The 123,118-nt window shown below is 43.5% G+C and overlaps 2 protein-coding genes across 10 annotated transcripts; both read left to right on the top strand.

Moving 5' to 3' along the window:
* Positions 1-9,903: 9,903 nt before the first annotated feature.
* LOC124007255 (leucine-rich repeat and calponin homology domain-containing protein 2-like) lies at positions 9,904-88,041 on the top strand. Of its 7 annotated transcripts, XM_046317713.1 has the most exons (22): positions 9,906-10,178; positions 52,513-52,657; positions 59,656-59,782; positions 59,902-60,007; positions 60,199-60,335; positions 60,589-60,719; positions 60,957-61,044; positions 61,403-61,499; positions 61,610-61,713; positions 65,805-65,872; positions 66,255-66,374; positions 67,147-67,215; positions 67,476-67,538; positions 72,776-72,824; positions 73,011-73,049; positions 73,407-73,544; positions 79,010-79,060; positions 79,193-79,256; positions 83,493-83,599; positions 84,701-84,838; positions 84,948-85,025; positions 85,681-88,041. In XM_046317713.1, the coding sequence occupies exons 1-22, from the start codon at positions 9,944-9,946 to the stop codon at positions 85,798-85,800; spliced, it is 2,274 nt and encodes a 757-aa protein (XP_046173669.1). In that variant the 5' UTR covers positions 9,906-9,943; the 3' UTR covers positions 85,801-88,041. The 7 variants fall into 7 exon arrangements, with proteins under 7 accessions (XP_046173654.1, XP_046173647.1, XP_046173669.1 ...); XM_046317698.1 differs by having other exon boundaries at positions 9,904-10,178; positions 72,776-73,049; positions 83,493-83,581; XM_046317691.1 differs by having other exon boundaries at positions 9,905-10,178; positions 72,776-73,049.
* A 2,125-nt stretch (positions 88,042-90,166) lies between these two features.
* On the top strand, positions 90,167-116,298 carry LOC124007239 (interleukin-13 receptor subunit alpha-2-like). 3 transcript variants are annotated; one of them, XM_046317669.1, is made up of 11 exons: positions 90,171-90,346; positions 99,525-99,611; positions 103,060-103,158; positions 107,855-108,006; positions 108,477-108,630; positions 108,883-109,003; positions 109,126-109,310; positions 109,588-109,742; positions 113,062-113,209; positions 115,428-115,524; positions 115,614-116,298. In XM_046317669.1, the coding sequence occupies exons 3-11, from the start codon at positions 103,071-103,073 to the stop codon at positions 115,726-115,728; spliced, it is 1,215 nt and encodes a 404-aa protein (XP_046173625.1). In that variant the 5' UTR covers positions 90,171-90,346; positions 99,525-99,611; positions 103,060-103,070; the 3' UTR covers positions 115,729-116,298. The 3 variants fall into 3 exon arrangements, with proteins under 3 accessions (XP_046173635.1, XP_046173625.1, XP_046173615.1); XM_046317659.1 differs by lacking the exon at positions 99,525-99,611 and having other exon boundaries at positions 90,174-90,346; XM_046317679.1 differs by lacking the exons at positions 99,525-99,611; positions 103,060-103,158 and having other exon boundaries at positions 90,167-90,346.
* Positions 116,299-123,118: the final 6,820 nt, after the last annotated feature.

The raw sequence follows: 123,118 nt of genomic DNA, 5'->3' as shown, positions 1-123,118 counted from the left end.
TAACTTTGCGTGCTGCAGGCCCAGGCATGGATCAAAGCGGGCGGGACATTCAATGACATCAAGGGATCAGCAAGGCTGGGTTTCTGTACAGCACTTTGAGATATCAGCTGATGTACGAAGGGCTATATAAAATAAATTTAATTTGATATGTTGTCCAGGTTTGGCCGGAGTAGGCCATCATTGTAAATAAAAATGAGTTCTTAACCGACTTGCCCAAGACCAGTCCCCATGCTCTGTCATTCAATTATATGTAATTCCCTTTTGTCCTACTGATAGTTGAAATAAACATCTGCATTTTGAAAGAGTATTTTATCATTTTATTAACGAAAGCATAAATTCTGTACAGTATATGCTTGATCTGACATTTTGCGGTTGCATGAGATTACTAGTTACAAATGTAAAACTTTAGAGTACTAAATACATTGCAAATTTGGGGGATTTCTTTTCACACCTACCTACTGCAGCCGAGCTATTACACTATTATTCTGCCCTTGAGTTGCGTTCCCATGCAAAACTAGACAGATAGCTAACAACTAAGACTTCAATAAAACTCCCAAGGCGTGACTTTTCTTGAATTAATATATTGAAAACGTTTATGTTGTGAAACTGCAAAATACAGAAAATAATATACTTTAGTATTCAATTCACACCGACATACTGTAGCTGTACATTAAACATTTGAAGTTTCATAAATACTAAAGTACTGAAAGATTATTGGAATCTGTGTGGGTAGCTGGACACGTAGGATGACTGACAGTGAAGGTGAACAGGTGGTCCCGTGTCAGGTGACAGAGGAATGGAGGAGACTGAGGCAGGAATTCCTTTAACCATAAAGTGGTATATTTACTGAGTAGTCTGTGCTGCATCACAAAGGAAACAAATAACATGTATACAATCAAATTCATAATCAAAGATCAAATCATATCAGTCATTATTAATATAAGTTAAGGAATTCAACAGTCCGGTTCATTAAGAAGTCAATAGTAATCATCCGCGAGTCATTTAGGCTCATAACTATTTATCATAAATCATGAAAGAATACAAACAGTGAATGGTTATACAATCTATAATCCCCATGATCAAAGTCAATCAGTTAGCAAACAATGACATTTCTCATTTCACGCTTTCAATTGTCTTCATGTGTACATATAATTAATTTCAATACACATGAACCATATCGATTGCATAATTGGCCTACGAGGATCTGTAGGGCCGTGATCATTGACAATTCACATTACACAATACGTTTGAAGCGTGCGCTCCAAGCCGCGCTCCGCAGTGATAACTATAAACAATAACTGAATGGCCCACTCTCCCCATCACCACAGATCATTCAGATGAAAGGTAAGAGTCGGTGGACTTATGTGGATTCATGGACGCACAGAACTTCTGGATCAGATGGAGTTAAGGAAGAGAAAGCAGCGAGATCAGGCGATGGCAATTTCCTCCTTTTATGGAGTAGGACATTTCCCCCTGACCTAATTAAAGCGCCCCTGGCCCAGCTGAGTAAATGGCAATGAATTAAAGGATTATTCCACCAACTCCATGGGCCTTTTCTACAGCCACCCCGGAAATTTTAAATTCCACATTCCTCAAAAAAGGCTCATTGCTCCCCGTCCTCTGTCATCTCAGGGAGAGGAATCAGTCGGGCAACTGGCCGGATATATGTCCGGTTCTTCACTGATCTAACATGACCATCGACACCAGGCATGGTCTTAGTTATACGGCCCACCGGCCAGGAGGCTCGAGGCAGCTGAGGGTCCACCATCATTACTACTTGGCCAGTTTCCAGGCTGGCCATTTCTTTCCGCCATTTCCCTCTGTGCTGTAGACTTGGTAGGTAATCCCGAATGAATCGGGCCCAAAAATGGTCAGCTAAGACTTGGCTGTGTCACCACCGGCGTCTGCCTACGAGGTTGGTATCAGCATACATGGCTTGAGGAAGTGACGCATCTCAGCGTCCCATCAAGAGCATATTCGGTGTAACCGGATCGGGGTCAGCGATGTCTGCAGAGAGATATCCCAAGGGTTTGGAGTTCAGAATCCCTTCCACCTCTATCAGGACGGTCCTCAAGACAGTTTGTGACAGTTTGGTCCCCCAGGACGACTCGTAAGGCCGTTTTTACAGATTTGATCTCTCGCTCCCATGTTCCTCCAAAATGAGGAGCGCCTGGAGGGTTAAATTTGAATGAGATTTGTTGGTCCATCAGCTGATCCTGGAGGCTGGGTTCCATGGCTTGGAAGGCTTCCTCCAACCTGGCTTCTCCTGCCTTGAAGTTCGTACCTCTGTCAGCCAGGATCTCGTAGGGTTTCCCCCGTCGGGAGATAAACCGCCGTAGGGCCATGAGGAAGGCTTCCGTATCCAAACTCTCAAGTAGGTCCAGGTGGACACATCTGGTTGTCAAACACTTGAATAGAATGCCCCAGCGCTTTTCCACATGACGACCTAACTTGATCATCAAGGGACCAAAGCAATCTACTCCTGTTGACCAGAAGGGTGGTTTAAGGAGGCGCAAGCGAGAAGGGGGTAAATCTGCCATTTTGGGCACCGTAGCTCCGGCCCGCCATCTCTGACATTCTACGCAGGCGTATTGGTGCTTACGAATGGCTCCTCGTCCTCCAATTATCCAGTACTTCCGCCTCATCTCCCCATAGACCCTCTCTGGACCTGGGTGGAGAAGCCGCTCATAACTCTTGATGAGGAGCCTGGTAAGAGGGTGTCTGGAGTCAAGGATAATTAGGTGGATAGCATCTGGGTCCAAAACCTCTGCTTGGCACAGCCTCCCTCCGACTCTGATCACTCCAAGGATTGGATCATATTCTGGGGCAAGAGAGAAGACGGCTGTCCTTAGCCACTTCCCTACCGGCTTTCAGAGCTTTTAACTCCTCAGGGAAGCTAACTGCTTGTGCTTGCTGGAGGAGTAGTGTCTCTGCCGCGAGGGAGGTAGGTATAGAAGCCACCCCATCTGAGGTCTGGTTTGCGGCGGTGATCAGATCCGGCAGTGTTTGGGATTGTGTTAGGTCAGGGAGAGCAGTTGTTGGTTCCGTAGAAATGCTGTAGCATTGGGCGGACTTCCATAACTCATGAGCTTCAGTTGGTTGCGGAGGGGCCGCACGCCTGGGGGCTGTCGGCCACTCTTTCTCTGGTTGGGACAAGAATGGTGGTCCCAAGCTCCAGCGATGGGGTTTAGCCAATTCCTTAAGGGTTTTACCTCTAGTAAAGTCATCAGCAGGATTGTTTATGCTATCAACATACCTCCAATCCTGGACTTCTGTTAGGTCTTGGATTTCCGTAATGAGAGTTTCCGACGAACACCTTATACCTGCAGGACTCCGACTTGAGCCAGGTCAATACAGTGGTCGAATCACTCCAGTAGATGACCCTTTGGATTGGCAAGGTGAGCTCGGCTCGCAAGGTAGAGGCCAACTGGGCTCCGGAAAGGGCAGCACTGAGTTCCAACCTAGGCATTGACAACTGCTTCTTGGGTGCGACCCTGGACCTGGCCATGACAAATGAGACATGGGTGTGGCCTGCCTTATCCTCCACTCTAAGATAGGAAACCACCCCATAGGCTCGCTCCGAAGCGTCACAGAACACATGCAGTTCCAGGCATGATCCTGGTTGGTCAGCACAGGATGGTACATAACATCTTGGCATTTGGACATCAGAGCTCCGTTAACTCCGTTTCCCAACAGATCCATCGTTCTACTAGGTCAGCCGGGTGGATTGGTTCATCCCAGTCCCTCTTGGTCTGCCACAGGTCCTGGACTAAGACTTTGGCCCGTGTTGTGTATGGCAGGATATACCCAAGGGGATCGTATTGACTGGCCAGGGTCCGATAGATGGTGCGCAGAGTGGGGGTTTCGGTACTCGGGGATGAGCGGTGCTTATACCCCAGGGTATCCGGTATGCAGCTCCACCTCAGTCCTGGAGTGGGCTCTTCTGGGTTAGCACCAGACTGCGTTAGCCATAGTTCACTGCTACTGGACCTAGCTTGTGGCGTGAGGTGCTGGATAACCTCTGCTCTGTTACTCTGTTCGCTGCTCTGGCTCCCCAATGGTGGAACAAACTCCCTCACGACGCCAGGACAGCGGAGTCAATCACCACCTTCCGGAGACACCTGAAACCCCACCTCTTTAAGGAATACCTAGGATAGGATAAAGTAATCCTTCTCACCCCCCCCCCCCTTAAAATATTTAGATGCACTATTGTAAAGTGTTTGTTCCACTGGATGTCATAAGGTGAATGCACCAATTTGTAAGTCGCTCTGGATAAGAGCGTCTGCTAAATGACTTAAATGTAAATGTTACTAGCCCACTGTCGGACCTCAAATCCCCCTTTGGACAGGAAATTCCGTACTTTATCAAGGAGTGATTTCGCTTCAGCCGTGGATGGGATGCTCTGTAAGCAGTTATCCACATAGAAGACATTTTCCACTTAATCCAATACTTCTGGGTCACTGTCTGGATGCTCCCGTGCGTGTCTCTGCAGAGCGTATATGGCACAGCAAGGACTGCAGGTGGTGCCAAATGGGAGTACATTTAACATTTACATTTAAGTCATTTAGCAGACGCTCTTATCCAGAGCGACTTACAAATTGGAGTACCTGCCATTCATAGATTGTGGGCTCTGCATCTCGTTTCATATCTCACCATATGAACCGGAGCAGTGTGGTGTCGGAAGGCAGTAAACGAATCTGATGAAACATGGCTTTGATGTCTCCACTGATGGCTGTAGAGTGCTGCCGGAACCGGAGAAGGACACCGAGCAAGGAAGGACCTAAGGTTGGTCCGGGGAGTAGACAGTCATTCAGGCTTTGACCAGCAGCTTGGAATGAACAGTTGAAGGCAAGTCTATACTTCCCACCATGTTGCTGGATAACATGGTGAGGGAGATACCAGGATTCACGGAGTAAGTTTTCCTCTTCATGAGCTGTCACTTCAGTGACGTAGCCTGCCTTCACAAGGTTATGAATCTCTCGGTTATGAACTTCTGCAAGCTCAGGATTCTTCACCAGGCGTCGCTCCGTTCCACGCAGTAGTGGGAGTACAGCCCGTGTCGTGGTTGCCAGAGGAGGATGGTTGGGCACCCGTAACAGTGGGGTTGCATACCTGCGAACGCCATCCATTTCAGTGGATGGTGGTGCTCTTCTCCAGGAGGTCTAATGCATAGGAGTCATTTTTCGAGCGAGTGACCTCCTGTAGCTTCCGGTTGGAGAAGGTGTCCATCTTCCAGAGCATCTCAACATTCCGAAGGAGGTCAGTAGCTGCCTCTGGACTACTTCTGGTGAAGAGGACTTGCTGTGACTGTACAGCTTGGGTGGAGAGAACTTGATGGGATGGACCTTGCACAGCCCAACCCAAGGTTGTATGGACAGCAATGGGTCCTCCTTCTGGTCCAGCTCGTATAGGCTCAGTCGGGGTGACGAGATGTGGGTGGTCTGACCCAATCAGGATAAGTGGTGCTACTCTGGCCAGGTTAGGAAGAGGCAATCCTTGTAGATGAGGATATTGTTTCTGTAGAACACTTACCGGGCAGGAGTGCTCTGCGAGATTCAAGCCATCTGCCGTGAAGGCATTGGTGATGTTATAGGCCACGTCCCTGTTTCCTAAAAGTGAAATGCTAAAGGTTACAGCAGAGCCTTTCATTTGGATAACATCATGTCGCACCGTTCTGAGATTAAGAGTCTCGGGGGTCCCTTCCAGGTTAAGCTGACGGGTGGCCGCTGTGAGAATGATTGTTCTTTCTTACCCATCATCTAGAACGGCGAATGTATCAATGCTTCTCCCTTCACTTTGCAGAGTGACCTTGACCACCTTCAACATGACCCTTGGAGACCGGTTCTGCTGGTCGAGATACAGCTCCTTTGCAGCTCCTACCATGAGCATACTCTGCTCCTTCTTTGCTTGGGGAATTAGATCATGCAACATGGTGAGATGGATTTCTTTACAGCGGTTGCAGGGTTTCCTCAATGTGCAGGTCTCCACCTTATGGCTACGGGCACACTTGTAGCATCGCTCGCCTGAAGTGATCCAGGCCTTCAATTGAGTTTGAGTGAGCTTTTTTACTCTGGGGCATGAGCCAAGGAAGTGCCCCTTACTATTGAAATATGGGCAGTAAGGCTGGAATTTGATGTTCTTGCTCTTGAGAGGGGTCTTCTTCCCGGGTTCCGCTCCGGCCTCACTATTTAAGTACATGGTAGTGGGATTTGGCCTTTTCTGTCCCTGTTGGCGTTCAAACTCCTTCCTTTCCCCGGTGGTTATGGCGGAGATTGTGGCCTGGTGAGCGATGCTCTTCGCCTTTGCCTTCACCTCCAACCATGCGGCCAGGTCTCTGAGAGCATAGGTGCTTCTCGAGCCCTCTTTCAGGATGCCCTTATTCAAACAATGTTCAATGAAACTGTCTCTGAGGTACACTGGAAGTTTGCTAAGAAGCCTGTGCACGTGGGAGCCAGGTGACTGTGAATACCCAGTAGACTCTCCAATGCCATTTCCAAAAGGACAAATTCACTCTCCTTTCCATTTTCAAAGTATGGCAGTTTGGGTCTGGGAATTCCATAGGCTGAGGCTACTAGAAGTTTCATAATGTCGGCTCCCTCTTCTGGTTGCGTGAAGGATAAACCCGGGACTTCTGATGAGCCCACTGTGGCCTCATTGGGCCTGTCCCCTACTGTCCCAGACCCTCCATTTGTGGCAGCCGGAATTGGGCGAGAGCCCTCCGACCTGTTGTTTGATGACTGGCCTGGCCCTGGACGAAAGGAACTATTTGCCTTGGTTGGTAATTGGCGGAAAGGCGAAGGAGTAATGCTTTGTCCAGATGGAGGAATGCTAACTTGTGTCACTGGCATAGAGGGCGTTGGCGGAGCGGCCCGTCTCCCGTGCTGGCTGTTGACCCCGGAGCCTCCGAGGACTGTGTGCCATGCTGTACCAGAGGGGCAGATTGGGAAAGAAAGGCAGACAGTTCAGGTCCATGTGGAGGGGGGTCAGGTCAACTCCCTGTTCGTTCCTCTCCAGGAAGGATGAGACCATCCGTGCCTCCTCCAATTCCCTTCTGGCTTGACGGTGCCGTCGCTGCTGTGCCAGGTCCTTGGCAATGAATTCCCTTTCCCGTAGAGCTCTATGGGCCTGCACATCCAATTGGTGACATCGTTCGTCAGCCTGTCGTTCCTCCTCAATCTGACGCTCAATTTCCTCCAAAGCTAATAGTTTCATCCTCTCTTGTAGGACAGAGGTCTGTGAATCGCTGAGGGCTAGTGATTGGCGGCTGCCATGGACACTTCCAAAGGGGTATCCACTGGTCGAACTCCCACTCCGTCTAGAGTGCTTCGACGATTTCCCATTAGTTAAGGGGTGAGCGGAGCCTGCCTCTGGAAGCTGGTCGACCTGTGCGGTGGGAGTTACCTCCTCCATAGGTTCTTCACGTAGACCACTTTCCTGCTCCAAAGCAGTTTCCGGTCCTTGGCTCAGAGGGGATGGTTGATGGCTGAAACGTATAGTTGATCCATCAACACTTTGAGCTCTGGTGGGCTTGCCCTTTGATGTCGGAAACTCGACCACATAATCCTTAAGATAACCAGGTGCTTGCCTGGTTCTTCTGGTGCTGCTGGTGGTTGAGGATGAAGCCTTTGTTGCTTTAGGCTTAGCTCCTGGATATTTCCTTTGTTCCAAGACCTTTCCCTCAGCTGCTCTCTCCTCCTCTCTTCTTCCTTCCATTGGAGACAATTCTTCCCTCTCCGCCTCCATTTCCTTTTCACCCGTCTTTGGTTCAGTCATCATCCAGCTCGAAGGACCTTTGAAAGATTATTGGAATCTGTGTGGGTAGCTGGACAGGTAGGATGACTGACAGTGAAGGTGAACAGGTGGTCACGTGTCAGGTGACAGAGGAATGGAGGAGACTGAGGCAGGAATTCCTTTAACCATAAAGTGGTATATTTACTGAGTAGTCTGTGCTGCATCACAAAGGAAACAAATAACATGTATACAATCAAATTCATAATCAAAGATCAAATCATATCAGTCATTATTAATATAAGTTAAGGAATTCAACAGTCCGGTTCATTAAGAAGTCAATAGTAATCATCCGCGAGTCATTTAGGCTCATAACTATTTATCATAAATCATGAAAGAATACAAACAGTGAATGGTTATACAATCTATAATCCCCATGATCAAAGTCAATCAGTTAGCAAACAATGACATTTCTCATTTCACGCTTTCAATTGTCTTCATGTGTACATATAATTAATTTCAATACACATGAACCATATCGATTGCATAATTGGCCTACGAGGATCTGTAGGGCCGTGATCATTGACAATTCACATTACACAATACGTTTGAAGCGTGCGCTCCAAGCGCGCTCCGCAGTGATAACTATAAACAATAACTGAATGGCCCACTCTCCCCATCACCACAGATCATTCAGATGAAAGGTAAGAGTCGGTGGACTTATGTGGATTCATGGACGCACAGAACTTCTGGATCAGATGGAGTTAAGGAAGAGAAAGCAGCGAGATCAGGCGATGGCAATTTCCTCCTTTTATGGAGTTGAGATCTGTAGGACATTTCCCCCTGACCTAATTAAAGCGCCCCTGGCCCAGCTGAGTAAATGGCAATGAATTAAAGGATTATTCCACCAACTCCATGGGCCTTTTCTACAGGTACCATGCATCTGGCATGATGCCAAACCATATAGCTAATTGTTACTCATATGGTAAATGGCTCCTTTCATTACACTAATAATGTACAACCATCTATGTAGCATAGCAAAGCATATTACACTAGAAACAGTAATAAAACTACAGTATTGTATATTTTACAATTCGTTTGCATGACGCACGAGCAAAGTAATACAGCTAATGACATACATTAAAGGCATTGCAATTTGTGAGTAAATGCAATCAACCAACATTGATATGTAAGCAACTCTATCAATAACAAGATTATCATCATTAGCTAAATGCTTGAATCCAACTTACAAACAAATATTTTCCAAGGCTGAAGCGTGACAAGAAATAACTACATTGAAAGACCTGCACCGTAGCGTTGTTTGTAGCTGCATCTATGCGTGCAGAACAAATTCTCTACTTCCTGTTTGCGTAGTCTTTCTAAGTACCAGAAAGCTCCACTAGGGGGCAAATAACACAATTGACCACAATGAAAATTCAATTTAACCATTGTAATAAAATAATCTGTTACCTTCTAACAGGATGACAGCACAACTATCCTTTTGTAAAGGTTGAAGAGTCTATTGTTGTGCTAATAGCCCATCCTGGAAACAGTGTTTGCAGAACTCACAGCCTGCTACACTTGTGAAAAACAAAATGCCTCCAGCTGTCCATCACTACTGTAAATAAAAACACAGATTATTTTAGGGGCTTTTAATTAATTAGAATGCAGGGTTAATAATAATAATAATTCTGACACAATAAATGACAAATCAAGTCGTTTTCCGATTTTCGTTTTTCAAATTTAAAAACAAAAAAAATAGCCGTTTTCCGTTTTTTTTCAAGTCATCTTTTGAATCAAATAACCAATTATCCATAAGCACATAGACCATTTTTGTTCAACCTCCCCTTACTCAGAATATATGATTTTCATAGTCATGGCATGCTTTGTGTAAGAGCTATTCAAGATTGAAATATTAGATCCTATTATTTAAAATAAAACCAAAAAAAGTGAGGATTTTTATCCCTCCAACCCTGTTTCAGAATATACCTTATTCAAAGTTATAGCATGCTTGGTTCAATAGCTATTTACGAGAGAAAACCGAATATCCACCAAATATCCAGTAAAAAACGAATTTAGCATCGGCGCTAAACCGAGCCCACGCCCTCTCAGAAGCCCTTCCCCTAACGTCTAGCCTACAGTCCCAGGAGTCTCTACTTTGTGCGCATGGGCAGAGAAACTACCGCTTGTTATTATTGTAAGAATAATTCCTCTTATGAAAATGGCGTCGAGTCAGGGAGGTGTGGGAGCTGTAACTGCTCTTCCAAACCATCACTTATCCAACGGACCTCACTGGAACCTGGGGATCAACCAGCATCAGCTCCACACGGCCCGGAGTTTAGACCGCGCTCTGGAGGATGCTGTGTGCTCAGGGACGTTGAATCTTAGCGGGAGGAAGCTGAGAGACTACCCTGGACTGTGCTATGATCTTACTGATACAACGCAGGCAGGTGGGTTTCCGAAGTGCTCGCTGTTCCTGAGACCCGCTGGCTTCAGCTGGTTGAACAAATAGGCGTGCCATGCAACAAGGTAGCAAAATATGTATACAATTGAACGTGGTGCGCACTATTATATTAGCCTACCATGGGCTATTTTCACAAACAGCTCTGTTTGATGAATAGTGCAATAGACAGTATTGCATTGGCTTTCTTATCGTGGTGTCTTCGCAAGGAATAGAATGGCTGAGCTGAATGTGTAAAAATGTGCCATAGTATTCACGTTCTCTACAATTGATTGCAATGCCGCGGCAACGGCTTGTTTTGGTCGTTTACTCCCCAATCGCTCCCTTGTTGATACCATATGCATGAATGAAATGACAAGCGCAACCAAGTCAGGGCGATAGAGTGGCTTTACATTAACCTACATTTTAGATGGTGAGTAGCCTGGCTAGGCGAAGCAAATTATTAGCGAATGGGAAGATGAATCGTGAAACCTTGCCCAATGAATATTTCTGCATGTTCACTGAAATGCTATTTTGTCTCCGGCAGACGAAGACAAAAGATACGCCGTCTCCATAGCCACAATGATGGGTGTATAGGCGCATTACACCCTTAGGGATGTACGAGATCCATTTGGATTGAACAGACACATTCGTTTAATTTCTGTTTAATCATAATGTTAGGTGAATAGATGTGAAATTAGTAAATGTCCATTTTATTCTCAAGAGGTCAAATATCACATGTCGATTTGAGAGTACAATGTATGCTGTTCATGTGGTTGAACACATAGCAGGCCTATACTATACACTATCATACATATTAGCTTATGTATGTTTTGGCAGAATGAAGCATGAATTTGTCTTATGAAATGATGATGCTGCTGGATTCCCATACTGCAGGGTCTAATAGCCAACTGTACATCATGCATGTGGTGCCTGATTGGGTGGCCTCTGAAGCCAGGTGGTGAAATTATTGATGGAGGTGATGAGAGATAGAATGCAGTTCAACATACTGAGCTTCATGCTTGTTATTACTTGGCTGGACAATTTTTAGGGCCTTCCTCTGACACTGCCTGGTGTAGAGGTCCTGGATGGCAGGTAGCTTTGCCCCAGTGATGTACTGGGCCGTACGCACTAACCTCTGTAGTGCCTTGCGATCGGAGGCCGAGCAGTTGCCATACCAGGCAGTGATGCAAGCAGTCAGGATGGTGCAGAGGTATAACCTTTTGAGGATCCATGCCAAATCTGTTCAGTCTCCTGAGGGGGAATAGGTGTTGTCGTACCCTCTTCATGACTGTCTTTGTGTGCTTGGACCATTTTAGTTTTTTGGTGATGTGGACACCAAGGAACTTGAAGATCTCAACCGGCTCCACTACAGCCCCGTCGATGAGAAGGGGGTGTGATCGGTCCTCTTTTTCCTGTAGTCCACAATCATCTCCTTTATCTTGATCACGTTGAGGGAGAGGTTGTTGTTGTCCTTGCACCACATGGCCTGGTCTCTGACCTCCCCATCGTCGTTGTCGGTGATCAGGCACTGTTGTGTCATCAGCAAACTTAATGATGGTGTTGGAGTCGTGCCTGGCTATGCAGTCATGAGTGAACAGGGAGTACAGAAGGGGTCTGAGCATGCACCCCTGAGAGGCCCCTGTGTTGAGGATCAGCATGGCGGATGTGTTGTTCCCTAACCTTACCACTTGGGGGTAGCCTGTCAGGAAGTCCAGGATCCAGTTGCAGAGGGAGGTGTTTAGTCCCAGGGTGCTTAGCTTATTGATGAGGGCACTATGGTGTTGAACGCTGAGCGGCCAATAGCATTCTCACATACGTTATTCCTTTTGTCCAGGTGGGAATGGGCAGTGTGGAGTGCAATAGAGATTGCATCATCTGTGGATCTGTTAGGGCACTATGCAAATTGGAGTGGGTCTAGGGTTTCTGGGATAATGGTGCTGACGTGAGCCATGACCAGCCTTTTAAAGGACTTCATGGCTACAGATGTGAGTGCTACGGGTCGGTAGTCATTTAGGCAGGTTACCTTTAGTGTTCTTGGGCACAGGGACTATGGTTGTCTGCTTAAAACATGTTGGTGTTACAGGCTCGGACAGGGAGAGGTTGAAAATGTCAGTGAAGACACTTGCCAGTTGGTCAGCACATGCTCGGAGTACACGTTCTGGTAATCCGTCTGGCCCTGCGGCCTTGTGAATGTTGACGTGTTTAAAGGTCTTACTCATATCGGCTGTGGAGAGCGTGATCAGAGTCTTCCGGAACAGCTTGTGCTCTCATGCATGTTTCAGTGTTATTTGCTTCGAAACGACCGTAGAAGTCATTTAGCTCATCCGGTAGGCTCTTGTCACTGGGGCAGCTCTCGGCTGTGCTTCCCTTTAGTAGAGGTCGACCGATATATGATTTTTCAACACCGATACCAATTATTGGAGGACCAAAAAGGCAGATACCGATTTAATCGGCCAATATATATGTATTTTTAAAAATATGTATTTGTAATAATGACAATTACAACAATACTGAATGAACACTTATTTTAACTTAATATAATACATCAATAAAATCAATTTAACCTCAAGTAGATAATGAAACATGTTCAATTTGGTTTAATACAAAAACAAAGTGTTGGAGAAGAACGTAAAAGTGCAATATGTGCTATGTAAGAAAGCTAACGTTTCAGTTCCTTGCTCAGAACATATGAAAGCTGGTGGTTCCTTTTAACACGAGTCTTCAATATTCCCAGGTAAGAAGTTTTAGGTTGTAGTTATTATAGGACTAGTTCCCTGTATACCATTTGTATTTCATTAACCTTTGACTATTGGATGTTCTTATAGGCACTTTAGTATTGCCAGTGTAACAGTATAGCCTCCGTCCCTCTCCTCACTCCTCCCTGGGCTCGAACCAGCAACACAACGACAACAGCCACCACATCGAAGCAGCGTTACCCATGCAGAGCAAGGGAAACAACCACCCCAAGGCTCAGAGCGAGTGAAGTTTGAAACGCTATTAGTGTGCGCTAACTAGCCAGCCATTTCACTTCGGTCACACCAGCCTCATCTCGGGAGTTGATAGGTTTGAAGTCATAAACCGTGCAATGCTTGACACACAAGGAAGAGCTGCTGGCAAAACGCACAAAAGTGCTGTTTGAATGAATGTTTACGTGCCTGCTTCTGCCTACCACCGCTCAGTCAGATACTTAGATACTTGTATGCTTGTATGCTCAGTCAGATTATATGCAACACAGGACACGCTAGATAATATCTAGTAATATCATCAACCATGTGTAGTTAACTAGTGATTATGATTGATTGTTTTTTATAAGATTAGTTTAATGATAGCTAGCAACTTACCTTGGCTTTCTGCATTTGCGTAACAGGCAGTCTCCTTGTGGAGTACAACGAGAGAGAGGCAGGTAATGGTTTGCAAGCCCTGCCACATCCAACGAACACCAGTGCCGGTGTAGTACGATTCGATCTTAGTCCTGCATTGATGCTTTGCCTGTTTGATAGTTCGTCTGAAGGCATAGCGGGATTTCTTATAAGCTTCCGGGTTAGAGTCCCGCTTCTTGAAAGAGTCAGCTCTAGCCTTTAACTCAGTGCAGATGTTGCCTATAATCCATGTCTTCTGGTTGGGGTATGTATGTATGGTCACTGTGGGGATGACATCATCGATGCACTTATTGATGAAGCCCATGACTGATGTTGTGTACTCTAGTTAGGCTAGTTGAGAACAAGTTCTCATTTGCAACTGCGACCTGGCCAAGATAAAGCGTAGCAATTCGACACATACAACAACACAGAGTGACACATGGAATTAACAAAACATACGGTCAATAATACAGTAGAACAAAAGAAAACAAAAAGTCTATATACAGTGAGTGCAAATAAGGTAAGTTAAGGAAATAAATAGGCCATGGTGGCGAAGTAATTTCAATATAGCAATTAAAACACTGGAATGATTGATCGGCAGAAGATGAATGTGCAGGTAGAGATACTGGGGTGCGAAGGAGCAAAATAAATAAATACCAGTATGGGGATGAGGTAGGTAGATAGATAGGCTAAGTACAGGTGCAGTGATCTGTAAACTGCCCTGATAGCTGGTGATTAAAGCTAGTGAGGGAGATGTGAGTCTCCAGCTTCAGAGATTTTTGCAATTCGTTCCAGTCATGGGCAGCAGAGAACTGGAAGGAAAGACGACCAAAGGAGGAATTGGCTTTGGGGGTGACCAGTGAGATATACCTGCTGGAGCGCGTGCTACGAGTGGGTGCTACTATGGTGACCAGTGAGCTGAGATAAGGCGGGGCTTTTCCTAGCAGAAACTTGTAGATAACCTGTAGCCAGTGGGTTTGGTGACGAGTATAAAGCGAGAGCCAACCAACGAGAGCGTACAGGTCGCAATGGTGGGTAGTGTATGGGGCTTTGGGGACAAAACGGATGGCACTGTGATAGACTGCATCCAGTTTGTTGAGTAGAGCGTTGGAGGCTATTTTATAAATGACATCACCGAAGTCGAGGATCGGTAGGATGGTCAGTTTTACGAGGGTATGTTTGGCAGCATGAGTGAAGGATGCTTTGTTGCGATATAGGAAGCCGATTCTAGATTTAATTTTGGATTGGAGATTCTTAATGTGAGTCTGGAAGGAGAGTTTACAGTCTAACCAGACACCTAGGTATTTGTAGTTGTCCACATATTCTAAGTCAGAGCCGTCCAGAGTAGTGATGCTGGACGGGCGAGCAGGTGCGGGCAGCGATCAATTGAAAAGCATGCATTTAGTTTTACTTGCGTTGAAGAGCAGTTGGAGGCCACGGAAGGAGATTTATATGGCATTGAAGCTCGTCTGGAGGTTAGTTAACACCGTGTCCAAGGAGGCGCCAAAAGTATACCGAATGGTGTCGTCTGCGTAGAGGTGGATCAGAAAATCACCAGCAGCAAGAGCAACATCATTGATGTATACAGAAAAGAGAGTCGGCCCGAGAATTGAACCCTGTGGCACACCCATTGAGACTGTCAGAGGTCCAGACAACAGGCCCTCCGATTTGACACACTGAACTCTATCAGAGAAGTAGTTGGTAAACCAGGCGAGGCAATCATTTGAGAAACCAAGGCTGTCGAGTCTGCCAATAAGAATGTTGTGATTGACAGAGTCGAAAGCCTTGGCTAGGTCAATGAATACGGCTGCACAGTAATGTCTCTTATCAACGGCGGTTATGATATCGTTTAGGACCTTGAGCGTGGCTGAGGTGCACCCATGACCAGCTCTGAAACCAGATTGCATAGCGGAGAAGGTATGGTGGGATTCGAAATGGTCAGTAATCTGTTTGTTAACTTGGCTTTTGAAGACCTTAGAAAGACAGGGTAGGATAGATATAGGTCTGTAGCATTTTGGGTCTAGAGTGTCACCCCCTTTGAAGAGGGGGATGACCGCGGCAGCTTTCCAATCTTTGGGAATCTCAGATGATACGACAGAGGTTGAACAGGCTAGTAATAGGGGTGGAAATAATTTTGGCAAATAATTTTAGAAAGAAAGGGTCCAGATTGTCTAGCCCGGCTGATTTGTAGGGGTCCAGATTTTGCAGCTCTTTCAGAACATTGTCTATCTGGATTTGGGTAAAGGAAAAATGGTGGGAGCTTTGGCGGGTTGCTGTGGAGGGTGCCGTGCAGTTGACCGGGGTAGGGGTAGCCATGTGGAAAGCATGGCCAGCTGGAGAGAAATGCTTATTAAAATTCTCAATTATAGTGGAATTATCGGTGGTGACAATGTTTCCTAGCCTCAGAGCAGTGGGCAGCTGGGAGGAGGTGCTCTTATTCTCCATGGACTTTAGTGTCCCATAACTTTTTTTAGTTAGTACTACAGGATGCAACTTTCTGTTTGAAAAAGCTTGCCTTAGCTTTTCTAACTGCCTGTGTATATTTGTTCCTAACTTCCCCGAAAAGTTGCATATCACAGGGGGCTATTCGATGCTAATGCAGAATGCCACAGGATGTTTTTGTGCTGGTCAAGGGCAGACAGGTGTGGTGTGAACCAAAGATTATAACTATTCCTAGTTCTACATTTTTTGAGAGGGGCATGCTTATTTAAGATGGTGAGGAAGGCACTTTTAAAGAATAGCCAGGCATCATCTACTGACGGGATGAGGTCCCGCAGAGTGTGCTAAAGCAGTGAGTAAAACAAACTTAGGGAGTAGGCTTCTAATGTTAACATGCATGAACCCAAGGCTTTTACGTTACAGAAGTCAACAAATGAGAGCACCTGGGGGGTGGGAGTGGAGCTAGGCACTGCAGGACCTGGATTAACCTCCACATCACCAGAGGAACAGAGGAGAAGTAGGATAAGGGCACGGCTAAAGACTATGCAAACTGACCGTCTAGCACGTTCAGAACAGAGAGTAAAAGGAGCAGGTTTCTGGGCATGATAGCATAGATTCAAGTCATAGTGTACAGACGAAGGTAAGGTAGGATGTGAGTACATTGGAGGTAAACCTAGGCATTGAGTAATGAAGATAGAGATATAGTCTCTAGAGATGTTTAAACCAGGTGATGTCATCGCATATGTAGGAGGTGGAACAACATGGTTGGTTAAGGCATATTGAGCAGGGCTAGAGGCTCTACAGTGAAATAAGACAGTAATCACTAACCAGGACAGTAATGGACAAGGCATATTGATATTAGAGAGAGGCATGCGTAGCCAAGTGAACATATGGGTCCAGTGAGTGGTTGGGCTGGCTGGGGACACAGCGATTCAGACAGTTAGCAGGCTAACAAGCTAACAGTTAGTAGGCCGGAGCTAAACAAGCTAGCAGCTAGTAGACCAGGGCAAGCTAGCAGTTAGCAGGCTGGGTTAGCAAGCAAGCAGTTAGCATGGGCTAGCAGTTAGTTGACCAGGGCAAGCTAGCAGTTAGCAGACCGGGTTAGCAAACAAGCAAGCAGTTAGCAAGGGCTAGCAGTTAGCAGACCGGGCAGGCAAGCTAGCAGTTAGCAGACCGGGTTAGCAAGCAAGCAGTTAGCAAGGGCTAGCAGTTAGCAGACCAGGCAGGCAAGCTAGCAGTTAGCAGACCAGGGCCTGGCAGTTTAGCAGTTAGCAGACCGGGTTAGCAAGCAAGCAGATAGCAGGGGCTAGAAAGTTAGCCTTTGGGGGGAGGGAGGGGACGTCGCAATGGGGGTAAGTCTATTTTTGCTTCTTTGTGCAGTGACGTCGATAGACCAGTCGTTGAATTAGTAGGGTTCCAAGTAGCTCTAGGTAGCTAGCAGGCCGATATTGTAGCCCAGGAGTATGCTTCGGTGGTAGCACAGGAGCCCTGGCCGGGCTAGCTTCAAGCTAAATTGGTGCTTGCTCTGGGATGGAAACACTAGACAGGAGTAGTCATCCGGGATTGCGGTCAGCTAGTTGTGAAGGTCCAGATGAAAATTTTCAGTTTGGATAGGATATCCGGGGATAAAAATAACGGGTCCGTTATGCTCTGGTTAGAGTCACGTTGTTGGAACTATCGAGAGCTTTCCGAGCTGAAGGTTAGCTGATGACCGCTGGCAATAGATTGCTGACTGATAGCTGGTAGTTAGTTGGCTAGCTTCAGTTGAGGGATTCCAAATCCGAAGTAAATATAAATACTTTAGGAAAAAAAAGCAGATCCACACCACATTGGGTGAGGCGGGTTGCAGGAGAGTATTTAGATGATGAGGTTTAGCAAAATAATTTAAAGGATATGCGACGAAAAATATGTAAAACGATATATACAAGGGACATGACAGGACAAAGACGTCTGACTGCTACACCATCTTGGCATCTTAAATGAAGGTGAAATTTTAAAAAAGCCTGCTGACACCGTTGGTAGACCTCAGAAAAGCAAACAGTTACTGAATTTACTGAACAAGACTCATATTCCTTTCAATCTTTTACCAAGATTTGAGCAGAGATGCATATTTAGTTTATAAAAAATAAATTAAAAAAACACCTGTCAGGAGGATGCAGATAAATGATTGTTGACATCGATTAAGCATAATGATTATGGCTCTAGATGGTAGGAAAAAGTAGTTTCATGTGCTTGAAAAAATGTTAAATTCTCCAATTTAGCCCACCTCCGGTCCACCCCAAAGCTTTCCTCATGTAATTTGTGCCCCCTCAGATTATGGTGGTGCATGACTCCCCTGGTGTTCAGTACTGTAGTGGGATGAGTCTCAATTCTTCTGTGTATAGGACAGTGATCTAGCATGACAATGATTCTAAAGGGCTATTCATAATGTGCGTGTTATGTAAAGTTGTCTGTTTTGGTTGCAGTCGTCTGCTGTCAAGGCCTCTGATGGAGTTAGTGCCCATGTGTTAAAACAAAACCAGCTGTTTCTGGGTCAACCCCCTGTCAGCTCCTGAATTAACACACCCACTGTTTCTAAACAAGTCACTAGTTTCAGAGGAACAGAGTCTTCCTTTTGCAAACCCAGGGTAACGAACTCAAGAGGAAGTGCCTGTATAGGAGTTGGTTTGTGTTTCTGTGTGTTTGTATTTGTTGTTTGCGTGTCTGTAATTATGTCATTGCATGGTCTTGGTGGGCAATGTAGGCTACTCGGGTGAGCTAGTTGACAAATGCAAACACATCAGGCAGTGTCTGCCTGCCTGATGCCTCATAACAAATGAAGGGGAAATGGCAAACACCAGCCTAGTCAGATTGAAAATAGCTCCTAGCCTGTGATGTTAGGGACATGATTTAAATCAGGTTTCACAAAGGTCTTAGTTAAAATGAATACAGAGTAATAAAGTTCATTCCCACTGGGCACATACTGGTTTCTGTTGAACCAACGTGGAATAGAAATTGATTTGAGGTCTGTGCCCAGTGGGTTGTGATTTATTGTGTACATTTAGGTAAAGAATTGTGTCCTATATGCAAGACTCCCCTCTACTTATACTGAACAAATATATCAATTAAATGCAACATGCAAGAATTTCAAAGATTTTCCTAAGTTACAGTTCATATAAGGAAATCAGTCAATTGAAATATATTAGGCACTAATCTATGGATTTCACATGACTGCCAATACAGATATGCATCTGTTGGTCACGGATACCTTAAAAAAGTAGGGGCCTGAATCAGAAAACCAGTCCGTATCTGGTGTGACCACCATTTGCCTCATGGAGTGTGACACCTCCTTCGCATAGAGTTGATCAGGTTGTTGATTGTGGCCTGTGGAATGTTGTCCCACTCCTCGTCAATGGCTGTGCAAAGTTGCTGGATATTGGCAGGAACTGGAACACGCTGTCGTACACATCGATCCAGAGCATCCCAAACATACTCAATGGGTGACATGCCTGGTGAGTATTCAGGCCATGGAAGAACTTGACATTTTCAGCTTCCAGTAATTGTTTACAGATCCTTGCGACATGGAGCCGTGTGGATGAATGGCATGACAATGAGCCTCAGGATCTCGTTGCGGTATCTCTGGATTCAAACTGCCATAGATAGAATACAATTGTGTTCGTTGTCCATAGCTTATGCCTGCCAATACCATAACCTCACCGCTACCATGGGGCACTCTGTTCACAACGTTGACATCAGAAAACCACTCACACACACAACCCAATTCACATGGTCTGCAGTTGTGAGGCCGGTTGGACGTACTGCCAAATTCTCTAAAACAATGTTGGAGGCGGCTTATGGTAGAGAAATTAACATTCAATTATCTGGCAACCGCTTTAGTGGACATTCCTGCAGTCAGCATTCCAATTGCACGCTCTCTCAACTTGAGACATCTGTGGCATTGTGTTGTGACAATTGCACATTTTAGAGTGGCCTTTTACTGTCTCCAGCACAAGTAGCACCTGTGTAATGATCATGCTGTTTAATCAACTTATTGATATGCCACACTTGTCAGGTGGATGGATTATCTCGAGAAAGGATAACTCACTAACAGGGATGTAACAAATGTGTGCACAATTAGAGAGAAATAAGCTTTTTGTGTGCATTAAACATTTCTGTGATTTAAAAAAAATATATATATATATTAGCTCATGAAACATGGGACCAACACTTTACATGTTGCTTTTTATATATATATATTTTTCAGTGTAGATAGGAGAGACCTACAGTATGCCTACTAGACTGCCTCAGAGATGTTCATTTATTCTCGCCTACTTTGAAGTGCTATGTTTGAATTATACATGGAATGTTCCTTCAGCCAGCTAACGAGATACTTGTTGGGTCTATTTGTGGAACGAGATGCATTTGTTAGCTGCTAAAAACAAACATACTAACGTCACAGTGATCAGTTCAACAAATGATCTGACCGACTTGAATCTTGTGACATGATGACCGTGTGAGTTGGTTTCAGCACATCATAGAAAGTGTTAAGTGTATACTGTTGCTATGGTCTATCACTGGACAAGAATACCAGAGCGATGTGTATACATTTTTTTTATTTTAGATTTTAAATGAATCATACCGAGTCATGAGAAGCTGTGAATACAGGAAGTTTGTGTGCACTATTTCTGGCATGGCTGTGCGTGTGCGTGTGCGTGTGCGTGTGCGTGTGTGTGTGTGTGTGTGTGTGTGTGTGGTGGTGACCGAGCAGGCTTATTGTCTTATCAGGTAGGCTGTAATGTTCCTGTCAAAGGCAAGACCTGTCAGTGAGAAGTTACTTGGCGAGTTATTTAAGTGTAAGGATAGTGAGGACCTGTGAAAGAAGAGAGATATGCCGTCCATGTTGACATTGAACGCATGGAGTGTTGATGGTGATTTTGAGTGTTGTTGCAGACAGTATGTAAGGCAAGAAGCCGATTGGCTGAATATATTGCTATGGGTGTGGTGTGTTTGGTCAGTGCTGCTACATTCACCTTTTTCTCTGTGCTACAAAAGGATATGTTTGCTGTAGATTAGTGCTGCTAAAGGAAGTGAGGACAAGCAGATGGATAAAGAAGGCTGTTTTGGTTTTATAGAAGGTGCATTTCCATTCACACATGATTGTAACACCTTGTAGTGTAGAATGTGAGGATTGGTGAACAGTGGCGAAAAAGGCTTTTGCGTAAAAGGAAAAGGCTCAGCCATTTTTTTTCTTCCATTTTGCCATTTTCCACAAGGGATTCCTCTTGATGATGACTTTGTCATATTTGAGAGAGAAAAAAATGAAAGGCATACAATGTTTAAGCTGGCATTATCAAATACTCCATTAAATCTCAACTGGCAGATGGAGATAGTCCTGTTCAAAGAACACTGTTGGGATGAAAGGAGAAATGCGTCAGTTGCATGGATAATGTGTTCTATTTCTACGCTGATTTTAAGTCCAAGTACATGACTTCTGGTTCAGAAAAAGAAACCTCTCTATTTTAGTTTTAGGATGATTGAGTCAGTAGCGCTTTGAATAGCAGTTGACAGACGGATCATGTAAAGTGAAGGTTTTAATGATTGTGATTTCTTTATCCAAGATGCTTCAAGTCAGTAGACAATTCTTGCACATGACACATGAAAATAATTGTCATTAGTTCAGAAAAACACATTATAGATGGATGGTTGGATGAACCAGGGCAGTCACTTCTTCTCTCTTCTTCAGGAGGATCTGTTCATGGTAATTTCCATGCAAAAGGACACATGAGCACCAGGGCGTTTTCCATGGAAAAGGACACATGAGCATCAGGGCGTTTCCATGGAAAAGGACACATGAGCATCAGGGCGTTTCCCATGTAAAAGGGCACATGAGCACCAGGGCGTTTCCCATGTAAAAGGGCACATGAGCACCAGGGCGTTTCCCATGTAAAAGGGCACATGAGCACCAGGGCGTTTCCCATGTAAAAGGGCACATGAGCACCAGGGCGTTTCCATGGAAAAGGACACATGAGCACCAGGGCGTTTCCATGGAAAAGGACACATGAGCACCAGGGCGTTTCCATGGAAAAGGACACATGAGCACCAGGGCGTTTCCATGGAAAAGGACACGAGCACCAGGGCGTTTCCATGGAAAAGGACACATGAGCACCAGGGCGTTTCCATGTAGAAGGACACATGAGCACCAGGGCGTTTTCCATGGAAAAGGACACATGAGCACCAGGGCGTTTCCATGCAAAAGGACACATGAGCACCAGGGCGTTTTCCATGTAAAAGGGCACATGAGCACCAGGGCGTTTCCCATGTAAAAGGGCACATGAGCACCAGGGCGTTTCCCATGTAAAAGGGCACATGAGCACTAGGGCGTTTCCCATGTAAAAGGGCACATGAGCACCAGGGCGTTTCCCATGTAAAAGGGCACATGAGCACCAGGGCGTTTCCCATGTAAAAGGACACATGAGCACCAATGGAAAAGGGGTCTTAGTCTAAATACTTTTTCTGCTAGATGTTTTCTATCAGAAATACATCAAAACACAATCATGTAGAAGTAAAGACCCCTGACAACTAATATCAACACTTTTATATTTAGTTTGGGAGAAATACCTTTACCAAACATTTTGCACCACCATCAAACCCTGCACCTATACACTATCCCCAAAATCCACCACCCCGTCCCACTACTTTGTCCCTAAACAACCCCTTCTCTCATCTCAAAACTTCCTGTAGATTTTCTGAACTAAAATATCTCTTACATTTCTCTGCTGCTGCAACTACCACGTCCATCTTCTGTGATTTCCGCTCCTTCAGCGCAGTGCAGTTGATCAACATGGCTATAAATGCAATAAATCCAATCTTACTTAAAAGTGTACTTTCTGGATCTCTCTCTCGTCAGGCCTACTCACTGGGTGGCTCCGAGTCAAATCACTCACGCTTGGGCTATCCTCTACTCTCTTCACTGCGTCAGCATAGGAAACTTATTGCCCCACGCAAACTCTGGTCCCACAGTTGACCGTGCATGTCTGAGCAAAAACAAAGCCATAAGGTCAACGGTATTGTCCATAGAGATCCGCGACGGGATTGTGTCGAGGAACAGATTTGGGGAAGGGTACCAACAACTTTCTGCAGCATTGAAGGGCCCCAAGAACACAGTGGCCTCCATCATTCTTAAATAGAAGAAGTTTGGGACCACCAAGACTCTTCCTAGAGCTGGCTGCTTGGGCAAATTTGAGCAAACGGGTGAGAAGGGCCTTGGTCAGGGAGGTGACCAAGAAGCCAATGGTCATTGTGACAGAGCTCCAGATTTCCTCTCTGGAGCTGGGAGAACCTTCCAGAAGGACAACCATCTCTGCAACACTCCACCAATCAGGCATTTTATGGTAGGAAGTCACTCCTCAGTGGAAGGCATATGACAGCCTGCTTGGAGTTTGCCAAAATGCACCTAAAGACTCTCAAACCATGAGAAAAAAGATTGTCTGGTCTGATGAACCAAGATTTAAATCTTTGGCCTCAATGCCAAGTGTCACACATGGAGGAGACCTATCACCATCCCCACGGTGAGTCATGGTGGTGGCAGCATCATGCTGTGGGGATGTTTTTCAGCGGCAGGGACTGGTAGACAAGTCAGGTGCGAGGGAATGATGAATGGAGCAAAATACAGGGAGATCCTTGATGAAAACCTGCTCCAGAGTGCTCAGGACCTCAGACTGGGGCGAAGGTTAACCTTCCAACAGGACGACGACCCTAAGTACACAGCCAAGAGAAGTGGCTTCGGGACAAGTCTCTGAATGTCCTTGAGTGGCCCAGACAGAGCCCGGACTTGAACCTGCTCAAACATCCCTGGAGAGACCTTAAAATAGCTGTGCAGCGATGCTCCCCATCCAAGCCTGACCGAGTTTGAAAGGATCTGCAGAGAAGATTTGGAGAAACTCTCCAAATACAGGTATGCCAAGCTTGTATCGTCATCCAAGAAGACTCGAGGCTGTAATTACTGCCAAAGGTGCTTCAACAAAGTACTGAGTAAAGGGTCTGATGACTTATGTAAATAAGGTATTACTGTTCTATTTTTAATATATTTGCAAACATTTCTTAACCTGTTTTTTTTGTTTTGTCATTATGGTGGATTGTGTGTAGCTTAACTTTTTCCCCCTTTTTTGGAATAAGGCTGATTCAAAAAATGAGGAAAAGGTCAAGGGTTCTGAATACTTTTCGAATGCACTGTAGACGCACCATGTTTGAATAAAATCAATTATACAGTATCTAGGCTAATTTGACTGATGCTTTAAGCACTGAAATTTAAAAATGAAGACACACAAATGACTAAAGAGGCAGCCAGAAACCAATACGACCTAACCGGAAGAAAAAACACAGTTCCCCGCTGCTGCTAGCCTTCGTGGATTCTGCCACACCAGCGGTCAGCAACCTTTTCCATTTGGAATGCCATGTTATTGTACCATTTCCACTGATCTGCGTGCTAGTTAGGATTTCATATGCACATTTTGGAACAGTTTCAATTAATTATATTTTAAAAAGTCTTCATATAGCTTAATCAATGTCATGTGGTTAATAGAAATTATATCTCAATGAACATTTTACAACTCTAAAAGTAACTTATTGCCATTACCAATATGTAAAAATTGCCTATATAAAGCCAACAAAAACATTGCAGCCCGCAGGTAGAAAATATCCTTATTAAAAATAAATATCCTATAAATCACTTTGGCTATGCATGGCCTGTCAGCAAGGAACTTAAAACATTGTATCAACTAACTTGGATACAGCCGGAGGTTCACTCAAGCAACATTGTGTGAAATGGTCTGAGCCCCCAGTTTCCTGTGCCAGCAGTCTCTGTACAGACAGACACAGCTATAGGCTAATTGCGCAAGAGATGAGTAATCAGGTAGGCATTTTTTTCTTCACAGGATCATCCCAGCAGCCTCAGCAATGGACTAGTCCACTGAGACAGCATGAATCAGACTGTGTGTGTTTGTGTGTCGTATTTACGTGAGATGCATACAAAGACCAAGAAAGGCAAGGTGTGTGTGTTTGCAGTATGTTGTTGACAGTTTGCCGGCAGTTCAGTATGTTTTCCCATGGCAATGTGTGAGAGCTGTAAGCCGATGCCCTGACCTTGTAGAGAGGCTGGAGAGCAGATGCCCAACCTGCCAGATGTTTGAGCCAACATGCTGCTGCATGACCCTACTCTACGCTATGCAACTCTACCCTACCCTACCCCACCCCAAAGGGCACCAACACACTGCACTGCACATACAGGAGAACGAGAGAGACTTTCCCTCCAACAAAAAACAATGATAGGATGGGTGTAACTGCTGTAGATATAGGATATTTGAACATGAACATTTGGTTATGTTATTGTTTGAGATTTGTCGTGACTCCTGAGCACTATAGTATTTCACTGTCAGTTGAAATTTGGCTACAGTGGTGTAGCTTGACTCTGTCATGTGATCACTTACAACCAATGAAAACAAAAGAGGGTATGGTTATACTGGACACCAACCTCCATATACACATGTAAACACTCTTAGATTTTCCCAACCTCCATATACACATGTAAACACTCTTAGATTTTCCCAGCCGACCAAATCGCACAACCCACTACTCCCACACACACGCATATAAATACACATTCCGCTGGCTCCAGAATGCTAACACTTTCCCATTTTACACACACGTATTGACTCATGAAGCTGCCACACTCTTGGCAATCTGATTAGGATTTTCACAGATGGCTGAAACTCCTGTTTCGTCCCTAGGGGTTTTGTGTAGATTTGCTAGTCTGCGTCAACATGTCTGGGGGAAAAACTGTCTGAACACATGCATGCCTGTCAGACAGGCCAGAGTTCTATTGTTACATATTTTGCTGATGAAGTCTACGTGCTCATTGTTAACATACAATAACATTAAAGAGAATCAAATATCAGTCTTTTTGCCAGTAACAATATTATATTTCCAAAACTGTTGATTTATACATTCTATGCCACTTTTGCATTAATTGACACTTATCCACGCTAGTCCATTGACACTTATCCACGCTAGTCCATTGACACTTATCCACGCTAGTCCATTGACACTTATCCACGCTAGTCCATTGACACTTATCCACGCTAGTCCATTGACACTTATCCACGCTAGTCCATTGACACTTATCCACGCTAGTCCATTGACACTTATCCACGCTAGTCCATTGACACTTATCCACGCTAGTCCATTGACACTTATCCACGCTAGTCCATTGACACTTATCCACGCTAGTCCATTGACACTTATCCACGCTAGTCTACTAATTCGTTACAAGTAACAGAAAGGATCATGTGAGAAGGTTAATCCAGTACACAAAATGAAATGATGGAGGCCTATATTAGGCGAGGAGCTCTCACCGTCACCCCCCTGTTTCTGTTTATGCCCGGTGTGCTTTAGACTGCTGATAATTCTATTAAGGACAGAATTCTATTACGGAGTTTTATCTCGGTCCAAATGAATGTGATTAGCTGAGGAGAACATTGCTTAGAATGTGTTTAATTTGGAGCCATGTGTGTGCTGTGGTAACTTCAGAGGGCCATGTGTGTGGAGCAACTGCCCACAGGTCATCTCCCTCGATCAGCAGCTAGCATTCTTGAGGCACACATCAAATTAGCCCAGCAGCCCCAGTCAAACAACCACTGATACGATACAGTCTCCTTTGTTAAGCTGCTTTGCAGGAAAGGCAAATGGACTGAGTTTCTACATATCATTGGAGCCAATCTCTTTTGCTCCATACAATGTACCATGTTTGCATAATGCATTTTAAGACAGAATTTATATTAAAAACTGAATTGAAAGATGTTCCAGTAAAAGGTGACATTTTGTGCCTCCTCTTCATCCACCAGCGGTATGCTACCCTAACCTTGGTGATAAATGGCAGCCATTTTGCAGCTGAGTACACCCCACCCCACTCCACTCTACCGGAGGGGTAATTATCTGATGTTTGAACCAGATAGTATGAGCTAAATGTCATGGTTTGGTTAAGTCTAGTTCATACGTCCACTAAATATATCTCTACCTGTACATGACCATCTGATCATTTATCACTCCAGTGTTAATCTGCAAAATTGTAATTATTCGCCTACCTCCTCATGCCTTTTGCACACATTGTATATAGACTGCCCATTTTTTTCTACTGTGTTATTGACTTGTTAATTGTTTATTCCATGTGTAACTCTGTGTTGTCTGTTCACACTGCTATGCTTTATCTTGGCCAGGTCGCAGTTCAACTAGCCTACCTGGTTAAATAAAGGTGAAATAAATAAAAAATATATATATATTTAAAAAATCCAGCCTTGCCTATTCACATGTCAAGCCTATCTCAATGCTAATTTACATCGGTCTGTTGCGAGACAATAGACCACATCCACTGGAGAAGGTGTGACGGGGGCATTACCTATTCACATTACACTAAAAGTTCATTCAACCCTCCTACCTCCTCCTGCTCTCAGCGTCACTACAAACCAGGCTTCATCTATTAGTCTGAATGTCCTTTGAATAAAAGAGCCCTTTCTGGACTTGATGAAGAGGCTGCAGCATGATGGTTTGGCTGGGGGGGGTAGTCAGCCGTGTTTTGCTGGAACTCTGTGGGCACTAACAAATGTACAAAGGGCCTGCTGTCTGCCTGCTTCCCTGCTCCTGCCACAGATGGCGTTTGGTCAGGGGCAAGGATGGAGACGGAGAAACGGACAGCATCACAAAAGCAAAGCAGCACTCTTCTCCCCACCCCCTTCGTCATCAACCCCGTGCGCATCAAACGCTCCCCAAACAATAGTGGCTAGGTCTTTGTTGAGCCCAGCGGGGGCGGCTCCCCTTCATGTACAGATGGGAGCCGGCATCATCAAAACTTCCAGTTGTAGAAGAGGGCCGGGGCCAACTTTGGTCTTCCCCTCAGGGGGAAAGGGGAAAGTCTGTTAGTTTTATTTAATGGGAGAGATCCCTTTGCCTTTCCATTCACAGCACATCCACCCGACCTATCTCTTCCTGCACATATTAGCAGAAGAGCGACGTGATGCTCGAGTTGGTCACTCTCATATCGGTCTCTTATGTCTGTCTAGCCGGTCTGTCTGCTCCCATGATCCTCTCTGTCTTTCCCCCAGCTTTGTCTGTGTATCTCTCTCTGTCAGTCAGCCATTCTCACTGTCTGTGTCTGTGGGTAAGGTCTGGGTTATGTTGAGTCAGTCCGTGGAAAGGGGAATACCTAGTCAGATGTACAACTGAAATGTGTCTTCTGCATTTAACCCAACCCCTCTGAATCAGAGAGGTGCGGGGGGCTACCTTAATCGACATCCACGTCATCTTGGCCCGGGGAACTGTGGGTTAACTGCCTTGCTCAGGGGCAGAACGACAGATTTATATCTTGTCAGCTCGGGGATTCTAATCAGCAACCTTTCAGTTACTGGCCCAACGCTCCAGGTAACTAGGCCCTGTGTGCCTGGGCCATGTGAGAGAACAAAGGCATGTAGGATGGACTACCTTCTGACATCACAGGATTGGGACGAGGGGGTAATATCTGCACACGCATACGTGCATTTTGGATGCGTTTTCATGCCAGAAAGGGGAGATCAATGCACACCTGTGCTGTACAACATGAATGATGCATGTAGGAAGAATATCTCTCAGTATAGAATTGGCCGCAAAGCCTTTACTAGCTGTTAAAGATGTGTCGGACACCTTAAGCCTCCGAGAGAGAATTTATCTGTCTGTATGTTTATTCATTTTTCTTTTATTTAACCTTTTATTTAACAAGGCAAGTCAGTTAAGAACACATTCTTATTTACAATCACGGCCAAACCCTAACCCGAACGACGCTGGGCCAATTGTGCTCCGCCCTATGGGACTCCCAATCCCGTCCGGTTGTGATGCAGCCTGGAATCAAACTAGGGTCTGGAGTGACGCCTCTGGCACTGCGATGCGGTGCCTTAGACCGCTGCACGACTCGGGTGCCCTAATATGTCTCTGTGTTTAGCCTGAGAGACTGAGATCAAGACCGTATTGGCTATGTGTTTGTGTGGGATAGAAAAGAGATGTCTCCTGAATCTACAGGACTCTACATACATACAGTACTTCCCAAAAGCTATGGGCTTGTATTCAGTTAAGCCAATTCATGTATTGCCCAATAGTTTATTTGGTGCTGCTGTACTTAAGTACGTGTATGTATTAATGGAGATGGGGTGTGTGTGTGTGTGTGTGTGTGTGTGTGTGTGTGTGTGTGTGTGTGTGTGTGTGTGTGTGTGTGTGTGTGTGTGTGTGTGTGTGAGCAGCCATAAAAAGAGTAATTGAAAAGCCTGTGCTGTGTGTGTGTTTACCAGGGGCTGTGCAGCTCCTTAAAGGGGTCTCTAATTACTGTATCAGCTCAGGCCCTAGCACACACAGGCCCACATGGGCCAATTAAACCTGCATCAGCAGAGACTCATCACCAGCACACACACATGACAATATGTGTGTCGAAGTGCATGAGTTTCTGGGAATGGGTGTGTCTTTAATGCCGCTCATAAATGCGTCAAGAGTTTGTGTGAATGAACACATTTATCTTTAGAAACCGTGCAAACACAGCGTAAATCGACGCGCAATCTTCGAATGTTTATGAGATGTGGGTGCAAGGACATGAGATAATTTAAGGTCCATCTAGTGACCTAGCAGGGCTCCAGTCTAACTTTTTATTTTCTTTTTTTCCCGGTTGGTGGCACCAACCCATGATTTGGTCGCACCATTTTTGGTTGTTGTTGTGGCGTGTAGTTACATTGTTGCTTCTGTTTGCTGTGAGGAAACAATCTAATCTTATTTCTGAAAGTCATGTTTTCATTCAACTGGCATCTTAGAAGGTCATTCACAGTGCTTTTATTAAGAAGTGAAATAGACTACTGAGATGGTTTTCAACAAATGTTTTATTTGACATGGTGTGTTTCAAAATATTTGAATGTGCAACCTAATCCAGTGATTGTCATGAATTGTAAGTTGACAATGTTATATTTTACTGTTAAAATAGGGCTCCAGAATGTTCCGATTATATTTTTTTGTAGTTGTTGTTCAGTAGATACATTTGCCTGCATCTATGCGCACTGATATCGAAGGTTACTTATTCGGGGCTAATTCACCACCTCAGTAAGTGGAAACACAAAACACATTAGCTAGATCGCTAACTCTAAAAATAATAGCCACTGCTAATAGCCATGCATTAATCTAACAGTACATGTAATGTCCCAAATAACTTTGCAGTTGTAGCCTAGACTACTACCTAATGAGGCCTATGCAATCGCAAAATGACCGACGTGCATTTTGCGCGCTCTGTACCTCAAAGCCATATCAAATATATTGGTTGTAAAATAGTCGCTATTGAGCTCAAGCATTATACCTACACAAAACTGAGAACCTCTTCAACTGTGACAATAGTTGCTGTGTTTTCCCCCGCAATTGGATTTTAAAATGTTATACAGTCAGACCACATTTTCTTTCTCACTGGGCAGCTGTATCGTGGTGTCACCGACCGTAGCTAGTAACGTGGCCCATTTTTCCTCCCCTCCCAAGATTATATTTCAAGTAGGATAACAGCTAACACAAGAAATAACTAATATTGGTAGCCATATACACTGAGTGTACAAAACATTAGGAAAACCTTCCTAATATTGAGTTGCACCCCCCTTTGCCCTCAGAACAGCCTCAGTTAGGGGCAAGGTTTTGAAAGTGTTCCACAGGGATGCTGCCCATGTTGACTCTGTTTCCCACAGTTGTGTCAAGTTGTCTGGGTGTCCTTTGGATGGTGGACCATTCTTGAGATCACATGGGGAAACTTGAGTGTAAAATAACCCAGCAGTGTTGCAGTTCTTGACACACTCAAACCGGTGCACCTGGCACCTACTACCATAGCCCGTTCAAAGTTACTTTGAATCTGTTGTCTTGCCCATTCACCCTCTGAATGGCGCACATACACAATCCATGCCTCAATTGTCTCAAGGCTTAAAAATCCTTCTTTAACCCGTCTCCTCCCCTTCATCTACACTGACTTGAAGTGGATTTAACAAGTAACATCAATAAAGGATCATAACTTTCACCTGGATTCACCTGGTCAGTCTGTCATGGAAAGAGCAGGTGTTCCTAATGTTTTGTGCACTCGGTGTAGACGTCACTGTGATTACAAGTCTACTCAACGGGGAGAGCATTAACGGCAACGACACTGAGACACAGTGTCCCTCGCTCCTGCTATCCCACAATGCCGTGGGAAGTAGCTACAAGTGTAGCCAATGTCAGGGGGTGACAGTCACAGCAAGCACACTCATGCAACGCATACGAGCACTCTTCAGTACTTTCATCAAAAACAAACAGCTGTCAGTTTTACTAGCTGAAACGGTACAATTATTCCGTGTGTAAAATGAACCGTGAAATCTGACTCATCCTCTCTGGCCAAATCCAAACTCTCTCACTAGTTCAATGGTAAACGTGTCAATAAAACGGGTTGCTACTGCGACCCGTAAAACGAGGAAGTAGCCAGGAGCCGATCGAAAGACTGGGCGGGTTTTGCATGCTCAGGTAAGATCCGTCCAGGGCGGGTCGCAGTCAGACCATATTGAGCGAAACCGGTACTGGGGCAGGCAGAAACTTTAATTACAGGAATCATGAGCACATTATCATGGTTTTAGCTTCCCCAAAAAATCTGATGTTTTTAAGTGAGGTGACCATGTGCAATGTTCAGCTCGCACTGATGCCAATAATTAAAATCAAATGGTCACAGTTTGGAGCCCCGCTTTGGTCAGGACTATTTTTCATTCTGATTAAATCACCTAAAAACAGAGTATGTAGGTCAAGGTTGTGGTGATTAATGAGGGCTGGGAGTTGCATCTCTGTTGTGGTCCACTGCCCCCAAACAATGCTGTGGGCCTGCTTTCTCCCCTCATCCCCTCTGGCTATTAGAGGAGAAGAGCCCTACATGTATCCATTTCCAGCTCTGTCTCTGGAGGGGTGTAAGTGATACATCCTCAGTTTGGGGGGCAGGTTGTGCGTTGCGTGGGAGTGATATAGGGTGACCCTTCTGTGGAGGGAGATGGTCCATGGAGGGGTGATGTGGGGCATGGGGATTATACTCCCCTCTGGTACACGGCTGAGACGATGTGTACCCCGCCCCCGCCCCTTTCCATCATGAGCAGCCCCGAAACACAACCCTCCACCTGAAAAGCTGTGAAATAGGCCATGGTAGCGACTAATGTAAATACTCTACTTTACAGAAACGCACACTCTATGCAGTAAGGCAGTATCAGGGGTTAGTGTGTGTGTGTGTGTGTGTGCTAGCCCACAACCATGGTATTTTAAATTTTTTATTTCACCTTTATTTAACCAGGTAGGCTAGTTGAGAACAAGTTCTCATTTACAACTGCGACCTGGCCAAGATAAAGCATAGCAGTGTGAACGGACAACAACACAGAGTTACACATGGAGTAAACAATAAACAAGTCAATAACACAGTAGGAAAAAGAAAGAGTCTATATACATTGTGCAAAAGGCATGAGGAGGTAGGCGTATAATTACAATTTAGCAGATTAACACTGGTGTGATAAATGATCAGATGGTCATGTGCAGGTAGAGATACTTTTCTTCTCTTTTGCACACCATTAAATAAAAACAATATGGGGATGAGATAGGTAAAATTGGATGGGCTATTTACCAATAGACTATGTACAGCTGCAGCGATCGGTTAGCTGCTCAGAGGGCAGATGTTTAAAGTTGGTGAGGGAGATAAGTCTCCAACTTCAGCTATTTTTGCAATTCGTTCCAGTCACAGGCAGCAGAGAACTTGAAGGAAAGGCGGCCAAATGAGGTGTTTGCTTTAGGGATGATCAGTGAGATACACCTGCTGGAGCGCGTGCTACGGGTCGGTGTTGCCATCGTGACCAGTGAGCTAAGATAAGGCGGAGCTTTACCTAGCATGGACTTGTAGATGACCTGGAGCCAGTGGGTCTGGCGACGAATATGTAGTGAGGGCCAGCCGGCTAGAGCATACAGGTCGCAGTGGTGGGTGGTATAGTAACAAAAAGGATGGCACTGTGATAAACTGCATCCAGTTTGCTGAGTAGAGTATTGGAAGCTATTTTGTAGATGACATCGCCGAAGTCGAGGACCGGTAGGATAGTCAGTTTTACTAGGGTAAGTTTGGCGGCGTGAGTGAAGGAGGCTTTGTTGCGAAATAGAAAGCAGACTCTAGATTTGATTTTAGATTGGAGATGTTTGATGTGAGTCTGGAAGGAGAGTTTACAGTCTAGCCAGACACTTAGGTACTTATAGATCCAGGGTGGTGATGCTAGTCGGGTGTGCGGGTGCAGGCAGCGAACGGTTGAAAAGCATGCATTTGGTTTTACTAACGTTTAAGAGCAGTTGGAAGCCACGGAAGGAGTGTTGTATGGCATTGAAGCTCATTTGGAGGTTAGATAGCACAGTGTCCAAGTATACAGAATGGTGTCGTCTGCATAGAGGTGGATCAGGGAATCGCCTGCAGCAAGAGCAACATCATTGATATATACAGAGAATAGAGTCGGCCCGAAAATTGAACCATGTGGCACCCCCATAGACTGCCAGAGGACCGGACAACATGCCCTCCGATATGACACACTGAACTCTGTCTGCAAAGTAGTTGGTGAACCAGGCTAGGCAGTCATTAGAAAAACCGAGGCTAAATGAGTCTGCCGATAAGAATATGATGATTGACAGAGTCAAAAGCTTTGGCCAGGTCGATGAAGACGGCTGCACAGTACTGTCTTTTATCTATGGCGGTTATGATATCGTTTAGTACCTTGAGCGTGGCTGAGGTGCACCCGTGACCGGCTCGGAAACCAGATTGCACAGCGGAGATGGTACGGTGGGATTCGAGATGGTCAGTGATCTGTTTGTTGACTTGGCTTTCGAAGACCTTAGATAGGCAGGGCAGGATGGATATAGGTCTGTAACAGTTTGGGTCCAGGGTGTCTCCCCCTTTGAAGAGGGGGATGACCGCGGCAGCTTTCCAATCCTTGGGGATCTCAGACGATACGAAAGAGAGGTTGAACAGGCTGGTAATAGGGGTGGTGTAAGATGTATATTGGTGTATTTGCCTGGCTGCCTCTGTGATGTAGCCGGGCAGGCCAGGGTTATACAGCAGTCCTCTCAGGCATCACATGCCCCACCTCTCTGGCTGTGCTGTGTTGAATATGAGGTTGAGGATTATAGAAGTCACTGTCACATGGGGTTCCCATCATTGCCTCTCCCCTCTGTCTGTCTCTGTCTCTGTCTGTCTCATGCCAAACCAAAGGACTGTGATGCCAGGTCTAGAACACTGCTGGTTTGATCTTTGTTATAAAGATTATCACTAACGCATGCATTATGTAATTATTAGAACAATTCTTTCTATGTTTGGCAAGGATGGGGTTTAGCTTAGGTTGAGGAACTGTTGTGCTTCTCTTCCTGTGTTACTCTGAATGATTCCTCTCGGTGCTGTGCTCTATATGTCTACAGGCAAGGTAATGATAGGGTGTGGAGAAAATCAATGGGACTCTTAAGACATGAAGCACGCAGGAATGGGATTTCAGATAGACATAGAGAATGGGGAGGAAGAGTTGTGGGTAATGTAGTTTGGTTTGGAGACACCCACTTGTCCCGTCCTGTCTAGTGTAAATATAGTTTTATTCGTTTTTTTTTCTGTATATATTTCGTACATATTTTAATCTCACTTTCCAACTAGAGCTGAATACACTCTCCTGCAACCCGCATCACCCAATGTGGTACGGATCTGCTTTTTCTATACATTACTTTAGAACCGGAACCCCCATCAGAAGCTAGCCAGCTAACTAGCTACTAGCTAGTACTCAGTTAGCCATTGCTAGCGGTCTTCAAAGCTAACTAGGACACCAGCACGACATCAACCCAGAGCACATCAGACTGCTTTTTCTCCGGATTCCTACCGCAAGCTCTGAACCTTTACACCGGATCATCGCAACTAGCTAGCTGCAATCAGAGTGGCTACTCCTGGCTAACGTCTCTGTCCCAAAACCAGCACCAATTAGCCTTGAGCTAGCCTCGAGCTAAGCCCATCTCCCGACTAGCCGAAGAGGCCCAACAATACCTCTTTTGCCAATTGGCCTGGACCCTTTACTGCTGACACGGAGCCCCACCGATCCATCACGACTGGTCCGCCTACATAATCGTCCGAGGTGGTTTCAACAGGCTTTTTCGTTGCGACATCGTCAAAGATCCATCTGTTAGGCCAAGGCCCGCGAGCTTTCTGAAACGCTGTGTCTCCAGCTCACCTAGTGTACTAGAGCACCTGTAGCATACTCCTGGGCTACAATTACCCGGGCCCACGACCGCATGAAGAGGAATAAACAGACTCACCCCATCGCGACGTCCCCCCAAAGGTTAACTCTCTAGCCCTCGCTATCTCCCTGCTTGCTAATTCGGCCTGCTAACTGCTAGCTTGTCTAGCCCGGGCCTACGAACTGTTAGCTTGTTAGCACAGGCCTGCTAACCATCTGAATCACTGCATCCCAAACACTCTGAACCCATTTACTTTCTATCTCTTTTTGATTTTTATTTTGTTTATACCTTCCGGAAACTTGCCTCACCCACTGTGGTACGGAATCGCTGTTACTTTTAATTTTAATTTTATTTTTATGACACACTCAAGAACCTCCAGACGCTAACCAGCTGACTAGCTACAAGCTACTTAGTCATTGTTAGTTAAAAAAATAAAATAAAAACCTGGATAACACTCGCCAGCCCAGCCCCCCTGCCCCATCCACCGCTGCCCCCTGGACACTGATCTCTTGGCTACATAGCTGACGCACACTGGACTGCCCATTAATCACGGTACTCAACTCTGCTTGTTTGTTTTATCTGTCGGCCCAGTTGCCTAGTCAACGCCATTTTACCTGCTGTTTGTTGTGCTAGCTGATTAGCCTCGCCCACTGTTTTTAGCTAGCTTTCTCAATTCAACACCTGTGACTACTGTATGCCTCGCTGTGTGTCTCTCTCAAATGTCAATATGCCTTGTATACTGTTGTTCAGGTTAGTTATCATTGTTTTAGTTCACAATGGAGCTCCTAGATCCACTCTGCATACCCCTGTTACCTCCCTTGTCCCACCCCCACACATGCGGTGACATCACCCATTACAACCAGCATGTCCAGAGATACAACCTCTCTCATCATCACCCAGTGCCTGGGCTTACCTCCGCTGTACCCGCACCCCACCATACCCCTGTCTGCGCATTATGCCCTGAATATATTCTACCATGCCCAGAAACCTGCTCCTCTTATCCTCTGCCCCCAACGCTCTAGGCGACCAGTTTTGATAGCCTTTAGCCGTACCCTCATACTACTCCTTCTCTGTTCCGCGGGTGATGTGGAGGTAAACCCAGGCCCCGCATGTCCCGAGGTACCCTCATTTGTTGACTTCTGTGATCGAAAAAGTCTTGGTTTTATGCATGTCAACATCAGAAGCCTCCTCCCTAAGTTTGTTTTACTCACTGCTTTAGCACACTCTGCTAACCCTGATGTCCTTGCCGTGTCTGAATCCTGGCTCAGGAAGGCCACCAAAAATTCAGAGATTTCCATACCAAACTATAACATCTTCCGTCAAGATAGAACTGCCAAAGGGGCGGAGTCGCAGTCTACTGCAGAGATAGCCTGCAAAGTAATGTCATACTTTCCAGGTCCATACCCAAACAGTTTGAACTACTAATTTTGAAAATTACTCTCTCCAGAAACAAGTCTCTCACTGTTGCCGCCTGCTACCGACCCCCTCAGCTCCCAGCTGTGCCCTGGACACCATTTGTGAATTGATCGCCCCCATCTAGCTTCAGAGTTCGTTCTGTTAGGTGACCTAAACTGGGATATGCTTAACACCCCGGCAGTCCTACAATCTAAGCTAGATGCCCTCAATCTCACTCAAATCATCAAGGAACCCACCAGGTACAACTCTAACTCTGTAAACAAGGGCACCCTCATAGACGTCATCCTGACCAACTGGCCCTCCAAATATACCTCTGCTGTCTTCAACCAGGATCTCAGCGATCACTGCCTCATCGCCTGTATCCGCCACGGAGCCGCAGTCAAACGACCACCCCTCATCACTGTCAAACGCTCCCTAAAACACTTCTGTGAGCAGGCCTTTCTAATCGACCTGGCCCGGGTATCCTGGAAGGACATTGACCTCATCCCGTCAGTTGAGGATGCATGGTCATTCTTTAAAAGTAACTTCCTCACCATTCTAGATAAGCATGCTCCGTTCAAAAAATGCAGAACCAAGAACAGATACAGCCCTTGGTTCACTCCAGACCTGACTGCCCTCGACCAGCACAAAAACATCCTGTGGCGGACTGCAATAGCATCGAATAGCCCCGTGATATGCAACTGTTCAGGGAAGTCAGGAACCAATACACGCAGTCAGTCAGGAAAGCTAAGGCCAGCTTCTTCAGGCAGAAGTTTGCATCCTGTAGCTCCAACTCCAAAAGTTCTGGGACACTGTGAAGTCCATGGAGAACAAGAGCACCTCCTCCCAGCTGCCCACTGCACTGAGGCTAGGAAACACGGTCTCCACCGATAAATCCATGATTATCGAAAACTTCAATAAACACTTCTCAACGGCTGGCCATGCCTTCCGCCTGGCTACTCCAACCTCGGCCAACAGCTCCCCCCCCCCCCCCCGTAGCTCCTCACCCAAGCCTCTCCAGGTTCTCCTTTACCCAAATCCAGATAGCAGATGTTCTGAAAGAGCTGCAAAACCTGGACCCGTACAAATCAGCTGGGCTTGACAATCTGGACCCGCTATTTCTGAAACTATCTGCCGCCATTGTCGCAACCCCTATTACCAGCCTGTTCAACCTCTCTTTCATATCGTCTGAGATCCCCAAGGATTGGAAAGCTGCCGCAGTCATCCCCCTCTTCAAAGGGGGAGACACCCTGGACCCAAACTGTTACAGACCTATATCCATCCTGCCCTGCCTATTTAAGGTCTTCGAAAGCCAAGTCAACAAACAGGTCACTGACCATCTCGAATCCCACCGTACCTTCTCCGCTGTGCAATCTGGTTTCCGAGCCGGTCACGGGTGCACCTCAGCCACACTCAAGGTACTAAACGATATCATAACCGCCATCGATAAAAGACAGTACTGTGCAGCCGTCTTCATCGACCTCGCCAAGGCTTTCGACTCTGTCAATCACCATATTCTTATCGGCAGACTCAACAGCCTCGGTTTTTCGGATGACTGCCTTGCCTGGTTCACCAATTACTTTGCAGACAGAGTTCAGTGTGTCAAATCGGAGGGCATGCTGTCCGGTCCTCTTGCAGTCTCTATGGGGGTGCCACAGGGTTCAATTCTCGGGCCGACTCTTTTGTCTGTGTATATCAATGATGTTGCTCTTGCTGCGGGCGATTCCCTGATCCACCTCTACGCAGACGACACCATTCTATATACTTTCTGCCCGTCATTGGACACTGTGCTATCTAACCTCCAAACGAGCTTCAATGCCATACAGCACTCCTTCCGTGGCCTCCAACTGCTCTTAAACGCGAGTAAAACCAAATGCATGCTTTTCAACCGATCGCTGCCTGCACCCGTATGCCCGACTCACCACCCTGGATGGTTCCGACCTTGAATATGTGGACATCTATAAGTACCTAGGTGTCTGGCTAGACTGCAAACTCTCCTTCCAGACCCACATCAAACATCTCCAATCGAAAATCAAATCAAGAGTCTGCTTTCTATTCCACAACAAAGCCTCCTTCACCACGCTGCCAAGCTTACCCTAGTAAAACTGACTATCCTACCGATCCTCGACTTCGGCGATGTCATCTACAAAATGGCTTCCAACACGCTACTCAGCAAACTGGATGCAGTCTATCACAGTGCCATCCGTTTTGTCACGAAAGCACCTTATACCACCCACCACTGCGACTTGTATGCTCTAGTCGGCTGGCCCTCACTACATATTCGTCCCCAGACCCACTGGCTCCAGGTCATCTACAAGTCCATGCTAGGTAAAGCTCCGCCTTATCTCAGTTCACTGGTCACGATGGCAACACCCATCCGTAGCACGCGCTCCAGCAGGTGTATCTCACTGATCATCCCTAAAGCCAACACATCATTTGGCCGCCTTTCGTTCCAGTACTCTGCTGCCTGTGACTGGAACGAATTGCAAAATCGCTGAAGTTGGAGACTTTTATCTCCCTCACCAACTTCAAACATCAGCTATCCGAGCAGCTAACCGATCGCTGCAGCTGTACATAGTCTATAGGAAAATAGCCCACCCATTTTCACCTACCTCATTCCCATACTGTTTTTTATACTGTTTTTATTTATTTATTTTTCTGCTCTTTTGCACACCAATATCTCTACCTGTACATGACCATCTGATCATTTATCACTCCAGTGTTAATCTGCAAAACTGTATTATTCGCCTACCTCCTCATGCCTTTTGCACACATTGTATATAGACTGCCCATTTTTTTCTACTGTGTTATTGACTTGTTAATTGTTTATTCCATGTGTAACTCTGTGTTGTCTGTTCACACTGCTATGCTTTATCTTGGCCAGGTCGCAGTTGCAAATGAGAACTTGTTCTCAACTAGCCTACCTGGTTAAATAAAGGTGAAATAAAATAAAATAAAAATTTCACAATGTGGGTGCTGGCTCCCCTCTCTATATCCCATAAGGGCTTAAATCTAGGCCAGCTCTGAGTGCATACCTGAGCTCATCTCTCGCTCGCTCTTTCTCTCTCTTGCACTCGCTCTCATATGCGTGCCAGTCGTATGCTGACCTCACTGAATGGGCTGCCGTCTGAATATTTGAGGTTCCCATGTTTCCTGCAGGCAGGAGTAGAGGAACGGGCTGGTGCTGCTGTTGTGGTGGACTGGTGAGAGGCAAGAAGGGTCTCTTCTATTATGTTAATCGCTAATCCTCATGTTGTGGAATGGAAAAGCACACAGTCTCCAGTCCCTAGTTGACTAACTCTCACTGATGAAGTGGGTCAAGTTCACCTGTCAAGGATATTGAATTAGCTTTATTCATTATTCTACAAGGACACTGACTTTGATATTATATTGGAATAAGTGTAGGTATACAGTACCAGTCAAAAGTTCAGACCCTCCTATTCATTCCAGGGTTTTTCTTTATTTGGACTATTTTCTACATTGTAGAATAATAGTGATGACATCAAAACTATGAAATAACACATATGGAATCATGTAGTAACCAAAAAAGTGTTAAACAAATCAAAATATATTTTATATTTGAGATTCTTCAAAGTAGCCACCCTTTGCCTCGATGACAGCTTTGCACACTCTTGGCATTCTCTCAACCAGCTTCATGAGGTAGTCACCTGGAATGCATTTCAATAAACAGGTGTTATTTGTGGAATTTCTTTCCTTCTTAATGCGTTTGAGCCAATCAGTTGTATTGTGACAAGTTAGGGGTGGTATACAGAAGATATCCCTATTTGGTAAAATATCAAGTCCATATTATGCCAAGAACAGCTCAAATAAGCAAAGAGAAACAACAGTACATCATGTCAATAAGAAGAGACACGAGCAATGGACATTATACCGGTGGAAATCTGTCCTCATTGTCCAAATTTGAGATTTTTGGTTCCAACTGCCATGTCTTTGTGAGATGCAGAGTAGGTGAACGGATGATCTCTGCATGTGTTGTTCCCAACGTAAAGCATGGAGGAGGAGGTCTGCTGGTGTGGGAGTGCTTTGCTGGTGACACTGTCAGTGACTTATGTAGAACATTTAACTACTTAACCAGCATGGCTACCACAGTATTCTGCAGCGATACGCCATCCACTTCTGGTTTGCTCTTAGTAGGACTATCATTTGTTTTTCAACAGGACAATGACCCAACAAACCTCTAGGCTGTGTAAGGGCTATTTGACCAAGAAGGAGAGTGATGGAGTGCTGTATCAGATGACCTGGCCTCCACAATCACTCGACCTAAACCCAATTAAGATGGTTCGGGATGAGTCGGACCGCAGAGTGAAGAAAAAGCATATGTGGGAACACCTTCAAGACTGTTGGAAAACTATTCTTCATGAATCTTGTGGAGAGAATGCTAAGAGTGTGCAAAGCTGTCATCATGGCAAAGGGTGGCTACTTTGAAGAATCTCAAATATAAAATATTTAGATTTGTTTAACACTTTTTAAAATTGGTTACTTGATCACCATTATTCTACAATGTAGAAAATAGTTTTTTTTTTAAATTAAACCCTTTTGACTGAGTAGGTGGGTACAAACTTTTGACTGGTACTGTATTTCTCGAGGAGCCGTCTCACTGGAATGCAGATTGTGCTCCCTGTGCTACAGAGTCTTTGATGTGGTGTGCATGCTGTCATCTCTGAGGAGGTTATTGGGGTTTTGTCCCATTTCAGTAGTTATGTGTTCGACTGAACAGCCTGGCTGGTGCTCTGTGTGATGGAGAGACCGATCTGTTGGTCTCCTCAGCTCTATTTTTGGTCTGTACCTTTTTGTACCGGACTGTGTGCGCGTGTTAGTGGTGGCTGTTGTTCTGTGGAGCAGGGATGTCTCTCCCGCTCAGAACTCTCCTGACCCGCTGCCTCAGGAATGGAGTTAAACACTTCCTTATGCAAAATGTCTCCCACACAGTTACTGCTGCAATTTGTAACAGGCTTGCTCAGAGATGGCTCTCCTCATGTTCTGCCAAAACAACTTGTCATATCTCTTTCTCTCTGAACAGAGAGTGGGTGACTGAGTGGGTGACTGAGTGGGTGCCTGACAAGTATTGATGTTTGTTGTGTTCCCACTCTGCCTAAAATGGCTTGTCTGCCATGTGAGATCTGACTGGATGGTTGCCCCAGTTTCCTCTTATTCTCATTTGCCTGACTGGTTATTCCCAGAAAACCCGAAAGAAAGGAATACGTTTCAGGAATTTGTCCTGATTGGGCTTTAACTTAGCTTAAAGATGTACACGAGACTCAGTCAAATATCTGGATTTTAGATTTTTTTTTTTAATGCAAGGATTCGTTGGGCGTCTTTATGCAGTCTTAGGTTCAGTGATGAGAGACAAACGGGGCCATTATATCAGGTAGGCTGCCACGGCCTGTGAGTGGCCTAACGTTTTAGTCCTGCCGTATCTGCCTTCTCTCTAATTAAATAGCCAACGTTGTTTTGGCAGCTAACACCCTCCCACTCACCATGCTGAACACTCGCCCCTACACACAAACACAGGGCTGGGGTCAGTTTATTAGACTGCTCAGGAATCAACTCCCACTGTATTTGGGGAACTCAACCGTTGTCAAACGTTCATTTAGAAGCTGTATCAGCACAACCTCCTTCCCCCCTTTGCATGCACTACTGAAGCACACAAAGACGCACACAAATGCGGATAAACACACACGTCCCGTCACGTGAGCATCTTGCAGATTCAGTTGCTTAATCCTTCACGGAGCACCGCAGAGCTCTCCTTCACAGAGCGGCCTGTGCTCTACATCAGAGCCCCAGCCTCAGGGACACAGCATCTACTGGGTCCCCAACAACCCGGATGCTCCGGGTTTCAGGGCAAATGGAAAGGGAACCTGTGACGCGACTTTCACTTTTGAACGTTAAGGCGACACTCCATCTTAACTCCTCCTCCACATCTACTGGATTGGTTGAAACACTGCAGAAGAGAACCTCCCCCGACAGTTTATTTTCTTCTCGTCAAGACCAGTATGTAGGCGTCACGAGAACTTTCAATCCCAATGATAATAACTGACCATCAATAGCTCTGCCCAATCCCCGAGATCTGCAAGACCATGGGTTTAATAATAATTGGTTTAATTTTGGTTTTAATTTAAAGTTTTTTTTTTGTACTTTGTTATTTTCATTTTTGGAAATATATTCCAATGTATTCCCATAGAGAGAAGGGATCGTATAATAATTTATTTGATTTATATAGTACTTTTCTACTAACTGAGGTACTCAAAGTGCTTTAGGGGGAAACTCACCATCACCCACCTGGGTGATGCACGGTGACCATTTTTGTGCCAGAGCGCTCACCACACAGCTATCAGTTGATTAAGGAAAGGGGGATACCTAGTCAGTTGTACAACTGAATGCCTTCAACTGAAACGTGTCTTCCGCATTTAACCCAACCCCTCTGAATCAGAGGTGCGAGGGGGCTGCCTTAATCGACATCCGCGTCAAGTAGCGTATCTAGACGTTGTTAGAATAGACGTAATACATAATGAACAGAGGGATAGTGAGCATTCCAATTGAAGTGTAAACTATGTGATGGAATATCACCTGTTTTATAATGTAAAGTGTGGTTGTGATAGAGTCGTGTGTGTGTGTAAATAAGAATTGAGGTGGTAAACCAGAGTACCCAGCGTGTTGTGAATGGAGGGTTTTGAAGTAGGTATCTGCAGTAGTTGTATTGCAGACAGTGTTATTTGTGAACGGAGGAGCTACAATGAGTCTCTTAATATTTCCTTTTTATTTTGCAAATATTTGTCTTATTTTCAGTCTGCACCCTTGGGAATGGGCTCGTAAATAAGCATTTCACTGTAAAGGCTGTTGTATTCGGCGCATGACACATTTGACATTTTATTTATTATTTCATTTGATTGGAGGATGAGGCTCTTCCTGATTGGAGGAGGAGGAACCTCATTCGCTGGATCTTGGAGTGGCAGTGGCGGCTGCCAGATAGCACAGCTTGGGCTGAGGAGGGGTACAGTAATGTGTGCTGTGCGCTCCACTTGCTATCCACATTAATTATTGGACAGAGGGACGGGCCTCCTGAATCACAACCATTTTTATCTGAAGGGGACAGTGACCCGTGTTCTTCATGGCTGTCTGAAATTAGTGTTCGCTCTGTGAGTCTAAATTCAGCTAAATATTTGTCTCATGAGGGAAGCATAATTATACACTTCTTACCCTAACCTTTTATTAGTAGCGGGGTTAAATAGTACCTGTCATTGAAGCCTATAAAGTATTATGTGATGTGATGATGAGGTCTGAACTCTGGCTGATTTTAAATGTCTCAGATTCACCATTGGTCAGTGAATCCCTGGCATATATTTGATAAAAGTATCCACTGCAACAGCGCCACAAAGGAGCAATTGCAAAGCTGTTGCACAGATATAGCAGCGGAACAGGGCGGACTCCTGTAATTCAAGCGATTATATCGAGATGGGCAAGACTGACTGGATCTGGTGATTGTCTTTGTATTGTAACTGTGCTAAGGCCTAGTGTAATTTCAGCTCTGTCTTTTGAAGATCATGCCTTGTTCCCATCGATCACTCATTCAGACATATTGATCAGTCAAGGCTGCCTGGTATCAATCTACTCTCCCAGAGGATTTCATCCGTCTCAGCCTATAGCTGTTTCTGGAGACACTATTTGGATCCTTTCTTACACTACATTTTGGATACATATTGCACACCTGATCTGTGCTACTTGATAATGTTATTTACCATATATACTATATACAAAAGTATGTTGACACCCCTTCAAATGAGTTGATTCGGCTATCGCACTTGTTGCTGAGAGGTGTATAAAATCTAGTAGAATGGCCTTAATAAAGAGCACCGTGACTTTCAACATGGCACGGTCATATGATTCCACCTTTCCAACAAGTCAATTTGTAAAATGTATGCCCTGCTAGAGCTGCCCCAGTCAACTGTAAGTGCTGTTATTGTGAAGTGGAAATGTCTTGGAGCAACAACTCAGCAGCTCAGCCGTGAAGTGGTAGGCCACACAAGCTCACAGAACGGGGCCACCGAGTTGCGTGTAAAAATTATCTGTCCTCTGTTGCGCAACACTCACTATCGAGTTCCAAACTGCCTCTAGAAGTAACTTGGGCACAATAACTGCTTGTCTGTAGCGTCATGAAATGGCTTTCCATGTCCGAGCAGCCATACACAAGCCTAAGATCACCATGGCCAATACCAAGTGTTGGCTGGAGTGGTGTAAAACTCAGCACCATTGGAGCAGTGGAAACGCCTTCTCTGAACTTGATTGGCTTGCACAGATTCCTGATCTCAAACCCATCGAACACCTTTGGGATGAATTGGGATGCTGACTGCGAGCCAGGCCTAATCACCCAACATCAGTGCCCGACCTCACTAATGCTCGTGGCTGAATGGAAGCAAGTCCCTGCAGCAATGTTCCAACATCTTTTTAAAAAAGTATTTATTTAACCTTTTAACTAGGTAAGTCAGTTAAGAACAAATTCTTATTTACAATGACGGCCTACTAAAAGGCAAAAGACCTCCTGCGGGGACGGGGGCTGGGATTAAAATAAATAAATAACATAAATATAGGACAAAGTGGAGTGATTGCGATAGAGGAAACCAAGTCTAGATTTAACTTTAGCCTGCAGCTTTTTTATGTGCTGAGAGAAGGACAGTGTACTGTGTAGCCATACTCCCAAGTACTTGTATGAGGTGACTACCTTAAGCTCTAAACCCTCAGAGGTTGTAATCACACCTGTAGGGAGCGGGGCATTCTTCTTACCAAACCACATGACCTTTGTTTTGGAGGTATTCAAAATAAGTTGAAGGGTAGAGAAAGCTTGTTGGACACTAAGAAAGCTTTGTTGTAGATTATTTAACACACAATCTGGGGAGGGGCCAGCTGAGTATAAGACTATCATCTGCATATAAATGGATGAGAGAGCTTCCTACTGCCTGAGCTATGTTGTTGGTGTAAATTGAGAATAGCGTGGGGCCTAGGATTGAGCCTTGGGGTACTCCCTTGGTGACAGGCAGTGGCTGAGACAACAGATTTTCTGACTTTATACACTGCACTCTTTGAGAGAGGTAGTTAGCAAACCATGCCGAAGACACCAATATTCCTTAGCCGGCTCACAAGATTGGAATGGTCTACCGTATCAAAAGCTTTGGCCAAGTCAATAGAAATATAGTAGCACAACATTGCATAGAATCAAGGGCAATGGTGACATCATTGGGGACCTTTATGGTTGCTTTGACACATCCATAACCTGAGCGGAAACCAGATTGCATACCAGAGAGAATACTATAGACATCAAGAACGCTAGTCAGTTGATTATTGACAAGTTTTCCAACACTTTTGATAAACAGGGCATAATAGAACTAGGCCTATAACAGTTAGGATCAGCTTGATCTCCCCCTTTTAATTAAAGGATGAACTGTGGCTGCCTTCCAAGCAATGGGAACGAGACAGGTTAAAAAGCTCAGCGATAGGCTTGGCGATGATAGGGGCAGCAACATTAAAGAAGAAAGGGTCTAAACCACATATGTCAGAGTCAAGGCCCGCGGGCCACATCCGGCCCGCGAGAAGGTTTTTTACGGCCCCTGGGATGATCTTAATTTATTATTAGAACCGGCCCGCAGACCGCAGCAAGCCGGCAGCCCGCAGATCTTTTACACGCACCAATACTACATTTCCCACAATGCAACGGTGACGCACCGAGCAGTAGGCTGCTTCATTTCAATATTTATTGGCACAGCAGTTGTCAGCATCACAGTAAAATTAACTTTCAGATACCCATCAAAAATGGCAAAACGGAAGGTGGACACTGAGAACCGGGGGTTTCAAACAAGGTGGGAGTCGGAGTATTTGTTCACGGAGGTAGCTGGAAAACCTGTGTGTCTTCTGTGTGGAGAAAGTGTGGCGGTACTGAAAGAGTATAATCTGAGACGACATTATGAAACGAAACACGCGGACAAAAACAAGAATATGGACATGGAACAAAGGCTACAAAAGGCAGAGGAATTAAAACGAGGCCTCAAATCTCGACAGGCTCTGTTCAAAAAGCCAAATCACAAGGCCAGGCTGCTGTCAAGGCCAGTTTTATTTTGGCAGAAGAGATCGCTAAATCAGCCCGGCCATTTACGGAGGGGGATTTCATCAAAAACTGCATGATTAAAGTTTGTGACGAAGTTTGCCCAGAAAAAAGGCAACTCTTTTTAAATGTGAGTCTGAGCAGAAACACCATTGCCGAGAGAGTAGACCAGTTGTCCATCAATCTAAAAGAGCAGCTTGTGAAAAAGGGAAAAGATTTCATTGCATATTCCTTGGCTGTGGATGAGAGCACCGACATTTCTGACATTGCCCAGTTGTCAATTTTCATCCGCGGAGTGGACTCCAGCCTAAGCGTGACAGAGGAGTTTTTGGCTTTACGTCCTATGCATGGCACAACTACGGGGCATGATTTGTATGAAGAGGTGTCAAGATGTGTAAATGAGATGGAGCTGCCTTGGAAAAACTCGTGGGTTTGACAACCGACGGAGCACCTGCGATGTGTGGACACAGGAGCGGACTGGTGACGAAGATACGGGAAAAGATGCAAGAGGAAAACGCGACAGGTGAGCTGACAGCTTATCATTGTATCATACACCAGGAAGCGTTGTGCGGTAAAGCCTTGAAAATGGAGCATGTAATGAGCATCATCACGCGCACAGTTAACTTTATCAGAGCCAAAGGTTTGAATCACCGCCAGTTCAAGGCATTTCTGACGGAGTTAGAAACGGAGCATGGTGATTTGCCTTATCACACAGAGGTGCGATGGCTAAGCCAGGGAAAGGTGCTTCAAAGATGTTTCGAGCTTCGTGAGGAGATTTGTCTGTTCTTGGACAGCAAAGGGAAAGACACAACACAACTCCGAGACGAAATGTTTCTGTGTGAAATGGCTTTTCTGTGTGACATTACGAGTCATCTGAATGCAATGAACTTGCAGCTGCAGGGTCGGGATCGTGTCATCTCTGATATGTACAGTACAGTGAAGGCATTTAAAACCAAACTGACTCTGTGGGAGACGCAGATGCGGAAAGAAAATTTGAGCCACTTTCCCAGCTGCCAGACCATGAAAGAGAAGCTCTCTACCAGTGCGTTCCCGAGCGCACAGTTGGCTGATAAAATAGGTATGCTTGCCGCTGACTTTCGAAGGCCGATTTGCTGACTTTGAAGCACAAAAAAGCAGGTTGGAACTGCTCGGTAACCCATTTGCTGTTGACGTGGAAAGCTCACCACCAAACCTCCAAATGGAGTTGATTGACCTCCAATGCAATGATGCACTGAGGGCAAAATATGCGGCAGTGGGTGCTGCGGAGTTCGCCCGTTTCCTCCCCGACACAATGCCCCAGCTGCGCATCCAGGCTGCTCAAACGTTGTCTATGTTTGGCAGCACATACCTGTGTGAACAACTGTTTTCTTTGATGAACTTGAACAAAACATCACACAGAAGTCGACTTACTGCTGAACACCTCCACTCAATTCTGAGGATTTCCTCAGCTCAGAGCCTTACCCCGAACATTGATGAACTTGTGGAAAAGATGGGACACCACCAAGTATCACCCTCAACCTCAAACAAGTGAACATTACTGTGCAATCACATATTTAGAGTTTTTACTCAGTTCAAGTTTAAAAGTTAAAGTTTAATATTTGTTTTCACTGCATGTTACTTCTCCTTAAACAAAGTGTTGTTTTTGATTAATAGATTTTTGCACTTTATTTTATTGTATTTCAATCCAATTATATTTTAAAAATATTTCAGTTGAGTGGATGATAGAAAATTGCTATTATTGTTTTTTTCTTTGAAGTAAATTTAGCCCACTTTTGCTAAAATAGAAAATATAGGCTACTGATGGTGCCTTGAATACCGGTTTCTTTCATTTAATGTTCATGTTATGGGGATTTTTATATAAAGGAAATTTGTCTTTTGTGTCTGTTGAAAATTAAAGATTACTGACAGAGCCATAAGAAAATATTGCTTTATTTATCTGATCATATTGGAATATATTTGTTAGGTTTTCAGTAGGTTCAATTAGGTTCACTAGACTATATGCGTCATTTAAAAATATTTCAATGAACATTCGAACAGTCCGGCCCTCGGCTTGTAGCTAAATTTTTTATTTGGCCCTCCGTCCATTTGACTTTGACACCCCTGGTCTAAACCATCTGACCCAGATGTTTTTTGGGGTTAAGTTTCAGGAGCTCCTCTAGCACTCAGTGACTGCCTGCAGGGAGAAACTTTGTAGCGGGGCAGGGGAAGAAGCATCAGGGATAGTCGCTTTAAAATGGGTGAAAGATGAGGAAATCTTGGACTGGCAAGGAGGCATGACTGAGTCAAATAGGAATCCTGACTTAATGAAGTGGTGATGAAAGAGCGCAGCCATGTGCTTCTTGTCAGTAACAACCACATCAACTTTAAGGGACATGGGCAGCTGTGAGGAGAAGGGTTTATTCTCCAGGTCTTTAACCGTTTTCTTTAACCTTTAACTTCTTGGGGTTAGACCCACAGAGACAGAACTGCTAAAAGTAACTAACTTTGGCCTTCCGGATAGCCTGAGTACACTTATTTCTCATTTGCCTGAATGATAGCCAGTCAGCCTGAGTATGCGTGTGCCGAGCCTTTCGCTAAATGCAATTCTTGAGGTGGAGTAACTCTGCAAGATCACGGTCAAACCAGGGGCTGAACCTGTTTTTAATTCTCATTTTCTTTATGGGGTGTGTTTGTTAACAATACCATTGAAAATATCAAAAAACAAAGTCCATGTGTCTTCGGCAGAAGGGGGATCAAGCTGCTTCTATACCATTTTACAGAGGCCAGTTCATGAAGGAAGGCTTGCTCAATAAAGTTTTTTAGCAAGCGTCTATGACAAATCAGGACAGGTCGTTTCACAGAGCAGCCATTACGATCACAGGCTGTAAAACAGTGATCACTAAGGTCATTACAGAAAACACCAGACTGATACCTATCAGGATAATTTGTGAAAGTAACATCAAGAAGAGTAGCCTTTTCTGGGTGTTTGGAGTCATACCTTGTGGGATTGATAATAATCTGAGAAAGATTTAGGGAGTCCCATTGCTTTAGGACTTGGTCAGGTGGTTTAAGCATGTTTAGGTCACCTACCAGGACAAATTCAGATTTAGTGTAAGGGGCCAGGAGAGAGCTTAGGGCAGGTAGGGTACAGCTCGGTGCTGATGGAGGACGATAGCACCCAGCAACAGTCAACAAAGAGCTATTTGAAAGTGTAATACTTAAAACTAGCAAATCAAATTGTTTGGGGACAGACTTGGTGGAGACAACTGAACACTGAAGGTGATCCTTGGTAAAGATTGCCACTCCCCCACCTTTGGAAGATCTGTCTTGCCAAAAAAGTTTATAACCAGAAAGGTTAACTTCATGACGCAACCCATCCCGTTAGTGGGATAATTGTCATCAACAACCGCTAAAATTGCGGAGCGCCACATTCAAATAGTATTACAAAAAATATTTATAGTCATGAAATCACAAGTGCAATATAGCAAAGCACAGCTTAGCTTTTTGTTAATCCACCTGTAGTGTCAGATTTTGAAAATATGCTTTACAGCGAAAGCAATCCAAGCGTTTGCAAGTTTATCGATCACTAGACAAAACATTATGAACACCTAGCATCAAAGTAGCTTGGTCACGAAAATCAGAAAAGCAATAAATGAATTGCTTACCGTTTTCACTCACGAGACTCCCAGTTACACAACAAATGTTCCTTTTGTTCCATAAAGATTATTTTTATACCCAAAATACCTTTGTTTGTTTGGCGCATTATGTTCAGAAATCCACAGGCTCGAGCGGTCACGACAACGCAGACGAAAATTCCAAATAGTATCCGTAATGTCCACAGAAACATGTCAAACTTTTTTTATTATCAATCCTCAGGTTGTTTTAAATATATATAATTGATAATATATCAACCGGCACTGTCTCTTTTTCAGTAGGAGAGGGAGAGACTATGGCTGCCCCACTCTGTTGCACAAGCTAAACTCATGCGAACACCCAGCTATCCACTGACGCGATGTTATCTTTCTCGCTCATTTTTCAAAATAAAAGCCTGAAACTATGTCTAAAGACTGTTGACACCTTGAGGAAGTGATAGGAAAATGAATCTGTTTGATATCCCTTTAAATGGAGCAACGGCAGGCTATGAAACATGGGGCTTTCAAAATAGAAGCCACTTCCTGGTTTGATTTTCCTCAGGTTTGATTTTTCTCAGGTTTTTGCCTGCAATATCAATTCTGTTATACTCACAGACAATATTTTGACAGTTTTGAAAACTTTAGAATTTTCTATCCTAATCTGTAAATTATATGCATATTCTAGCATATGGGCCTGAGAAATAGGCCGTTTTACTTTGGGAACGTTATTTTTCCAAACGTAAAAATAGTGCCCCCTAGCTTAAAGAGGTTAACATCAGTATTCAAAACACTCTTTCTTAAGCACGTCTCAGTAATGACCAACACATCTGGAATGGAGCTCTGAACCCACACTTTCAATTGATCCATTTTAGGTAAGGCTTTTACAGGAGCAGTAATCAGTGAAGCAGATATCAGAGCACAAGTCAGAATTGGGGCTAGCAACAGTAGATGGGCCAGGGTGTATATGCACATTTCCAGATCTCATCAACTGAAATACAATCAAGGCACGGCATAGTACAAGGAGAGCACTGCAGTGCTGATTTATGACATCTGAATGTGCATCAGATGGCAACAAGATCATATTGTACAGCAATTTCATCAGGTAACATGAATAAAAAAGCCTGCGAGAGGTGTTTAGAATGGGATGGGAGGCCAAAAGTCTGTGTAACCAATAGAAAGTCAGAGTCTCGAGTGTGGGAACAAACAGTCTGTTCCACGGTTGGGTAAAGAAAGTTTGTAGTCAACAAAGCATAAAGGAGTCATGAGGTAAATAGAAAAATGCACAATACAAAAAATTAAATGTATAACGACTTGGGGGAATTTATTGTAAATTTAGAGTCACTCGCCCCAACAGTGCATGTGTGCTGGAGGCGAGTGAAAGCTCGGGAGAGAGACCGAGGGGGGAGACGAGCCAGGGTAGATGGTGAACAGATCACCAGGTGGAATCCAAGCAGCATTAGGTGTTACCCACTTGTGGTAGCCAGCCAATGTTTGGGCTCAAAGTCTTCGACACCTCTCGCTTCACACGTCAGTGCTAATTGAAGTTGTTCTAGCAAAGCTTGGTAGCCTGAGCATTCAGTCCTTATTAAAGTAAAATATATAATTGTAATGTATTTTTCTTCTTGGCTTTTGATGGTAACATTTTTTTTTTTGCTTCAGACTGAGCATTACTCACTCAGCTCCAGGTTGGATGAGGTTTTCATGTCTTCTTGTTTCCCCAAACATTTGATGTATAGTTTGGGAATAATAATCTTTGAGTGTGGGAAGCATTCCAAGTAATTCCATCCAAATCAGGTTGTAGGTTTAGAGTTTCGATTTGGAATGAAGGTTATGTTGTTTAGGGTAGCATCCTGTATATGTTCACCCCCCCAAAAAAAAAAAAAAAAAAATACAAATCTAAATATATCTATTTTTAAAAAACATGCTGAAAAATGTGGGAACTCATCTGCTGTAGTGGAAATCCTTCCCAGAAGAGTGGAGACACCAAATGATATGCAATTCTTGGCGAGCAGGTGTCCACATACTAATGATTATGTAGTGTACATACAGTACTGTGTATATAGTTCCTGGGTACCCATGACCCTCACCTGCTGTCTCTCTGTCTCTCTTTCCCTCCCCCAGATCTGTCGAAGAACAGGCTCACAGAGATTCCCCCAGAGGTGTGTCTGTTCGCCCCACTCGAGTCCCTCAACCTATACCACAACTGCATCAAATGCATCCCAGAAACCATCATCAACTTGCAGATGCTGACCTATCTCAACATCAGGTCAGTGATGACTCATGGAGCACTGTGGTGTGATCTGTTGACCCAATGACCTCATACTGTTTGATATCACCAGGAAATACAAAGGCCCACATTATGGTGTTTACAGCAAAGCTTTTGTTATACTTTGATTATTTTTTCCCCTTTGACATGGTCAAATAACTCAGGCATAGATGGCAGTGGCACCGAGTGGCCTTTAGGTGGAGCTGTTATAAGCAGTCTCACTTAAACCCTCATATCCGCCACCCCTTTTGACTTAGAGACTTAAACTTTGTATGTAGGTATCTTCTCTCGTGCTGAACAAATTTGCTTTGAAGGACCCATAAAGGTCCGTCAGGATAGATTTTCCTCCATCTTGGAAATTTTGGATAACCTTTGAAAAATGTATTCTCATGAACCAAAAGTCCAAGTAACACCAACAATTAAATCAAATAAAATAGTATTAGTCACATGCGCCGAATACAACAGGTATGCTGACTTACAAGCCCTTAACCAACAATGCGGTTTTAATATAAATACCAAAAAAAAAATTAAAAGTAACAAATAATTAAAGAGCAGCAGTAAAATAACAATACTAGGCACATGGTACATCTCTTAACTTAGTTTGAGAAAAGAGTCATATTTTACTTGTCCAATTAAATCCTTTGTCAATCCACTTCACAATGGCCTATCAATTTGAAACTGTTTATGGTTAATAAAGTACATTACCATGATGAACCATGTTATATCTTACAAAAGAAGGAAACTATTAACAATCCACTTTTTGACTGTAACCAATGCTTAAAATCATCATAACATATATTTGTCACAATGACAGTCATATTCATTACAAATGTGGTCTTTGGACTCATTACAATATAGTCCCTAAAGAGTTTGAGAAAATAAAGTTGATGCATTCAAATATACCACACTATACCAGTAGATGCATTTTAGCACATACGCTAATATGCTAAAAAATACTTTTAAAATCGTCTCAAAGTCATAGGACCAAATGACACCAAATTCTAGGCCCATGGTATATATCTTAACTATCAGATTTTATGTGTCTATTTAAACCACTGTAAATCCACTCCACAGTGGCCTATCAACTTGAATCTTGTCATCGCTATCATGGATGTCCCTAAGGTGAATACCACATTAAGTGTGGTTCATATCTCAAAAAACAAGGAAGCTATTAACAACTCATTCTTTGCATAAGTAACGCTCCAAATCATCTGCAATCGTCTTCTCCTCGTGAAACATACGTCAGATTCACTCAAGATTTTGTATTTCTGAATAATTAGATTAGATTACCATCAGTCTTTGATGGTAATGAGAAATAAGTTTCTGCATTTACAAATGGCCGCACTGTACCTATAGATGCACATATGCTAATGCTCAAAATCATCTTCTCATGAACCATAAGTCAGATTGACTCCAGATTTGGTTTATAGACTCAATGAATTAGCCTCGAATGAATTTGAGAAAGATAACCAACCTACAGCACTAGACTAACTTTTGTTACACATAAAGATAGACAAGGAGTTGCAGTCAGTTTTGGAATGGGTGGTCAGTAATAAACTGGTCCTGAGAATCTCTAAAACTAAGAGCATTGTATTTGGTGCAAATCATTCCCTCAGCTCTAGACCTCAGCTGAATCTGGTAATGAATGGTGTGGCTGTTGAACAAGTTGAGGAGTTACTTGGCGTTACCTTAGATTTTAAACTGTCATGGTCAAAGCATATGGATTCAATGGTTTTAAAGATGGGGAGAGGTCTAGCTGTTATAAAGAGATGGGGAGAGGTCTAGCCGTTATAAAGAGATGGGGAGAGGTCTAGCCGTTATAAAGAGATGGGGAGAGGTCTAGCCGTAATAAAGAGATGGGGAGAGGTCTAGCCGTAATAAAGAGATGGGGAGAGGTCTAGCCGTAATAAAGAGATGGGGAGAGGTCTAGCCGTAATAAACAGATGGGGAGAGGTCTAGCCGTAATAAACAGATGGGGAGAGATCTAGCCGTAATAAAGAGATGGGGAGAGGTCTAGCCGTAATAAAGAGATGGGGAGAGGTCTAGCCGTAATAAAGTGATGGGGAGAGGTCTAGCCGTAATAAAGTGATGGGTAGAGGTCTAGCCGTAATAAAGAGATGGGGAGAGGTCTAGCCGTAATAAAGAGATGGGGAGAGGTCTAGCCGTAATAAAGAGATGGGGAGAGGTCTAGCCGTAATAAAGAGATGGGGAGAGGTCTAGCCGTAATAAAGAGATGGGGAGAGGTCTAGCCATGTGGCTGGAGTGTGTCAGCAGTTCCTGCAAGAGGGAGGCATTGATGCTATGGACTGGCCCGCCCGTTCCCCAGATCTGAATCCAATTGAGCACATCTGGGACATCAAGTCTCGCTCCATCCACCAACGCCATGTTGCACCACAGACTATCCAGGAGTTGGCAGATGCTTTAGTCCAGGTCTGGGAGGAGATCCCTCAGGAGACCATCCGCCACCTCATCAGGAGCATGCCCAGGCGTTGTAGGGAGGTCATACTGGCACGTGGATGCCACACACTACTGATCCTCATTTTGATTTGTTTTAAGGACATTACATCAAAGTTGGATCAGCCTGTAGTGTGGTTTTCCACTTTAATTTTGAGTGTGACTCCAAATCCAGACCTCCATGGGTTGATAAATTTGATTTCCATTGATAATTTTTGTGATTTTGTTGTCAGCACATTCAACTATGTAAAGAAAAAAGGATTTAATAAGAATATTTCATTCATTCAGATCTAGGATGTGTTATTTTAGTGTTCCCTTTATTTTTTTGAGCAATGTTTATAGAGCCACGATTGCCACAACTCTCATTTCATATTGCTCAAATGAACAACAAAACTGGTTTTAAAGAAACAGATAAGGCAACACCTCACAGACCAACTCTCCCCTAATTGACCTAGATTTTGTGTGTATGTATTGATATGTACAGTTGAAGTCGGAAGTTTACATACACCTTAACCAAATACATTTAAACTCAGTTTTTCATTATTCCTGACATTTAATCCTTGTAAACATTCACTGTCTTAGGTCAGTTAGCATCACCTCAATATATAGTCAGTTAGCATCACTGATAGAGGAATTCTAAATTCCTGTTTGCTTTAATTGCCGAAACCAATTAACACTCATATCTAATTCATTAATGAATTGTAAGTTCATTAATTATGCATGAAATAGATTGAGACCAATCTTTAAAAACCAGGTAAATAGCGTTTAATTCAAGTGAGTACTGACCCAAAATACAAAGAACATTACATTTTAAAGAAAGAAGACATAAAATGACATCATCAGTTTCACACCCTCTCCCAGCCTTACAATGGCGTAGTATTCGGTCCTGGAGATAGTTTCACTCCCCTCATAAACTACATTCCAACCTGTCTAAAGGATAAATTATCTCCCCTAATGGAATCCAACCAAAACATTCTTATCCGTTTGAAAATCTATCTTATCCCTCCTTCTTCAAACTTTCCCAGGAGACACAGACACAATTCATTTCTGCTTACATTTTCAGTAACAGTACAATTAAGAACCCATACTTTTCAGATCATAACATAATAGTATTAGCATAAATGGTTCTAACCATTAATGTATACAATTGATAATCAAAACTATATTTTCCTCTAACAATCACATCAATCTATATTTTAAGAATGTGAAATATCAGAATAATAATAGAGAATTATTTATTTCAGCTTTTATTTCTTTCATCACATTCTCAGTGGGTCAGAAGTTTACATACACTCAATTAGTATTTGGTAGCGTTGCCTTTAAATTGTTGAACTTGGGTCAAACACTTAAGGTAGACTTCCACAAGCTTCCCACAATAAGTTGGGTGAATGTTGGCCCATTCCTCCTGACAGAGCTGGTGTAACTGAGTCAGGTTTGTAGGCCTACTTGCTCGCACACGCTTTTCCAGTTCTGCCCTCAAATGTTCTTTAGGATTGAGGTCAGGGCTTTGTGATGGCCACTCCAATACCTTGACTTTGTTGTCCTTCAGCCATTTTGCCACAACTTTGGAAGTATGCTTGGGGTAATTGTCTATTTGGAAGACCCATTTGCGACCAAGCTTTAACTTCCTGACTGATGTCTTGAGATGCTGCTTCAATATATCCCTAACCAATCATTTTCTTCCCTCATGATGCCATCAATTTTGTGAAGTGCACCAGTCCCTCATGTTATTTAGTTTATTTTACCTTTATTTAACTAGGCAAGTCAGTTAAGAATAAATTCTTATTTTCAATGACGGCCTAGGAACAGTGGGATAACTGCCGGTTCAGGGGCAGAACGACAGATTTGTACGTTGTCAGCTCGGGGATATGAACTTGCAACCTTTTGGTTACTAGTCCAACGATCTAACCACTAGGCTACCCTGCAGCAAAGCACCCCTACAACATGATGCTGCCACCCCTGTGCTTCATGGTTGGGATGGTGTTCTTTGTCTTGCAAGCCTCCCCATTTTTCCTCCAAGCATGACGATGGTCATTCTGGCCAAACAGTTATATATTTTTTTAATCCAACCAGAGGACATTTCTCCAAAAAGTATGATTTTTGTTTTCATGTGCAGTGGCAATCCGTAGTCTGGCTTGTTTTGATTTTTCCCATGATGTCAAGTAAAGAGGCACTGAGTTTGAAGGTAGGCCTTGAAATGCATCCACAAGTACACCTCCAATTGACTCAAATTATGTCAATTAGCTTCTCAGAAGCTTCTAAAACCATGATATCATTTTCTGGAATTTTCCAAGTTTAAAAGACACAGTCAACTTTGTATGTAAACTTCTGACCCACTGGAATTGTGATACAGTGAATTATAAGTGAAATAATCTGTCTGTAAACAATAGTTGGAAAAAAGACTTGTGTCATGCACAAAGTTGATGTCCTAACCGACTTGCCAAAACTATAGTTTTACAATAATTTTGTGGAGTGGTTGAAAAACCAGTTTTAATGACTCCATCCTAAGTGTTTGTAAACTTCAGACAGCAACTCTACGTGTTATGTGTGCCATTTTAAAAATCTATACTACTGGTCAAAAGTTTTAGAACACCTACTCATTCAAGGGTTTTTCTTTATTCAGACTATTTTCTCATTTGTATAATAATAGCTAAGACATCAAAACATTGAAATAACACATGGAATCATGTAGTGACCCAAAAAGTGTTAAACAAATCAAAATATATTTTATTTTTGAGATTCTTCAAATAGCTATCCTTGATGACAGCTTTGTACACTCTTGGCATTCATTCAACCAGCTTTATGAGGTCGTCACTGGAATGTGTTTTTCCTTCTTGTGAAGGTAGGGGGGTATAGAGAAGATACCCTATTTGGTAAAAGACCAAGTCCATATTATGGCAAGTACAGCTCAAATAAGCAAAAAGAAATGTCAGTCCATCATCACTTTAAGACATGAAGGTCAGTCAATCTGGAAAATGTCAAGAACTTTGAAAGTTTTTCATGTGGAGTTGCAAAAACCATCAGGCACTATGATGAAACTGGCTCTCATGCGGACTGCCACAGGAATAGAAGACCCATAGTTACCTCTGCTGCAGAGGACAATTTCATTTAGAGCTACCAGCCTCAGAAATGGCAGCTTAAATAAATGCTTCACAGAGTTCAACAGACACATCTCAAAATCATTGATGATCATTGGAGACTGTGTGAATCAGGCCTCCATGGTTGAATTGCTGCAAGAAACCACTACTAAAGGACACCAATAAGAAGTAGACTTGCTTGTGCCAAGAAGCACGAGCAATGGACATTAGACCAGTGGAAATCTGTCCTTTTGGTCTGGAGTCCATATTGGAGATTTTTGGTTCCAACCGCCACATCTTTGTGACATGTGGATGAACGGATGAACTCCACATGTGTATTTCCCACCTTAAAGCATGGAGGAGGAGGTGTGATGGTTTGGAGGTGCTTTGCTGGAGACACTGTCTGTGATTTATTTAGAATTGAAGGCACACTTAACCAACATGGTTGCCACTGCATTCTGCAGCGATACTCCATCCCATCTGGTTTGGGCTTAGTCCCATTATCATTTGTTTTTCAACAGGACAATGACCCAACACACCTCAAGGCTGTGTAAGGGCTATTTTACCAATAAGGTGAGTGATGGAGTGCTGCATCAGATTACCTTGCCTCCACAATCCACCGACCTCAACTAAATTGAGCTGGTTTGGGATGTGTGAAGGAAAAGCAGCCAACAAGTGCTCAGCATATGTGGGAATTCCTTCAAGAGTGTTGGAAAAACATTTCAGGTGAAGCTAGTTGAGAGAATGCCAAGGGTGTGTGCAGCTGTCATCAAGGCAAAGGGTGGCTATTTGAAGAATCTGAAATATAACATACATTTTGATTTAACACTTTTAGGGGGGGTTACACGATTCCATATGTGTCATTTCATAATTTCGATTTCTTCACTATTCTACAATGTTGAAAATAAAGAAAAACCCTTGAATGAATAGGTGTTCTAAAACTTTTGACCGGTAGTGTATGTAGTTCTGTCTTTGCGCTGTTCTTGTCTATTAATGTTCTGTATTATGTTTCATGTTTTGTGTGGGCCCCAAGAAGAGTAGCTGCTGCTTTCGCAACAGCTAATGGGGATCCTAATAGAATACCCCAAAATATAGTTGCTACGTGACAGAGTGCTTGCTTTGTTATCCAACTGATCATGTGTCCTTTCTGTCATGCTGTGAACCCCGTTCATTGCTGATCACAACTATATTCAGTTTTATTCTGCTTTATCTCAGGAGAATGGTGTTCCCCTTTCAGGGACTTCACAGGATCAAGTAACAAGAGCATTTCCTCTTTCATAGTGTGAGAAATACGCTGTGATGTTGTTTTTCAAGTTTTGAAGATGATTATATCTAGACAGTACTGTTCATTTCCTAGACACAATTAGATAGCAGTCTCCTCTGGTTTCACTAGCATTATTTTAAGATGGTTGTCCTTTGTTGCTGAATACTGACTATAGTGAATATGTGTATTTTGTGTTTCTGTAGCCGGAACCTTCTCTCAACATTGCCAAAATACCTGTTTAGCCTCCCCCTCAAAGTGCTGGTGGTGAGCAACAACAAGCTAGTGTCCATCCCAGAGGAAATTGGGAAGGCCAAAGAGCTGATGGAGTTGGTGAGCACTGGCCCAGAGCACATGAGTGTGCGTGTGTCTTTCCACATGTATTTATGATCTATGTCCAGTCATTTGTTAGGTCTCTGTATGACCACCTGCTCTCGGTCTTCCCCCTGTAGGACATCAGCTGTAATGAGATCCAGGTGCTGCCCCCTCAGGTGGGGAGGCTCCAGGCCTTACGGGAACTCAACATCAGGAGGAACTGTCTTCACATGCTGCCTGAGGGTATGTAGCAGTTTCTGTTCTCTCCCCTGGTCCTCTTCACTCTTTCTCTCTTCCCAAACACCTCTCTGGACCCCAGAGCAGCGACAGATACCAACTATATAGGTTTACCGTACTCTCTCTCCCTATTCTATATCCAACCCCATGCCTTTTATGCTTTCTTTATTTTTCTCTACCCCTCGCTCTCTCTCCAGAGTTGGCGGACCTGCCACTCACCAGACTAGACTTCTCCTGCAATAAGATCACAGAGATCCCTCCTGTCTACAGGAGACTCAGGCAGCTGCAGCACATCATCCTCGACAACAACCCTATGCAGTCCCCACCTGCACAGGTGTGTGTGTGTGTGTTCTTGTGTGGCAACATCTGTGGTAGTTTGTGCTGTACTTGACATTTGGCGCTGCATGGGAATATCCGCTGCCATCTGGATGTGTAACAGGGATGTGGCTACAGTAATACACAGGTTACCCTCAGCTCGGCAATGTGCCTAGAACCCCCCCCACCCAGCTGTGACAGTATTCATGAAATACCACCATCTCCAAGGAACAATTGCACACTTAATTTCCTCTACTATTTGTGTATTTCAGATCTGCCTGAAGGGCAAGGTGCACATCTTTAAGTACCTGAACATCCAAACATGTAGGTTGAATAAGAAGCCTGACTCTCTGGACCTCCCCTCCCTGGGCAAACGCTGCCTTCCCCAGCCTCTGACCGACAGGTACACTCTTATATCATATCATACTACTACGTATACTACAGACAAGACAATAGACCATATGCATCATGAATGTGTGTTCCATTAAACTATAATGACAACTGGTATAACATATATTTGAAGATTACTGACACAGGTTCGACGTATTATGAAGTGCTTATGATGTCGTCATGATTGTGACTTGAGCAAAACTGTCTGACTCTCTTTTATTTCTGACTATCCCTTTACATGTCTCTGCAGCATGGAGGATTTTTACCCCAGTAAGAACCACGGTCCTGACTCTGGTATCGGCAGTGACAACGGGGATAAAAGACTGTCTACGACGGAGGTCAGAGTTCACCCACTGTAGTCAGACTGTAGTGAGGCTTAAACTGTACGAAGCCTATTGGTGTGCGTTCAACCACAGCAAATTGATACTGCCCCTGAGTATTTATTCTATAGGCAGTGCTGGACTTGGACTGAAGTAGGTGCCGGTACTCATTTTAGGTGCTGGAACACCATAATATTTTGCAGGAACTAAAACAGTAGAATATTTGAGGTGCCTGTACAATGTTCCTGTCAGCTCCGGCCCAAGTCAACCACCTTCTGTAGGTCATGCAGACATGTTCAGTACACTCGTTTATGGTTCACGCTCACTTACCTCTTAAGTTCCCTTCTCCTCCTCGCCCCTCTCTCTCTTCCTCTAGCCTTCTGACGATGACACCATCAGCCTGCACTCTCAGGTCTCAGAGACGGCCCGCGCCGACGCGCTCTCTCTCCTCTCCAAGATGGACTCAGGCAAAGGTAAGGCCTGTTTTTAGATGCAGTGGATTTGACTGTTCGGTAACAGTATTTGAGCTCAACTGGCTACAAGCACATAGTCTGAGGTTCAACCTGGTGTGTTGTGCCCGTAGATCAGGAACCCTATGACTTCATCGAGCCCAACCCAGAGGAGGATGCTGCCCTGTCAGAGGGGGACGGGCAGCAGAGTGGTGGACCCTACATCTCCTGTATAAAGGTACATCACAAGACATCCATAGGGAGCTGTATGGCCACTACACGTACACCAGTAACTAGCCTGTCTTCCTCTGTCGAGCTATCCGCGGGTGAGGTACTGTGCTACCACTCTCTGTTTCTTTTCCACTATTAGCTCCGGGGTATAGGAGATTGTTAGTACAAGCTTAATCCGTGCTTAAAACTAATCATAACTTTCATCAAGTCATAAAACTTGCGATCCCATACCTGACATTCACAGCTCTTAAGTGCCCTAAATCAGGCAAAGAATTAAAGTACAATATATATCTTTTTTTTAAATGGTTTATTTAACCTTTTATTTAACTAGTGTTTGGTTCTGAAAATATGAAATATACTTATTAATGTCACTGAGGGAGAGAGGGGAATGTATAACATTTCCGTTCTGTCCCGATATGTTATTGTTAGCCATCAGGGATCCTATTCGAGGAGAATGTACCCAGTCTGGTACGAGTCAACATGACAGCCATGAGTTGGAGGAGTGAACATTTTGGGGCAGAGGTCAGGTTAGAGGAAGTGAGGAAGAACGGATATCACTAAGGTTCTGTCTAGCAACCGAGATGCATTGGCTGTTCAGATGTGTAGGAGGAGACTCGGGGTTAAATAGGGTTAAATATCAGTGCTTGTGTGAATATATTTTGTGTTATGCAGGTGTATGGACCCAATTGGTGAATAAACTTGGTTGGAGCTTTCATAGTGTCTGTCGATTTCTTACTCTGATATTTAGAACCTAACGCTAGGCAAGTCAGTTAAGAACAAATTCTTATTTACAATGAAGGCCTACCAGAAGACAAAAGGCCTCCCGCGGGGACGGGGGCTGGGAGTAAAAAATAAAGAAATAAGAAATATAGGACAAAACACACATCACGACAAGAGAGACAACACAACACTACATAAAGAGAGTCCTAAGACAACAACATTGCACGGCAGCAACAAATGACAACACAGCAGGGTAGCAACACAACATGACAACAACATGGTAGCAACACAACGTGACAACAGCATGGTACCAACACAACATGGTAACAACACGAAACATGTTACAAACATTGTTGGGCACAGACAACAGCACAAACTAACATGGTCCAGCACACCAAGACAGTCGTGAAGAGGGCACAACAAAACCTATTCCCCCTCAGGAGACTGAAAAGATTCAGATCTTCAAAAGGTTGTACAGCTGCACCATCGAGACCATCCTGACTGGTTGCATCACTGCCTGGTATGGCAATTGCTCGGCCTCCGACCGCAAGGCATTACAGAGGGTAGTGCGTACGGCCCAGTACATCACTGTGGCCAAGCTTCCTGCCATCCAGGACCTCTATTTGACCTCTGATTGGATTTCAAAGAAGGTAGAGACAACAATACATCACGCAAAGCAGCCACAACTGTCAGTAAAAATTTTGAATGAAGAAACCGAACAGTCCAGTTTGAGTGTTTGTTGCAGCTTGTTCCAGTCACTAGCTACAGCGAACTGAAAAAACGAGCAACCCAGGGATGTGTGCACTTTGGGGACCTTTCCAGAATGTGACTGGCAGAACGAGTGTTGTATGTGGAGGATGAGGGCTGCAGTAGTTTGGCAGCTGGGGTGAAAGGGGAGTGATTACGATAGCGGAAACCCAGTATAGATTTAACTAGCCTGCAGCTTTGATATGTGCTGGGAGAAGGACAGAAGTATGTGGACACCTGCTCGTCGAACATCTCATTCCAAAATCATGGCCATTAATATGGAGTTGGTCCCCCCTTTGCTGCTACAACCGCCTCCACTCTTCTGGGAGGGCTGTTCACTAGATGTTGGAACATTTCTGCGGGGACTTGCTTCCATTCAGACACAAGAGTATTAGTTAGGTCTGGCATTGATGATGGGCAATTACTCCTGGCTCACAGTCGGCGTTCCATGTTCAATGGGGTTGAGGTCAGGACTCTGTGCAGGCCAGCCAAGTTGTTCCTCACCAATCTCGACAAACCATTTCTGTATGGACCTCACATTATGCACAGGGGCATTGTCATGCTGCAACAGGAAAGGGCCTTCCCCAAACTGTTGCCGCAAAGTTGGAAGCACAGAATCATCTATACGGTCATTGTATGCTGTAGCGTTAATATTTAACTTCCCTGGAACTAAGGGACCTAGGCCAAACCATGAAAAACAACCCCAGACCATTATTCCTCCTCCACCAGACTTTACAGTTGGCACTATGCATTCGGACAGGTAGCGTTCTCCTGGAATCCACCAAACCCAGATGATTCTGTCAGACTTCCAGATGATGAAACGTGATTCATCACTCCGGAGAACACGTTTCCACTGCTCCAGAGTCTAATGCGAGCTTTACATCACTCCAGCCGACGCTTGGCATTGTGCATGGTGATCTTAGGCTTGTGTGCGGCTGCTCGGCCATGGAAACCCATGTCATGAAGCTCCCAACAAACAGTTATTGTGCTGACGTTGCTTCCAGAAGAAGTTTGGAATCCTGTAATGAGCGTTGCAACTGAGGACAGACTGTTTTAACGCACTTCAGCACTCTGTGGTCTTGTTCTGTGAGCTTGTGTGGCCTACCACTCAGAGGCTGAGCCGTTGTTGCTCCTAGACATTTCCTCTTCACAATAACAGCACTTACAGTTGACCAAGGCAGCTCTAGCAGGGCAGAAATTTGATGATCTGACTTGTTGGAAAGGTGATATCCTATGCCACATTAAAAGTCACTGAGCTCTTCAGTACAGACCGTTCTGACTTTCCTAGTTAAATAAATTCCATTCTACTGCCAATGTTTACATGGCTGTGTGCTCGATTTTTGTACACCTGCCGGCAACACCTGTGAGCTGAAATAGCCAAATCCACTAATTTGAAGGGGTTTCGACATGACCTTTGCCATGTAGTGTAGATTAGTGCGATTGTGGAGTTGTCACAGAGCTGGTGTCGGCCTGTAGTCTGTTCATATATACTCTGTTACAAACTTCCGTGTTAAGCATTGTTGATTGAAGAGGTGAATTATTTCTTCCTGCTGTGCCAACCAGGTCCGCAGTCTGAAGAAGTGCGAGAGATCCTGTGTGGTGGCTCGTGCCAAGCTTGCCAAGCCCAAGGGGGGGTGGGAGCTAAATGAGACAACCTATCTTTTTCTGCTTTATGCATGGTGTTATACTATTCATTGAAGTGTGCATATTTATGAAATGTCAATGGGGTTACCTTATTGTGGTTATTGATGATTTCAAGTATGTATTTTGACCGTGTATTTGTGATTTGGTCGAAGTGGTTTCTTCTAAGGCGAAGGCCGTGTTGAGATGTACTTAAGCCCTGTCATTTAATTGTTGGGCAGACCGAGGCGGGGTAAGGATGGAATGCTGCCATTGGTTTCAGGCATGATTGGGGTTTGTTTGATTTATTGAGCTCAACCTTTCTTTGATTTATTTTCAGTTGTTTGTTTGTTACCGGTCTACGCCCTGTTTGTTTAATTGTTTGTACAATTATACGTAGTGTACAGTTTGCCACTCCTGCACTGTAAATAAATGTCCTGGACATTGTACTTCCTCTTCTTGCTGCCTCCTCACTGAAACCTCCACCAAAAGTAAGGCCTGCCTTACTAATGGAAGAGGCAAATAGATAATCTTGATAGTTTTTTATGTGGGGGGGGGACTTGTGGAATAAGCCAAGGCACAGCGCTTAAAGGCCAAGTGAAATGTGTCTCGGCCTGACTTGGATCGATAATGGAAAACAGGCTTGTGATTGAACCTGGATAGTAGTGTAGGGGTTTTACACATCTTGTTATAAACTGGGTGGTTCGGGCCCTGAATGCTGATTGGCTGACAACCGTGGTACATCAGACCGTATACCACGGGTATGACAAAACATTACTTTTTACTGTTCTGATTACATTGGTAACCAGTTTATAATAGCAATAAGGCACCTAGCAATAAGGGCTGTATCCAAGCATTCTGCATTATGGCACACATAAGAACAGCCCTTAGCCGTGGTATATTGGCCATATACCACACCTCCTCTGGCCTTATTGCTTAACTATAACTTTAAAAAAATAAAAAAATGTTTTTATTGAATTAATGAATCTGACTATTTGTTCTGTGTTTCAGGAATTGGAGAAGGTTCTTAACAAGTCACACCAAAGCAAAGATAAGGAAAGCTGGAAAGAGGAGTCTGGGTAAGTCCTCACTACACGGATAGACAGGAGGAGGAAGGGCAGAGAATTCACCTTCAAGTTATTTAAGTAATAATATTGATCTGTCAGTCTCCTTAGATAATTGATTTACAACCCTGGTTAATGTACTGTAGGTGAGTTGATACTTAGCAGCTAGATGATAGCAGCTAGATGATAACAGCTAGATGATAGCAGCTAGATGAAAGCAGCTAGATGATAGCAGTCGTGAAATAATAACAACAGGCCGGAACAGGAGACATGCTGAGAAGGCTGCCGTTGGATAGCTGCCACTATAGTATGGCCACATTGTGAGTTCATGTTATTACAGTGCGAGTGTGAAGCAGTTGGCGTAGGTTTCTGACTGTCATGTCCCTGTGGCCTGCAGCTCTGATAAAGATCAGCTAGCTGAGGAGGAGGAAGAGGAGGAGGAGGAGGAAGAGCTGAAGGAGGTGCTGGACCTGAGGAAGATTGCCGTCCAGCTCCTGCAGCAGGAGCAACAGAACAGGTGAGAGGCTGACCTCTGACCCCATGGTCGTTTCCTCCTCTCTGACCTCACCTCACTCTGATTCCTGCTCCTAGCCCCATATCTCTCTGCCCTCTTCGCCTCTGCTGAGCTCAGCATCCCCCGCCCTCACCTCTGCTGAGCTCTCTCACTCCATCCTTGACCCCTTATCAGTGAAAGGGCAGGAAGATCCTGGGATGTTCTTGGAGGAGAGGGTTGGAAGGGGGAAGGACTCTTCTTTTCATTCTACAAGACAGGAGTGCACATTATCATTTCTCTTGCATTGGGTCCTTCTATACGCTCTCAGAAGAAAGGGTTCCAAAAGGGTTATTCGGCTGTCCCCATACGATAAACCCTTTTTGGTTCCAGGATGAACCTTTTTGGTTCCATGTAGAACCCTCTGTGGGAAAAGGGTTCGGCCTGTAACCAAAGAAAAACAGTTCTTCAAAGGGTTCTCCTGTGGGGACAGCTGAAGAACCCTTTTAGGTTCTAGATAGAACCTTTTTTCCCAAGAGTGTATTACCTGTGTTTTATCCATTGTATGCGCAGACCTTAGTTCCTTTCCAGACATTTTACTACTCTTCTTTCTCCTGAAGTTACTCCATCACCACGCTTTAACTATCTCTATTCCTGCTCTGCATCTAACGAACCTCCCTGTCATTGGCTCCCCTCTTCTCTCCTCTTATTCCCTCCCTGCTTCATCCATCTCCTGCTCCTCCTCCACCTCGCCTCTTCCTTGGACCTGATTGGTGCACACATGATGTGTGGCTACTAGACGACGATCCTTAATTTGTAGAGCAGAGAGTCTAATTCATCGAAGGAGGGTTGCCGGCCGTGCACACAGGTAGAGACAGATGTGTGATAGAGTGAGATTGTGAACGTTTAAGGAGGTGGATGTATGTATAGAAAACTGTCAGGTTGGAGAATTAAATGCATGTTTCTGTGCCTTGTTAGATGAATGCACACCCTTCGATAGATTGTCTGTTGTTCTCCAGTTCTTAAATCCACCTGAACCCATTCTATATCATGACTGCCTGAACACATTGTGCCTGCAGAGAGAAAATGGAAAGATGGTACTAACCACCCCTCTGTCTACCTGTCCAGGTTCCTCAGTCACTCTGGCAGCTCCGGCAGCAAACAAAGGTCCCCCTCTCAGGCTATCCGCAGGTACGTACAGCACAGCTCTACCTAAACACATTACTTGGGTCACGTGCATCAAACTAGCCTGTTTCCTGGGCGCAAGTTGAGCCGAGTCATAAACTGAAAAGCATGCCATCATCAAAACTGTCCGAGTGACTCGTGTTATAGGATCTTGTCTCAAAAATACAGTGCATTCGGAAAGTATTCAGATCCCTTGACATTTTCCACATTTTGTTACATTACAGCCTTATTCTAAAATGTATTAAATAATTGTTTTTCCTCATCAATCTACACTAGAGATGATAGCAGATGATAGCAGCTTCATCTTTTTATTGGAGGACCAAAAAAAGCCGGCAACGATTAATCGGCTGATTAAAAAATATATATATTAAAAAATAATGTATTTGTAATAATGACAATTAAAACAATACTGAATGAACACTTATTTTAACTTAATATAATACATCAATAAAATACATTTAGCCTCAAATAAATAATGAAACATGTTCAATTTGGTTTAAATAATGAAAAAAGAAAGTGTTGGAAAAGAAAGTAAAAGTGCAATATATGTGCCATGTAAGAAAGCTTACGTTAAAGTTCCTTGCTCAGAACATATGAGCTGGTGGTTCCTTTTAACATGAGTCTTCAATATTCCCAGGTAAGATGTTTTAGGTTGTAGTTTATTATAGGAATTGTAGGACTATTTCCCTCTATACCATTTGTATTTCATTAACCTTTGACTATTGGATGTTCTTATTTTAGTATTGCCAGTTTAACAGTATAGCTTCCATCCCTCTCCTCGCTCCTACCTGGGCTTGAAACAGGAACACATCGACAACAGTCACCCTCGAAGCAGCGTTACCCATCCAGAGCAAGGGGAACAACCACTTCAAGTCTCAGAGCAAGTGACATTTGAAAAGCTATTAGCGCGCACCCCGCTAACTAGCTAGCCATTTCACATTGGTTACACCAGCCTAATCTCGGGAGTTGATAGGCTTGAAGTCATAAACAGCTGCTGGCAAACACATGAAAGTGCTGTTTGAATGAATGCTTACGAGCTTGCTGGTGCCTACCATCGCTCAGTCAGACTGCTCTATCAAATCATGGACTTAGTTATAACATGATAACACACAGAAATACGAGCCTTAGGTCATTAATATGGTCGAATCCGGAAACTATCATTTCGAAAACAAGACGTTTATTCTTTCAGTGAAATACGGAACCGTTCCGTATTTTATCTAATGGGTGGCATCCATAAGTCTAAATATTCTTGTTACATTGCACAACCTTCAATGTTATGTCATAATTACGTAAAATTCTGGAAAATTAGGCATCCCAAACTGTTGTATATATCCTGACTTTGCGTGCAATGAACGCAAGGGAAGTGACACAATTTCACCTGGTTAATATTGCCTGCTAACCTGGATTTATTTTAGCTAAATATGCAGGTTTAAAAAATATATACTTCTGTGTATTGATTTTAAGAAAGGCATTGATGTTTATGGTTAGGTACACATTAGAGCAACAATACGCACCGCATCGATTATATGCAACGCAGGACACGCTAGATAAACTAGTAATATCATCAGCCATGTGTAGTTAACTAGTGATTATGATTGATTGATTGTTTTTTATAAGATAAGTAATGCTAGCTAGCAACTTATCTTGGCTTACTGCATTCGCATAACAGGCAGGCTCCTCGTGGAGTGCAATGAGAGGCAGGTGGTTAGAGCGTTGGACTAGTTAACTGTAAGGTTGCAAGATTGAATCCCTGAACTGACAAGGTAAAAATCTGTCGTTCTGCCCCTGAACAAGGCAGTTAACCCACCGTTCCTAGGCCGTCATTGAAAATAAGAATGTGTTCTTAACTGACTTGCCTAGTTAAATAAAGATTACATTTACATTTACATTTAAGTCATTTAGCAGACGCTCTTATCCAGAGCGACTTACAAATTGGTGCATTCACCTTATGACATCCAGTGGAACAACCACTTTACAATAGTGCATCTAAATATTTTAAGGGGGGGGGGTGAGAAGGATTACTTTATCCTATCCTAGGTATTCCTTAAAGAGGTGGGGTTTCAGGTGTCTCCGGAAGGTGGTGATTGACTAAATAAAGATGAAATAAAGGTGTAAAAAAACAAAATTATTATTATTATTTTTTGTAATTGGCCAAATCGGTGTCCAAAAATACAGATTTCCGATTATTATGAAAACTTGAAATCGGCCCTAATTAATCGGCCATTCCGATTAATCGGTCGACCTCTAATCTACGCACAATATCCAATAATGACAAAGTAAAAACAGGTTTTTAGAAATGTTTGCAAATGTATTAAAATCGAAAACAGAACAACCATATTTACATAAGTATTCAGACCCGTTGCTCCGAGACTCAACATTGAGCTCAGGATCATCCTTGAGATGTTTCTACAACTTGATTGGAGTCCACATGTGGTAAACTCAATAGATGGGACATGATTTGGAAAGGCACACACCTGTCTATATAAGGTCCCACAGTTGACAGTGCATGTCAGAGCAAAAACCAAGCCATGATGTCGAAGGAATTGTCTGTAGAGCTCAGAGACAGGATTGTTTCAAGGCACAGACCTGGGGAAGGGTACCAAAACATTTATGCAGCATTGAAGATCCCAAAGAACACTGTGGCCTCCATCATGTTTAAATGGAAGACGTTTGCAACCACTAAGACTCTTCCTAGAGCTGGCTGCCTGGCCAAAATGAGCAATCGGGTGAGAAGGGCCTTGGTCAGGGAGGTGACCAAGAACCCGATGGTCACTATGACAGAGCTCCACAGTTCCTCTCTGGAGATGGGAGAACCTTCCAGAAGGACAACCATCTCTGCAGCACTACACCAATCAGGCCTTTATGTTAGTGGCCAGACGGAAGCCACTCCTCAGTAAAAGGCATATGACAGTCCGCTTGGAGTTTGCCAAAAGGCGCCTAAAGGACTCTCAAACCATGAAAAACTATATTCTCAAGTCTGATGAAACCGAGATTGAACTCTTTGGCCTGAATGCCAAGCGTTATGTCTGGAGGAAATCTGGCGCCATCCCTACAGTGAAGCATGGTGGTGACAACATCATGGTGTGGGGATGTCTTTCAGCTGCAGGTACTGGGAGACTAGTCAGGATCGGGGGAAAGATCAATGGAGCATAGTACAGAGAGATCCTTCATGAAAACCTGCTCCAGAGCACTCAGAACCTCATACTGGGGCGAGGGTTCACCTTCTAACAGGACAAAAACCCTAAGTACACAGCCAAGACAACGCAGGAGTGGCTTCGGGACAAGTCTCTGAATGTCCTTGAGTGGCCCAGCCAGAGCCCAGACTTGAACCCGATCGTACATCTCTGGAGAGACCTGAAAATAGCTGTGCTGTGATGCTCCCCATCCAACCTGACAGCGCTTGAGAGGATCTGCAGAGAAGAATGGGAAAAACTCCCCAAATATAGGTGTGCCAAGCTTGTACTGTCATACCCAAGAGGACTTGAGGCTGTAGTAATCGCTGGCAAGGTGCTTCAATAAAGCACTGAGTAAAGGGTCTGAATACTTATGTAAATGTGATATTTCCATATTTTTTTAATATATTTTTTTATTTATAAATTAGCAAATAAATTTAAGGGGTGGATCAGCTTAATATTGCGGAAGGAATGTTGCTTCCATCAATGTAATTGTCTGCATAATTTATTTTTTTAGGGTAAATATATATATCCATATACATACTTACATACACATACCTATATAGACATACATACTTTTTGAAGAATATACCTTTATTCCCTGCAAACCCTACCACCCTTCCCCCAATTGGCGTAAACTAATAAACACTTAGGCTTTTACTTTCAGTTTATACATCTTATACACATTTTACAGACAATCTATTTTACAATAGTTATATTTTGTTTGTTTTTATTCCTTCCTCTATTTCTGATGTCCATCCAGTTTGATTTGTAACTGTGCTATTTCACAGGTTCTACAGATTGTAAATGAAAAATAAAACATTTAGATAAAATAATTATTATATTATTGATTGATTGACTGTTTTTTCTTTGTCATTATGGGGCATTGTGATGTCATTATGGGGTATTGTGATGTCATTATGGGGCATTGTGATGTCATTATGGGGCATTGTGATGTCATTATGGGGTATTGTGTGTAGATTGAGGGGGAAAAACTATTCAATCCATGTTAGAATAAGGCTGTAACATAACAAAATGTGGGAAAAAGTCAAGTGGTCTGAATACTTTCTGAATGCACTGTAGCTATAACTACGAGTAATTACATTTTTACATGCGAGTCATTTAGCAGACGCTCTTATCCAGAGCGACTCAGAGTTAGTGAGTGCATACGTTTTAGTCATTTAGCAGACGCTCTTATCCAGAGCGACTCAGAGTTAGTGAGTGCATACGTTTTAGTCATTTAGCAGACGCTCTTATCCAGAGCGACTCAGAGTTAGTGAGTGCATACGTTTTAGTCATTTAGCAGACGCTCTTATCCAGAGCGACTCAGAGTTAGTGAGTGCATACGTTTTAGTCATTTAGCAGACACTCTTATCCAGAGCGACTCAGAGTTAGTGAGTGCATACGTTTTAGTCATTTAGCCTACACTCTTATCCAGAGCGACTCAGAGTTAGTGAGTGCATACGTTTTAGTCATTTAGCAGACGCTCTTATCCAGAGCGACTCAGAGTTAGTGAGTGCATACTTTTCGTTTTGTACTGGTCCCCCCCCCCCCCCGTAGGAATCAAACCCACAACCACAGCATTGCACATGCTCTACCAATTGAGCTACACCAAATCAAGTCCAATTTTATTGTTCGCATACACATATTTAGCAGATGTTATTGCCGGTGTTGCGAAATGCTTGTGTTCCTCGCTCCGACAGTGCAGTAGTATCTAACAATTTACAACAATACACACAAATCTAAAAGTAAAAGAATGTCATGAAGAAATATGTCAATATTAGGACGAGCAACGTCTGAGTGGCATTGACTAAAATACAGTAGAATAGAATACAGTATATACATATGAGATGAGTAAAGCAGTATGTAATCATTTCATAAAGTGACTAGTGTTCCATTATTCAGGTGGCCAGTGATTCCATGTCTATGCAGTAAAGGTTCCATTGTCTGTTGTTTATTGACTGTTGGCTGCCCTCGTGATGACACACTGTCCAATAAATGAGGGTATTGTCCATGAAGGTAAATACGTGTGACTGAGTGAGTCCGTGTGTTTTCCTGTCTCTCTCCTAGTGCCTCTCTGGATGAAGCGAACAGTGGCACGTCAGTGCTGAGTGGGCAGGTAAGTACTTCCTGTCCTGTTTTCCACAGGGAACATGCTACTCATTGTTCCCATTTTGTGCGAGTAATACTACACCGTGGTCATTGTTTTCAGTTCCCCTTTTTAATGTGTCCGCGTGCGAGGCCTTGGTTTTGGTGTCTGGGTTTCACTCATGTCGTTCACCTCTCTCTGTCTCTCTCTGGAAAGGACCCTGACTTCACAGACGACGACGACGCTTTCTCTGAGGTCCTCCATTTTCATTCGTGCCTTTTTTGTTTCCTCACCCTCATCACCGTCCATGTGAAGACGTGGCTGTGTGCATGTTAGCCTTTTATAACTGAGTGACGTAGGGAGAGGCTTTAGGTCAATCATCTCTTTTAAATTATGTTCTAGTAGTGCTGCTAAAGCCAAGGGGGTTTTGTCCATTATTGCATTGCCATTTGGTTAATACAGTGTCTAGTATCTTGACCCGTCTCTCGCTCTGTCTCTCTCGCTCTGTCTCTCTCGCTCTGTCTCTCTCGCTCTGTCTCTCTCGCTCTGTCTCTCTCGCTCTGTCTCTCTCGCTCTGTCTCTCTCGCTCTGTCTCTCTCTCTGTCTCTGCAGCCCTCCTCTTCATGCTCCTACGATGGCAGCCTGAAATCCGAGTCAGACACGGAGCCAAAGTGGCCAGAGGTTCCACCTGTACTCAACCAGAACGAGGAGCGCAGGAGGAACAAGTATCTGAGGAAAGATTATCTGAAGGTAAGGAGACCATGGCTACCACTGAAAGATTAGTGGAATCTGTGTGGGTAGCTGGACAGGTAGGATGACTGACAGTGAAGGTGAACAGGTGGTCACGTGTCAGGTGACAGAGGAATGTATGAGACTGAGGCAGGAATTCCTTTAACCATAAAGTGGTATATTTACTGGGTAGTCTGTGCTGCATCACAAAGGAAACAAATAACATGTATACAATCAAATTCATAATCAAAGATCAAATCATATCAGTCATTATTAACACAAGTTAAGGAATTCAACAGTCCAGTTCATTAAGAAGTCAATAGTAATCATCCGTGAGTCATTTAAGCTCATAACTATTTATCATAAATCATGAAAGAATACAAACAGTGAATGGTTATACAATCTATAATCCCCATGATCAAAGTCAATCAGTTAGCAAACAATGACGTTTCTCATTTCACGCTTTCAATAGTCTTCATTTACATTTAAGTGATTTAGCAGACGCTCTTATCCAGAGCGACTTACAAATTGGTGCATTCACCTTATGACATCCAGTGGAACAGCCACTTTACAATAGTGCATCTAAATCTTTTAAGGGGGGGGGTGAGAAGGATTACTTTATCCTATCCTAGGTATTCCTTAAAGAGGTGGGGTTTCAGGTGTCTCCGGAAGGTGGTGATTGACTCCGCTGTCCTGGCGTCGTGAGGGAGTTTGTTCCACCATTGGGGAGCCAGAGCAGCGAACAGTTTTGACTGGGCTGAGCGGGAACTGTACTTCCTCAGTGGTAGGGAGGCGAGCAGGCCAGAGGTGGATGAACGCAGTGCCCTTATTTGGGTGTAGGGCCTGATCAGAGCCTGGAGGTACTGAGGTGCCGTTCCCCTCACAGCTCCGTAGGCAAGCACCATGGTCTTGTAGCGGATGCGAGCTTCAACTGGAAGCCAGTGGAGAGAGCGGAGGAGCGGGGTGACGTGAGAGAACTTGGGAAGGTTGAACACTAGACGGGCTGCGGCGTTCTGGATGAGTTGTAGGGGTTTAATGGCACAGGCAGGGAGCCCAGCCAACAGCGAGTTGCAGTAATCCAGACGGGAGATGACAAGTGCCTGGATTAGGACCTGCGCCGCTTCCTGTGTGAGGCAGGGTCGTACTCTGCGGAAATAAATGTTTGAAATATCCAATAAATGTCGTTCCACTTCATGATTGTGTCCCACTTGTTGTTGATTCTTCACAAACAAATACAGTTTTATATCTTTATGTTTGAAGCCTGAAATGTGGCAAAAGGTCGCAAAGTTCAAGGGGGCAGAATACTTTCGCAAGGCACTGTAGGTGTCCTGGAGGGCAGGTAGTTTGCCCCTGGGGATGTGTTGTGCTGACCTCACTACCCTCTGGAGAGCCTGTGGGTGGAGCAGTTTCCGTACCAGGCGGTGATACAGCCCGACAGGATGCTCTTGATTGTGCATCTGTAAATGGTTGATTGTTTTTGGTGACAGGACAAATTTCTTCAGCCTCTTGAGGTTGAAGAGGCACTGTTGGCATTCTTCACCACGCTGTCTGTGTGGTTGGACCATTTCAGTTTATCCGTGATGTTTATGCCGAGGAACTTAACTTTCCACCTCTTCCACTACTGTCCCGTCGATGTGGATAGTGGGCTGCTCCCTCTGCTGTTTCCCGAAGTCCACGATCATCTCCTTTGTTTTGTTGACGTTGAGTGTGAGGTTATTTTCCTGACACCACACTTCGAGAGCCCTCACCTCCTCCCTGTAGTCATTTACATTTACATTACATTTACATTTAAGTCATTTAGCAGACGCTCTTATCCAGAGCGATTTACAAATTGGTGCATTCACCTTATGACATCCAGTGGAACAGTCACTTTACAATAGTGCATCTAACATTCCCCTTTAATCTTCCCCTTTAACCTTCCCCTGAAAGAACATTCCTTTAACCTTCCCCTGAAAGCACGTTATTTTAACCTTCCCCTTTAACCTTCCCCTGAAAGCACGTTATTTTAACCTTCCCCTTTAACCTTCCCCTGAAAGCACGTTATTTTAACATTCCCCTTTTAACCGTTATTTTAACCCTGAAAGCACGTTATTTTAACCTTAACCTTCCCCTGAAAGCACGTTATTTTTTTAACGTTATTTTAACCTTCCCCTGAAAGCACGTTATTTTAACCTTCCCCTGAAAGCACGTTATTTTAACCTTCCCATTTAACCTTCCCCTGAAAGAACATTCCTTTAACCTTCCCCTTTAACCTTCCCCTGAAAGCACGTTATTTTAACCTTCCCCTAAAAGAACATTCCCCTTTAACCTTCACCTGAAAGCACATTATTTTAACCTTCCCCTTTAACCTTCCCCTGAAAGCACGTTATTTGAACCTTCCCCTGAAAGCACGTTATTTTAACCTTCCCCTGAAAGCACGTTATTTTAACCTTCCCCTGAAAGCACGTTATTTTAACCTTCCCCTGAAAGCACGTTATTTTAACCTTCCCCTGAAAGCACGTTATTTTAACCTTCCCCTGAAAGCACGTTATTTTAACCTTCCCCTGAAAGTTGAGATGAACGTCCATATAGGCTAGCCGTATCATACATCTCAGTTGGAGTGCTGTTCTCGAGTCAGTTTAGTCTCTTGGATCATAATCAATAAGATTATAAGGACAGGAGTGACCTGATCCAAGATGCTTGACACAGACTGTTTGTGCTGAATAAGCCCGCTCCCGTGGTCGTTGTCACGACAACACAAACAGAATCTGGGACCAGGCTGAGCAGAGTGGTTCCTTTTGGCGTAGACTACCCTTTTCAAAGACCACCTACTATATTTGTCTGTCTTCTAAGTCGAATGAGGATTGGCTGAGCAAACAGGGCATCGCTGTCCCATGCAGCAGGGGCAATAGGCTACTTAATTAGACTACGGGATTTCTCTATCTTTCTCTCCACTCCCCCCTCCCCCCCTCACCCTTCTCAGTCTCCCTCGCTCTCTCTCCCCCTTCTCGGTCTCCCTCGCTCTCTCTCCCCCTTCTCGGTCTCCCTCGCTCTCTCTCCCCCTTCTCTCTCGCTGAAGCAGGAGCTCTATATGTCAGAGGGATATTAGTTTGGTGTCAATCAGTGTAAAGCCTGTATAGTTTGGTGTCAATCAGAGTAAAGCCTGTATAGTTTGGTGTTATTTAATCAGAGTAAAGCCTGTATAGTGTGGTGTTATTTAATCAGAGAGTAAAGCCTGTATAGTTTGGTGTTATTTAATCAGAGAGTAAAGCCTGTATAGTTTGGTGTTATTTAATCAGAGAGTAAAGCCTGTATAGTTTGGTGTTATTTAATCAGAGAGTAGAGCCTGTATAGTTTGGTGTTATTTAATCAGAGAGTAGAGCCTGTATAGTTTGTAGTCCTCCTCGACGTTGTTGGTAATCAAGCCTACTACTGTAGCGTCGCCTGAAAACTTGATGATTGAGTTGGAGGCGTGCATGGCCACGCAGTCATGGGTGAACAGGGAGTACAGGAGAGGGCTGATGCACCCTCCACCTGCGGGCGTGCCGTCAGAAAGTCCAGGATCCAGTTGCACAGGGCGGGGTCGAGACCCAGGGTCTTGAGCTTAATGATGAGTTTAGAGGGTACTATGGTTTTGATTGCTGAGCTGTAGTCGATGAACAGCATTCTTACATAGGTATTCCTCTTTTCCAAGTGGGTTAGGACAGTGTACAGTGTGATTGTTGTCTGTGGACCTATTGGGGCGGTAAGCAAATTGGAGTGGGTCTAGGGTGTCCGGTAGGGTGGAGGTGATATGATCCTTGACTAGTCTCTCAAAGCACTTCATGATGATGGAGGTGAGTGCTATAGGGCGATAGTCGTTCAGCTTAGTTACCTTAGCTTTCTTGGGAACAGGAACAATGGTGGCCCTCTTGAAGCATGTGGGAACAGCAGACTGGGATAGGGATTGATTGAATATAGCCGTAAACACACCAACCAGCTGGTCTGCGCATGCTCTGAGGACGTGGCTAGGGATGGAGTCTGGGTTGGCAGCCTTGCGAGGGTTATTAACACGTTTAAATGTTTTACTCACATTGGCTGGGCTGAAGGAGAGGCCACAGGTTTTTGTGGAGGGCCGTGTCAGTGGCAATGTATTGTCCTCAAAGCGAGCAAAGAAGTTGTTTAGTTTGTCTGGGAGCAAGACATGGCCTTTCAAAGATGATGGTACAAACAAAATACTAAAGAACAGGTGGTTTTTTATTTGTATTATGTTTTACCAGATATATTGTGTTATATTCTATATTCTAATATGCATATCCTTGCTTCAGGGCCTGAGCTACAGGCAGTTATATTTGGGTATGTCATGGAATCCACCTGTGATAAATTCAATTGATTGGACATTATTTGGGAATGTAAGGTCTATGTCTATGTAAGGTCCCACAGTTGGCCGTGCATGTCAGAGCAAAAACCAAGCCACGAGGTCAAAGGAATTGTCCTTAGAGCTCCGACGCAGGATTGTGTCGAGGCACAGATGTAGGGAAGGGTACCAAAAATAGTCTGCAGCATTGAAGGTCTCCAAAAACACACGTTTGGAACCACCAAGACTCGAGTACAGAGTAAAGGGTCTGAATACTTATGTAAATGTGATATATCAGTTTTTGTATTATTTCATTATGGGGTGTTGTGTGTAGATTTATAAGGGGGGCGAATAGATTTTAGAATAAGGCTGTAACGTACCAAAATGTGAGAAAAGTTTAGGGGTCTGAATACTTTCCGAACGCACTTTAGACACACTGGCTTTACTCAATGCTACTGGCATGTCATTAGTAAAGTTTGAAAAAAGTAAGGTGTCTAGACTGCTGCCCTGAGGAATTCCTGATTCTACCTGGATTATGTTGGAGAGGCTTCCATTAAAAAACACACACTGTGTTCTGTTAGACAGGTAACTCTTTATCCACAATATAGCAGGGGGTGTTAAGCCATAACACAAGGTTTTCCAGCAGCAGACTGGTCAATAAGTCTAAAAAGCAGCTCCCAAAATCAATTTCTCTCAGCCAATCATCAGTCATTTGTGTGTAAGTGCCGTGCTTGTTGAGTGTCCTTCCCTATAAGCGTGCTGAAAGTCAATTTGTTTACAGTAAAATAGCATTGTATCTGGACAAACACAATTTTTTCCAAAAGTTTTACTAAGGTTGGTAACAGGCTGATTGGTTGGCTTTTTGAGACAGTAAGGGGGCTTTACTATTATTGAGTAGCTTAAGTACTTGTGCTTCCCTCCACGCCTGAGAGCAGAATTCAGATGTCACATTGTTTTAGCACTATCTACAGAATTTTTAAACTATGGCTCATATCTACTTTTTTCATTTTTTTTTACACATTTCTGGAGTCTTGAAGCAAACATTGAGATCATGTGAACTCTGCTAATGACCATACAAAAACAGAGTAACGGAGAGCAATTTTCAATACGGCGAACTAGGTTCTAGGGCATGGATTAAATCTCTTTCTTCATGCTTCTTCTCTCCTCACAGAACAAGTGCCAGAGTGCCCGACGAAACTCCAGTGGGAACGATGAGTGTGAGGTGCGATTAGCTATCCAATCACATGCACAGTAAAAGCACATTACAATCAAATTATGTTAGCACATGCTCAAGCAAATATCCTCATTGGTTGTCCTATCTGACCAATAATCAAATGATGTATTTTGTGTGCAGGAGGTATTGCGGAATGCTGAGTTCAGCACCACCCTCACAGTGTTTGGCCTTAAACCAAGATCAGGTAATTTGAATTATTTAACTTGTTCAGGTGTTAGTCTTTCCTTTTTATAAGGCTTTTATTTATTATTGTATGATTAGGCAATACAAGTGACACACATTTTCAAGTCAAGGTTTTTAACTCTTAAGTAGTTGTAAAACAGAGAACATGTGGTGGAGCAATTATGATGCCATTTACTGTATTTGGTATTGTAATATGGTGATTCTGGTGAAGTATGACAGCTTGTCCCAAGCATGGCTGATACATTGCTTATGACCTCTTCGGCATACTATTCTGCTCTCCCAAGCAAAAAGGTAGGAACTGCTCATAGTGGAGCTGAGAAAAAATGTCTTCAAAAGTGTTTTAATTGTCCAGCCAAATGAATTCCAGGGAGATCATTGGCGATACATGAGTACTATGCATTGCCTTACTGAGAGTACTTTTTAAAAATTCATGTTGACCCTGACCTCTGACATGACCTCTGACCCTTAAACGGCAGTTACTACCTTCTTCCTTGGCATGATATGTTATAAATTGCAGGGTAATACCAAAGCAAAGAGCAGTATCAGCCATTTTAATTTGTTAGTTTACTATACTTCTCATTTATGCTATTAATACAAGAGCAGTGTAATTACTGACAGTATAACAGAGTTGAACCTGCATCCTTTGTGTGTCTTCCACGAAGACACCAGTTGAATTTAGAGATGTAGGTTCTGCGTCAGTCACATTACATACTGTGTTTGACAAGTAGCCCATGTCTTGTTATAAGAATAAATGAGAAAAGCAGCACAATTGTTTGAATGACATGAAATGATTACTTGTCTTGTGATATATAACGATGGAACATGATAGAAGTATGACGTAGGATAATACGAATGATAAAAAATGACCATGAGATTGCTAATAACATTCTATTTGTATTTTTTTTAAATTACACTTCTGAATGATTAAATACATAACAGCTTTAAGAATACATTTTAAACATATTTACATGTTCATCATCATACTGCTAGCTAACTAATTCATTTTGATCTCAGATCTACTTAGCTAGCTAGTTCTTACCAGTGTCTGGATGTCGGCGTTTCAGAGCAAGTTCAACCATCATTTCCCCCCTTGAATGTTGTGCCATGGTGTTGTATCCGTAGATTATCAATGTGTGTGTGTGTGTGTGTGTAGCTGTCATACAGGTTCGATTGTGTCACTTAAAATTACATGAAACCAAGGTAAAACGCAGTAACTGCAGCCAAGGGCAGGTTGAAACGAAGCTAAAAGGCAGTAAGTTCAGTTGCTGCCATTTACCTTGGTTTCACAGTAACTTTTTGCATTTACTGCTAATACAACCCCCATTTTTTCCAAAACACAATAAAATAGAGGCAGGATACTTGTCCACATGATTAAGCATGTGTTTTAATGTAACAAAAATGACATTAACTCATTTTCAACCAAATGAACAGTTACCACCTTTTTGCTTGGGAGGGCAGAAGAGTAATGAGCTAAATGTCATACCCCAGTAGTTATCATTATGTGACACAAGATATTTTAGTTTGATGCAAATACAATCAATGTCAACTGTTGTGTGTGCCTCAGTGTACATATTACTAATTTTGTAGAAGCTCTTATCCAGTAGGCCGTGCATACTTTTTTGTACGCCTGGGCGGCTTTAAAGGGGGCAATCTGTGATTGCTACATCTATTTAAGGATTTTAAATTGATGATGTACACTACCGGTCAAAATTTTTAGAACACCTATTAATTCAAGGGGTTTTCTTTATTTTTACTATTTTCTACAATGTATAATAATAGTGAAGACATCAAAACTATAAAATGACAAATATGGAATCATGTAGTAACCAAAAAATATATATTTGAGATTCTTCAAATAGCCACCCTTTGCCTTGATGATCGTTTTGCACACTCTTTGCATTCTCTCAACCAGCTTTGAGGTAGTCACATGGAATACATTTCAATGAACAGGTGTGCCGCCTTAAAAGTTAATTTGTGGAATTTCTTTCCTTCTTAATGCATTTGAGCCAATCAGTTGTGTTGTGACAAGGTAGGGGGTATACAGAAGATAGCCTTATTTGGTTAAAGACCAAGGCCATATTATAGCAAGAACAGCTCAAATAAGCAAAAAGCAACGACAGTCCATCATTACTTTATGACATGAAGGTTAGTCAATACTGAAAATTTCAAGAACTTTGAAAGTTTATTCAAGTGCAGTTGCAAAAACCATCAAGCGCTATGACGAAACTGGCTCTCATGAGGACCACCACAAGAAAGGAAGACCCAGAGTTACCTCTGCTGCAGAGGATAAATTGATTAGAGTCCTCAACTTGCAGCTTCATTAAATCATACCCGCAAAACACCAGTCTCGACGTCAACAATGAAGAGGCGACTCCGGGATGCTGGCCTTCTAGGCAGAGTTCCTCATCCCGGAGTTGCCTCTTCACTGTTGACGTTGAGACTGGTGTTTTGCGGGGACTATTTAATGAAGCTGCCATTTCTCAGAACAAGATTAGACTGACGAGTTTCAGAAGAACGGTCTTAGTTTCTGGCCATTTTGAGCCTGTAATCGAACCCACAAATGCTGACGCTCCAGATACTCAACTAGTCTAAGGAAGGCCAGTTTTATTGCTTCTTTAATCAGAACAACAGTTTTCAGCTGTGCTAACATAATTGCAAAAGGGTTTTCTAATGATCAATTAGCCTTTTAAATGATCAACTTGGATTAGCTAACACAACGTGCCATTGGAACACAGGATTGATGGTTGCTGATAATGGGCCTCTGTACGCCAATGTAGATATTCCATTAAAGAAATCGGCTGTTTCCAGCTACAATAGTCATTTACAACATTAACAATGTTTATACTGTATTTCTGATCAATATGATGGTATTTTAATGTACAAAAATGTGCTTTTCTTTCAAAAACAAGGACATTTCTAAGTGACCCCAAACTTTTGAACTGTAGTGTAGTTGAGAGTGCAAGTGTGTGCAAAGCTGTCAAGGCAAAGGCTGGCTATTTGAAGAATCTCAAATATAAAATATATTTTGATTTGTTTAACACTTTTTTGGTTACTACACGATTCCGTATTTGTTATTTAATAGTTTTGATGTCTTCACTATTATTCGCCAACGTAGAAAAAAATCTTGAATGAGTAGGTGTTCTAAAACTTTTGACCGGTAGTGTAAACCCATTTGTTTCTTGAATAATGTTACTTATAAATGCCTCATGAGATTTGTTCAACCCGTACCCCATCAGAACATACGCTTTTTTTACTCCATTGTTTGTAAACAATTTAATTGTAAAATAAAAAATAAGACATGTATAGCCTCAAAACATATAGTTTTGATATCGTGATCAGTCCTTGCATCCATAGCTCTATGAATCTGTGAGTAGTTACTTTTCTCCATCCCTCGGCTGTTTACCAAATCAGTGGCTACTTTGTTTGAACTACATATTGCCCTTTTAAAAATGAATAAATAAATAGAGAAGAGGAACTATTTAAGGATTTTGTAGCAATCCAACAAACAGGGCAATGTGTTCTTGACCGTGCTCCCCTGTCAATCACTGGACATTTTGACCACACTTTGACTGCAGTTCCAGTTAGCATTGCAAAAGAGAGAGTTCACGATGATGCACGAGGTGACACTGAACTGTACTTCCGAGTAAAATGGTTGGAGGAGTTCAGTGGAATTTCCATGGTATTCGGCAATCAATAAATAGTTTACGGAAAGAACTGTTTATGTTGAACCCACAGACAGGCTACGAAGGAGATTTCCTTAGAAGTAGCAATAGATTTGATTATATAATATATAGTATTTATTATCCTCCATGCATGTTCATCTTTGGTGAGGGTTCAGGATTTCCACACTAAAGGGAGTTACTAAACAAAACTTGTTTGACACTCAAATACACACTCCACTGGCCTAGAAGTAACCATGGTCTGGACATTCCAAAGTTACAGTAATGGTTGGAGTGAAGCCTGTGTGTGGGGGGGGGTTTATAAGGGGTAATGCAGAAAGATTTATGCGACATTTTAAAAGGGCACGTACAACAACAAAAGGAATGTACACTAACATCAGACATATAAGATTGCGTAATTTTACAACATGAATTTCAACACTTAATTCATGTCATTAAAAAGTCTAGACTCTGAGCTCATCTCGGCAGGGCCCAGGGGCATACCCAGGAGTCTACTGTTTGAAAGTTGTGTAATTTCAGTATGTCACACGCTATATGCTTCCTATATGTTGTCGCAGCTTTTTGCCGAAGCAGCCGCCAGGAGCCGTCAGACCCCAGTTTCACCATGAGGAGGAAGATGGAGCACCTGCGGGAGGAGATGGAGCAGGTTGGCATCCTACGGCAGGTCAGGAGATTCAGAAAACACAGGGTGACACACCATGATCAAAAGACACCACCAATAACCTGATTAGACTTTATAGACGTTTGCTAAAGGTATTATGTAGCAGTCCTTTTCATTTGACAAATTTCCATCATTCATTTGGACCCTTTATTGGCCAATGTGGATGAGGATAAATTGAAATAATATTTCTTACAGAAGAAATATGAAAAGCATATGCATGACCATGGTAGCAATGCAAAGGGAAGAGTTCAGAGATGATGGTAAAACTATAAGACCAAAGGTGAGGACACAACAGTTCACCTCGAGCCCTTCCGAACAACCCAGGGTATGGTGCCATGTCATCTTGTGACTGCACATCAAACGTAGTGATCGTAAAGGTTGATGCTGTATAGGACATGAGTTTTATGATATGGAAATGTGAAGTGCACGGCGTGCGTTGTTTGACATCAAAGCGGTATTTGTTTTACTCCTCAACGCCTTATCTTTCAAAATACGTCATCCTCTTTATTTACAGCATTTCCCTCACTTGGACAACAAAAAATGTGCTAAAATTGCACAATTAGCAGGATGGCAACTTCTTGTCATTCGAGGTCCTCAAGTTCAGAACGGCTGTCAGTCAAAACCCATACAGCCCTGTGATGTTACTGTACACCTCCTGCATTACAATGTAGGTGTTTATCAATGCCCAAATATGCCCTTTGTCAACCCGTATACGAGTGAAACGGCTATGGAAAATCAGCAGCTTTCCAACAGAGGTGTGAACAATGGCCTGTTGGCAGAGTTGACAGAGTTTACCAAAGAATACAGTATAATACTGCAATTCTGAGATGTTTTCCTCCTCTGATGGGCCTTGAATGGGCTCTTTCATGTTGTCTGGAGTTCCTCAGAATTCTCAACGTGTCGCTACTTGTTCCTCAAGACAGCTGCAGGGAGCACGGTATCCCGGTGGGTCACTCTGGGTAACACTGTGGGTTTACTTCAATCTCCTCCTGTAAAATCATCTTCGTCCATGTCTTGCGTTAGCAGTTGTAATAGGTGATCTACAAATTCCACAGGGATCTACAGAATCCATGTTGAGTGTGTTGTTTCTGTGACTCCTCTTAGAACCTGGAGTCCAGACTGAAGGTCTTGCTGCCGGACGATGTGGGAGCTGCTCTGATGGATGGCGTTGTCTTGTGCCATCTGGCCAATCACATTCGTCCTCGGTCGGTGGCCAGCATCCATGTACCCTCGCCCGCAGTGGTAAGCACCAGTTGAAAACCTGTTGTTTGAATTCCCTAAAGCCGAAGCAAACCACCAGCCAAGAATGAACAAAAAACGCCTGTAACTGTTGACCAACTTTGTCCCACAGCCAAAGCTTAGCATGGCCAAGTGCCGCAGGAATGTGGAAAACTTCCTGGATGCCTGTAAGAAGCTGGGTGTGCCACAGGTAAACACACACCACTTAAATAAGCAATAAGACCTGAGGGTGTGTGGTATATGGCCAATATACTAAGGGCTGTTCTTATGTACAACACAATGCGGAGTGCCTGGATACAGCCTTTAGCCATAGTATATTGGTCATATAACACAAACCCCAAGGTGCCTTATTGCTATTATAAACTTGTTACCAACGTAACTAGAGCAGTAGAAAAATAAATGTTTTGTCATACCCTTGGTATACAATCTGATATACCACGGCTGTCAGCCAATCGGCATTCAGGGCTTGAACCACTGTTTATAATCACTACTATCATTTTCTTTCATCACCCATAGATCTGATATGCCTCTCCCCAGTTGTGGTACACTCCCTAACCAGTAGACCAACTACAGATATGAAAAACATCTTTGGATAACCATCTGTAAATAAACTTTTGTCAGATTCCTGAAGTTAATGTGGATAGGTTATGATGGATGGGTTGAGCTGTGCCACTCTTTTTGGTTTAGCCAACTGAGTTGTCTTACCAAAAACATCTTTCAACAAATAAATAGACTGGTACCCAGAGCAGCATGTCAGAGATATAATCATCAATTCACTTGTACTGTCCTTTGAAGTGTCTTGAAAGGTCTGGTGATGACTGCGTGCTGTGTTTTGGCCCTGGCAGGACAAGCTGTGTTTGCCCCACCACATCCTAGAGGAGCGTGGGCTGGTGAAGGTGGGCATGACCGTCCAGGCTCTACTGGATCTGCCAGCCTCCAAGCCCACCCAGCTATCTGCTGTCTAACAGCAGCCTGGACACTGCCTCCACCCTCCCTGTCCAGTCCAGTCAAGCCATTCACCCCCCCAGCCCTACACCCCACAGAGGAGGGGGCTTCCAGCCCGCTTCGCTCATCACCAGAGAACCCTTAGGGGCGAGGGCCCGGGGGGTTGCAGGGAGTCCATTGTCAGCTGATTGAGCCAGGAGAAGGAGGGGTTAATTCAGATCCTCCCACCCTTCCTATATGATGTCAGCTGGGACCCGCCTCCCATCCCATCAGATTGTTAGCTTCTGTCATGTCCTACCCTCAGGGGACCCTACTGTACTGTGTGTGTGTAGAGTACCAGTGTGACTGTCTGTGTGACCTGCGCAGTGTGGACTTTATGAGTGCTGGTGAACCTAAAGCCAGGTCAGAGGTCAGACTAAGGAGGGAATCGCAGTGAAGATGAAGACCTGTCTGTCACCATGGTGATATTGACTGGCCCATGGTCAGACACCATTGAACCTAGTGGTGCCAACACTGAAGTCACTGGGTTTTCAATTCTCGGTATTAAAATACATTGGTAGTGAAGTGATAGCTGTTTTAAAGGCATGTACTCATCACTCTTTCACTCAGAGAACTTAACTGCATGCTGGCCCACCAGCCATACCACATAACTCAAGTGGTCCTCTTTGACTTTTCTTTTGTAGAACAAATTAGCATTCACATTGGATTTTGAGTCATATTTGTACAAGAGCGTTGTGTTCTATCACAGTATACCTCTGTTTGATATCACAGAGGTAAAGTTTGGGATGTCCTTAACAGTGCTTTACCTCAGAGGAGCCACCAGTAGCTAAACCCCAGTACACACACTTCTTACAGTCTGCATTTGACTAGAATTATTGTACTGTCAATAACAGTGCTATTTGGGGGAAGAATGCTAAGTTTACTTTTAAACGCATGGTGTCCATGATTCAGATGGATGTTAAAACTGCCGCACATTCGGATAGAGACTTTCTCACCTGCGCATGGTTGCTGATGGTGTTGGTCTCATGTCCAATGACCCATCTGTCTACTGCTCTGCTGTGGTGAAGGGAGGATGCCCTGAGGTACTGCAGGTGGTTTTGATAGCTCACCACACTGTACAGTATACGAGAGAGCCATCCCACTGTCACGGGGCGTTCTGTCAAATGCAGACCTAAAGACACAAGACTACTGTGACTGCATGTAGCTTTGATTCGAATCACATGTTCGTTTTGAATAGGACTAGTTGAAAGCACAGGGGTATGTAGTTGGGATATTGTACCATATACACTTACAATCCTGAGATTGTATCTTTTGGTCATTTTGATGCAATGAAACCTTTTTTTTTAATGTTGAAATATTTCATCTTTAAGTTTACAACTTGCTCCTCTGGTTGGATTCACATCTGCAAAATGTCAAATAAGGAAAAGAAAATAAGCAATTGGGTGATCCCATAGATTCATCTTGACCATTGAAATATTTTATCAGGGAGACTATTTATCTATTTATTTTTTCTATTTATGTGCTTTATACCTGTTCAAGCAACACACTCTAGATGGCAGTATGCAGCCTTTCAGTTTGTTTACCAACTCACAGAAGTAGTAGATTAAGAAAATTGAACACGCCCTCTATGGCGCTGCCTGTGCGCTCACAGAGGCCATAATGGAACATGTACAAAGATCTCTACATTTACCACAAAGGACTAGGAAAAATACATTTGAACAGCCGTCCAACTGGTAATTACTAGTGGAAAACTTGTCTCATCCAGTTCTGAAATCGTAAATAGCAGTTGGATGCATTCACTTGCCTTGACGTTTTTGAGAAACTCCCGATTTGCTTATAGACAAAAAGCTGTCTCAAACATGAACTAAAAGTATAGCTATCAGGTTTGTAAACAAATGATAGTGTTTAAAAACCATATTAATATATTAGCATCTGGGTACGGTTTGTTCTTAGGTGTCTCAAAGTCCGATTCAATTAACCTCAAATTGCAGGAAATCTAAACCATTGTTCCTGCTGTGAATAGTTTCACTTAAAAGGAGTTTCATTTGGTTTCCATTTAGTAATGAAGGTCCTATTATTGCAAATATCCATTCTTAACTTCAAATTTGCTTTTGAGTGGGATGCAGGAACAATGGTATTTCAAATCAAATTGTTTTAGTCACATGCACCGAATACAACAGGTGTAGACCTACAGTGAAATGCTTACTCACGAGCCCCTAACCAACAATGCATTTTTTTTTAAATGCGGATGGGAATAAGAAATAAAAGTAGCAAGTCATTAAATGGCAGCAGTAAAATAACAACAGCGAGACTATATACAGCTCTCAACCTGCTCCACTGCAGCCCCGTCGATGAGAATGGGGGTGTGCTCGATCCTCTGTTTCCTGTAGTCCACAATCATCTCCTTTGTCTTGATCACGTTGAGGGAGAGGTTGTTGTCCTGTCACTTTGCCAATGAAGCTCATCTCTTATTTGCTGTGTGTGTGTGTGTGTGTGTGTGTGTGTGTGTGTGTGTGTGTGTGTGTGTGTGTGTGTGTGTGTGTGTGTGTGTGTGTGTGTGTGTGTGTGTGTGTGTGTGTGTGTGTGTGTGTGTGTGTGTGTGTGTGTGTGTGTGTGTGTGTGTGTGTGTGTGTGTGTGTGTGTGTGTGTGTGTGTGTGGCTCATGTATGGTATCACAGTTTTTTAATATGCCAAGCATTTTATTACTGACATGATGGTGGAACTACTGTAAATACATTACCTGTAAAAGAGAGAACATTCCATTATTTTAGTTGGCTTTGTGTCTGTGTTTGTCTGTTAATTGGAATGTGCTGTGCTCGTACACACTGAAATCCGAGCTGGCCACGGAAGCCTGCTTTGACTGACGTTTTTGGGAATGTATCTCTGATGCAGTTCAATATTCGATGATCGATGATTTTATTATGTTCTAAGTGATGATTGGTGGTTTCAGTGTATTCCGTTTGGCAGCCTCCCCTGTTCAGAATGCCTTGCATGTCTTTTACCTGCCAGTGACCACCCACCCCACTGCATCGCAATTGCCAGAACAAGAGCTGTTGATGTCTCTGACTCATAGTTACTGTGTTCCCATTTGTTTATCTCTATACTCATCCCAGAAACATGCAACATAGCCCATCTCCTCCTCTAATTAAAAGTCCCAAGGCCCTCAAGGCAACACTTCAACAATGCTTAGTTGTAATTATAGTCATCAAGTAGCCTACCAATGTGACAAGACTCTTCAACTGGTGTTTGAGTTGGACACAGATCATTCCTTAAGATTCTCTTGACACAAGACATAAACATGTACAATTGTTTGTTGACAGAACATAATTACCAGCTATCGTTCCTTATTCTTTACATCAAACAACTTTCATAAAAGCCTTATACTTCGGTAATCCTAATACCAAATGAATTGTTCATCCCTAATTGGTTGCCATGTCAGAGCATTAGTAAGCTTTGTGTCATGGTATAATGTATATGTTATAAAGCTGCCCCATTTTCCTCCAGACCCATCCACATTAGCCTAGTCTGCTTTCCCACTTGTCCCTCACGTCTACGTCACTCATGCTGTTTTGAGCTTTCAATTCTTTGATTAAAAGAGCAGGAAGAATCATATACACACTATACTGCCGAGAAGCATTCTGATGTATTCTGTACATACAGGTTTTGTATTTAAAAGAAACAATGCATGCAAGGATCCTGGATGACCGAGCCCCGTGTGTGTGTGTATATATCCTCTGTATAAATTGTGGGGTGTTTCTAAAAATAAAAACATTGGAAAACAAAGAATTACACTTTATTTTTCCTTTTAAAATAACTGGTTACACTTGATGGTCCTTTATTTTCTTGGATGTAAATCATTGTTAAAAGCTACAAAGTATTATAAAATAATAACATAGTAATTATTTTTATTGCCTTTGTGAAACATTTTGTATCGGGGTAGTTAGGACTGACAGGCCTTGTGTGGATCTTTGATGTACCAACAAGTATGCATTATCATAAGTAGTTACTGTATGCCATTTTTTAGCATGTGCTTTTATCCAAAGCGACTTGCAGTCATGCATACATACATTTTTGGTATGGGTGGCCCCAGCGGGAATTGAACCCACAAACTTGTGTTGCAACCACCATGCTCTACCGAGTCACACAGGACAATGTAATTAGTGAAATGTCTCTCCGTCATTATACAGGAAAGGGTAGCTACATGTTTCAACAATAACTCTAGTGCTAGTAACTGAAATTGGATCAAGGCTGACTGGTTGATACTGGTGCACCAAAGTACTTAGAGTCAATGTGTAAGCCAAGTTGCTATAATTTACTGTGAGCTTCAAGAGAAGCGTTGTGACTTTATTCACAGGAACCAGGACCTAATTTCTGGGAACAGGATGAGAAACCATTACCCTGAAGCACCCACCCATCTAGATCAGTGCCACAGCCCAGCCCTGATTTCCCTTCCACCTCAATACATCTGTGACCACACTCTGAGGCTGGAAGGACAGGTTGGCAAGGTCCAGAAGTACAGGCAGTGTACACTACATGTCCCCCGCTGAGACCTTGACTCGATTCACAGTAAGTACTTCTTGTCTGTGGATATGCACTTTTATCCTCTGTTCTTTCTGTTTTGGATCCAAATGATCTCATCTTTATATTCTCATAAACTATATAAAATGGTATGATTTTCATTGTGGGGTGCATTTGTATAGACATACTCTGATTTAAAAGCATGCTTGCACTGTGTAAGCATTCTTTACCATATATGCTTGAAAAACATGTACTTTGTATATTAACTTTGTCTACTGTATTTTAATCGCTTAATAATTTATGAATTTTTCCCACTGAATTTAATGAATATAGCTACTGTCTAAGATTATAATTTGTGTATATCAACTATGTATTATTTTCACAAGATTCTTTAAAGCTGTTAATTGTAGTTGCTTCACAGTCACGTGAAATATGAATGTCTGTTTTAATAGTTCCCTCTGAATATAAACAAAGATTTATATCAAGACTATTACACATTTAACCCTATTTTAAATAAGGGATAATCAACGAGGGGGTTATACGTTATGGAAAATAATGAACGCTCATTATTTTCCAGAGAACGCATAGAGCCCCGATTTGATATGTCCCTTTTATACCATGGCTATAATTGAATCCACTGAAGTAGTTAGCACGTTTACTGGCATTTATTATTATTATTATTAAAGATTGTCTTGAAGGGCATTCTAGAACGTACATCATTTCCCACGGTAGAATTCAGTGGCTATTGTTCATTCTTACATGTTCTATGTTTGAGCTGCATTTGAAAGCAAGTCGAATTGAAAACATTATTGGCATGGTTGAATTCGATTTTCATAATAGCAAGCCAGGACTGCTGGTTTGAAGCAAGTCAGTTTGTTTGGTTACCAAGGAAACTACTGTAGATATCTGGTACATTTGCTAGCTAGCTACTTCAGTGGATGTTGAACATTTAGAGGTAAATGTGTTACATTATAGCCATGGTATTGTAGTATAGCCTACTATGGGGTCGAGCGTGCTGTGGACACAACTGACAGTTTGCAGTTCACAATAATCCATTTGGCTAATAAACACAGAATGTCACGCAATAACCCAGCAGAGTTCGTCACACTGTGCGTGTCACGTAATCCTCTGTCCGAACGCCAAGTTTGTATTTAGGCAACGATTCTTCGGCTCCAGCCAGACTCCGTCTCTAATGGACAATGCAAACCGCTCTCTTCTTTAGACCAGTGACCTGACAAAGTTCAATGAACACCCATCTTCGGCCGATGCCAACATAGTCCTCCTAATCACCCGCGCCCAATTCTTCAACCGAGTCCAGAAACGCAGGCCGTGTGAAATGGTTCCTCAGCTTCTAAATCTTCAAACGAATGCCAAACGCCCGTCTTCGCTGACAAACTGCAATGTTCGGCATAAACCAGGCTAAACTATGTTAGCTGGCGCAGCCTAGTCTCACATTACACGTTACATAGTAAACGTAAATCCGGGACGTTCTATTTAGTAATTTAGTATGATATATTATGTTTGGTATAGTTACATAAGACAGAAAGTTACTTAAGGCAAAAACGAAAGGAGGTTGGTTGGTCAGGGTTGGTGATTAACACGAACATCTAGCAACCTAAAGTTTTTTTTAAAATCTAATCACAGACAATTTTAGCTAATTAGCAACTTTAACTACTTACTACTATTTAGTTACTTTGCAACTACTTAGCATGTTAGCTAACCCTTCCCCTAATCTTAACCCTTTTAACTAAACTTGAACCTCACCCTAGCCAACTAACTAATGTTAGCATTAGCCACCTAGCTAAAGTTTGCAACACAAATTTGAATTAATAACATGTGGTACATTTAGCAAATTCCTAACACATTGTATTGAAACCGGCAGGGAGCAGGCCTTGACCCCTTGACCTTCTGTGCCCCAAAAGCATTCTCAAGCGTCAGAGTCGATATCCGCGCTTATAGTTTAACGACCCCAGGGTCGTTAAACAACTCCCTCCTTTCAAAAGAGCACGTCCTCGCGCTAGCTTGCAACTCTACATCTTATAGGAACGTGCTCACCGGCCAAGCACACACACTGTGGTGGATGCAAGGTCCGATCACTTCTGACACCAATGTAATGAAACAGGCAGGGAGCAGGTCTCGAACCCTCAACCTTCTAGCCCGAAGTCCAGTGCGCTATCGACTGTGCCACAAAAGAATGCTCCAGCAGCAGAGTTGATATCCGAGCTTATAACCCCAGGGTTGTTACAATATCATACCGCTCATTTGTAAACATATCATGAGAAATGGTTGAAGGACATGCACAAATTAATACATACCATAAGAAATAACATATCATACCAAATGGATTGTCTCGGATTTACATACAGAAATAATACTAAATGCTCTGAGTGAAGTGTCTTGAATTTATGTTAATAATGATGAGTGAGAAAGATATACACACAAATATCATATCCCCAAGACATGCTAACCAAGTGTTTCCCAAACTCTGTCCTCGGGACCCCAAGCATGCAAGTTTTGTTTTTTTGCCCTAGCCTTACACAGCTGATTAAAATAATCAACTAATCACCAAGCTTTAATCATTTGGATCAGCTGATTAGGACAAAAACCAAAGCGTGCACCCCTTGGGGTCCCGATGACCGAGTTTAGGAAACGCTGTGCTAACGTCTCACTATTACAATAACGGAAGTTAGCATTTTTATTTGGGCGGGGGTTATCATATTTGTGCTTCTTTAACTTTCTCACTCATCATGATTTACGATTCATTCAGGATTGTCAGTAATCATCGTAGCATCCACATTAATGTAGAAGTGTTTAGAGACATTGATAGGAGAATTATGTTCTCCAGGTACATCACCCAATTAAATGATATTACTCTGTCTGCAAACCAGAATTTGTTAGATCCTGGTCGAATGAAACAGACAGTTTATTCACGGAACATTCTGAAGTCAAGAATACAAATCAATGCATTTTATACTGACTTCGCACGCCCACACGTACACAAACATACCCACATACCCACATACACATGCACACAAACAGACGCACACACATGTCCGTCTCACTACCCAGCCGACAGAGATAGTGACCTTGTCCTTGAGACGTACTCCCTGTTCTCTCCCAAATCTATAGTCAGGTCGGCACCAAGCTCAGACAGTCTGTGTTTAAAATACCATAAAGACATATTGTCTTTACCCTAATTCTGATTAGGACTTGATTATTGATTATGATTTTATACATTCTAATCAATTCCATACAATTATGTTTCAGGGCGGAATATTCTAATCATTATATTAACAGACAATTCTCACCTATCAATCCACCCTAAATGACTAAATAACACACACTGATACATCAATTGTATACAAGAATAATCCAGACCAATACTTTGCTTATCATATCCTGCTGCCATATGTTACACCAGCCATTGCAAGCCCAACTATTGCCTAAACATTAACTACAAAAAATGACACGTCTATTTTTATTAATATCGTCAATGTCAATCAAAATCAATCTCACAAAATCAATGTGTGTATTTTCATTCCTTATCCATCAATGACAGTCATAGGCCTACATTAAGTATCCGAACACTTCCTGTTTAGGGTTTTATTACAATCTTCATAAATAACTGTCTTAACCCTAAAAAAATAGTCTCATCCAACATTGGCTCCTCATAGTTAAAAGAAACGGAGCCATCTCCTAGGCCTGGAGGACCGTATTCGGCATCACACAGGCTGGAGCTCGAAATCGGTCCGTACCTCACCATCTGTTGCACCACTGATCTCTCCAGAGTCCTGATAAGCAAAACTTTCATGCAAGGGACCAAGCAACACCCACACAGAACCAAAATACTCATACAGGTGAAGGTTGCCCACAACAGTGATTATGACATTTTCCATTTCCCAAACACACTATCAAAACATTTGTAAGAGAATTATCTACCCCAGAGTTCTCAGCCAATTCATGACCTAAGGTGGTTAAACCAGCAAGGGCCTTGGTCACTGATCCGCCTGGAGCTGTGTTATCGGGGATAAACGTACAACATTATACTTCCGAATATCACACACGCCACCACCCTTTTCAGCTAGTAACATTTCCAATACTATCCTATGTAAATTCTATTGTTAAAAGATCCAGACGGAGCACTCCCTCTCTTCTACCTGGCTCTAGGTCTTTGTGTTTGATAAGGGTGAAGGGCATGCCTAACTGCACTAGTGCACAACTACCAGTTCAATTGGTAGGCAGGTTAGGCCCCAGCCTCACACCTCCACAAACCCCCAGACATCCGTTCTAGGCCTTTTTATCTTAAAGTCCTCGGGCCATACAATAATAGTGGCCACCTGTAACTGTGAAAGCCTGGAGGTGATGGGCACATGGGGATGTAGATCAATGCAACTGTCATAGTCTGTCTTCCCTGCCTTCATGAACAGCTTTACCATACAGGCCATTCCCCTAGGTGTATCAATTCCATCAAATGGAAAGAGGATGGTAGTCAGCTGATGTTTGGCTGTGGCGCAGGCATAACATTCTTTCACTACTGATCTGGCTGTATAGTGGATCCATTCTAACCAAAGGTTAGAATCTCCATAACCACCTCAATCACTTCCTTAAGATCTTTCGTCTGCACTATCCACACCGGCCCTTGGCTCTGGACTAATCTGTTGTCAGTGTCTGTTGTGTCAGAAGCTCTACTAGTTCTCTTGCTGACGATATAGTTAGCCCCTGTCCTAACCTCCTCTACCCGGAACCGTACTAGGGTGTCGACCGAAAACTGGTCAAATCCAACCAACCATAACCCTAGATCCTCTTTCATTACATTTTTAAGAGTAAGGCGTATCTTTATGCAATACATCTCTCTCCGGATTGCAGTCAAAAACCCTCACCTTCACTATACTTCCTGTCTATCCCAACCTACGGATCTATTATGCTTGGTTAATACAAAATCCTCATCGTCTAAACCATGGGTCAAGTTACCACCCTCTGCATACTAAGGTGGGGTGTGGTGTATCAGGAATATGGCTCCCACGATAAGACAGCTCAGATCAACCAGCACTCCTGTAAAGCCCCACCCTTTCCCTGAAAACATATCAGCAGCCAGAGGCTAGGCCATACTTCTATGAACAAACACAGTGATAAAATGACTGGATCAGGGAATCTTCATTAGAGAGATGATTGTGATGACTGTGATTGTTCGACAGTGTCCATGTGTCTTACCCTTTTGCAGTGATATGAACCCAGGTAGCTACTTCAGGTATTCTCACAGCGAAGGCTGTCACCAGGAAGTACTTGGTATGGTCCCTCCCACTGTGGCTGCTTCCAGTCCTTTCTCTTTAATGATTGGACCCAGACCCAGTCCCCTGGCCCAATCCCGTGGGTAATCTCCTTCTGTAGTTCTCCTGTAGAACATAAAACCTTTGACATACGGGTTTGGTTATCAAACAGTCTTCTACTTGTTCTATCTAATCGTGTCTGCCAAGTAAGTTGGGAACGTAATAAAACATTTTTTTTTGTATTATCCAAAAGGCCACAAAGTGCCCTATCCCATCCCCCCTTTGATACATGGTGTTACGAATCCCTTTTGCCCAACAGTCTAGGGGGGGATCGTAATGAGACCCGTAACATAACTCATGCAAATTATAATTGTGACAAAGTAAAAGTGAGAACGAAATAACCACGACAACTGAAATCTACTGTCAAACTCAAGGTTTATTTGTAAACACACGGTAATGGGGGGGAGCAGGAAAAGGGGCTGAGCTGGACCCAAGGAAAGAAACAATAAGTATTCAAAAACACCCCTAAGCTAGACTAGCCTACTTTAACAATAGCTAACTAACCAAAAATACAGTGGGTGGTCCGCCCAGTTCTAACTAGTGTATTTAACAAAGTCTACCTACGGGTAGTGTATGCCCATGGGCGACTTGTCTTGGTTTCCCCTTTTCCCACCAGCAAACAAACAAGCACCAAAACCAAAACAGTACTCACAGATGATGAAAAAGTGCTATGGAGGTGCTCAAACAAAAGAGAGGTTAATACACAAAGAGAGAGTGAAACACAGACCTACAGACATGGCATTTACAGAGAGATTGAGCTCTAGAGCAAACAACTGATGGGGTAGGAAACAGGAGGAGGTGTGTCTTCTGATTGATGATTGGATTGGTGACTGATTGGGGAGTGATGATTTTCACCTGTGAGGGGAGAAGGAGAGAAAACAACACAGGATACCTGTATCCGTAACACATGGCTTCGCCCCTGTATCAATATATATCTACTTTAAGAGTTACCTGTGCTGTTTTCTATGGGCTTGGATGTATATGTGCTTGTCTATGTAAACCGTAATCTTTCTCTCCTTTTTTATTTCACAGGCCCTAGTCAATGCTAATATTCCGGCCTGTTGTGCCGAATAATTTCCGGGCAACGCTTCCGTGGTTAACACCTTGTTTCCAGAAACCAACTAAGCTTTCATTCCCCTTTTGTCTCCCCACAGTAACTGCTATCTACCCATTCTGTTATCTTGCTCATGTCCTGGCCCCCCTTATTAACCTTCTCCTCTCTGCTCTCAAACTTTCAAGGTCTCAGCAGTGCGGGGAGGACTCCTCTGTCTGCCCTTTCCCCTCTCTGTCTGTAGCTCTTTCTCATAACAGTCCGTAACAACTATGTGTTGTTTCCAAACATGAACTAAGTGTCTCACTGTTTGGCTTTATCTGAACTCGTGGATTTTTTTGAAAAAAAACATGTCTATGGTGGTGATTTCTAAAGTCCTTACATAACCTTAATTAACCAATAATCAATAATCCTGAATCACCACAGATGTCATATATCCCTGTCCACTTTATACTATTTAAATAAACATCTTCTACTGATCAAATGAGGCCAAAACGAATGCTACCCATATCCCATGCTGTCTGTACTAATGAAATCTCTCCTTCGGGAGTCCACTGTATTTTATCTAACAATAACATGGGTTAACCTTAAAATCAGTCTCATCAATAATGTAATATATGTTGCATAGTGTGGGATACCTTATCAACAGTAATTTACCATCCCTAAGATCTGCAACTTATTTATTTTCATTAATCATTTTAATGCTTATAAAATCACTATTTTTCTATCATGTATTTTCCTGCCCTATTGGCTTAAAATATTTCCTGTCCAAACCTCAATGTACCTACCATGTCTTCCCCTATTTATTATTGATGATAAATGGGATTTTTTTCCCTGTTGTAATACTAAATCAATAGTAGCCAATTCGAAACCTTCAGTCAGTGTTTACAACAGAATCCTGAACTTCTTCATCTTCCTCACTAGAGTTTATTCCCCCGCTCCTCATAATTTGTCCTGCCTCAATTCCACTTTCTCCACTGTGGTTCAATCTATGATTATGTCCAAGAGCTATAAACTCCATTAGAATTAATTTACCTTAAAACCAGTATCACAAATGACCACAAATTCATTATCCAAATGGCCCTCCCCTGAGGCTGATCAAACCACAAGGGAAAGCCATGATAGAGGTCAAAGGTTATACCACCCTTTTACAGTAGTGTTCCATACTATATTAGACGTATTAAAGAACCCTTTTTATCTAAATAATTTATGTGTTTAATTAAAACTCAGAAAATAAAACTCCTAATATTCCACATGTGAGTGTACCCCTTTAAGATATCTTGTCTCTGGGAAATTTACTCCCTCCAGTCATTAGTTTTAAATTTCCTCAATGTTTCATGTAACTCATTCAGTCTTTCTCCAAATGGTCTCCCCAAAATGCTTGATAGGAATACCCTGCCATTAGACACACACAACTGTGATAAATGTGCACTGTCCCTTTAAAATAAAATACCCTGGTGATATTCAGCTACTTCTAAAAATGTATTTGGAACTTTTAGCAACTTTTGAAAAGGGACTCAAATCTATAATGCACGCATTTTCCCTCGAAATTACACAAACAATTTTCTCTGTCACACCCTCAGTCACAACATCATTGGCTGGCTGCAAAAGTGCATTGTGAGTGACGTCAGCAGCAGGCGCTCAGCCCGTGCCCAGGCAGCAGCAATTTCAGCTATTTGCTATTTATTGTTGGCTGACTGCAACAGCAGCAGTACGGGTTCGACAAGCCAAACCCAGTGAATATAGTTGGTCACGAATGTTTGATCTTGAACAGAACTTACAACATCAATCAACATCTCTCAATCAATATTGTACTGCCAGAAGTACAGAAAAGAGTGGAAGTCTGTACCTGAACAACTGTCAAATCAATTTGAGTAACGTTATTGTGTAATCTACGTAATGACGCAGTTTTACGCAATGATATCACAACATCTTTTAGCAACAAATCAACCTTCCTCTAGCAAATCTACCCTGAAAATTAGTTGGCAACACTGCAACCAACTCTCCTATTCCTGCCTCTAGGCAAAAATATAACCCCTATTCAGACTGAGTTCTGCTTAAATTCTATCGTAAGAGTGAAACCAAACGTTTCAACTTTCTCTTCTCTTTCGGCTTCCCCTTTATGAAATGTCCAAAATGTAAAAGTACCACGTACTTCAATAAATATATAACGTATGTCAGTCAATCTATCGCAATTATCTCTCCGCTATTATGTAGAATTCATTAGACTTGGGTTAACTGTCTCTTCTATGATTCAATTTAAATACTCCATTCCCAATACGTTATTCCAGCGGTCCATTTAGGCAAGACAACGCATTCCAACGAAATCGCCCCACTATTATTTTGAATGGATTAGTCTTTCAATTTAACCTAAACAAGCTATTAAAACATTCAGTTTATATCCTATAGAAACACTAACTAACCGTATCTCTCCCGGCAAAACATATCAGTATTTGGATTACAATCAGAATGAATTTCAGTCTATCGGTGCCAAGGCTGAGATACGAACCCGAGTCTCCCGCATTAGAAGACAATAGTCATAATTTAAAGGTCCAAGCGTTTCCCCAGCGAGGCTTCTCCTTACTCTCTCTCCCTTGGTTCTCTCTCTATCTCCTACTCAGAATTTAGGAATAATTACTATTATGACTTTTGATAAGTTATTAGGTCTCACACGCACATACTCCCCCCCCCCCCCCCCTGCTGATATCCTTATTGTAACTTGCTCAACAAGGTTGCCAAATCCTGTCCTCTTTTCTTTTTAAAATCTTTCCTCCTATTTCCCCAAGAGTAGCAATAAATATTTGACTCCTGTCTGTCTGCTCTCTCTCTCTCTGTTCTCTATCTGCAGCTAACTGTAAAACAACCGCTGGCCCCTGTCCTGGGGTCCGGTCTCCTTTTACAGCCGCCAATCCTTCTTCTGTCTCATCTTCTACGTGTATGTGCTTTTTACCGTTATTATCCTTATCCTATGTTGATAAATTCTTCCCGTTAATTTTTTTCTCGAATTTTACAATAATTATTTGTATGAATCCTGATATATTATTTAGATCTCACAATTTATACGACTACAAGTTCTACTTATTACTAGTTGTTCCTTATGACTTCTGACTGATAAATGTATCTATGTGTGTGCTTTTAAAATTCATTTTGATTAAATAACTCGTATGTGTTTCACTATTGATGTGTATGTCACTACTCCCTATGTGTGAGCTCACACTCGACAGACCTCAATTATTAAGCTGTTTTTATTTATGGTAGGGCACATGTACTGTACCTCAGGTCATTGCGGACCTGTTCCCTCAATCGATCTGACTTTACTTTATTTTGCCTTCTATATTACGTTTTCCGGCTACTGTACTTCAACCAGCTTTACTTTTAGGTCTTACTGTTAGATACCATACTTCAACCAGTTGTACTTTTAGGTCTTACTGTTAGATACTGTACTTCAACATTTCTTAATTAGATCTGTGACCCAGTGCCGCCAACACTAACATAGATACTTTTGTCTTAAACTTTCTCTACATTAGATTATATGGACGGTATACCCGATACAAATCTTACTTACTGTTAGTTTTACAGTTAAAAATTCTCCCTCACCTTTATCTTGCTCTAATTTTTGTAAGTTTAGAATTTAACCCCAAACTAATGAATAAAGATCACCGACCTTATCTTGCAGCTGAGAATTCAATGTTGGTTGGATTTAGTCCCTGTTTCTGTTGTGTACCAGTTTGCCACCGGCCTGAAATGGAACCTCAATTTCCAGAGGTCAGATCTTTAACTGACGGATCTCTGATCCATCCGTGCACAGTTTTTGGCGCTCCCATGGGACGACAGAAAACAGGTATTGAAATCCGGCTTGAAGGACCAATAGATAAGAGAATTTCCAATCCCAATGATAATAACAATCAATCAATAGCTCTGACCAATTCCCGAGGTTTGTAAGACCACTGTCTGTCTCACTACCCAGCCGACAGAGATAGAGACCTTGTCCTTGAGACGTACTCCCCGTTCTCTCCCAAATCTCTAGTCAGGTCGGCACCAAGCTCAGACAGTCTGTGTTTAAAATACCATAAAGACATTTTGTCTTTAGCCTAATTCTGACTAGGACTACACATTTATTGATTATGATTTTATACATTCCATACAATTATATGTTTCAGGGCGGAATATTGTAATCATTCAATTAACAGACAATTCTCACCTATCAGACATTCCATTCTTATTTACAATAAAAGTCACTCCAAAATGACACATTATTTACCATTCATTTCTATTGGCCACAAAATAATCTGAAATGTCACCAAAACTAACAGCAAATGCATCCAACAAAGGGTTAGGGTTAGTCAAGCTTGATGTAGTCATTGCATGCTGTGAATATAGCACCAAATACTTAACTTTTTACCATCTTTAAAACACATGTAAGTGAATGTCCCAATACTTTTGGTCCCCTAAAATCGGGGGAACTATGTACAAAAAGTGCTGTAATCACCACCTCAAGCTGAACTTCGGCAAGACGGAGCTGCTCTTCCTCCCGGGGAAGGACTGCCCGTTCCATGATCTCGCCATCACGGTTGACAACTCCATTGTGTCCTCCTCCCAGAGCGCTAAGAACCTTGGCGTGATCCTGGACAACAAACTGTCGTTCTCAACTAACATCAAGGCGGTGGCCCGTTCCTGTAGGTTCATGCTCTACAACATCCGCAGAGTACGACCCTGCCTCACACAGGAAGCGGCGCGCAGGTCCTAATCCAGGCACTTGTCATCTCCCGTCTGGATTACTGCAACTCGCTGTTGGCTGGGCTCCCTGCCTGTGCCATTAAACCCCTACAACTCATCCAGAACGCCGCAGCCCGTCTAGTGTTCAACCTTCCCAAGTTCTCTCACGTCACCCCGCTCCTCCGCTCTCTCCACTGGCTTCCAGTTGAAGCTCGCATCCGCTACAAGACCATGGTGCTTGCCTACGGAGCTGTGAGGGGAACGGCACCTCAGTACCTCCAGGCTCTGATCAGGCCCTACACCCAAATAAGGGCACTGCGTTCATCCACCTCTGGCCTGCTCGCCTCCCTACCACTGAGGAAGTACAGTTCCCGCTCAGCTCAGTCAAAACTGTTCGCTGCTCTGGCTCCCCAATGGTGGAACAAACTCCCTCACGACGCCAGGACAGCGGAGTCAATCACCACCTTCCGGAGACACCTGAAACCCCACCTCTTTAAGGAATACCTAGGATAGGATAAAGTAATCCTTCTCATCCCCCCCCCTTAAAATATTTAGATGCACTATTGTAAAGTGGTTGTTCCACTGGATGTCATAAGGTGAATGCACCAATTTGTAAGTCGCTCTGGATAAGAGCGTCTGCTAAATGACTTAAATGTAATGTAATGTAATACATATAACGCAAACATCTAGCAAATCAAAGGCTGCATGTTCGAATCTCATCACAGACAACTTTAGCATTTTAGTAACTTTTCAACTACTTACAAATGTTTTGCTACTTTGCAACTACTTAGCATGTTAGCTAACCCTTCCCCTCACTCTAACCTTAACTCTTTTAGCCATCCCTTCGTATAACCCCAACGTTAACCATTTTAGCTAACCCTAACCTTAACCCTTTAACCTAACTCTTAAACTTAACCCTAACCCCTAAGCCTAACCCCTAGCCTTGCTAACGGTAGTGAGCTAGCTAATGTTAGTCACCTAGTCACCTAGCTAGAATTCTTAACATATAATACATTTGAGCAAATTCTTTACATATTTTACATTTAGAAAATTCATAGTATATTGTACATTTTGCAAATACGTAACATATAATACCAATTGTAATTCTTAACATATCATACAAAATCGGTGATGGACTTCCACAAATGAATAAATACCATAGTAATACATGATACTGATTTCTCAGATTTATGTACAGAATAATACAAAATACTCTGAGACCATATTTCAACAACCCAAACCAAACAACTAATGAAACCACTCATTTTATTGCAAAAATAACAAATTGTAAGTGATGTAGGCAGACCTGCCTAATTCTCAATTGAAACATTGTTTTTGTGTTTAAAAGGCTAAATTACACATTCTGTTAACATATGACCTCAGATTGATCTGTCTTGCAATTTGTAGTCTGATATTTCAGATTAAGATATGATCATTTTTCACAAAATTGTGTGGATGTGGTGAACTACTTTTTCAAAGTGACTTTAGTTAAGTAAACTATGTTATTTATTTGTAGTTGTATTGTAGCTTAACTTCTTCCAGTGTTTATTAATAATTGGTATCTTAGTAAACTATATTTTCAGAGTACTGTAGCTTCCCCAACACTGGATAGATATGATTGATTTATCAATAGTACATTCTACAATTACATTCTCATGATGTTCCAGGGGCCAGAAGAATGTTGAAGAGTAAAACGTGGCAGTTGACAGCCATATTAATGCTTATATCTGATTGGAGTCAGTGCATCAAGTCACAACAATTTACAGGTTAGTCTCTGCAGGTGTCTTTCCATTCATTAATCACTGTTTTCCTGTGTAATATCTCATAATACCAGGCAGATTTCCATTCAAAGTTATGTTTGTACAAGAATGTGACGGGCTGTCAAATACACTGTACTATATTTATTTACTTCTTTATTTTACCTTTATTTAACCAGGCAAGTCAGGTAAGAACAAATTCTTATTTTCAATGACGGCCTAGGAACAGTGGGTTAACTGCCTGTTCAGGGGCAGAAGGTACAGATTTGTACCTTGTCGGCTCGGGGGTTTGAACTCCCAACCTTCCAACGCTCTAACCACTAGGCTACCCTGCCACCCCTATATATAGGCTGTATAGGTGGTTATATCCAGACAGCACATGGCTAGGTGGGTGGTGGTGAGTGTGGGAGGTTGAAATGAAAGCACACTGCACAGTCACATGGCTGCTCAGCATCACAGAGAGTGTTTGCACATTGGCAAGATGTCGCCAAGAGATCTGGATTAGATTACATTTTCCCTTCAGCCGCTATTTGGACGACGCATGTCAAAGCTCCTAAATTATACTGGCAATAATAAAAAGTTACAGTCGTGAGTAAATACATTTTTCATACTTGTCCCGTGTGGGAATCGAAGCCACAAAGCTCCATGCTCTACCAACTGAGCTAAATGAGAATATAATAGATTGGAAGTGACTTTGTTTGTGGGTAAAATGAAGAGGGAAGACTAGAGTTAATGTCAAGTTTATTAACCTATTTCTATACCATCAAATTCTTACAATTACTCTGGCACAAAGAAGAGAGGAACAAGGAACAGAAACATCACACTTAACAAAAATCTAGCTTATGCAGGCTGAGGACCACACTATTTACCAAGAGGGTTTTCATCTATATTTTAGCTGTCTATTTACCATCACAAACTGATACTGCCACTGACCGCACTCAACGATCTGCATAAGGCCACAAGCAAACATGAAAATGCTCATCCAGAGGCGGCAGGGCTTGCAAACTATTACGGACTACAAAGGAAAGCACAGCCGCAAACTGCCATTGACTCAAGCCTACCAGACGAGCTGAATTACTTTTATGCTCGCTTTGATGCAAGCAGTACTGAAGCATTCTTGAGAGCACTAGCTCTTCCGCACGACTGTGTGATCATGCTCTCCGTAGCCGACGTGAGTAAGACCTTGAAACAGGTCAACATTCCCAAGGCTGCAGGAACAGACGGATTACCAGGATGTGAATCCGTGCATGTGCTGACCAACTGGCAAGTGTCTTCAATGACATTTTCAACCTGTCCCTGACTGAGTCTGTAATACCAACATGTTTCAAGCAGACCACCATATTCCCTGTGCCCAAGAACACCAAGATAACCTGCCTAAATGACGACCGACCAGTAGCACGCATGTCTGTAGCCGTGAAGTGCTTTGAAAGGCTGGTCATGGTTCACAACACCGTTATCCCAGAAATCCTAGACCCACTCCATTTTGCATACCGCCCCAACAGACCCACACATGAAGCAATCTCTATTTCACTCCACACTGTCATTTCCCACCTGGACAAAAGGAAAACCTACCTTTTCTATTTATTTACCTTGTTTTTTTTGTTTTACTTCAGTTTATTTTGGTAAATAATTTATTAACACTTAATTTTCTTAAAACTGCAATGTTGGTGAAGGGCTTGTAAGTTAGCATTTCACTGTGAGGTCTGTTACCTGTTGTATTCGGCGCATGTGACGAATAAAATTTGATTTGAATATGTGATGAATGTATTTACAAAATAAGGTGAAAAGAATGCATGGGACAAGTACTGTAATCAGAAAACACGCTTTTATCCATTTCTTTAATGATATTTTCTGATAAAACAACTTCTGGCGCCGACAGAGATGGCCGCCTCGCTTCGCGTTCCTAGGAAACTATGCAGTTTTTAGTTTTTTTACGTGTTATTTCTTACATTGGTACCCCAGGTCATCTTAGGTTTCATTACATACAGTCGAGAGGAACTACTGAACATAAGAGCAGCGTCAACTCACCATCAGGACGACCAAGAATATGACTTTCGCGAAGCGGATCCTGCGTTCTGCCTTTCACCCAGGACAACGGAATGGATCCCAGCCGGCGACCCCAAAAAACGACTTGGAAAAAGGGGAAAACGAAGCGGTCTTCTGGTCAGACTCCGGAGACCGGCACATCGTGCAGCACTCCCTAGCATTCTCCTCACCAATGTCCAGTCTCTTGACAACAAGGTTGATGAAATCCGAGCAAGGGTAGCATTCCAGAGGGACATCAGAGACTGTAACGTTCTTTGCTTCACGGAAACATGGCTCACTGGAGAGACGCTATCGGAGACTGTGCAGCCAGCTGGTTTCTCCACGCATTGTGCCGACAGAAACAAACATCTTTCTGGTAAGAAGAGGGGCGGGGGCGTATGCTTTATGGTTAACGGGACGTGGTGTGATCATAACAACATACAGGAACTCAAGTCCTTCTGTTCACCTGATTTAGAATTCCTCACAATCAAATGTAGACCGCATTATCTACCAAGGGAATTCTCTTCGATTATAATCACAGCCGTATATATTTCCTCCCTAGCAGACACATCGATGGCTCTGAATTAACTTTATTTGACACTTTGCAAACTGGAATCCATATATCCGGAGGCTGCATTCATTGTAGCCGGGGATTTTAACAAGGCTAATCTGAAAACAAGTCTCTCTAAATTTGATCAGCATATCGTTTGCGCAACCAGGGCTGGAAAAACCTTGGATCATTGCTATTCCAACTTCCGCGACGCATATAAGGCCCTGCCCCGCCCTCCTTTCGGAAAAGCTGACCACAACTCCATTTTGCTGATCCCTGCCTACAGACAGAAACTAAAACAAGAAGCTCCCGCGCTGAGGTCTGTTCAACGCTGGTCCGACCAATCTGATTCCACACTCCAAGACTGCTTCCATCACGTGGACTGGGATATGTTCCGTATTGCGTCAGACGACAACATTGACGAATACGCTGATTCGGTGTGCGAGTTCATTAGAATGTGCGTTGAAGATGTCATTCCCATAGCAATGATTAAAACATTCCCAAACCAGAAACCGTGGATTGATGGCAGCATTCGCGTAAAACTGAAAGTGCGAACCACTGCTTTTAATCAGGGCAAGGTGACTGGAAACATGACCGAATACAAACAGTGTAACTATTCCCTACGCAAGGCAATCAAACAAGCTAAGCGTCAGTATAGAGACAAAGTAGAATCTCAATTCAACGGCTCAGACACGAGGTATGTGGCAGGGTCTACAGTCAATCACGGATTACAAAAATAAAACCAGCACCGTCACGGACCAGGATGTCTTGCTCCCAGGCAGACGAAATAACTTTTTTGCCCGCTTTGAGGACAATACAGTGCCACTGACACTGCCCGCAACTAAAACATGCGGATTCTCCTTCACTGCAGCCGACGTGAGGAAAACATTTATAAACGTGTCAACCCTCGCAAGGCTGCAGGCCCAGACGGCATCCCCAGCCGCGCCCTCAGAGCATGCGCAGACCAGCTGGCTGGTGTGTTTACGGACATATTCAATCAATCCCTATCCCAGTCTGTTGTTCCCACATGCTTCAAGAGGGCCACCATTGTTCATGTTCCCAAGAAAGCTAAGGTAGCTGAGCTAAATGACTACCGCCCCGTAGCACTCACTTCCGTCATCATGAAGTGCTTTGAGAGACTAGTCAAGGACCATACCACCTCCACCCTACCTCCACCCTACCCCCTAGACTCACTCCAATTTGCTTACCGCCCAAATAGGTCCACAGACGATGCAATCTCAACCACACTACACACTGCCCTAACCCATCTGGACAAGAGGAATACCTATGTGAGAATGCTGTTCATCGACTACAGCTCGGCATTTAACACCATAGTGCCCTCCAAGCTCGTCATCAAGCTCGAGACCCTGGGTCTCGACCCCGCCCTGTGCAACTGGGTACTGGACTTCCTGACGGGCCGCCTCCAGGTGGTGAGGGTAGGCAACAACATCTCCACCCCGCTGATCCTCAACACTGGGGCCCCACAAGGGTGCGTTCTGAGCCCTCTCCTGAAAATCTTTGGCCGACATATCAAAATGGGTAGGGAATATGTCGTTTGGAGAGCGTTTGTCCATTGGTGAAATGACGCAGAGACATCTGAATAGAATGTTGATGCCTGGCCTATTTATATAAACAATGTAGAACTGTAGAATGTAGGCAATGTGCTAATGATCTCAATACTATACCACATAATCCCGATGTATCATGTGTACATCGTAACTACGTTGGGCAGACGTGTGTGCCTTTTGGTTCCCAATTTCAATATCTACAACATCTACGGCCGACACTGTGATGCTGAGCGGCCATGTGACGGTGTAGCGCGCATGCATTTTGACCTCCCACAGCCGCTTTCCCGCCGACCTAAACTGGCTGCAAGGACTGAGCATCCATAATAGCGAAATTATAGCTCTTACCATGTTGAGGCTATACTGTGCTTATTTACAATTAAATTGTTTACAAACAATAGATAAAACAAGCTTGTATTTTGGCTTCGGATGGGTTACAACAATATATATAATGAATTGATGAACCAATCACAGATTGCCTCTTACTGCTTACTGCAAGCTTGCAGGTGCCTTTTGCTCTATTAACCTTTGACCTGAAAATACTGTGTACCTCATTGACTTCCAGTGAATCCTCCTGAGAACATTGGGATTGATGACCCTGGCCACCTCGGGCCGCTCTACATCCACTGGACGGCTCCAGCCAACCTGACCAACTTGACTGCCTGCTCCATGAGATACCATCTGGAGTATTTCAACACATATCAGAGCAGATGGACTGTAAGTCACTGGACACAAAACTAGACATTGTCAAACGTGTACCTACCTCCCGGCGTTCTTCTTATCCTGCCAACACTTGTCTGCCAGGACAGGACTGTGTGTCCTAAGGCTACTGTATTCTTATACACAGAATAACAGAGGAACGTGATACACCATCCATAAACATCCTGCCAAAACCAGTTACGATTTACATCAGAAGTCAATATTTCCCAATGATATCATCTCCTAAGATCTGTCTAGATTTGTGGTTGACTAGCTGTAACTGTATTTAGATTCAATGGAATTATTCTGGGTGTTGTAAAACATCCTACAGCATTTTTAGGGGGAGTAAGAATGAAATATTCATGAATGTATTCATGAGAACATCATGAATACATTGGAGATTTTTTAAAATATTTTCAATATAGTAGTAATGGCCAGGTGCCTGAGGTATGCATAATATGAATGTGATATTGTCTGTGAATGGTTAGGTGATCAGGACTGTACGGACATGGTACCGTGCTCAGTTTGACCTGGAGAAGGAGGTCAGGGTGCGGATCTCCACCTTACTGAAGGGAGCCTGCACCAACGGCACTGACCTCAAGAGCCCCTTCACAGAGATGGTCCTGCCACCCAATAACACAGGTGAGGTCAGGAGGACAATGTGCTTTTGTAGATATGGAATTGTTTGGATTAAATGACACCAATAGGCTGACAGAAAGTGAGATTCGTTCTATCCTCTTATCATCTTATATAGGAATGAACAATGATTGAGTGCTGTATAGCTGGAATTCTCTACAGGCACCATTATGGACAGGGGCAGAATGGGGCGGTTCGATTTGGTCGACCAGCTTCAACCATCTATTTATCTCTTAACCTCTTTTAATTTGCTTCCAGGCCCAGTTGGCTCCAGGGTCCAGGGGTTTGGTTGCGTGTTTTATCAGAAGGAGTTCATGGAGTGCACCTGGGAGACGGGCTTGGAGGAGCCAACCCAATCCCAGTACAGCCTGTACTTTTGGTAGGTCACTCTAAATGGGTACGTTAGAACATCTCTCCTAATGTATGGCCTACCTACATGTCTGTTATATACTGGACAAATGTGGCATGTTGATGCCTGAGTGTGTCTGTGTGCTTCTCCAGGCATCGGGAAATGGAGCAAGCGGAAGAGTGTCCTCAGTACATCCACTCCAATGGGGTCAGGACTGGCTGCAAATTCACAGAGGAATCTCTCTCAGAATTCAGTGATTTCAACATATGCATAAACAGATCCTCTCCCAAGGTGGTCTTGAGGTCGGCGTTCTTCTCCCTGCAAATTCAGAATTATGGTACTTAACACTCAACTTCACAACAAGGCATGATATGCCTCACTTATTCAATGCAATACTGCTAGATTTTCTTCACATAAACATTCTTCAGCTACACATAATGTTATTTTTCATATTGTCCTTTGTTCATAGCACATCCAGATATTATCTGCACAGTCTAATCTCTCCCCCGGTCTCATTACACCCACCGGTACTTGCAATGACATCATTATGTCTTCTCCGTTCTGGTTTCTTTGTAAACAATCCACTGACTCCTTTGGGCCTCTCTGTACTCTAGTGAAACCTGCAGCCATTGAGACCGTGCATCTGGAAGCTAGTCCAGACAGGAGGGTCCAAGTGCAGTGGGAATTGCCCAACGAGAGGATTCCCAGGCACTGCCTTGAGTATGAAGTGGAAGCCAGAGAGGAGGGCGTAGGCGGGCAGCCGTTGTTGGTATGTCCTTCTTGAACCTCTCTCTCAATATCTCCAATGACGTTATGCGTCAAAACATTGTATAATTCCCTGAGATAACAGGTAGCGTAGCAACTTGGCCATTGTTCAGTCTGCAAGGTATAGTGGGTGGTGTTGCAATCTACTGCAAAGATAGCCTGCAGAGTTCTGTCCTACTATCCAGGTCTGTACCCAAACAATTTGAACTTCTACTTTTAAAAATCCACCTCTCTAAAAACAAGTCTATCACAGTTGCCGCCTTCTATAGACCACCCTCTGCCCCCAGCTGTGCTCTGGACACCATATGTGAACTGATTGCCTGCCATCTATCTTCAGAGCTCGTGCTACTAGGCGACCAAAACTGGAACATGCTTAACAGCCCAGTCATCCTACAATCTAAACTTGTTGCCCTCAATCTCACACAAATCATCAATGAACCTACCAGGTACCCTCATAGATATCATCCTAACCAACTTGTACTCTAAATATACCTGTGCTGTTTTTAACCAAGATCTCAGCGATCACTGCCTCATTGCCTGCATCCGTAATGGGTCAGCGGTCAAACCACCTCCACTCATCACTGTCAAACGCTCCCTGAAACACTTCAGCGAGCAGGCCTTTCTAATCGACCTGGCCGGGGTATCCTGGAAGGATATAAATCTCATCCCGTCAGTAGAGGATGCCTGGTTATTCTTTTTAAATGCCTTCCTCACCATCTTAAATAAGCATGCCCCATTCAAGAAAAAAACATCCTATGGCGTTCTGCATTAGCATCGAACATCCCTATGATATGCAACTTTTCAGGGAAGCTGAAAACCAATATACACAGGCAGTTAGTAAAGCCAAGGCTAGCATATTCAAGCAGAAATTTGCATCCTGCAACACAAACTCAAAACAATTCTGTGACACTGTAAAGTCCATGGAGAATAAGAACACCTCCTCCCAGCTGCCCACTGCACCGAAGATAGGAAACACTGTCACCACCGATAAATCCACTATAATTGAGAATTTCAATGAGCATTTTTCTACGGCTGGCCATGCTTTCCACCTGGCTACCCCTACCCCGGTCAACAGCACTGCATCGCTCAAGCCTTCCCCATTCCTCCTTCTTCCAAATCCAGTCAGCTGATGTTCTGAAAGAGCTGCAAAATCTGGACCCCTACAAATCAGTCGGACTAGACAATCTGGACCCTTTCTTTCTAAAATTATCTGCCAAAATTGTTGCCACCCCTATTACTAGCCTGTTCAACCTCTATTTCGTGTCGTCTGAGATTCCCAAAGATTGGAAAGCAGCTGCGGTCATCCCCCTCTTCAAAGGGGGGACACTCTTAAACCAAACTGCTACAGACCTATATCTATCCTACCCTGCCTTTCTAAGGTCTTCGAAAGCCAAGTCAACAAACAGATTACAGACCATTTCGAATCCCATCAAACCTTCCCCGCTATGTATTCTGGTTTCAGAGCTGGTCATGGGTGCACCTCAGTCACGCTCAAGGTCCTAAACGATATCTGAACCGCCATCGATAAGAAACAATACTGTGCAGCCGTATTCATTGACCTGGCCAAGGCTTTCGACTCTGTCAATCACCACATCCTCATCGGCAGACTCGACAGCCTTGGTTTCTCAAATGATTGCCTCGCCTGGTTCACCAACTAGTTCTCTGATAGAGTTCAGTGTGTCAAATCGGAGGGTCTGTTGTCGGGGTTGTTGTCGGGGCAGTCTCTATGGGGGTGCCACAGGGTTCAATTCTTGGACCGACTCTCCTGTCTGCATACATCAATGATGTCGCTCTTGCTGCTGGTGAGTCTCTGATCCACCTCTATGCAGACGACACCATTCTGTATACTTCCGGCCCTTCTTTGGACACTGTGTTAACAACCGTCCAGGCGAGCTTCAATGCCATACAACTCTCCTTCCGTGGCCTCCAATTGCTCTTAAATACAAGTAAAACTAAATGCATGCTCTTCAAATGATCGCTGCCTGCACCTGCCCACCTGTCCAACATCACCGCTCTGGACGGCTCTGACTTAGAATATGTGGACAACTACAAATACCTAGGTGTCTGGTTAGACTGTAAACTCTCCTTCCAGACTCACATCAAACATATCCAATCCAAAGTTAAATCTAGAATTGGCTTCCTATTTCTCAACAAAGCATCCTTCACTCATGCTGCCAAACATAACTTTGTAAAACTGACCATCCTAACAATCCTCGACTTTGGCGATGTCATTTACAAAATAGCCTCCAATACCCTACTCAATAAATTTGATGCAGTCTATCACAGTGCCATCCGTTTTGTCACCAAAGCCCCAAATACTACCCACCACTGTGTCCTGTACGATCTCGTTGGCTGGCCCTCGCTTCATACTCGTCGCCAAACCCACTGGCTCCAGGTCATCTACAAGACCCTGCTAGGTCTCAAGTCCCCCCTTATCTCAGCTCACTGGTCACCATAGCAGCACCCACCTGTAGCACGTGCTCCAGCAGGTATATCTCTCTGGTCACCCCCAAAACCAATTCTTCCTTTGGCCGCCTCTCCTTCCAGTTCTCTGCTGCCAATGACTGGAACGAACTACAAACATTTCTGAAACTGGAAACACCCTCACTAGCTTTAAGCACCAGCTGTCAGAGCAGCTCAAAGATTACTGCACCTGTACATAGGCCATCTATAATTTAGCCCAAACAACTACCTCTTTCCCTACTTTATTTATTTATTTAGCTCCTTTGCACCCCATTATTTCTATCTCTACCTTGCACATTCTTCTACTGCAAGTCACCCATTCCAGTGTTTTACTTGCTATATTGTATTTACTTCGCCACCATGGCCTTTTTGTGCCTTTACCTCCCTTATCTCACCTCACTTGCTCACATTGTATATATACTTATTTTTCTACTGTATTATTGACTGTATGTTTGTTTTACTCCATGTTTGTTTTACTCCATTTTACTCTGTGTTGTTGTATGTGTCGAACTGCTTTGCTTTATCTTAGCTAGGTCACAATTGTAAATGAGAACTTGTTCTCAACTTACCTACCTGGTTAAATAAAGGTGAAATTTAAAAAATAGTAAAGACAGAAATGCATGATCTCGGATCATGCAGGCACGATCTCGGATCATGCAGGCACGATCTCGGATCATGCAGGCACGATCTCGGATCATGCAGGCACATACTGTACTGAACATGGTTCTCATTTTGTTTTGACACACAACATCATTGAAGATAACCTTTGATGAAGAAAATAATAATTTTATTGGTTAGAGAATAGACAGAAAACTCTCTGAAGTTTTGTTCAGATCTGATATTGTTCCTGTCACCAGCAGCAGAGGAACATAACCAATGAGATGACGCTGACTTCCCTCTCAATGGATGGTGCCCGGAGGAAGTGCTTCCGGGTCAGGTCTCGGATGCACCACTACTGTGCTGACAGAGGCTTCTGGAGTGACTGGAGCCATTGGTCCTGTCACTCAGGTAACAGATTTCTCCATACAGAAATCATCTCCTGGTGTAGATCCTTAAATTCAATTCATAGATTTGCCTGTTTGTTCTCCTACATGCATATTTCCCCCCCTTTATATACAGTTGAAGTCGGAAGTTTACATACACTTAGGTTGGAGTCATTAAAACTCGTTTTTCAACCACTCCACAAATCTCTTGTTAACAAACTATAGTTTTGGCAAATCGGTTAGGACATCTACTTTGTGCATGACACAAGTAATTTTTCCAACAATTGTTTACAGACAGATTATTTAACTTACAATTCACTGTATCACAATTCCAGTGGGTCAGAAGTTTACATACAGTAAGTTGACTGTGTCTTTTAAACAGCTTGGAAAATTCCAGAAAATGATGTCATGACTTTAGAAGCTTCTGAGAGGCTAATTGACATAATTTGAGTCAATTGGAGGTGGCCCTGTGGATTTATTTTAAGGCCTACCTTCACACTCAGTGCCTATTTGTTTGACATCATGGGAAAATCAAAAGAAATCAGCCAAGACCTCAGAAAAGATATTGTAGACCTCCACAAGTCAGGTTCATCCTTGGGAGCAATTTCCAAACGCCTGAAGGTACCACGTTCATCTGTACAAACAATAGTACGCAAGTATAAACACCATGGGACCATGCAGTCATCATACCGCTCAGGAAGGAAAGCGTTCTGTCTCTTAGAGATGAACGTACTTTGGGGCTAAAAGTGCAAATCAATCACAGAACAACAGCATAGGACCTTGTGAAGATGCTGGAGGAAACGGGTACAAAAGTATCTATATCCACAGTAAAACAAGTCTTATATTGACATAACCTGAAAGGCTGCTCAGCAAGGAAGAAGCCACTGCTCCAAAACCACCATTAAAAAATCCAGATGAAGGTTTGCTACTGCACATGGGGACAAAGATAATACTTTTTGGAGAGATTTGTCCTCGGGTCTGATGAAACAAAAATAGAACTGTTTGGCCATAATGACCATTGTTATGTTTGGAGGAAAAACGGAGAGGCTTGCAAGCCGAAGAACACCATCCCAACGGAGAAGCACAGGGGTGGCAGCATCATGTCGTGGGGGTGATTTGCTGCAGGAGGTATTGGTGCACTTCACAAAATAGATGGCATCATGAGGGGGAAAAATTAGGTGGATAAATTGAAGCAAAATCTCAAGACAGCTTGGTCGCAAATGGGTCTTCCAACTGGACAATGACCCTAAGCATACTTCCAAAGTTGTGGCAAAATGGCTTAAGGACAACAAAGTTAAGGTATTGGAGTGGCCATCACAAAGCCCTGACCTCAATCCTATAGAAAATCTGTAGGCAGAACTGAAAAAGCGTGTGCGAGCAATGAGGCCTACAAACCTGACTCAGTTACACCAGCTCTGTCCGAATGAACGGGCCAAAATTCACCCAACTTATTGTGTGAAGTTTGTGGAAGGCTACCTGAAACGTTTGACCCAAGTTAAACAATTTAAAGGCAATGCTACCAAATACTAAGTGAGTGTATGTAAACTTCTGAAGCACTGGGAATGTGAGGAAAGAAAGAAAAGCTGAAATAAATCATTCTCTCTCCTATTATAATTTTTTATTCTAAAATAAAGTGGTGATCCTAACTGACCTAAGACAGGACATTTTTACTCTGATTACATGTCAGGAATTGTGAAGAACTGAGTTTAAATGTATTTGGCTAAGGTGTATGTAAACTTCCGACTTCAACTGTATACATATACACTGAATGTACAAAACATTAACACCTTCCTAATATTGAGTTGCGCCTCAATTTGTCGGGCATGGACTCTGCAAGGTGTTAAAAGCATTCCACAGGGATGCTGGCCCTTGTTGACTCCAATGCTTACCACAGTTGTCAAGATGGCTGCATGTCCTTTGGGTGGTGGACCATTCTTGATACACTAGGGAAACTGTTGAGGGTGAAAAACCCAGCAGTGTTGCAGTTCTTGACACACTCAAACCGGTGCGCATGGCACCTACTACCATACCCCGTTCAAAGGCACTTAAATATTTTGTCTCGCCCACTCACCCTCTGAATGGCACACATACACAATCCATATCTCAATTGTCTCAAAGTTAAAAAATCCTTCTTCTTTTAACCTGTCTCCTCAATCAATAAGGGATAATAGCTTTTCATAATGGTTTGTACACTCTGTGTATTTCCTGTAAGGAGGAGTCTCTGAACCCATATCTTTCCCTAGATACAGAGTCAGATGCTGTGGTGGGCTGTGCCGTGGTCATCGGGATCATCATCTCTATGTTGATCCTGTCTCTGTTTGGGTGGGCACTATGGAAAAAGTGAGTATGCGCACACAAAACCGTCTATTTAAGCACTGAAATACTGGTGAAGGATCATTGCATATCTTGATCTTCTATCTGTCTCTTAGGTGGAAAGCCAGAGAGGGGGAGATTATGCCTTTCGGTCCCCTGCACAAACTGATGGAATATTCCAAAGGACTCTCTGCTCGCAGTCAGTTCAATAAAAGAAGAGAGAACCAGTAGTATATAGCCTTTGCAAGCATTACCTTTGAGCAGACAAATGATAAAGAGATCAGAGTTAGACTGGTGTTCACACTTATTTGAAGCACCCAGGCAAACATGCTCAAACACACCCATGCGCACACCCATGCACAGACACAACATGAGGAGGAGACAGTAAAGCTCTGTGTAATTTCATATTCAAGACAGAATTGTATGGACTTGTATGCTGATATTCATCTCTTATGTATTGATATGTTACTCAGTAGAATAGGACGTGTTCTTACCAAACCATTTACGTAATGTAAAACTCCCGGTTTTACATGACACAGTATAGACTTAAGAAATGCCATAGCTCTTTCCGGTTTGTTTACTTTCCACATGTCTTTCATTTATATCACAAATTATACTTACTGGAGTCGGTTTTTGTAGTTTTAGTTTGATGCCATTGCTTCCAGTCGAATGTATCTTTTAAGTGCTTTGCATAGAATTCCCCAGCCTGTTAAAATTGAATGCATTGGATGGTGTTGAACTAATGTTATGTTTAATACATTTTTTTGCTGCTCTATAGCTATAAAGATGTGGTGTTCGGTATTTTGTTTTCAGTATTGTATTTGCAGTGATTGATGTTTCAGAGGCCTTGAAATGTATGTTATTTGGCACCATCATGTGGCCGGTCAGGACGACTGTCTTCCAAGTGTATATTGTTTGCTCTTGCAATGAAGTGTTGCTGATGGATGTATTTATATCATGAGCATGGAGAAATTGTAAAAGCAATGGAAGTTGTCTTGACTTTGATACAGAGGAAGACAAAGGTCCATCATTTCAGACTGTCCCATGTGCCCATGCAAATCCAGATCCTGACCTGGAGTCGTTCCCAGAGGGAGGGTTTTTGTCCTGGCAGCCACCTGGTGTAATGGATCAATCTTCGGCACTCAGAGGTCTTTTGGAATCATACATATATGCTAGTTAATGCTCATCAGAACTCAAACAATGACATTTCTACATTTGCAATAGGTGAAAGGTCAGTTTTGCTTGGGTATCTATTGTTCAGACAATGCTGTGAGTAGATGATCGATTTTGGTTTTGATTTGTTCAGACATTGATGAGGCATGATGCCAGTGGGGCCACTCTGCTTGACACAGATGATTGGACAAGCACAAACACACATGCACAAACACACAATCATGTTCATACTTGCTTCTCCCACAAAATACCTCATAACTGTACGGCTGTATTACCCTATAAATAAGAAATTGGAGGATCGTCACCCCCCTTCTCTCTTCTCTTCTCAACCTGGGTTGGTGCTTTGGCCATTGGGTATGATCTGTCTCTGCTTCCCCCTGGCAGGGGTGGAAAAAATATGCAATTGTCACACTTGAGTAAAAGTAAAGATACCTTAATAGAAAATGACTCAGTGAAAGTAACCCAGTAAAATACTACTTGAGTAAAAGTCTAAAAGTATTTGGTTTTAAATATACTTAGGTATAAAAAGTCAAATTGACTTATTTCTAATTCTGTATATTAAGCGAACCAAGCGGCACCATTTTCTTGTTTATTTATGGATAGCCAGGTGCACAAACCTACACTCAGACATAGTTTACAATCTGAGCATCTGTGTTTAATGAGTCTGCCAGATCAGAGGCAGTAGAGAGGACCAGGGATGTTCTCTTATAAGTGTGTGAATTGGACCAATTTCCTGTCCTGCTAAGCATTCAAAATGTAACAAGTACGTTTGGGTGTCAGGGGAAATGTATGGAGTAAAAAGTACAGAATTTTCATTAGGAATGTAATCTGTCAGAAAATATCAATAGTGAAGTACAAATACTCCCCAAAAATACTTAAGTAGTACTTTAACGTATTTGTACTTTACTCTGCTGCCTCCTGGTCAGCATGTCCACAGATCACTTCGACTGCAGGGTGACATTTTTTGGACAATTTCGATCACCATGTCATTTAGGAGAATTCTAGTCTACCATATTTTCTCTCATAAATTATTGCACAGAGGAAAACTGGTTAATCTGCAAATCCAAGTGATATAATTATCATTTTATTTTCAAGAATTCAATCAAACCTATTCATATTTTTTTTACATTAATTTGATGTAATAAATACTAAACATGTTGTTGCTGTTTTTTTGTGTCTAAGGTTCAAGGGTTTGTGGTACTTCGCCCATGGGGTTCTGTTTGGCTGTGGCTCCTCCTTTGCCTTCCCTGGTGATCCAGACACGCTATTTCCAGCAGCCTTTGTGCCTTTGTGTCTAAATATGTTTGATCTTTCTGACCTTCGCTGGGATTCAGTCTAAGGCGTGTTTTAGCAAGCTTGACATCTAAAGGGAATTTACGATTAATCTGACATCTGCAGCGTCTAACGTGAATGCGATCTCTGCGAACATGGGATCATTGCCTTTTTGAATCCCGGCCATACAGTTGTTAATATTGATCGTTCTACAAAAGCTGCCCGTCGATTCAGTGTATGCTATTGATGTCTCTTGTCAGATGAGTTTTGTGGAGGAGCAGTTTGTTGAGAGCCCAGTGAAGGAGTGCGTCCTTCTGCTGTGAATTGGGGTGTTCTCTGACATGGTCCACCTGCTGTTTGGCAGGATGGGAGATCTGCTCCAAGGGGTATGCGGGATATTCCTGCAGTTAACCACATCAAAGAGAACATAGAAACTACTGTGAACACGATTGGAATGCAGTCCTTCTTCATTGGGTTGCGACTTTTCGTAGCAGGTCAGGAGAGCAATTTAGCTAACTCAGTCTCCTAACCTGCTACGCTAATTCTCCTAACCTGCTCCAAAAACAAACATAATGTGGTGTCGTCTGAGGTTGTCCTTAGGACTCAATGTTGAATGGGATTAGAAGGAAACAGTGGTGGCCAAACCTCTTTAACCCTGTCCTTGTTATCATCCTCCAGATAGGCTCCTTCATGGTGCTGGGCTTGGCATCTATGCTGGTTCTTCTGTGTGTCAGGTTTGAAGGGCTGGTTGTAGTGTGTCTACTGCTGGGGGCTGTGTGATGGCTGCTCCGTCAGCTTCATGGCCCCTGTGGCCTTTGAGCTGGTGGGCCCCCTGAGAGCTTCCCAGGCCATTGGCTACCTGCTGGGCCTCAAGGCCCTCCCAATGACCGCCGGACCCCCCCTCGCAGGTCTACCCTCCCTTCACCTCGTTTCGGGCAGTAATAAAATGGGCCACTAATTTGATGTGCTTTTAAAAAAATCACATACACCCTGTTGTAAACTTTAGTTGATCTATTGTCCTACTCTATACATGCATGAGCCTTATTGTACAATTGGTTTATCTTTGACACTGCTTTTGTCAGTTGTGAATGAATCATCATGAAGTGCCCCTCAATGATGCCTCTCTGTGTGATACTGAGTAGTATGTATTCACCGGACTACTCCATGACAGTGCCTGCAGGAGGTGCCTGCAGGAGGGTCAGCAAGAAACTCTCCCCTGACCTGCAACTTTTCCTTCCTGGCTCTGACCACCAGTCCCCTTCCATCCCTGATCACCAGCTTCCCCCAACCAGCCCTGACCACCATCAGTTGCAACAACCCAATGATGTTGCCAACTAAGTGACAGGCCACTGTGGTGAAGACTCATCTGTGACACGTTAGAGATCTTATGGAGTGAACAAAAATATAAAGTCAACATGCAACAATTTCAAAGATTTGACTGAATTACAGTTCATAGAAGGAAATCGGTCAATAGAAATAAATTCATTAGGCCATAATCGTTGGATTTCACATGACTAAGCGGGGGCGCAGCCATGGCTTGGCCCGCGAGTCCATAGGTCCACCCACTGGGGAGTCAGGCCCAGACAATCAGAATGAGTTTTTCCTAACAAAAGGGCTTTAAAACAGACATATATACTCCTGTAATTTTGGCTCTTTTTTTTATTTTTAGATTTAGTCAAGTCAGTCATTTGGACTAAAATATCATTGTCAGTCACATTTTTGTAATTTGAATAATGATTTAATCTAGTTATTGTCAAATTATGAAAAAAGTGGGCCCTTTTAACTAAATGAGCTTGATGCCTTGATAAGCTCCTTTCCTGAGGACGGCTTACCTCTCACAGTTCTGGGCGACTTTAACCTCCCCACGTCTACCTTTAACTCATTCCTCTCTGCCTCCTTCTTTCCACTCCTCTCCTCTTTTGACCTCACCCTCTCACCTTCCCCCCCTACTCACAAGGCAGGCAATACGCTTGACCTCATCTTTACTAGATGCTGTTCTTCCACTAACCTCATTGCAACTCCCCTCCAAGTCTCCGACCACTACCTTGTATCCTTTTCCCTCTCGCTCTCATCCAACACCTCCCACACTGCCCCTACTCGGATGGTATCGCGCCGTCCCAACCTTCGCTCTCTCTCCCCCGCTACTCTCTCCTCTTCCATCCTATCATCTCTTCCCTCCGCTCAAACCTTCTCCAACCTATCTCCTGATTCTGCCTCCTCAACCCTCCTCTCCTCCCTCTCTGCATCCCTTGACTCTCTATGTCCCCTATCCTCCAGGCCGGCTCGGTCCTCCCCTCCCGCTCCGTGGCTCGATGACTCATTGCGAGCTCACAGAACAGGGCTCCGGGCAGCCGAGCGGGAATGGAGGAAAACTCGCCTCCCTGCGGACCTGGCATCCTTTCACTCCCTCCTCTCTACATTTTCCTCCTCTGTCTCTGCTGCTAAAGCCACTTTCTACCACGCTAAATTCCAAGCATCTGCCTCTAACCCTAGGAAGCTCTTTGCCACCTTCTCCTCCCTCCTGAATCCTCCTCCCCCCCCTCCTCCCTCCCCCCCCTCCTCCCTCTCTGCAGATGACTTCGTCAACCATTTTGAAAAGAAGGTCGACGACATCCGATCCTCGTTTGCTAAGTCAAACGACACCGCTGGTTCTGCTCACACTGCCCTACCCTGTGCTCTGACCTCTTTCTCCCTCTCTCTCCAGATGAAATCTCGCGTCTTGTGACGGCCGGCCGCCCAACAACCTGCCCGCTTGACCCTATCCCCTCCTCTCTTCTCCAGACCATTTCCGGAGACCTTCTCCCCTACCTCACCTCGCTCATCAACTCATCCCTGACCGCTGGCTACGTCCCTTCCGTCTTCAAGAGAGCGAGAGTTGCACCCCTTCTGAAAAAACCTACACTCGATCCCTCCGATGTCAACAATTACAGACCAGTATCCCTTCTTTCTTTTCTCTCCAAAACTCTTGAACGTGCCGTCCTTGGCCAGCTCTCCCGCTATCTCTCTCTGAATGACCTTCTTGATCCAAATCAGTCAGGTTTCAAGACTAGTCATTCAACTGAGACTGCTCTCCTCTGTATCACGGAGGCGCTCCGCACTGCTAAAGCTAACTCTCTCTCCTCTGCTCTCATCCTTCTAGATCTATCGGCTGCCTTCGATACTGTGAACCATCAGATCCTCCTCTCCACCCTCTCCGAGTTGGGCATCTCCGGCGCGGCCCACGCTTGGATTGCGTCCTACCTGACAGGTCGCTCCTACCAGGTGGCGTGGCGAGAATCTGTCTCCTCGCCACGCGCTCTCACCACTGGTGTCCCCCAGGGCTCTGTTCTAGGCCCTCTCCTATTCTCGCTATACACCAAGTCACTTGGCTCTGTCATAACCTCACATGGTCTCTCCTATCATTGCTATGCAGACGACACACAACTAATCTTCTCCTTTCCCCCTTCTGATGACCAGGTGGCGAATCGCATCTCTGCATGTCTGGCAGACATATCAGTGTGGATGACGGATCACCACCTCAAGCTGAACCTCGGCAAGACGGAGCTGCTCTTCCTCCCGGGGAAGGACTGCCCGTTCCATGATCTCGCCATCACGGTTGACAACTCCATTGTGTCCTCCTCCCAGAGCGCTAAGAACCTTGGCGTGATCCTGGACAACATCCTGTCGTTCTCAACCAACATCAAGGCGGTGGCCCGTTCCTGTAGGTTCATGCTCTACAACATCCGCAGAGTACGACCCTGCCTCACACAGGAAGCGGAGCAGGTCCTAATCCAGGCACTTGTCATCTCCCGTCTGGATTACTGCAACTCGCTGTTGGCTGGGCTCCCTGCCTGTGCCATTAAACCCCTTCAACTCATCCAGAACGCCACAGCCCGTCTGGTGTTTAACCTTCCCAAGTTCTCTCACGTCACCCCGCTCCTCCGTTCTCTCCACTGGCTTCCAGTTGAAGCTCGCATCCGCTACAAGACCATGGTGCTTGCCTACGGAGCTGTGAGGGGAACGGCACCTCAGTACCTCCAGGCTCTGATCAGGCCCTACACCCAAACAAGGGCACTGCGTTCATCCACCTCTGGCCTGCTCGCCTCCCTACCACTGAGGAAGTACAGCTCCCGCTCAGCCCAGTGAAAACTGTTCGCTGCTCTGGCCCCCCAATGGTGGAACAAACTCCCTCACGACGCCAGGACAGCGGACTCAATCACCACCTTTCGGAGACACCTGAAACCCCACCTCTTTAAGGAATACCTAGGATAGGATAAGTAATCCCTCTCACCCCCCCCCCTTTAAGTTTTAGATGCACTATTGTAAAGTGACTGTTCCACTGGATGTCATAAGGTGAATGCACCAATTTGTAAGTCGCTCTGGATAAGAGCGTCTGCTAAATGACTTAAATGTAATGTAAATGTAAATGCCCTCTCATTTTAGTAACATCACAATTGTATGGCCTCATTAACCTATAGTAAACATAAAACACTCATTTCCATGTGCACAAACATCCTGTACAACCAACACATTTTCTGCATAACATCCTATTCTCTTCCAAACAGCAGAAATATGAGTATACAAAAAAATGAAGAACACCTGCCCTTTCCATGACATGGACTGACCAGATTAAAGCTATGAGCCCTTATTGATGTCACTTGTGAAATCCACTTAAATCAGTGTAGATGAAGGGGAGGAGACCGGTTAAATAACGATTTTTAAACCTTAAGACAATTGAGACATGGATTCTGTATGTGTGCCATTCAGAGGGTAAATGGGAAAGACAAAATATGTAAGTGCCTTTGATAGGGGTATGGTAGTAGGTGCCAGGCGCACCTGTTTGTGTCAAGAACTGCAACTCTGCTGGGTTTTTCCCCACTCAACAGATTTCCATGTGTATCAAGAATGGTCCACCACCCAAAAGACATCCAGCCAACTCGACCCTTTGCTATGAGACTCGAAACTGAGCTGAGGGTAGCAAAATATTTCTGCAGCATTGAAGGTCCCAAAGAACACAGTGGCCTCCATCATTCTTAAATGGAACAAGTTTGGAACCACCAAGACTGTTCCTAGAGCTGGCCGCCCCAGACAAACTGAGCAATGGGGGGAGAAGTTGATGTTACAGGAAGGCCATAAAGATCATCAAGGACATCAACCACCCGAACCACTGCCTGTTCACCCCGCTATCATCCAGAAG

The sequence above is a fragment of the Oncorhynchus gorbuscha genome, linkage group LG02 (genome assembly GCF_021184085.1).
Source record: "Oncorhynchus gorbuscha isolate QuinsamMale2020 ecotype Even-year linkage group LG02, OgorEven_v1.0, whole genome shotgun sequence".
Classification (NCBI taxonomy): domain Eukaryota; kingdom Metazoa; phylum Chordata; class Actinopteri; order Salmoniformes; family Salmonidae; genus Oncorhynchus; species Oncorhynchus gorbuscha.
Note: the sequence above shows the minus strand (reverse complement) of the source record. Positions and strands in the feature narration are given on the sequence as shown.

Coding starts and splice junctions, on each gene's coding strand:
- LOC124007255 (XM_046317691.1), top strand. CDS start 9,944: ATGAAAATGGCGTCGAGTCAGGGAGGTGTGGGAGCTGTAACTGCTCTT. Junction 59,783..59,901: donor CCAAAGAGCTGATGGAGTTG/GTGAGCACTGGC, acceptor TTCCCCCTGTAG/GACATCAGCTGTAATGAGAT. Junction 84,839..84,947: donor ATGTACCCTCGCCCGCAGTG/GTAAGCACCAGT, acceptor TTTGTCCCACAG/CCAAAGCTTAGCATGGCCAA.
- LOC124007239 (XM_046317669.1), top strand. CDS start 103,071: ATGTTGAAGAGTAAAACGTGGCAGTTGACAGCCATATTAATGCTTATA. Junction 108,007..108,476: donor CATATCAGAGCAGATGGACT/GTAAGTCACTGG, acceptor GTGAATGGTTAG/GTGATCAGGACTGTACGGAC. Junction 109,311..109,587: donor CCTGCAAATTCAGAATTATG/GTACTTAACACT, acceptor TCTGTACTCTAG/TGAAACCTGCAGCCATTGAG.